Here is a 138,179-nt window from a genome sequence, read left to right on the forward strand (position 1 = left end):
GTCCCCTGTGCTCCACGACAGGGATGGAGCCACTCAATCAAATCCAAATCCAGCCGTTCCTTAGGGCCTCGGGGAATGGGATGGGAATGAAGAGACAGCGGCCGAGACAGTGGATCCTGGCACTCCCCGGGAGCAGCCTCTCAACTGCGCCATCACTGACGGCCCCGTCTGTCCCTGCATCACACATCACAATGTTTTCATATTCTAAAACACAGGCGCATGTTCCAACAGGGTCAGGGATTTTGTAAGGCAAATTACAATTCAGTTTGGCAAATTAAGGCAAATTAAATTCAATGCTACTTTACACTTGTATTTTAAAAGATGTTGAAAATAAATAGCATGAGGAGGCCCAAAGAGCTATTATAAACTCCTCGGAAACATCAGAAAAGCCATCTGAAATTTAAAATAAATGAGAATCCACCACTAAAAAATCCGAAATCTAAATGAACAAAACAATAGCCCGCAGCCTGCTCCGAGTGACGCGGCCTCTACACGGACCCTCCGCACCTGCACAGCCTCTCCGGGTGCCCGGCCAGGCCTCCGAGTGACGAAGTCCCTTTGGGGAAAGACATTTACCTAGAACACGCCAATATCTACAAGGTGTGAAATGGTCTTAATAAAGGGTTACATCTTCTGAAATGCTGCATTTTAAATCCCGCCTCTCTCTGTCTTTAGGGTCCGTTTCCTTCCTAAGGCAGGTTCAGAGCCGGGCCTTGCTGGGCCTTCGGGGCGCGGGCATCTCCCGGCCCAGCTCCGCCCTCCTTCCGCGCTGGAAGCCGCCGCCCGCCCTGGCCCGCGGTGAGTCCAGCGGAAGCCCGGCTCTGTGGCCACGGCTGTAATTCGAAGGGGCGGTCTCAGGCCCACCCCAGTGAGACACCAGCACCCGCATCAGCTCCGACTTTGCGCGCTCGAGACCCCGGCCAGGGGCTGCCTCTGGGGCCGCCTTCGCCGCAAGCCGCGAGAGGACTTGGGGCCTCGGGGACCCGGCGGGACCGTCCAGCTCTTGGCTGCGGAGCTGCGCGCCCGTGGCGCGTCCCACGGCCACCCGGGCCTGGGCCTGTCGAGGACTCGCGAGGCGCCCCCCAGGTCTCAGGGGGACTCTGCCAAGGCGCGGCCTGGGCCCGGGGCGCTACGCGCGGACACGAGTGGGTGGGGAGGGAAGAGCAACCCCCGCCCGGCCGCCCCGTCCAGGGAGCCTTCCTCACCCCAGGCCGGCGGCTCAGCGCTCATGGGCGGCCTGGGGGCGTCTCCGGGAAGGACTCCTGCTCCCGCAGGAATCTGTCCCACGCAGAAGAACGAGGCCCCCGGGAAGCGCCCACGAACGCAGGGAGACGGCGCAGGGCCCTCGAGCCGATGCGGGGCGCTCCTGCCTCAGCCCGGCGCGGTGCAGCCTCGGGCCCTGCTCTCCGCCCAGGAAGGCCCCGCGGGTTCGAATCTGCTGTGAAACGTCACCGGTGCGCTCGCCATCCGCGGGCAGAAGGAGCCGCTCCCGGGGACCTTTCCATTCCGGGAGGGGACGATGCGCCCCGAACCGCTCACGGGGAGCTTGGCCTGGTGGGTTCCAGGTGGGAGGAGGTGCTGCCCGCTCGGAGGGCCCGGGACCCGGGGCTTGGGCAGCTGCGTGGTCCCAGCGCTGGGGTCTGCGCCGGGTGGGGCCCTGGCCACGTGGAAACCCGGGGCTGGCCGTGCCCACTGCAGTAGAGGTGACTCCGGCGGACGTCAGTGAGGACCTGGAAGTGAGGTCCCCCCAGGAGAACCCCCCTCAGGGACCCGGGCTCCAGTCCCGAATGGGAATAAACCGTGCGGACCCCACATCCACGCAGAGCAGCTGGGAGCCGTCGCCCTGGCTCTGAACAAGCCGAGCCTTTGAAGGCCCTGGACCGAGGCTTCCCTGGAGGTCCCCGGGCCCTGCCGTGCGTCCGAAGCTCCTGTGCCCAGACGCAGCGGGGCTGGGGCTTGGCTCTACCTAGAGCCCAACATGTTTTCAATGTTCGTCTTTGATTCAAGATGAGAAAGTTTGGCTCAGTTCCGCCTCCACTTGCTGGCATCTGTGCCTCAGCAAAACTTGCCAACGTCTGGACTGTAAATAAGGGACTTTGACCTAAAAGTTTTTACAAGCTTTAAAGTTTCAGTAAAGTTGGGTAGAGATATTTCTTGGTAAGTTTGATGCAAAAAAAAAAGGAAAAAAGCATGTGTTTTGCCTTAAGGAAGTTTGGCTGGCTGCTCCTCACAGCCTGGGCCCCCAGGAGGAGAACCCAGCTCTGCCACGCTGGTGTCTGCTGTCCCGACTGTATACCAAAAATAACCTTCTAAGCCCCCAACCGACTGAATGGACCCCCCTCTCTGTCAAGGGGATTTCCAAGAAACCTGAAAAAGGAGGTCAGGCCTCGTGTGGCTGCCTCAAGGGTCATCCCTGCAGCGTCCCAAGCACAGGCTGGTGAGGGGGTGGGGGCTGGAGATGCCTCATTCTATCCTCCTCCCTCTGGAATTCAGGCACAACTGATCAGTATGAACTTTAAAACAGAGATCTTAAGGCTGACAAACAGGCTGTTGGTAGCAATATAAGATACCAAATTCCCACCTGACTCTAGTATAGCATCATATGACCGAGGGCAGGCCCTGGAAGTATCCAAATATTTTACTCCAAAATATATTTATTTGGCATATTTTTTAATGGCCCTCCAAAGCTGTCTCTTGTGGGAGACATTTACATTCTGTAGAGAATCCTCTTCCCTTTCCAGGCCTTTTACTGATGCTGAAGAGATTGGCTGAGAGTCTAGCACCTTCTAAAGATCTAAAGAGGAAACAGTTGCTGTCTATTTTCTCCAAGGGTGGCCACCTATGAGACTTCATCTACATAAGAACCTTCGTCTCCAAACCCCTTCACCAAGACACTCCTTTCTGGTGATTCCACATCTTTAGATAATAACTTAACTCTTTCAATCAATTGCCAATCAGAAAACCTTCAAATACACCTGTGACCTGGAGGCCTCCACTTTGAGTCATCCCACCATTCCAGACCAACCCCATGCACACCTCACATGTACTGATTGACGTCTGCCTGTAACTTCTGTCCCCCTAAATGTCTGAAGCCAACCTGGGCACATGTTCTCAGGACCTCTTGAGACTGTGCCTCGGGCCTTGGCCACTCATATTTGGCTCAGGAGAAACCTCTCTAAATATTTTACAGAGTTCGCTCAACATGACCCTGCCACCCACCAACTTGAGCTGATGAATAAAAATGGTTTCAGGTGTCTCCCTGCCCTCCTTGCCCCCACAAAGAGAAACACGTTGTCTGAAGCAGCCGGAATGTTAAGCTCACTTTCTTTGTTCCTGTTTTCAGCTGGAGGTTGTGCCAGGGGTTCCCTGGAGGCCCAAGTCACCCCAGAGACACAGGAACACCCCACAGCCATGACCGTCCCACATGGGAGTCTGAGTGGAAAGTGGGGGACTGGGGCACCTCGAATGGGTTAGTGGCACTTAGAAAAGAGTGACATCTCCTCAAATTAAGTGACAGACGCCCTTCGTGGGATGAAGGGAGCGCTGTCTACCATGCTACCGTGGACCACGGGAAGTCCAGAAGGGTCGTGGCACGAGCCGGCACACCGGAACGCTGCCGTGTGTGCCACGCAGGCGGCATGGGGCTCTCTCCTGAGCAGGGCTCTGTGTGTGGCCACAGTGGTAGGCAAAGCTGGGGCAGGGATTCCAGGTGCGGCTGCCTCAAGGGTCCTCCCTACAGCATCTGAAGCACAGGCTGGTGTTGTGTTCTGAGCCTGTGCGACATCAGCCACACTCACTTTGGCTCTGGGATTCCTCCTTCCCATTCAAAAAGGAGGATCCGAACAAAAACCCACACATCTGTATCCTTGTGACTGCAGAGTGTCAGGGCACCTCCGGAGAAATTGGGGGCCCTGCAGAAGAGCCCTACATGCCCCCCAGATACCCACTGCACCCCCTCCTGTAACAAGTAGCCACGTGAAACTTTCCGAATCCCCAAATAAAGACGCAGTGCGGAGCAAGTCCTTCCCGGAATGGTGGGCTCCTCCGCTGTATTCTTAAAATGGTGGTAAAACATAAATAACATAAAATGTGCCATTTTAACCATTTGTAAGGGCACGGTCCAGAGGGCTAAGCACATTCACAGTGTTCTGTGCAGTCCTCACCACCGACCATCTCCAGCACTTTCTCATCCTCCCAACCTGAAGCTCTGTCCCCGTGAAATGCTCACTCCCCCGCCCTGGCCCCCGGCACCCCCACCTGCTTTCTGTCTCCATGGACCGAGGACCTCCTGTGAGTGAGACTCATGCGTGATTGTCTTTACTGGGCATGACGCCCCCAAGATTCATCCATGGTATAGCCTGGGTCAGATGTTCCTTCCTTGTCCAAAGCTGAATATTCCACTGTAGGACAGACCACGTTGTGTGGGTTCCTTCCGCCCTGGATAGACACGCAGGTGGTGTCTGCCTTTTGGCTTTTGTGAATAAAGCTGCTGTGAACATGGGGGTGTAGGTGCTTCTTCGATATCCTGATTTCAATTATTTTGGGCCTATACTCAGCCTTCACTGTATTTTAACATGATTTTATCTTTCTTTAAGCCACTTTTTACATATGTCTATAAAATTTTAACTTGTTTAGTTGAGCGGTAACTGTAATTACAGTGGACCCTTGAGGAATGCAGGTTTAAACCACACGGGTACATTTATTAAGCCAGTAGTTTGCACATGGCAGGTCCTCCTGGCTGCAGGGACTGAGTGTGGGGACTGGTCCCATATTCGAGGTTCTGGGACGCGTCCCCCAGGGACATCAAGGGACGGATTACTGTGCTATTTTTCATATTTGCCGCCAGCGCCATCTCTAACTGGGTTTTCTGCTAATCAACGCCCCTGATTGTCAGGAGAGGAGATGGGGCAGTGAGGCCCCAGCGCAGACCTCGGGCAGGCTGGGCTCACCTTAGCCTCCCCGGGCTCCGTCCCAGCCTCCAGCAGCCTCCTGGCCTCGGGTTCCAGGCCTCTCACCATGAGGACGATGACAGGCCCGGAGCTCCCGTTCTGATTTAAAACTGCGGACTCAGCCAAGACCCTGCAGGGCCTCCAGCCGCACCTGCTCCTCCCAAGCTTGGTCTCAGCCCAGTCAGTGCTGCCCCCTCCGCCCTGAGGAGGAACCTGGCCCTTCAGAAGTCTTCCACTGCGTCCTCTGGGAAAACCATGGCACCTCTCTTGCCAAAACCTGGTTCCTTCTCTCCCTCTTTACCAGGCTGGGCTTTGCCGGCATTGTCTGTCGGATGCTATGGAGATGGGAAAATGAATTTCATCTTTCATCTTGCACACGCCCTGTCTGAAGGCCCAATGTTGCCCTGGTGTGGGGACAGCGAGGGGCAAACTCGAGAAGCCCCTGTGGACGCGCAGGTTGCCTCGTGACACCCCCGGGGGGAGGCGCCCCAGACCCCCCCGACGCCAGAACCCACGGGGGCGGGGCCTCGCCTGGAACAGGGCATCCTCTCTAGAGGACTTGGAATACCTCAAACTATGCAATGCGGTGTAAATACTGGTTACACGGTATTTTATTAGGTTTTTTTATTGTTGTATTGTGATTTTTCTTCCCCTCTTGGGTTGGTGGAACCCTCAGTTGCAAACGGGAATGCAGAGGTGGACGGTGGTTCCGCGATTTGGAAATCATGAAAGACCACAGAGCCCTGCCAGCTTCTTGTTAGAACCTGGTTTTTTATAAACTCGATAGAAGATCTTATTAGCTTGGTGATTCTTTGAGACCAGGTGCTATTCTTATCTAATTTATTTATTCATTTATTTCCTCAACAAATATTTCTTAAACGACTTTTATATTCTCCCCCAAGCATCTTAAGCAGATGCTTAATAATAGGAAATAACACTCTCTTTATACAATAACATTATGCAACGCCATCATTTGTTCTCATAAAGGCAATTAGTGCATGAATTTCCACCCCCACCCTCAAAAAATTGCAACACTGTGTGCGGTGGAGAAATCCTGGGCTGTCTCAGGTTTCCTCACTCCACGCTCTCCAAGACAAAGTGGGTAGTTACCACGCTAGAAGGTGGCCAAGAGCATGTGTGTCTACAGGCAAGCACCTTACCCTCCTGGGGTGAAAATAATTTGGAGAAAGTAGAATATATGAAAAGAACGTGTGGAGTTAAAGAACCAAAGCTCACAGACCATCTCCCCAGTAACCAGAGAGTTACTTAAATGCTTTGAATGACAATTCTCTCATCTAGAAAATAGGGGTGAGGCCTCTAACCTCCCAGGACTGCCACTCAAGTCAAACCCTACCCCAAGCATGTGAAGCCTTTGAGGCCTGTGATTTTGGCTGACAAGGCACAGGCGGAGGCCAGGGCAGCGTGGGGAGCAGGAAGCCCCTGTGGCAGAACAAGAAGCCCCTCATGGGGGAACAGGAACCCAAGCCCCATAGGGGAACAGGAAGCAGATAAACTTGCTGCCTCCCCTCCCAGCTGGTGCGTCCCCAGCAGAAAGAGGCCCCAAAACACCGAGTGACTCAACCTACTGACCATCAGGCTTGTTTCTAAAACCTTGATTTCCAGGTTTCAAAACTGTAAGCTAAGCCCCATCCATGGCCATGTGACGCCCAAAGACCCCCTTCAGCCCCTCAGCCTGAATTCTCACCCCCATAACTGCAAGCACTGCCCGGGATGGCCAGTTCCGTAAAGAGCCAGCTTCCTGATTGCATTACCCGAGGACGAACCTCCCCAGGACTGAGGAGTTCTTCCCCCTCAGCTGATCACACAAATGAATCAAGGGCCTCCTGCTGGGAGGCCCGAGGGGACAGCAGGTGAGACAGAGTCATCCCCGATCAGCGGGTGGATGATTCCCAGGCAACGTGGAGCACAGATCTGCCCCTGGAAGGGGGCTGTCCCATTCTCGTGGAAGTCGAGGGAATTTTACTTCATCCTCCCACAGGCATCCTTCCTGTGCTGTTTCAGAGCCCAGAAGCTGGGGCGCCCCACAGGATTTGGCCATGTCTGCACCTCAACCGACAGTCACTTAATGAGTTTCTTGAATTAATTTTAAATGTAATTTTGCTTTTCAACTTAGGCTTATTCTAAATAAAACGAGTGACATCATGGACTAATGTGCCTGTTATATTATTCTCTGTAACACATTCGAATTAATATATAATAATATATAAGAAATAAGTAACTAGTAAAATAAAGAACGTGTGTGCACATTCTTCCTAAAAAGCCTCTCTTGCACGGACAGGACTAGGCATAAGGTATTTGGGGAAACTGTCTCGCGAGAAGTGAGGGGCGGAGGCAGGTGCCCGGAGGCCTGCAGGTGCCACGAGGCCGAGGCCGGCCTACTGCGCGGAGTCCCGCCCCCCGACCTCCCTGGAGTGCGAGCCCCACCTGCAAGGCGGTGGAGAGACGTCTCCATCTAGTGGCCGCCTGCTTCCATTACACTGGGAAGCAAGCTCCTGATCCTGAGGGTCCCGGGTTCCTTTTGGTGATGAAAACCCTCCGGAACTGAACAGCGGTGATGGCTGCACGACCTTGTAAATATACTAAAAAACCCTGAATTGGACATTTTAAAGGCATGAATTATATGGTACGAGTTACATCTCCATTTTTAAAAGAACTTTTGTGAAAGGTTTCAATATATGAGCAGAAAAACATTGTTCACGTCTTCTTATGGTGAAATTAAAGCATCTGAAGCATAGTGAGTGTGTCTTTTTTACTTTGCCCAGAAACACTAAGTTTAAAACATCCAGCGACCACAAGTCTTCGAGATAGAAATGTTTCATTTGTGCTTTTCTATCAGCCACAGCTATAGTTGCTACTAAACACCATTCTTCCAGGACTCTTTTATCTGATATTCTAATAAGTTGTTTCTTTTTAAGGGCACTTCTCCCTAAAAAGTGTTCTCAGGCTGCAATTACACAGATCTGAAGCGTGCAGCATACGCCTTTGCTCTCACTCTGCAGTGGAGCTTGTGGGTGTGGTTAAATTATGATGTTTTATTCTAAGGGGAGGCTGAGAACCATCTGCTTCTTGATGGAAACCATGTGTTATTACAAGACACTACGTCAGGCGTTTTAACATGATACACTCCTTGCAATTATACTTACTAAACAGAACACCACTGCAGAATTCTCCTAATGTTCTCCTCACACACCAACTCAAGAATCTTCCCCTGTACCTCAAATGGGATTGATCAGTGCAATTATTTTGTAAAGGTCTTTGTCAGTGGATTCAAAACAAACAGAAACAATAATTATTATTATTTAGAATTCAAGTGTAATTTTCCAGCTGAGATGCAGCCTCAGCCGTACAGGTGTGGACAGAGTGGAAAACGAGGTTATTTGTGTCCAGCCCGTCTTCGGGGAGGGGAGACCCTGCTACCGGCTCCTCATTGCCCGGCAGAGAGTGTCCTCCCCAAAAAGATTCTGGAATGTGGCTCCACGGGAGCCATGAATCCGTGCGACCCTAGGCTCGTCACTGTCACAGTGCACGTTTCATAGCCTCAAACGGGTCTTCCTTGTGTGTAAACTTCAGAAAGTGCCTTCATGGGGTGAACACAGAAGTGCCACCCCAGGAAGCCTCTGCTGCCCAGCAGCAGGAAGGGGGGTCGAAATTGAGGCTCCAAGGGAGGAGGAGCTGAGCTCTGCTGTAGGGAGCCCCGTTCAGGGATGAGCAAGGCGGGAGGGGAAGGCCGGGAGCATCCGAGGAACTCTCTGAAGGCCGCCTTCACTCTGGAGCCTGGCCGAGGCTCAGCCGGCTTGACCATGCTGCGATATGCATCTCCCTCCACCCAGCCCTGATTCCTCTCCTATCCTCACACAGCCGTTGACCCTAAACAGATCTGACCTGCAAAATCCAACTGCATGTCAGCCGCAGTCTACAACGCACAGTGGAGACCTCAAAGACAGGATTATTTAGCCCAAAATGTTACTAGCGCTGTGGTTGAGAGATCCGGAAACAGGCTGACCACGAAGAGAGAGGTGGCACAGTTAGTAAGGCTGGTGATGAGAGGGCACATCACTGCCTTGTGCTAAGGGAATGGTATGAACAAACATATGCCAATAAAGACAAAATGCAAAAATGCCTAGAAAGACACAAATGGCCAAAACTGACTCAAGAAGAAATGGAAAATCCTAATAGGCCTACGACAAGTAAAGACATTTAAAAATCTTCCCCAAAGAAAAGCCCTGTCCCCAGTGGCTTCATTGATTGATTTTATCAAATATTTAAAGAAGAAAATAATACCAATTCTACACAACTTTTTCAGGAAAACAAAGAGTAATACTCCCCAATTCATTCTATGAGGCCAGGATCACCCTGATACCAAAGCCAGATTAAGCATTACAAGAAAACTTCACACCAATATCTCCCACAAACATAGACACAAAAACCCCTGACAAAATATTAGCAAACCAAATGCAACCACATATAAAATGGATCATAAACCAGGATCAATTAAAGTATATCCCAGAAATCCAAGATTGGTTTAATATCTGAAAATCAGTTCATCAATAGATATGAAAAAATCAATAACAAAATCCAATACCTTTCATGATAAAAACTCACAGCAAACAAGAAGTAGAAAGAAGGAATGTCCTCCATCTTTTAATGGACATGTACAAAAAACCTACAGCTAACATCATGGTTAATCATGAAAGACTGAGGGCTTCCCTCCTAAGATGTTAAACAAGACAAAGCTGTCTGTTCTCACATTGTGCTAAAGGAGAAAAATAAATGTTAGAATTCATTAGTTTATTCACTTCCATGTAATGTACCAAGTAGACCTCAGGTGACAACTGTGCCACAGAACAGCTGGGAGGTGCCAGAAGCTCTCCGGCTGTGCCCGAAGAAGGGAGTGTTTAAATGAAAGTTGGGCTTGAAAATGTGAATCAGATTCACCCTAAAATATGTTTTCTTTTCTTTTCTTTTTTTTTTTTTTTGAGACAGTCTCGCTCTGTCGCCCAAGCTGGAGTGCAGCGGTGCGATCTCAGCTCACTGCAAGCTCCGCCTCCCAGGTTCACGTCATTCTCCCGCCTCAGCCTCCCGAGTAGCTGGGACTACAGGCGCCCGCCACCATGCCCAGCTAATTTTTTGTATTTTTAGTAGAGACAGGGTTTCACTGTGTTAGCCAGGATGGTCTCGATCTCCTGACCTCATGATCTGCCCGCCCTGGCCTCCCAAAGTGCTGGGATTACAAGCATGCACCTGGCCTGTTTTCTTTTCTTAATGCCTGACTTGTAACAATAATTTCTCACATTGTGCTGGAGGAGAAGTGGTGAGAACAACCAGCCTTGTCTTGTTCAGCATCTTAGGAGGGAAGGCCTCAGTCTTTCATGATTAACTCCTTTCCAAGGAAGGGAGGAAGGAAGGGAGGGAGGGAGGGAGGAAGGAAGGAAGGAAGGGAGGGAGAAAGGAAGGAAGGAAGGAAGGGAGGTAGGAAGTGGGGACAGAGGGAGGGAGGGAGGAAGGAATGGAGGAAGGGGGGGAGGGAGGGAGGAGGGAGGAAGGAAGGGAAGGAGGGAGGAAGGGGGAGGAAGGAAGGGAGGGAGGAAGGGGGAGGAAGGAAGGGAGGGAGGGAGGAAGGGGGAGGAAGGGAGGGAGGGAGGGAGGAAGGAAGGAAGGGAGGGAGGGAGGAAGGGAGGGAGGGAGGAAGGGGGAGGGAGGGAGGAAGGAAGGAAAGGAGGGAGGGAGGAAAGGGGGAGGGGGAGGGGAGGGGAGGGGGAAGGGGAGGAGAGGGTTAAAACCATAAATACTGAAAAGAAGAAATAAAACTGTCTATTGGAGATGACCTAATCCTCTATGTAGAAACTCTTAAGAAATTTACAAAAAAGAGCCCTACTGAACTAACAAACAAGCTTATCAAGATTGTAAGATATAATATCATTACACAAAAATCAATTATATTTTATATAATATCAATAAACAACCTGAAAATTGAATAAAACAATTCCATTTACAACAGCATCAAAAATAATAAAATAGTATTAAATATAACAAGACTTGCAATATTTGTTCACTGAAAGCTACAAAACATCACTGAGTTTTCATCAGCAAAAACCGCAAACATCGTAGAAGAGCAAAACCAATGGAAAGACATCCTGTGCTCTTTGAAAGTTTCAATATTATTTACATATTGTCTCCACAAATTACTGTGATTCAATGCAATCACTATCAAAATATCAGCAAGCTTTTGTGGCAATTGACAAACTGAACTATTTATTTACATGGACCTGAAGAATCCAAAACAATTTTGAGAAAGAAGAACAAAGTTGGAGAATGGATGCCACCGGATTTCAGACTTCCTACAAAGCTACAGGGATCAAGATCATCTGGTATCAGCATAAGGATAGACATAAAGATCAATGGAACAGAACTTGAAATTCCAGGATGCTCACGGTCTATAGTGTAAAATGCAGCACTTTAAGGCATCCCTGGAGAGTGATATCTTTACGTTAAGAACTCTCTCAGGTCCGGCCCACCCTCAGTTCTACCTTGTGCTGTCTGTCATTGGCTCCAATCCCTTCTCTGTTTTGAATCACATTAAGACAGTCATCTGGGGACCTGCTTCTTAGAAACTCTCTCCAGTGGCTGTAATGGAAACCTGGCAGTGATAAGAAGAGAAGCAAACTAGAAGGTAATTTGTACATAAATTGCAAGTGAAATTTATAGAGGAAGAATGTTTCCTCTAACACAACATTTTACATTGTGTATTATGAAAATTTTCAAACATATGCGACAGAACCAACAGTTCTCAGTCCTGCTGCCCCCTCCAGCACCCTCGGTTCTCAGTCCCGCTGCCTTCCCCCCTCTAGCACCCCCGGTCCTCAGTCCCGCTGCCCTCCCCTCTCCAGCACTCTCAGTCCTCAGTCCCGCTGCCCTCCCCCCTCCAGCACCCTCGGTCCTCAGTCCCACCGCCCCCTCCAGCACCCTCAGTCTTTTGTCCTGCAGCCCCCTCCAGCACACTCTGTCCTCAGTCCTGCTGTCCTCCCCTCTCCAGCACCCTCAGTCCTCAGTCCCACCACCCTCTCCAGCACCCTCGGTCCTCAGTCCTGCTGTCCTCGCCTCTCCAACACCCTCAGTCCCGCTGTCCCCTCCAGCACCCTCAGTCATCAGTCCCACTGCCCCCTCCCTCAGTCCTGCTGCCCTCTCCAGCACCCTCAGCCCTCAGTCCCGCCACCCCCTCCAGTACCCGTGGTCTTTTGTCCTGCAGCCCCCTCCAGCACACTCGGTCCTCAGTCCTGCTGTCCTCCCCTCTCCAGCACCCTCAGTCCTCAGTCCCACCACCCTCTCCAGCACCCTCGGTCCTCAGTCCTGCTGTCCCCTCCAGCACCCTCAGTCATCAGTCCCACTGCCCCCTCCCTCAGTCCTGCTGCCGTCTCCAGCACCCTCAGCCCTCAGTCCCGCTGCCCCCTCCAGCACCCTCAGTGCAGCACCATCTTATCTCAGTCATACCCACTAGTCCCTAAACCAGGTTACTTTGAAATAAATGTCAGGTATCACACTAGTTCATCTCCAAATATTTCAGCATATATCTCTAAATGATAAGAATCTTCTTTAAGTAATATTCAAATAAGTCATCAGTTTTATGTTTTGGAATTATTTTTAAATAAACAGAAGAAATCCTCCCTTAAGTTGCATGGACAATCCACATTCAGCATACTAAGCCTAGAGGTCTCCTTTAAAAGGCATTTTAAGACTCATCTGATGATTTAAAGTCAAATGAGTCCTATGCTTATTTTTCCAAAATATGTACTTTTTTCAGCTGCAAAGAATGCATTATAATATGCAATCGCAAATAGCCTGTTGCTGTATGGCCAGAACAAATGTGTTAGGAAAATAAATGTTAGAATGCATTAGTTTATTCACTTCCATGTAATGTTCCGAGTAGACCTCGGTGACAACTGTGGTACAGAAGAGTTGGGAGGTGCCAGAAGCTCTCTGGCTGTACCAGACAAAGGGAATTTTTAAATGAAAATTGGGCTTGGAAACACGAATCAGATTCACCCTAAAATATGTTTCTTTTCTTAATGACGGACTTGTCATAACAATTTCATAAATTAAACCCGAGCTGTATGGGAAGGCTCAAACAGCAAAACATTCAATGCCATCTCTCCCTACTATAATTAAAAACACACCTGGTGAAAATTCTAAGACAAAACGAGATCCTTCTAACTCGGAGTCGCTAGAGTCACCACCACAATCAAATGCACCCTAGAAGCTTCGGTGGTGTGTGCGCGTGGGCTCAGGAGCAGCCCCTCTGTTCCGGCCCATGCTTCTGACCGGTGATTAGAAAGCGGCACGTTCCATCCTCGGCCCTGTCAGCCCTGCAGGGCGCACCAGCTGCTCTCACGGCCGCAGAATCACAGATGCGGTCCTCACCCCTCGGGAGCGGCCTTCTCCTAGACAGCACACGAGCCATCTACGTTTTCCCGGGTATCTTTTTCTTTCCAAAGTCCCCATGTGCGCTGCCGCCTCCTTTAAAACAAAAACAGAAAAGCAAAACGACGAAAAAGGTAGCACGTTCCCTTTAGCCAAAGTGCAGCGCATTCGTTTTCATTATTCCTCCGTTTTACTGAGAGTAATGTGCCATCCAGACAAAGCTATGGGAGCGGTAAAAAGAGTCAGGGAATAGTCGATGGAGCTGGAACGGCCCCCGTACTCACACGCCTTATAGAGCAGATTTAACTGGCCTGTGTGTGAGGATGCACGGTGCAAACTGTTCTGACGCTAATCCATCATGGAATAGCATCTTCCATGCAGAGGTACCTTTTGCTTATAGACACCTTGTCTCACGGAGCTCTCTCCCCACAATGACAAGATTCTGACAGTGGAGGCATCGCCTTCTCCGCGTCCCATCAGCAGGGCCCTTCCACTCACGGGGACTTTCCCCATCCTGCTCTTTTTCTCTGCCTCACGTATCGAAATAAAAGCAACCGCAAGCACACGCCTCCTCTAGAATGCGTGCTCTGTCTCAAAAACCCAGCCCAAAAGGAAGAGGAGGAGGAAGAGGAGGAGGAGGGGGAGGAAGAAACTGGTTTTCCCTGTTGGCATATTTTATGCAGTTAAAAACACATCGAAGAAAAATCGGAGGGGATTTCTACTTCTGACAATAAGGCAGGCCAGACGCTGGGAAGGGTCCTCACCAACAAAACCATCCGATCCTGCCTGAGACTTGGTTTTCCTGCCAGTATTGGGTTTGAATGAAATAAGGGACTTCTTCAAGGCTCCCCTCGTGACCTGAATTCAGAGGAGGGAAATCCCATAATAAAATAGGAAAGTTGAGGTTGCCCTGGGAGGACTTGCCACATCAGAGCCACCTAAAGGTTGTGTGGGCCAGGAGGCGAGCTGGGGCTCCAGGCCCAGCAGAGGAGGCAAATGTGCTCCCCACTGGGGTCCCCAGCTTGAGCCAGTAGTAAACACCACTGGGTTCTCACAGAGTGACATCAGCCACACCTGAGCTCACAGCCAAAGAGCAGCAAACACACACAGAGGAACGCGTCCGTGAGCAAAAGTCAGCACACACAACCCGAACACAAAACAGACTCAGACCCGCAGAGGCATCAAAATTAGAGGTTAGAGCTGAAGAAATTGTCCAGAATGCATAACAGAAAAAGAGGGAGGCAAAACATATTTGAAAGATTAAGAGGGAGAGATTATAGAATAAGGTCTAATGAATATCTAGTCATAGTTCTAGGAAGTGAGACCAAAAAGGAAGAGGGAAAAATGATTAATTAAAGAGATAATGCTTGAAAACCTGCAAGAATGGATAGAATTGATGAGAGTCGTGAATACACAATAAATTCCAAACAGAGCAAATAAAAAGAAATCCACCCACAGACACACTGCAGGAAAATGTCACGATACTGAGGCCAGGCACGGTGGCTGACGCCTGTACTCCCAGCTTTTGGGAGGCTAAGTCAGGTGAATCACCTGAGGTCAAGGGTTCGAGAATGGCCTGGCCACCATGGTGAAACCCTGTCTCTGCTAAAAATACAAAAATTAGCTGGGCATGGTGGCAGGCACCTGTAATCCCAGCTACTTGGGAGGCTGAGGCAGGAGGCTGAGGATGCAGTGAGCCAAGATCGCTCCATTGCACTCCAGTCTGGGCGACAAGAGCGAAACTCCATCCAAAAAAGAAAAAAAAATTCAGGACACTGAAGACAAACAGAAGACAGATCACCTATGAAGCCAACAATAAGACTAACAGATTTTCTTTTCTTCTTTTTTTTTTTGTTTTTTTTGGTTTTATTCAAGACAGAGTCTTGCTCTGTTGCCCAGGTTGGAGTCCAGTGGCACAGTCTTGGCTCACTGCAACCTCCGCCTCACAGGTTCAAGCCATTCTCATGCCTTGGCCTCCTGAGTAGCTAGGATTACAGGAGTGTGCCATTATGCCTGGCTAATTTTTGTATTTTTGGTAGAGACAGGATTTCACCATGTTGGCCAGGCTGGTCTTAAACTCCTGACTTCAGGTGATCCACCCTCCTCGGCCTCCCAAAATGTTGGGATTACAGGCGTGGGCCACTGCGCCATGCCCAGATTTTCGACAGCAAAAATAGAAACTGGAATCCAGTGGAATCATGTCTTCTAAAAACAAATTGTCATTCTACTGTTGTCTATCCAAACCATCTTTCCACAATGAGGGCAAATAAAACATTCCCAAAGAAACAGAAACTGAGAGTTAAACTCCAGGAAAACTTTCCTAAAGGAGTTCTAAAGAATGTGCTCTAAGCAGGTGGAAACTAATCCCATAAGGGCATGATGGACTTATGCATAACATATCGTGTGGCGTGTAGCATGTATTATGCAGCATGTATTACGTAGCGTGTATTACGTAGCGTGTATTACGCAGCGCGTATTACATAGCATGTATTACGTATAGATTACATATTCTATAACTATTTTAGATGTCTGTTAGATATGCATTGTTTTAGCAGAACCAGTTCCTTTACATTGAGATAGATCTTTTTCCTAATAAATTGTTACTTTAAAAAAGGAAGTTATAAAATATCGGAAGAAATGACAAACAAATAAATTGTTAAATATATGTTAAATCTAAACAAACATTGTCTATAAGATAATAACCACAATATCTAACTTGGGAGTTATAAAAATTACAGAGCTAAAATATTGAACAATGATAGCTTGAAAGTCTGGAGAAGAATGTTCTAAGGTTTATATTGTTGAGAAGGAAACTGAAGTATTAAACTTAAATTTATTATGTTAGAAATGCAAAGTAAAATTTCAATGGCAACCACCAAAAGAACAACAATGGAGTGAACAAAAATTTTTAAAATAGACAAAAAAGCAGATCTCCATAGATTCCCAACGGAAAAATGTGTAACAAAGGAGAAAAAATACATACACACACATATATATATATAGAAAGAGAGACAGAGAGAGAGAGGAATGACACACACACACACACACACACACCCCCAGACAGAGAGAGAAAGAGGGAGAGAGGGAGGGAAGACACACACACACAAGCAAAGTTGATAAAACTGCAGGCGAAATTGGCAAATGCACTTTCAAAGTGAGAGATTTTGACACATCTCTTTAGACTATTGCTTTTTCAATTAGAAAAAAGTAAACATATAGTAAATTTGAATAACACATTCAACAAGCTTAATTTGATAGACATAGAATGCTGAACCAAATCAGAAAATAATACACATTCCTTTGAAGCAAATATTAACCAAATACTGGGCTTTATGCTAACTGCATTAAATTTCAAAATAATAGTATCATACATTTTATGTTATCTAACCATAGTGCAATTAATTTAGAAATCAATAATACAAAGATAAAGAAATTTCCTATACATTTGGAAATTTTAAGATGTACTTCGAACTAACTCCTTCATCAAAGAAAAAGATTGTGATAGAAATAAAGCCATACTTGAATGATTGGCTATTTTGAAACTTGTGAGAGGAAGCAAAAGTGAGATCTAGCAGGGCATTTATAGCTCTGAGGTTTGATTCAAATGAACACAGGCTTAAAATTAATGAGCTAAACATCCCATTTAAGATGATGAAAAAGAACAATAATGAATCCAAAGAAATTGGCAAATTCCTAGAAAATATAATTTCCAAAAGTGAAACATCTCATTTTGAGATGAGATAGGTCTAAACAGACATTTAACTATGAAAGAAATCTAATCAGTAGATTAAAATTTTCCCACAAAGAAATACCAAGACAAGAAAGGTTTAAAGTTATATCAAACATTTAAAAAAGGTCATCCCACACTTATAAAAATGCTTTCAAAAATGGAATTAGAGACAGAAAGAGGAAAGCTTCCCAACTCATTCTATAAGCCCAATATACCTTTGATTTCAAATTCAGCAAGGATAACACAAGAGAGGAACACAAACGTTTCTCACTTGTAAACATTGCCATAAAAAGATTAAGTCAAATATTAGCTAACTAAAAATCTACTTATGGAATTGGGTTTATCCCAGAAATGCATAACTGAATCTGGTTTTAGGAACAGAATAATGTATACATTACACATATGCAAATATACGTATTTCTCTGTCTTAACAAAATGAAAGAGAAAAACCATATGGTCATCTCAACAGAGGCAGACAACCATTTGATACTACTCTAAAATAGTCATAAAAATCTTTTAGAAGACTAGGGATGAACTGAAGTTTCTTTAACCTGAGAAAAGACAGGCCAGAAAAACCCTTAGCATAAATCTTTCCTGATGGAGAAATGTCGGAAACACTCCCTTTACCATCTGGAATAAGACAAGGAGACCCACTATAACTGATTCTGTTAATCACTGCACTACGGGGCTAAACTACCACAGCAACGCAAGAAAAGAAAGAAAAGCTACAAAACTTGGAGGGGAAGCATAAAACAGTCATCATTTATAAATGATATGTATTGTTACAGTGGAAACTGCAAATAATCTACTGATATACTATTAGAAATAAAAGATCTTAGTAACGTGAGTGCGTGGTGCCAGTTCACAAAAATCCACTGCAGTTCTGTAAGCCAGCAGCAATCAGCCGGAAAACGGCAGTTTTGAAAAAGCTATCGTGTACAATAGTAACAGAAAATAAAGTAACCAGGGATAAATACAAAACAAAAACCAGCAAGTGCTATATGGAGAAAATCACAAAATCTTATTGGAGGACTTTGAAATGGACCTAAGCAAGTGAAATGGTAGCCAGGTTGACAGATGGGAAAATTCAAATCACAAGACTGCCAGTTCTTCTCAAACTGACTTAGATTCCACGCAGCTCTGTTAAGGCCCTAACAGGTTTTATCAATAAACTTGACACATTAATTCTACAAGTTATGAAACAACAAATACCAAGAACAGCCACAAAAACTTCTGAAGAAACCTCTAAAGAATCGTGGGTCCCTGGTCCTCCCAGATGTCATGACTTACGGAGCTGTAGCAATTCTGACAGTGCAGTAGAAGTCAGAATAGAAAATCCGGCCTGGCCGGGTGCGTGGCTCATGCCTGTCATCCCAGCACTGTGGGAGGCTGAGGTGGGCGGATCACTTGAGGTCAGGAGTTAAAGACCAGCCTGGCCAACATGGTGAAACCCCGTCTCTACTAAAAAATACAAAAAAATTAGCCAGGCTTGGTGGCACATGCCTGTAGTCCCAGCTACTTGGGAGGCTGAGGCAGGAGAATCACTTGAATGAGGGAGGCAGAGGTTGCAGTGAGCTGAGATCACACCACTGCACTCCAGCCTGGGCAACAAAGCAAGACCCTGTCTCAAAAAAAAAAAAAAAAAAAAATGGAGACTGGTATATATCAGAGATGACATCATAGATCAATGAGAACAGAAGTTTTTCAATATACAGTGCTGGGACAATTGGTTATTCATATGGAAAATGAATGGGATTCCTGCCTTACATCATATATGAAACATCCATTTCTTATTAAGTAAACAGTTAGCTCTGAAGGGCAAATTTCATACATTTTAAAAGTATAAAAGGAAGATATCTTTAAAATCCTCATGTTAGGGAAGGCATTCTTAAAATTAACAGCTTCTGTTCACCAAAATATCTCATAAAGAAAATGAAAAAGACAAACTGAAAATTGGTAGACAACATGAGTAACATATAAACAATAAAATAGTTTCCTTCAGAAACCACAGGGAACTACTACAAACCAGTAATAAACAGACAGACATCCCAACAGAAAAATGAACAACAAACATGAACAGGCATTTCACAGGAAGAAAAACTCAAATGGCAGATAAAAAATAAGAAAAAATCTAAACCATATGGTCATTAGGAGACTGGCAATCAGAACTACAAGTTTTCATTTTAACACAGCTTTTACCTGGCATGGCAGAGACCAAGTTGGATAACATAGACTTGTTGAGGATGTGGATGGAAAGTAACTCCTTTGTTGCTGGTGGGATTATAAATTAAAACAACCATTTCAAAAAATTGGTTGTCACTGCACTCATCTGAACATTTGCACACTCTGTGATTCTGCAGTCCCCTCCACACACACACCCTCCTCCACACGCACACCCTCCTCCACACGCACACTCTCCGGCAGCTTTAACTCAGGTGCACCAAGAATTATACAGAATGTTCACTGCAGTACTTCCCATGAAAGCAACTAAATGTCCATGTATAAAGATGGCATGAACACATTCTGTTACAGCCACATAATAGGATATTATACAGCAATCACAATCAACAAACCACAGCCAAACAAAATCATACGGATGAAGACGCAGATACACAATGATTAGTGCAACAGCTATCACTGAAGAATATATATGCTATTTTTATAAACCTCAGAAACAAGCCAAACTAAACAATATCTTTGTATGTGTATATATATATATATCTTTGTATATGTGTGTATGTATATATATATCTCTTTGTATATGCGTGTGTGTATATATGTGTGTGTATATATATATATATATATACTCATGCAATAAAACACCATAGAAAAGGAACATGATCAACACCAGGTTGAGGTTGGTGGATCTGCTGGTGGGGAAGCAAAGGGCAGAGTGGGATGGGGAGCTCTCCAGCGGTTGTTGTGATGTTGGTGACACCCTGGATTTCAGGTCAGCTGATGGGCTCATTGTAGGGTTAGGCTTCATAGCTCACCCGATACGTTACACACAGTCTTCTCTGTACTGTATGGGGAGCCTGGAAGCTGGAAACCCTGGAGAAAAGTGGCCACACTCAGCACCTGGCCAGGCCTGAGGACCCGGGGCTATGAAAGAAGCCAGGCCAGGGATACTGTGAGGGATGGCAGGATGGAGATGGCGGCTGAGGAAACAGGCAGGGGTCAGAGAACATGGGGGTTCCACACTCCTCCTTGAGGGGTCTGAGTCCATGAGGCCTTCGTGATACTCAGAAAAAGGAGGCAAAGTAAATGACAATGGCAGTCCTCTGACTCCAGACCGCGTTGTTCAGTTGGCCTGATCCCAAGTGAAACAGCATTGCTGTCCACCATGCCCTTGGTCCACAGAAGAGCGGCAGGTGCAGCTGCTCCGCGGGCCAGTGGGAGGGTGGGATGTCTTCGTGGGGATGACCAGACAGGGCCTCCCTGGTCTCAGCTGCAGAGCCTCCTGGCCCAGACCTCGCCCTGCATAGAGAAGGCCAGCAAGACTGCACTCCCTGCTGCTCTGTCCACGAAAGGTTGGCAGGGAACTCCCGCTGAGACAGAAGAGACCTGCTTTTGTTTTGCCCCAGGCTGCGGTGGCTCCAAGTTATGCCAAAATGAAACCACGTCAGTCACAGAGAGCCCACAGGTCAGCGCCAGCAGCTTCCTTCACTCGTGAAAGCAGCAAGGCCAGCAGAGGTGATACCCTGGGAGGATTGAGTCTTCCTTCCAGCAGGACACTTTAATGCCCTGGGCCTAATGCACCGATTCTTACCCAGTGCTTTTCATTGGCTTCCTTGCCATTTTCCCCCAGCAACGTGCATCCCAGCTGCATCTCAGGAGAGACGGAGGAAGGTTCCTCCTCACATGCGTCACAGCTGTGGCCCAGGAGGGGTGGAGGAAGGTCCACAGCTGCGGCCCAGGTGAGGTGGAGGAAGGCCCTGCTCATGTTACTCTCACCACTGCCTGCTGAGGGAGCAAGTTTCTGGGAGTGATATCTTGAGCCTCCTCCACTTGATCTCCTGGGAGGGCTCATTTGTTCAGGTCCACAGGACATTTTAAAGAGCTCCCTGTGTGATCGTGAGGTATACTGAAGTTTAAGAACCACTACTTTAGGAGGTTTGTGCTATTATAAGGCCAATATTCTGCTCTATTTTATGTTTTATAAATGTGAATTTTATACTTTGGATTTTCTAAAAGGACATGTGTTCTTATGTTGTTTATCAATATACTAAAAATATTAGAATAAAAACAACATGTGGAAATGGCTGCTTTAAATGTATAAGATGCCCACCCCAACATACTGGCACAGGCTTATCTCAGAGGCTACTGCTGTGGTTCCAAACCACGGCAATAAAGGGAATATCACAATAAAGCAAGTCACATAAATCGTTTTGGTTTCCTGGTGCTTTATAAAATTATGTTTACACTATACTATAGTCTTATTAAGTGTGAAATACCACTATGTCTTAAAAAATGCACATGCCTTAATTGAAAAGTAATTTATTGCTAAAAAATGCTGACGATCGTCTGCCCCTTCAGCGAGTCCAAATCTCTTGCTGCTGGAGGGTCTTACCTCAATGCTGACGGCTGCTGACTGATCAGGGTGGTGGTGGCTGACAGCCGGGGTGGCTGTGGCAATTTTTAAAAATAGGACAGCAATGAACTTTGTTGTGTAGATCAACTCTTCCTTTCACGAGAGTGTGTGATGCTGATGGATAGCGTTTTACCCACAGCAGAGCTTTGTTCAGAATCAGCTAATGTGCTCACACCCTGCCACTGCTTTATCAACTCGTTTATGGAATTTTCTAAATTCTTTGTTTCATTTCAACAGTCTTCACAGTGTCTTCATCAGGAACAGATTTCATCTCAAGAAACCACCTTCTTTGCTCCTCCATAAGAAGCAGCTCCTCGTCCGTTCAAGTTTCATCCTGAGATCGCAGCAGTTCAGTCCCATCTTCAGGCCCCGTCTAATCGTCTAATTCTAGTTCTCTTGCTATTTCCACCATGTCTGAAGTTATTTCCCCCAGTAAAGACTCAAACTCCCCAAAGTTATCCCTGAGGGCTGGAATCAACTTCTTCTAAACCCCTGTTAATGTTGATATTTTGACATCCTCCCATAAATCATGAATGTTCCTAATGGCATCTAAAATGATGAATTCCTTTCAGAAGGTTTTCAATTGACTTTGCCTAGATTCATCAGAGGAATCAACTATAGCCTTAGAAAACGTGTTTCTGAAATAATGACTTGAAAGTCAAAATCATTCTGGATCCTTGGGCTGCAGGGGGGATGTGGTGTCAGCAGCATGAAAACAACATTCCCGTACGTCTCCATCAGAGCTCTTGGGTGACCATGAGCAGGAATTTTTCGGAGAAGAATCTCTCTTTCTGAACAACAGGTCTCAAGAGTGGACTTAGAACAGGCAGCAAACCATGCTGTGAACAGAGGTGCTGTCATCCAGGCTTTGTTGTTCCATGGATGGAGCACAGGCAGAGGAGATTTAGCATCATTCTTAAGGGCCCTGGGATTTTCAGAATGGCAAATGAGCACTGGCTTCAACATTAGCCCCTAACAAGGGGGTCAGCCTGTCCTTTGAAGCCAGGCACTGACTTCTCCTCTCCACCTATGAAAGTCCTAGAACAGCATCTTCCGATAGAAGGCTGTTTTATCTGCATTTAAAATCTGTTGTTTAGTGCAGCCTCCTTCATCAGTGGTCTCAGCTGGGTCTTCTAGGGAACTTGCTGCAGCTTCTCCACCAGCACCTGATGCTTCACCTTCACTTTTATGTTACAGAAACAGCTTCTTTCCTTCAATCTCATGAATGAACTTCTGCTGGTTTCCAACCTTTCTTCTTTCTGAAGAAAGTGGAGAAAGGCACCTTCCTCGCCTCTCCAGGCTTCATGGAGTTGAAGGGAGTAAAGGCCTCCATCTAGATGAGGCTGTGGCTTCAGGAAGTATCATGGCTGGTTTGATGTTCTATCTAAACCACTGAAATTTTCTCTGTATTAGCAATAAGGCTGTTTTACTTTCTTATCGTTTGTGTTCACCGGAGTTGCACTTTTAATCTCCTTCAAGAACTTGTCCTTTGCATTCACAATTAGGCTAACCATTTGGTGTAAGAAGCCTAGCTTTTGGCCCATCTCGGCTTCTGATGTGCCTTCCTCACCAAGCTTAATCATTTCTAGCTTTTGATTTAAAGTGAGGGACCTGTAACTCCTTCCTTTCAATGAAATGTGTGGAGGACATTGTAAGGTTATTAACTGGCCAGATTTTAATATTGTTCTGTCTGAAGGAACAGGGAGGCTAAGGACAGGAGAGAGATGGGAACGCCAGGTCAGTGGAGCTGACAGAACACAATTAAGTTTGGTGTCTCACGTGGGCAGTTACGATGCTCCAAAACAATTGCAGTAGTAACATCAAAGATCACCGATGACAGATCACCATAGGTGATAAAAATGAAAAAGTTTGGACGACTGTGAGGATTACCAAGATGTGACACAGAGACATGAAGTGGGCAGGAGCTGTTGGGAAAATGGTGCTGATCAACTTGCTCAAGGCAGAGTTGCCACAAATTCAATTTGTGCAAAATGCAGTATCTTTGAGCACAGTAAAGCAAAATGCAATAAAATGCCTGTGTAGGGCAACCAGTTTGAGAACTATTTCACGGCGCACTGGTAACTGACTGTACTTAGAAGCTGCCGGTTTTGACAGAGCTCACCTGTGAAGTGGTGACGGCTGCCTCGCCTGGGCCCCAGGACCTGTGCGTGGCCGGGAGCTTCCTCTGGGGGTCTTTCTTCGGCTCCAGGACCTGCAGAATATGAGTTGCAGTTCGGTGGACAAGCATGGCCAGGACAGATTGTGCTACTGGGCGCCTTCCCCTAGAAAATCAGTGATGTGGGAAACGGCTGTATTAGTTGTGAGTGACCTCAGCGGGTGTGGTTCTCAGCAGTCCTGTGAGAGGCAATGCTACTCTCCCATTTATATTTTTAAGAAGAATAACCTGGTGGGGCTTTTAAGCTTTTGGGATAAAATAAAACAAGAAAAGAAACAGCTTTTCTTGATAAGACTGATACATACCCCAGGTCTTCCTCCCCGAAAGTGTGACCATTGTTGAGAGGTTGAAAGAGAATGGCCTGCACCACATCCGATGACCGTTCAGCTTCCTTCCTTCCTGTAAAAGCTTCCATGGCATTTGGCGAGACTCCTCCACGTGCTACCCCATCCTTTCACTCAGTGAAAATGAGTGAAAATGGCCGGGCACGGAGGCTCACACCTGTAATCCCGCCACTTTGGGAGGCCGAGGCGGATGGATCTCCTGAGGTCAGGAGTTGGAGACCAGCCTGGCCAACATGGTGAAACCCCGTCTCTACTAAAAATACAAAAATTAGCCGGGACCGGTGGTGGGCACCTGTAATCCCAGCTACTCAGGAGACTGAGGCAGGAGACTAACTTGAACCTGGGAGGCAGGGGTTGCAGTGAGCCAAGATCGCGCCAGTGCACTCCAGCTTGGGTGACAAGAGCGAGACTCCATCTCAAAAAAAAAAAAAGAAAAAAAGAAAAAGAATCAAAAACCTAGTTGTAAAATGTAAATTTGAAGGCACCTGTAGTATTGTAACGTAGACTGTTTCTCACAGGTTAATTTTGGTGGAGGCATAAAAGTCGTTAGAATCAAAATGAAGGCACTTGTGTTAGAAAAACAAAAAGCCCTGATGAGTGGAGCCAGTGAAGGCCGTGGAGGGAGCGTTCCCACATCCATCGAATAACAAAAAATATGATAAAAGACACTGCAAAACCCAAAACCTTGCACAAAGACCAGCACAACCTTACACAAAAAATACTTCTGCAAGGGTGTCTGCCCAGCAACTGCCTGTCCAACCTCGGACTGGCATCACCCTTGCTATTGATCTTTGTAGCCCGGGATAATTCTTTCAAAATAATTCTGTCATTCTCCTAATTTTCCCTTTAAACTCCTTTGTCTTCCTTTACCCGAATATGCATGTAATTTACTGTGGCATGTGTATTCCCATTTCAATGCTCTATTCTTGAATAAGTTACTTCTTCTTTGAGTGAGCCTCTCTCTGTTACTTAGACTGATACATATGGTGTCAGAAATGGGACCAGGAAAATATCACCATCGGAAGAAATCATTTTTTACTCCCATTTTTTGGAACTGTTGTGCAGTATTTACTCCAGCTGTTAGAGCTCTTCATTTCCACAGCTTGATTTTTCACCCTGGTGAGTCCTTTCTCAGGCTGAGCCTTTCTCTTTGTGCTGGAGGCTTTTTGATGCTACTCAGAATGTGACTTGGATGAGGCCGCCTTGATAAGGGACCACACATCCAGCCCGAGACGATAAACAGCCCTTTTTGTCTTTTCTGCTAAGTCCTTTCTGGTACAAAGGCATAAATCTTTCTGGGTTGAATGCTCTGATTTGTACAGAATTAACATTCTCTCTGTAAGGCATGTCTTGTGAATTCACTTTTGATCTGCATGTCTGGTTTAACATTTTGTTCCATGTGGACACCTAGGTTAAAATTTTTGTGAACACTCTTACCTTGGTTCCTTTTGACTTGATTTGAGTCTTTCCCCTTGATGGTTTTTTAAAATCTTCTGAGAATAAAAATAAACATTCTAAATGGTGAGTGCAGATTCGCTAACTAAAGGCCATCAGGGCAGCCGCTGCCATCTCAAACATGGTCTAAACTCCTGACATTCCCTGGCTGGATTTGCAGATTTTCTTTGCTCTCAAGAGATTAATAAGAATTGAATGAGATTCTAAAACATTAAGGTGAACCAGGTGTGCTGGGATTCCAGCCAGCTACATATTGTGGCCCATTCTCATGCACATTTTTTAAGTGATTGGCAAAATGACACCAAGGAAAATTCAGAGCTCAATGGCCATTATTTGAACTCTGTAAAAAAGCAACCCTCTCAAAAAAACAACCTTGCAGCAATAGAGTTAACATGGAGTCTTCTAAGGTCTGTATCTCTCCCCCAACTTTTTTTTTTTTTTTTGCCTATTTTGAATTTTCTGACTCTTTTGCTGGTGTTGAGATGAAACTCACTGCTTATGGCATTCTAGCCAGGATTTTTTTCAAAGTCTTAAAGGGCTTTCAAATTAACAGCTTTAGAAATTCCAACAGCTCCATGGTAACCAACAACCTAGACACCTTTTAGAGACATCAATTTAGGTTTGACTGACTAACAGTTGCTTATGGTGATGGAGCACTTAATTGAAAAATTAATAATCTAAAAGAAAAAGAACTACATAAATATTCATAAGTGTTTATAAAAGTTAGGCTCTCAGATTACAGAGGTCAAAAGCTGGAGCTCAGAGCAATAATGTAAGGTACCTCTGTCCAGCATAAAAATGTATTACTTTTTCTGCCATGCAGAGTCCAGAAAGAAAAAGCCAAAAACAAAATAAAACCAAAACCCTGCCACAATGCCTCCTGCCCACATCTCTAACCAAGCAAACAAGACCAGCAACCAAAAGACATTTGCTGCTAGTTCAAGTCTACTTGGAGATTCTTATACAATGCAGTCAATCCTAGCTAAAATGTTTTTTTCTTTTATAGATAGATAGATATAGATCTAGATACAGATACAGATACAGATACAGATACAGATACAGATACAGATATAGATATAGATATAGATACAGGGTCTTGCTCTGTCACCCAGCCTAGAGTATGGTGTTACAATCATGACTCACTGCAGTCTTGACCTCCCAGGCTCAAGTGATCCTCCTCCCGCCTCAGCTTCCCAAGTAGGTGGGACTACAGACATGCACCACCAGACATGACTAATTTTGTTGTCATTTTGTAGAGATGGGGTTTCACTCTATTGCCCAGGCTGGTCTAGAACTCCTGAGCTCAAGTAATTCACCTGTCTCAGACTCCGAAAGGGTTAGGATTACAGGCATAAGCCACCATGCCTGGCCCACCTAGCTAAAATGTAAACAGTTGAAAATTTAGCCCTAACCTCATTTGAAAATGAAAAAAAAAAAAAAGAAAGAAGAGGTGGGTGGGGGTAGAAATGGCATTTTTTATTTTTATTTTTAAACTGCATGGAAACTGTTTACGCAAAATTTTGGTCCAGAGCCTTCATTAGATTTCCTATCAGGGTAAGTAGCACAAAACTAAAAATCTTGGTCCCCTATTGTATTAGTCCATTCTCACACTGCTATAAAGATACTACCCGAGACTGGGTAATTTGTAAAGAAATAAGGTTTAAGTGACTCACAGTTCCTCATGGCTGGAGAGGCCTCAGGAAACTTACAGTCATGGCAGAGGGGAAGAGGCATGTCTTACATGGTGGCAGGTGAGACAGAGCAAGCAAGAGCAGGGAAACTGCCTGATAAAACCATCAGATCTCCTGAGAACTCACTCACTATCACAAGAATAGCATGGGGAGAACTGCCCCCATGATCCAACCCCCTCCCACCAGGTCCTTCCCTCAACATGTGGGATTATAGGGATTATAATTGGAGTAGAGATTTGGGTGGGGACACAGAGCCAAACCATATCACCTAGGGATTATAATTGGAGTGGAGATTTGGGTGGGGACACAGAGCCAAACCATATCACCTAGGGATTACAAATGGAGTAGAGATTTGGGTGGGGGCACAGAGCCAAACCATATCACCTAGGGATTATAATTGGAGTAGAGATTTGGGTGAGGACACAGAGCCAAACCATATCACCTAGGGATTACAAATGGAGTAGAGATTTGGGTGGGGGCACAGAGCCAAACCATATCACCTAGGGATTATAATTGGAGTGGAGATTTGGGTGGGGACACAGAGCCAAACCATATCACCTAGGGATTACAAATGGAGTAGAGATTTGGGTGGGGACATAGAGCCAAACCATATCACCTAGGGATTACAAATGGAGTAGAGATTTGGGTGAGGACACAGAGCCAAACCATATCACCTAGGGATTATAATTGGAGTAGAGATTTGGGTGAGGACACAGAGCCAAACCATATCACCTAGGCATTACAAATGGAGTGGAGATTTGGGTGGGGGCACAGAGCCAAACCATATCACCTATGTTAGAACAAGGTTTTCTTAAAGTATTGATTTGCCCTTAGGAAAATTGCAAGAGGTTTTGATGTTTAATCCTGAAATGTTTCTTTTTTTCCAATTTTTTGTAGAGATGGGGGTCTTCCTATGTTGCCCAGGCTAGTCTCGAACTCCTGGGCTCAAGCAATCCTCCTGCCTTGGCCTCCCAGAGTGCTGGGATTACAGGCAAGAGTCACTGGCCTGGCCGGCTTTTCCTGATGTGTCTGGATTATTCTGTGTAACCAAGAAAATTCCTGTGCTGTTACTAAGAGTCATGTAATTCCCTGCTCCAGGCACTCCTTTGCTTGTTTACAGTCCTCTATAATAAAGTGAACACTCATAACCCTGGACGCACTCTTCCTGTGTCTAATTAAATTCAAGTACCCTTTTCTTCAGGTTTGACTTCTGGGTTATCTAAGGAGAAGCAATCATACAGCAGGAGGTTTTTCTTTACTTTTTGTAACTAGCCTAAACACAAGACATTTTTACATTTTATCAAGTTAGATTTGTTTTTATGTTTTTGATTATTCAAGCGGAAAACTGAGCTTTAAATGGGTTAAGGCTTTTACATTCATGTAACTTTCCGTATTTGCTTTTGAAGTATTTTAACTATCACTCTGCTTAAATGAATGATTAATATTTTACATGACTTGTAATTTTTTTTCTTTTTTTGAGACAGGAGCCTCACTCTGTTGCCCAGGCTGGAGTGCAGTGGTGCGATCTCAGCTGACTGCAACTGCCACCTTCCAGATTTAAGTGATTCTGCTGCCTCAATCTCCCTAGTAGCTAGGATTACAAGCACCTGCCACCACGCCTGGCTAATTTCTGTGTTTTTAGTGGAGACAGGGTTTCACCATGTTGGCCAGGCTGGTCTCGAACTCCTGACCTCAAGTGATCCACCTGCCTCAACCTCCCAAAGTGCTGGAATTACAGGCACGAGCCACCACGTCTGGCCCTGTGATTCTGTTTTGATCAAGCGTTTTAAACTTTTTGACATATTTGGTAGGCTTCCCAAATATCAGAATACCAAATTAAGTCTTTTTGACCTAGAACTAACTTTTGGATTTTCTATTTGTGCTCCTGGAGAGACTCAAAACATGTATCTCTCATCTTGTTGAGACATTAAATAATTAGGCTTATTTGGTAAATTGTAGGGAAGCATTGTCAAATTATAAGTGATACTAGATCTTCTTTCAGATACATTTATGGGTATGTTGTTGATATGTTTCAAAAATTATGTAAACTCATAGAAATCTAATAGGTTATCAGTCATAATTTTGGTTGTTATATTACATTTTTTCTGAAGCTATATTTGTATGGCTATGTTATTAATGCATTCTAAAGATGATGTGAAATTTAAGTTTCATGGTCCTGATATCAGTCCAGCTGTCAGTCATGATTCCGGTTGTTATCTTAAAATGCCATATGTTGGCCGGGCATGGTGGCTCACGCCTGTAATCCCGGCACTTTGGGAGGCTGAGGCGGGTGGATCACGAGGTCAGGAGATCGAGACCATCCTGGCTAACATGTTGAAAACCCTGTCTCTACTAAAAACACAAAAATACTAGCCGGGCGTGGTGGCAGGCGCCTGTAGTCCCAGCTACTCGGGAGGCTGAGGCAGGAGAATGGCGTGAACCCAGGAGGTGGAGCTTGCAGTGAGCCAAGATCATGCCACTGCACTCCAGCCTGGGCGACAGAGGGAGACTCTGCCAAAAAAAAAAAAGCCATATATTGTATGTAAGTAACTAAATTTCCTTGATAATTAGGAATTTTCATCAGATTTTTAACCATGGCCATTCTAAGCATTTGGGCTTCTCTCGTTATTATTTTCGATTATTCCCTAAAAGTATTTGCAATCAACTACAGTCCCAAATTGCCTTTCATAAAAAGACTTGCAAGAACTCTTGGACACAGATTTCTGATAACTTTAAGATCATGAATGGAAAAAGAATTTCCAGAACTCTGATGAAGAAACGGACGGGTCCGTGACACTGCTAAACAAGATCAAGCAAAACAAAATACTAATTATATGAAACTTAAAAATTAACACAGATGTTTTAATGACTTTTATTTGAAACATTGTAAGTTCTTTACCTACATGTTTTATTTTCCAGATTTAAGAAAATTGTCTCTCAAAAGCTGTCTATAGTTTACAACAATTTGGTATAGTTTAGTGAACAAAGGTGGAGGCATTTGATTTTTCTGTCTACTTGATTCTTCCAAAATTTGGAAACTATTCGTGTATATTCTTAAAGTACAATATAATTATTTATATAAGTTCAACAAAAATCTATTCTTTCTTTACAGCAGGATACAATTGGAAACATTGATTATAGTACAGAGGTTTTGACTGAATATCATATTTGAAGGTATCCATAGAAAGCCTGGTTTTAAGACTTTCCAGCCTTACAATCAGTAAATAAAAATTGTCATTTCCTGGCAGGCCCAGGAACATTCAGGTTGTAAGTACAATTGAAGATCTGCCCAGGTTTGGCTTTCTAGCCTCAAGAGGTTTTTAAATCTGATAACCTATGTGATCAGTGTAGGGAGAAAAAGTTATGTTTCTGAAGAAAAACTATCATACCCTTGTTATTAGACTGTAGCTCTGAGCCTTGTTTTCGAGTTATTGTTATCTACCTGTAGAATGGGCTAGATCCTGAATTCTCCAAATTTTCTCCCATGTTTGGCTATAATTCTCCAACTAAAAACTAAAACTGCTTCTCTCCTAAAGCCCTGTAAGATGAACCTAAACACATTTTAAGAAACAAGCCTCATGCCTGATGTATGGTCCACACATAAAAGTTCACCAAACTGCTTGATGCCACAACCAGAGATATTCAAGCTGCAAACTGGGAGGAAAAGTTGATGTTTTCATGTTGTAAACAGTTTTCCCTGGACATTGGAACAAGACTCCATATCATAAGGAGACTCTAACTCCTCAACTCCTCTTAATGTCTATCTTTTTCACTTGACAGGTAATGATGAAATTGAAATTTCACAATCAGTAGCTTCTGTTGGTAACTTAACAGAATATAACCTTTAAAAATCCTTTAGTAACGCCTGTAATCCCAGCACTTTGGGAGGCCGAGGCGGGTGGATCACCTGAGGTCAGGAGTTCGAGACCAGCCTGGTCAACATGGTGAAATCCCGTCTCTACTAAAAAATACCAAAAATTAGCCAGGCACAGTGGTGCACGCCTGTAATCCCAGCTACTCAGGAGGCTGAGACAGGAGAATCGCTTGAACCTGGGAGGCAGAGGTTGCAGTGAGCCGAGCTCGCACCGCTGCATTCCAACCTGGGCAACAAGAGTGAAACTCCGTCTCAAAAAAAAAAAAAAATCCTTTAGTATTCATTGTTTAAATAAGAAAATGCCTGTGCATTTCTTATTGTGGTACCTGGATAAATTCCTCTGGGAAAGTTGAGACCCATATACACAAAAGAAGAAAACAGGCCACATCATTCAAGTCTTACCTAATTCCCTAAGGTCATTGATTCATTCAATTGTCTTTAAGCCTACCGGGTTCATGGATGCAAACTGGGATTGTCATATTACTATTAATTTTACTTTTTATTTCCCCTTTTTAAACTTTGTATCTGTTACTTGTCATTTTTTTTCCATCCAGGATACATAGGAATAAAGATAATTTTTTTGAGATAGGATATTGTTATGTTGTCCAGGCTGGCCTTGAACTGCTGGACTCAAGGAATCTTCCCACCTCAGGCTCCTGAGTAGCTGAGACTATAGGCATGATCCACCATGCCTGGCTACTTGTTAACTGATTTGCAGAAGTACAAGTCCTAATAATATAATGCTGGCCCAGCACTTTCAGATGATAGCAAAAGATCATGGAAAAGACAAAATTGAACTTAACAATGCACTCCAGGTAGACTTATCCGGGGAGCCACTCCCTTCAAACCTCCCTTGCTGCTCAGATGTGGCTAAAAGGGTTTTGACACTGGATCCTAATCAGCAATCATTCCCCTCAAAGTGGGGTGAGACCACCAACGATGACAGGTCCATCCCAGCACGGAGAGGCATCAAAACTCAACCACAGGTTGATTAATCAGTGATGCTTTTAAAGAAAGATCTTGATCAAAAGAGGAAATGTGAAAATTGTCAGAGTCAAAAAAGAGTCACTAGTGTTAAAGAAAAAAAAGTCAAAAAAGATTCACTAGTTTAAAGAAAAACAAACAAGCAAACAAACAAACGAAAACCCCTGACAAATAGAGTCAGGGAAGGCCATGAAGAGAGGGTTCTCATGCTTGTATATTGATAACAAAAATGATGACAAAACCCAAAACCTTGCACCAAGGCTATCACAACCTTACACAAAAGGTGCTTTGGCAAGAACACCTGCCCAGCAATTGCCTGTCCAGCCCCAGACTGGATCATCCTTGTTACCAATCTCTGCACCAAGGACAATTATCTCAGAATAATTATGTGATTCCTTCCCTGTCTGAATATGCAGTGTTTACTATGGAATGCATATTCCCATTGCAATGCTCTATGCTTGAAAAAATATCTTTTTCTTTGAGAGAGGCTTTCTCTGTTTGTTCTTTAGGTTGACAGAAGTATTACGTTTTCTCATCTGTGCCTAGTGAGCTTTGAGGTTCAACAAACATTTTTGCATCATGATACTGTGCTCTCACAGTAGGCATCAACTTATGGCAGGGTCACCCAAAACTTCTTCAGTGAGAAATGTGGTTTACATTTTGTATCAGTTTTGTAGAGATATAGTTTACAAATCATCAAATTTAAAGCATGCAATTCAATGGTTTTAATACATGTCCTGGGTTATGGAATCATCACCGTAATCCAGACTTAGAAAATTTTAATCTCCCCCCAAAGAAACCCCATAGCCTTAGCAGTCACCCCTCGTTTCCCATGCACCTGCTCAATCCCCCAGCCCTGGGCAAGTGCTGGTCTATATTTTGTCCCTATGGACCTGCCTCTTCTGGACAGTTCATATAATCGTACAGTATGTGGTCTTTTGTGCCTGGCTTATTTCACTTAGCATGGTGTTTGCAAGGTTTATCCATGTTGTACCATGTATCAGAACTTCATTCTTTATGGCCAAATAATATTCCATTCCATGGACATACCAATTTTGTTTATCCATTAATCATTTGGTGAACGTTTAGGTCGTTTCCACCTTTTAGCTATTGTGAAAGTGCCGCTATGAATATTTAGGTATGAATTTTCATATGGACATATATTTTCAATTCTCCTGGGCATACACTTAGGAATTCTGGGTCATAAGATAACTTGATGTTTAACATTTTGAGGCCAAATGTTGTCCAAGGTTGCTGCACCATTTTACATTCCTGCTGGCAACTTATGAGGGTCACAATTTCTCCACAGAATCACCTGTTACTGACTTTTATTTTAATACACTTTATTTTTTGGAGTATTTTTAGGTTTAGGAAAAAATGCACAGAGAGTACAAAGAATTCCCACATACTCTTCCATCCCCCCACCCCCAGTTTCTGCAATTGTTAACATCTTGCATTAGTGTGGTCCATTTGTTACAGGATGAATCAATATAATCACATTACTATTTTTATCGTTTTTATTATTATAGCCATCTGTCTTAGTCCACTTCGGGTTGCTATAACAGAATATCGGAGACTGGGGAATTTATAAATAAAAGAAATGTATTTGACCCAGGATTCTGGAGGTGGAAAAATTCAAGATCCAGGGGCCACATCTGCTGAGGGTCCAACAGTTTGTGTGAGAACAAGAGCAAGAGGCTGAGGGTCCAACAGTGTGTGTGAGAACAAGAGCAAGAGGCTGAGGGTCCTCTGCTGGGTCATCCCATGGCAGAAGGCAAAGGGCAACAGTGTGTGTGAGAACAAGAGCAAGAGAAGGCCAAGCTCCCTTTCATCAGGAACTCACGTCTGTAATCGCGAACCCACTCCTTTGATAACAGCATCAGCCATTCAAGAAGGCAGAGCTGTCACGGCCTAATCACCGCTTATAGGCCACACCTCTTAACACAGTTGCACTGGGGATCAGGTTTCCAACACATGAACTTTGTGGGACACACTCAAGCCATAGCACCATCCTGACAGGTATGAGGTGGTTTCTCATTGTGGTTTTGATTTGCAGATCCCTGACTGATATGGTTTGGCTGTGTCCCCACCCAAATCTCACCTTGAATTGTAGCTCCCATAATTCCCACATCATGGGAGGGACCTGGTGGGAGGTAACTGAATCATGGGGGTGGGAATTCCCCGTGCTGTTCTCAGGATAGTGAATAAGTCTCACAAGATCTGATGGTTTGATAAAGGGCAGTTCCCCTGCACACGCTCTCTTGCCCGTCGCCATGTAAGACGTGGCTTTGCTCCTTCTTTGCCTTCCGCCATGATTGTGAGGCCTCCCCAGCCCTGTGGAACCGAGTCAATTAAACCTCTTGCCTTTATAAATTACGCAGTCTCAGGTATGTATTTATTAGCAGTGTGAGAACAGACTAATACATTCACCTTTAAAGATACTGAACATCTTGTCATATGTTCACTGGTCATTTACATATTGTCAGCACCATTTGTTGAAAACACTTTTCTTTCGCCCACTAAGATGTCTTCACATCCTTGAAAATCAGTTGACCATAAACATGAGGTTTATTTCTGGACTCTAAATTCTATTTAGACTGGAATTCTATTCAATTGATCTACATTTCTATCCTGATGTCAGTACCACATTGTCCTGATTACTGTAGCTTTGTAGGGAATTCTGAGTACTCCAAATAATTTCTCAAGATTCTTTCTGCTATCCTGAGTCCCTTTCATTTTATGAATTTTAGGATCAGCTTGTCAACTTCTGCATAAAAGCCAGCTGGGATTTTGAAAAGGATTGTATTGACTCTATAGATCGATTTGGGAAATATTTCCTTCTTAATAATATTAAGTCTTTTGATCCATAAACATGAGATATCTTTCAATCTATTTAAATCTTCTTTATTTTCAACAACATTTTGCAGTTTTCAGTGTTCACATCTTGAACTTCTTAAGTTTCTTCTTAAGTATTTTATTCTTTTTGGTGCTATTATAAACGGAATTGTTTGCTTATTTTGGCTTTTTCACTGCTGGTATATAGAAAGACAATTGATATCCTGCAACATTGCTAAACATGGTTTTCCTAAGGTTTTTAAGATGAATTCCAGCCAGGCGCAGTGGCTCATGCCTGTAATACCAGCACTTTGGGAGGCCAAGGTGGGCAGATCACCTGAGGTCACGAGTTAGAGACCAGCCTGGCCAACATGGTGAAACCCTGTCTCTACCAAAAATACAAAAATTAGCCAGGTGTGGTGGCGGGTGCCTGTAATCCCAGCTACTTGGGAGGCTGAGGCAGGAGAATTGCTTGAACCCAGGAGGTAGAGGTTACACTGAGCTGAGAACGCGCCACTGCACTCCAGCCCGGGTAACAAGAGCAAAACTCGTCTCAAAAAAAAAAAAAAAGGATTCCATAGGTTTTTTGTTTGTTTGTTTTGTAGAGATGGGGTCTCACTGTGTTGCCCTGGCTGGTCTTGAACTCCTGGGCTCAAGCACTCCTCTCACCTTGGCCTCCCAAAGCACTGGGATCATAGGTGTGAGCCATTGTGCCCTGCCATAGGCTTTTTTTACATAAAAGATTAAGCCATCTTCAACAATCTTTAGAGATTGTCTTACACCTTTCTTTTGAATTGGATGCTTTTTTTCTTGACTAACTGCCCTGGCTAGAGCCTTCTGTACACAATTAACTAGAACGGGCAAGAGCGCCATTCTTGTTTTATTCCTGATTTTAGGGGAAGGCCTCCCATCTTCAAGCACTGAGTCTGATGTTAGCTACAGGTTTTTTGTAGAGGCTGTTTATCAAGCTAAAGAAATTTCCTTCCATTCCTCGTATGTTGAGACTGAAATTCAGCAGACAGCTGACACACTGACTGAAGTTCAAAGCTCAGAACCTGAACGTGGGCCTGAGTGAGGCAGCTCCCTGAGGGGCAGAACTGTTGCCTTATATGACAGCTAGTGGGTATGGAGGAATGAAAGGAGCCTCCACTCCTTGCTGCCCTGATCTGGCTCCTGATATTTTTCTTCAAATGGCTTCAGGACCAGGCGCAAGCTGGGCTCTGTAAAATGCAGGAAGCAGGGAGCTGCGTCCACCCACCAGCCTGCCCTCACCTCCCCACAGCCTTGCCTTCTCTGTACTGCACACTTAGGCACAGTGAGCCCCAGCCCAAGGCGTCATTCTCACCTGCCCCTGAAGTCAGACCAGTCTAGCAGCCTCCGTCCCCTTCCTGCCAGTCCTCTTGGAAGAAGGGCAAAAATAAAACATCAAACAAAACATCAACTATATTCTATATTTCCTACATTATTCAGATAAATTGTATTTATCGAAAAAGCTGTCCCGTTTCACTTTGACGGCCCTGGAGTACGGCCCCTTCATTAGCTGAGATCACAAAGATCTCTAGTGGAGGTAACGGGAGCAGGGTCTGCAGTCAGCCACCTGGCTTCCAGATGCCAGTCCTGCCCTCTCCTGGCTGTGCAGCTGAGCACCCAAACCTCCGCAGGCCTCGCTTTCCTCTCTTATCTGTAAGCCGGAAACCGTAGCTATCTCAATGAGTCATGGTGCAGATGAAATGAGACCAGGCTCTGCAATGCACTTGGTACAGCAGCTGACAAAGTGTCATCCGCCCCCCAAGATAAGCACCATCCTTGCCTCTGCAGAGATGCTTAGCAAGGTAAGTGGGTTCTCAGTGTTAAGGTTCACAGTGTAACCAACATCTAAAGCTGTTCATGATTTTGGCCTGAATGGGAAGTTAGGAAGAACTCATAAAGAAATCACAAAGGAAAGTAAAAAAAGGAAAAAAGAAAGTCATCAAGGAGAGTAAAAACTGGTTAACATTTCATTTTCTTTTATTTTTTGGCCTAGAGATTATTAACTTTTAGAAACAGGTGTCACAGGCAATGGTCTTTAAAGAGCATCTAACTAGACCTGGAATTTGCTTTTTTAAATGTACTTAATTCTCATTACCTCTGTGCTTGTCAAGCAATTCTGGTTCACATTATGAAATGAGTACATTCTCAGATTATTTAGTTCAAAAATAGGAATATTTATTCTCTTATGCGAAAAATTAAGCAGAACTCTACAAAGTGATCTCTAAAAATAAGTCTGAAAAATAATCATCTAATTCCAGTAGAGGCCTCTGACACTTTTCTTCTTAAATGTTAACTCCAGGCCGGGTGTAGTGGCTCACGCCTGTTATCCCAGCACTTTGGGAGGCCAAGGTGGGTGGATCACTTGAGCCCAGGAGTTTGAGACCAGCCTGGCCAACATGGTGAAATCCCATCTCTACTGAAAATACAAAAATTAGCCAGGCATGGTGGTGGGTGCCCATAGTCCCAGCTATTCAGGAGGCTGAGGCAGGAGAATTGCTTGAATCCGAGAGATGGGGGTTGCAGTGAGCCGAGATTGCACCACCGCACTCCACCCTGGGCAACAGAGCAAGATTCCGTCTCAAAAAAAAATAATAATAATAATAATAATACATTTTAATTGTGGCTAAAAAATACATAAAATTTACCATATTAACTGTTTTTAAGTGTACACTTTAGTGGCATTGTTTATTCATATTGGTCTGCAACAGATCCCAGAATTTTTTTTATCTTGCAAAACTAAAACTCTGTACCCATCAAACAACTGCCCACCCTGCCCCCAGCCCTGGCAACTACCATTTTGTTTTCTGTTTCTATAAATTTGACTTTAGGCATCTCAGAGAAGGGGCAGAGCCAAGATCATGCCACTGCACTCCAGCTTGGCAACAGAGCAAGACTCTGTCTCAAAAGAAAAGAAAAAAAAAGACAGTATTTGCCCTTTCGCAGCTGGCTTATTTCACTTAGCATAGTTTCTTCAAGGTTCACTCACGTTGTAGCACGGGTCAGAATTTCATTCCTTTTTTTTTTTTTTTTTGGAGATGGAGTCTTGCTCTGTCACCCAGGCTGGAGTGCAGTGACGCCATCTCGGCTCACCGCAAGCTCCACCTTCCCGGTTCACGCCATTCTCCTGCCTCAGCCTCCCGAGTAGCTGGGACTACAGGCACCCGCCACCATGCCCAGCTAATTCTTTTATTTTCAGTAGAGACAGGGTTTCACCGTGTTAGCCAGGATGGTCTGGATCTCCTGACCTCGTGATCCGCCCACCTCGGCCTCCCAAAGTGCTGGGATTACAGGCATAAGCCACCGCGCCTGGCCTTCATTCCTTTTTAAGGCTCAATAATATCCCATCTCATAGATAGGCCACCTTGCTTGTCCATTCATCTGTTGATTGACACTATGTTGTTTCTGCCTCTTGGCTACTGTGAACACTGCAGCTGTGAACATGGGTGTGCAAGTGGCTCCTTAGACCTTGCTTTCAATTCTTTGGGTAAATACGCACAGGTGGGATTCCTGGATCACATGCTAACTCTGAGGAAAACCTCCATGCTGTTTCCATCACAGCCATCCTCATGAGGATGGATTATCTCATTGTGACCGTGGTTCGCATTTCTCTAATGGTCAGTGATTTTGAGCATCTTTTCATGTGCCTACTGGTCATTTGTGAATACGACCGTCCCTTAGCATCTGTGGGAGACTGGTTCCAGAACCTCCCACGGACCAAAATCTAAGGATGCTGGGAGTATTTGCATGTAACCTATGCACACCCTCCTGCATCCTTTAAATCGTCACTAGATTACTTATAATAGCTAATGCAAAGTAAATGTTATGTAAATAGTTGTTACACTATATTGTTTAGAGAACAATGAGAAGGAAAGTCTGTACATGTTCAGCATGGGCATATTTTTTTAATAAAAATATTTTCAATCCCTGGCTGGTTGCATCCAGGGATGCAAAACCCATCGATAGAGTGCTGACTGTATATCCTCTTCAGAGAAGTGTCTGTTGAAGTCCCTTGCTCATTTTTAAATGAGGTGACTTGTTTTACTGTTGAGTGGTTGTCTATATATTCCAGATATTAACTCCTTATCAGATACATGATTTGCAGATATTTTCTCACATTCCACAGGTTACCTTTTCCCTGCACAGAAGGGAAAGGTTGATTATGTCCTTCGATGCACATAAGTTTCTAAGCCTGATGTCGCCTTAGTTTTACTTTTGTTGCCCGTGTGTTTGGTGTCATATCCAATAAATCACCGCTAAATCCAATGTCATAAATTTTTCCCCTGTTTTTTTCTAGAAATTGTATACCTTTATTTCTTGTTTAGTCTTTAATCCACTGAGTTTTCACATAAGGTGTCAGATAAGGGTCTTGGGGGCCACATGTTGGCCTGTGAAACAGTTAGAGGGCCCCAAGCATAGTAACATACATGCAGATGATGTTCACACACAGATACCCAGGCCCAGGAGATCTTGGACTCCCCAAGGCCATATTCTATTCCCACAATTGCCGTCCTTCCCCTTAACCTCCTTTTGTTCTGGCCTTGCTAGCACAGACCCTTGCATGCTGATCAAATGACACAGTTGAGTTTGGAGGAAACACACATCAGTGAGGAAAAGTGACCACAGAATCCTTCCAGGTTTCACCAAAACCACCCGAGACGTGGATAAAACTAGAATTCCGGGGAGTAGGATTCCTCCTTTTCCCCTGGGCCACTACGTAAAGGTGACTGCATTACAGTCCCATACCTCTTATCTGTGGCCGTAGTATCCATTTTTTTTAAGACAGGGTATCGCTCTGTTGCTCAGACTGGAGGACAGTGGTGCAATCACAGCTCACTGCAGCCTTGACCTCCCAGGCTCCATGTACCCTCCCACCTCAGCCTCCTGAGTAGCTGGGACTCCAGACAGGTGCACGCCACCACACTCAATTAATTTTTCATAGAAATGAGGTCTCACTATGTTGCCCAGGTTGGTCTTGAACTCCCGGGCTCAAGTGATCCACCTGTCTCGGCCTCTCAAAGTGCTGGGATTACAGGCATGAGCCACAGTGCCTGGACCAAATTCACAGTTCTAAACATGAAAAGTTTTGTGTACTTCATTTGGCAGGAAAGTCTAACCTGAATTGGCACGAGATGACCCATGATCCTTTTCGTCCTGCTTGTATTTTGCTGCAGGAATATCAGTTGGATGAGGGTGTTGCTCCAGGCCCCAAGTGGAATATGCACACGTCACTTTCCTAAAATCAGAACAATTCAGAGTTCTGAAACACACGAAACACAGCTGTTCCCACGATTCTTGACTAAGGGGTTGTGGCTCATGCTATTTCTCATGCGGCCTCACTTTCTTCCCAATAAATGTTTCAATCTGCTGATACTAACGTTTTCTCTCATGATGCTTGTAAGATAGCGGATTTTAACAAAAGGTGGCACACCAATTAAAGACATGGGTAAGTTTCATTTGCTGTATAGCATCTCTAATTGGAAGACTACATGGCATCTATCCAGGTTGGAGTTGTAATCATCTAGGGATGTCTACATCTGTCTACCTAGATCAATCTGTCAGTTCCACTGAGGTCTGTATTTCAAAGTCCCTAAATAACACACGGTTCTTCCCATTTTACAGAATTATTTTTTCAAACCAAAGTTCACATACTGCTGGTGGGAACAGGTTCAAATAGGGAATGCTGATATGTATCAACAACCTTTGAGACAAACCTGTTCACACAGTGAGTGTGGAGCCCTCGGCCCCTCTACTTTTTCTCTCGCAGGCCCCGACATCACCCAGGGCTTGCGCTGTTGGTAGTGTTCAAACGAAAACTTTAGAAACATTAAATTTAACAGAGTTTAATTGAGCAAAGAATGATTCAGGAATCAGGGAGCCCCTCAAACCAGAACAGGCTCAGAGAGACGCCAGTGCCGCTGTGTGGCCGAAGACTTACGGACAGAAAAGGGAGTGAGGCACAGAAGGCAGAGGTGAGGCCTGCAAACAGCAGGGTGGCTACAGCTCGCGTCTGGCTTATTGGAACAGAGTTTAAAGTGCTGCCGCCTGTGACTGGTTCAAGAGTAGGTTACAGTCTCCACACATCCAATGAGATAACTGTTCACTACATATGGAGAAACCTATAGGCTAAACTTACAGTATGTAAGGAGGCGGCTTCAGGCTACATCTGAGTAGTCCGTCCTTACAGTGTGAACCAGGGGTTCATGGGAATTCTTCACCATCCAGTGGTCTGTAAATGTTGCCCATTTTTTAGTTTTGTTATCTGGTTGCTCTGTTTTTATGGGATTGTGAGAAACAGAAAAACTGTGACTGCTGGTGCCATTTTCCCACAATCCCCATTTTTTAAAAAATCCCATAAACGCTCTCTCGTGAGCGCCGCACGTTTTCCCTTGTAGTCAGGGGGCAGGGGCTGGAGAAAGCAGCAGAGATAGTCAAAAACCCGCAGCTACAAAAAATGCACTCCTAACAGCAAGTAATGGCGAGGGCTAAAAGGCACTGTGCCCCTTCTGGGCCACTCTAATTACCACATTTAAATGGCTTTCAGAAAAGAGAATTTTTATCTGAGGACCGCGAGTCCTTTTAATTATCAGGCAGAGAGAGACATTCAAATGAGGCGACAACCGCGCCCTACTACCCCTTGACCTGTGTTCACCTCTTTAAACTGCTACTGTTGGCAACAGCGCCACAAACAGCTATAAATTAACCTAATGACGCCACACTGGACACTACACCCACACTCAATAGCTGAACAACATATAGTCAGTCATTAATCAATGTTATTTCTGTAAACCAGTGAGAATTCCTCACAAACAAGTTCCTATTAGTCCACTCCCTGGCCCCCTTTTTTGCCTTTAAAATCCACTGTTAACTGCTAATCGGAGTACACATTCAGGGCGCCTTGAATTTGTGCTCAAGTGTGGCCCAAATAAACTCTCTACTTAGAGAAACTGTGCCTCCGCTCGTTTTCAGGCGGACAGTTTCCAAAATGTTAGTATTCAGACACATGAGAAAAGTCACCATATAAAAGTGAGGGGGAAAAGGCAAATACAGGATAATCTCAATTGTACATAAAATGTATATATGTAAGGACAAAGATACATAGTAAAAAAAGAATTCTGGCAGGTATTAAGGCTGAAAAAATAAAAAGTTCAGAGCGGCCTGGCTCTGGCCAGCCTCGGCCTGCCGAGTAGCTGGGACCTCAGCCACCGCGCCCGGCTAAGTATTAATGAATCTATTTTAGAGATAGGGTCTTGCTACGTTGCGCAGGCTGGTCTCCAATTCCCAAGCTCAGGTGATCCGCCCGCCACAGCCTCCCAAAGTGCTGAGACTACAGGCTGGGTAGCCCGCCCGCCAGCTTAATTCACGTAAATTCCAGACAAACGCAGAAACTGGCTCCTTTAGTAAGCCTCTTGCGGCTGCTGCTCATCAGGGTTCGCCCGGGGCCACTGAGACCACGCGCCGGTGCCCGCCCTCCCGCTGCGGTCCGATGTTTCTGAACCAAGCAGGCGCTTCCGGGCGCCTTGCCCCAGACGGGCCCACCGCCTGCGCGGGCCGAGGCCGGCGCACCTGCCCCTGCGCTTCCGCATCGAAGGTGAGGTCGGAGGAAGAGAAGACCGCAGCCCCCAAGCTCCCGCGGCGTGGGGTCCGGGGGGCACACGAGGCGGGGCCACCAGAACGCCGACAGCCTCAGGTCTCTGGGCCCGCGGCGCGCAAGGCATGCCGGGACTCGTAGGCCCGCGACGTTGCGACTCGCAGTGCGCGATGGGCGTCGAGGAGAGCGGCTCGCGGTGCATGCCGGAACTCGTAGTCTCAGGAGGCTTGGTCTCAGCGCGTGACGGGGTAATGGCACGCAGGCCTGCGTTGAACGCTGGGACTCGTAGTCCCGCCGTGCCCTGCCCGCAGTGCACGCCGGGATACGTAGTTCCGAGCGCGCCAGGACCGTCACTAGGACTGGGGGACAGCGGCCCGCGTTGCATGCCGCTGCTCCACGGTGCCAGCGCTCCGAGGAAAAGTAGGTAGGGCTCAGGAACGCACTTCTTCACGGCCGGCACGCAGGCTTAGCCCCAGGACGGAGCCGGCCCCGGCCCCGCGCGGCGCTCGTGTTTACACGCGCACGTACGCACGCACGCACGCGGCGCCCTTGCCGTGACGTCACGCGCCCTCCAGGAAGTCGGCGCGGGCCAGGCGGCGGGTGGAAGCCGGTACCGAGAGGAACTACAGCGTCGCAGCCTGGGTTGTGCCGCCGCGGTGGGCGCTGCGCTCTGAGCGCAGCGCAGGCCCCGTAGCGACCGCCCGCCCGCCCTCTGTCCGCGATGGAGGTGCCGGCCGCGGGTCGCGTTCCTGCCGAGGGCGCCCCGACGGCGGCTGTGGCCGAGGTGCGCTGCCCGGGGCCCGCGCCGCTGCGCCTGCTGGAGTGGAGGGTGGCGGCGGGCGCGGCCGTGCGCATCGGCTCGGTGCTGGCCGTGTTTGAGGCCGCTGCTTCCGCGCAGCCCGCCGGGGCCTCTCAGTCCCGTGTAGCCTCCGGGGGCTGCGTGCGCCCTGCGCGGCCGGAACGCAGGCTGAGGTCGGAGCGCGCGGGCGTGGTGCGGGAGCTGTGCGCGCAGCCGGGCCAGGTGGTCGCCCCAGGGTGAGTGTGCCAAGCCGGGCGGGGCCGAGGGCGGGCGGCTCCGGGAGGGATCTTGGGGGACCCCCCCGGGCTGCTGCGTCCGCGGTGGGCAGGGGCGCCCCTGGTGAGGGGGCGATAAAGCGGGACTCAGGCACTACGCTTCTCCCCTAAAACTGGATAGTCACCACCTGTGGTTTTACCAACGGGGAGCATTTTGAGATAAAAGGAAAGCGTCCTGCATAGCTACACGAAGTTACTGTTTGGGAAAGCGATGATGTTTGTTTCTTTCTTTCTGCAGTGATAGTCCCCGCCCTTTCCTTTAGCTCCACCTTTGTGACTTAGGAAAACTCATGGGTGGCTGTGAGCACAAGAGTCATCAGGCAGGCTCCAGACCTGTAATTGAAATATAAACTGTTGGGTGTGTGCACATCTTTAAATTTTTGTAAACTTTGTGAAACGCAGTTGTAAAACCTGGTGCAGTTCTGTTTCGTGGCTAAGGAACGGGCGGAACCCAGGCCTGCAGCGAAGGCAGTGGCCCCGTGGTTGACCTCAGTGGGCATTGTCGCAGGCTGCTTCAGGGTGACGTGGGCGTGTGACAGACTCCACAGCTCTCAGTAACTGTGCTCTGACCCCAGAAGGGGATATGTTTCTGTAACACCGAAGTGTCCAGCCATGTCTGAATCTACCCTTGTGTTCTGGGATGGGCGGGCTCGCGTGGCCTGGCTTTGGTAGTTTTGATTGTGAGAACAGAAACTCCAGGGAGAGGTGGACACTCCAGCCTGCAGTGGGCCGGGCGTGAGCTCCCTCTGGGAAAGGTGCCGCTCCTTCTGGGGATGCCACTCTCTTCCCTCTTCGGCAGCCGCCGTTCCTTGTCCCTGTGGCTTGCCCTGACCCTGTGTTTGTTGAGGATCTGCTCTGCATCTGGTTCCGCAGGAGTGAGGACTGGGACAGGAGTCTTCCCATCACAGCCCCAGAACGTCCTGGTTCCGCTTCCTTTGGAGACAGAGCCTGGGTCCTTGGCCCTCGGCACGGGCACTCACTCCTGCCCCCTGCGTGCTGGTGGGTGGGGCTGGGAGGTTCAGGGCCTTGCCTCCCAGAAAATGCCTGCACCGCTTCCTCAGTGGGCACTGGCCATACCTGGGAGGATTGTGGAGGCAGACCCCAATGCTGGTGTATTCCCTGGACAGAAAACCCCAGGATGGAAGAGCCCTACTGATGTTTCATTCTGTTCCTCTGATTGTACAGAAAGGGCCACTTTGGCCTAGACAGGTGAGTAACTTGGTTATGTGGCAAGTTAGTATTGAAATTCCATGTTCAGTCAGTCTAGTGAATAAAACCAACCCAGTGCATCAGTCAGTCAGCCAGGTCATGAGCTTGATGACGGGTTCCCAGCAGTCGGCAGTGTTTACAGGGAGGTGCTGTTTGAGATCTTGGGGTACCTCACAGGGCCCTTTGAGACACTGATGTAATATCATTTCTCCTCAGATGGAGCGTCTGTGTGGCACCAGGTGTCCCTCTGGTTCCAGGAGGCTCATCTCTCTGCCCCCAGTCCATGGGCGGCAGGTAAATCCCTGCCTTAGAGAAAGCCACAGACGTTGCTGCCTGGAATTTGAGGTGCCTCCTTCCCCATTTCCGTGTACTCCTCTGGGTTTGTGTATAGCGGTTTTATGAGCGTTCTGGGGAGTGTGGTGGTGGTGGTGGTGTGACGTCAGCATTTCCGGAGGTGTTCCTGCCCGTGCAGTGGGCGTGGGTGCCATAGATCCGGGAAGGAGCGACTGGAAAGGCTTTAGTCTAAAGCCCTGTGTGCATGTGCCCTGGCAGTTCTGGTCGTCTGTTTGGAATCGGGTTCCTGCCTCGCAGTTGCATTAGCTGAATTCGGGAGGTGCATTTGCAGCAGGAGTCCATGCTGCTGACGGTCCGCTCCGTGTGGTCCAGATGACGCTGCCCTGGCTCTGGGGGGTGCCTTTGGGAGCTGGTATGTGTTGGCCTCCCCAAAATGCCTGCTGCACCTGTGTGGAACACAGTTGAAAATTACTAGAGTCAGTCACTTGTTGACAGATTTTGTGAGCAGGGTGGGTTACAAGTGCGTTTCTCTGTCAGCACCCCCGTGATGGGAGTAGCGCCCTGCACTGTGGACTTGGGGTGGCTTTGCCGACATCTCTCCATAGAGAGTTGCAGGTAGAAATCTCCGCAGCTTTTGCTTAAAGCCCAACAGTGATGGATTTCTCCAGGACGTTGAGTTCCAGCTCAGCAGCTGTTTATACACAGTTTAAAGCTGACCCTCGAACAACTTACTTTGGTCTGCGAGGGCCACCTTTATGTAGATGTTTTTCGGTAAATCGTCTGCTGTCCACATCCGTGGGTTCCACGCCCGACACTGTTTGCTGGATGTGGAGCCCAGCCTGTTTATACAGAGGGCTGACTTTCTGGATCCGTGGGTTCTCCAGGCTGACTGCGGGACCTGAGTATCTGCGGATGCGGAATTTGGTATCTAAAGGAGTTCTGCAGCCCGTCCCCCGTGAGACTGAGGGACTGATGATATATGGAAGTCTTTCCGTAATAGATTGTGCCGCTTTGTGATGAAGTAGAGAATATTGGGCATAATTCCATCCTGATGTTGGAAGGTGATGGGCGTGAGTTTAGTTCTCATCCCTGCGATGCCTCTGGGACGTCAGTTGTTGAAGAGCATCTCCCTTCCTCCAGAGAGCCTGAGTCACAATACTTTCACTTAAAAGGTTTTTCCTGCGTTTTTCTTTTTTTCTCTGATTGCTGGTGTGGCTATTTCCAGTAACAGCTCCACGGTTCTCTTCTGTGGTGTCACACCACTTGGAGGCTGGAAGGTGAAGACATCAGGGAAGAGGAACTGCCTTAAACCGTCATTGACTCTGCTTACTAGCCCAGGTGTTTGACTTTTACTAAGCAAGTTCCCAGAATTGCACGTGGGCTGTTTTAGAATTGACTTCTCTTGACCACCTCTGAAAGTTTTCTTGAAGTTACAGGTTCCTGAGATCTTCATCTGGGAGAGCAAGCATTTGGTTGAAGTTTGCTTTAAATGTTTGTAGACTGATTATCGTGTGTTGATCCTTAGAGTACCCCTTTCAGATTATGCAGATGACACGCACTCGTGTAGACAAGCATGCACAGAATCCACAGCTGCTTCTGTGGAGGCTCCAACCCTGGCTGCAGCTCATCTGCATGTGAGGGCAGGGGAGGTGCGGAATCTGCTCCTGGACTTGTGCTAAAGGAGGTTCCTTTTAACACAGACCTCCCAGCGCCAATGGAACCCCGTGGCTCTTGGTGAGAGAGAGCAGGTCCTGCCCAGCTGACGGATCAGAAACTTAGGTGTCAGAAACAGGGTTTCAGGGCAGCTGCCTGAGGAATGCGCAGGCGATCTGACGTTGGAATTCTGGCTTGGGTGAAGGCCTTGATGTGGCCACACGGTTTTGGTCCCTCAAGGGCTTACTGGGTGCCTGCGTGCCCTGGTGGCTCCTTGGTGAGGGGCCTTTGGAGAAAGTCTTGGGAAATCAGATTTCCCGAGGGTGTTGTTGAGGACACCGCTGACGAGATGTGGGATTCACGGGGAGGACAGCCTGTCTCTCTTGAGGCTTGGTCGCTGTGTTCACCCTGCAGGCGTTATGAATTAGCTTCTGGCCCAGGACGGTTTTGGGACTGGAGGGTGCCTACCCATTATTGTTCCTTTATCTTGATCCTTTCACAGGGCTTATAAAAATACTTATTTTTCAGGAATAACGGGAAGTATCTTTGAAAACATAGCATTGAATCTGCTAAACTGGAGCTTGCAGAGAGCAGACAGCGGCCGCAGCCTGAGTGTGCTGAGCTCAAGCGTCCGCTCGTGTGCCGTCACCTTAGTAAAGGTGGCTCTTGACCCCACTGGCTGCCGGCTGCTTGACAGTCACTTGTTTAGCTGAGACTGTTTGAGAAACTGAGAGGTGTGGGTGTTGATTGTACACGTGCAGCCAGCATGCTCACAGTGCCGAGGAGCAGAGTACACGCTGATCCAGAGCGTAGATTACAACGTCAGTCTAAACAGTTCTTTATAGCACGGAATTTTAACAAAGAAAGAAGAATCTCACGTGGGTATGTGTGAGTGAGCCTTGTGTAGCTTGGTATCAGTTACTGAGGCAGAGCACTGCGGAGAGGTAATGGAACCTGTGGCCCCGTAAAATCTCCCTCTATAAATAGCAGGTGTGAGTGAACCTGTGAAAAGCACCAGCCAGGCAGAGTGGGTCCGTGCCCTCGTTGCCTGCGTTGTTGTCACCAGGCAAGGTGGGTCCGTGCCCTCGTTGCCTTCATTGTTGTCACCAGGCAGGGTGGGCCGTGCCCTCGTTGCCTTCATTGTTGCCACCAGGCAGGGTGGGTCTGTGCCCTCGTTGCCTTCATTGTTGTCACCAGGCAAGATGGGTCCGTGCCCTCGTTGCCTGCGTTGTTGTCACCAGGCAGGGTGGGTCCGTGCCCTTGTTGCCTGCATTGTTGTCACCAGCAACATTCATCCTAACCAAATCAGTGGTTATTTTTAGACAAAGAACCATTCTGGGAACTTAAAAACACTGCATTTGGGTGAAGTTATAATAGTCACTAGATTGTCGTTTTGATCTTTAATAAGATTGTATGTTTTTATCGGGCTTCATCCTGTCTGGCAGAAGTAAGAACCTCCTCACTCTATCGGAAAGAAACTGAGGTTCCAAGAAGTTTGGACCTGCCCTGCCCATTACGGGGTGTGAGGGTCCTGGTGAGGAGGACGGTGCAGGGACCTTGTGGTCTCTAGTCCTGGTTTCTCCGCGGTGCCCCTTATGGGGTGTGAGGGTCCTAGTGAGGATCAGTGCAGGCGCCTCGTGGTCTCTAGTCCTGGTTTCTCTGTGGTGCTCCTTACGGGGTGTGAGGGTCCTGGTGAGGAGGACAGTGCAGGGACCTTGTGGTCTCTAGTCCTGGTTTCTCCACGGTGCCCCTTACGGGGTGTGAGGGTCCTGGTGAGGAGGATGGTGCAGGGACCTCGTGGTCTCTAGTCCTGGTTTCTCCGCGGTGCCCCTTACGGGGTGTGAGGGTCCTAGTGAGGATCGATGCAGGCGCCTCGTGGTCTCTAGTCCCGGTTTCTCCGCGGTTCCCCTTAACGGGGTGTGAGGGTCCTGGTGAGGAGGACGGTGCAGGCGCCTCGTGGTCTCTAGTCCCGGTTTCTCCGCGGTTCCCCTTACGGGGTGTGAGGGTCCTGGTGAGGAGGACGGTGCGGGGAGCTTGTGGTCTCTAGTCCCGGTTTCTCCGCAGTGCCCCTTACGGGGTGTGAGGGTCCTGGTGAGGAGGACGGTGCAGGTACCTCGTGGTGTGCTCAGGCCCTTGAGAGAGCCTCCGTCCTTGGTTCTCCGCGTGATTATGAAGAGATGGTCTTGATAGGTTTTTAAATATATATTTAGCATTATATATGTACAAAATTCCTTACAATTTTAAGAGGAACTTGAGCTAAAATTTAACTCATTTAATTGTAATATTTTTGAAGTGGCTTTTAAAAGAGTAATTTTCCTACAGTGCTTTAAATGGTGAAGAATGCTGGTGTCATACGATTTTGATGCATTTTTTGTGCTGATTATAGACTGGCGGGAATGATGGAGTTAGTGAGTCGATACCCAGCATCATGTTGGCTTCACCAGTTCACTGGTGGGCCTGCACCGGAGCAATTGGCTATTTGTCCTGAGCATACCACCAGGGGGTTAAAGTGTTTTCAGGCTGGAAGCATTTGACACCATGGCTCCCTGGGGTCTGTTGAGGTTCTGAGGCAAGGACCATCCTTGCAGGTCTGCTTACCCAGCAGAGAGGGCAGTAGGGTCTGAATGGCAGTGGTGCACGTGGTGCCATGTGGTTTTGAGATGTGCTGGGAACTGGTTTTGTTGGATGACTCGCTCTAGACCACAGTGGCAGTGTTGAAGCTTTCCAGCCGCGGCTCTGTGTGGATGTGTGCAGTGTTGGGAATCAGGCTGGGCTGCCCTTGTTCCTTCTTCACATTCCTCAGACGTTGTGCTTTACAGCCACAGTTTCGGTAACCGCTGCCAGAGCCCCACCTGTGCATGTTCTCCAGGATGGCTGCGTCTGGGCTCTGGGCGACTAAACCAGGTGCAGAGCGTGAGCCACAGCTGACGACTGCACTGCACTGGACTCCAGCCTGGGGCTCCCACCCCTGTGGCTGCACAGGAGACAAAACAACAACACTTGTTCCTTTGAAGCTGTTTGTTTTTTGTTTTGAGATGAATTTTCACTCTTGTCACCCAGGCTGGAGTGCAGCGGTGCAATCTCAGTTCACTGCAGCCTCCACCTCCTGGGTTCAAGCGATTCTCCTGCCTCAGCCTCCTGAGTAGCTGGGATTACAGGTGCCCACCACCATGCCCAGCTAATTATTGTATTTTTAGTAGAGACGGGGTTTCACCACGTTGGCCAGGCTGGTCTCGAACTCCTGACCTCAGGTGATCCACCTGCCTCGGCCTCCTGAAGTGTTGGGATTACAGGCGTGAGCCACCGTGCCCAGCTAGTTTTTGTATTTTTAGTAGAGGCAGGGTTTTACCACGTTGGCCGGGCTCATCTCGAACTCCTGACCTCAGGTGACCCACCTGCCTCGGCCTCTCAAAGTGCTGGGATTACAGGCATGAGCCACCACTCCCAGCCACACCTGGCTAATTTTTGTATTTTTAGTAGAGATGGTTTCACCATGTTGGCCAGACTGGTCTTGAACTCCTGACCTCAGGTGATCCTGCCTCAGCCTTGCTAAGTGCTGGGATTATAGGTGTGAGCCACCACACCCAGCCACTCGGGCTCTTTTGGGACATAATTTTTGACTTCAAAGTTGCAAGAACAGTGCACAGAATTCTCACACCAGCTTCACCCCAGATTCCGCAAATGTTAATGCTTTGCTGAGTTTGCTTATCTTTCCCCATGCACAGGCACGTTTTTCTGGAGTTGGAAAGTTAGTTGCAGATGTGATGTCACTTCACCCCTAAATACTTGAATTTCCTGGAAACAAAGACGTGCTCTTACATAGCACTAATAGTCCTAATAAAGTCCTTTGTAACAAAAGCAAACCCTGGACCCCACGTGGTGTCGCTGGTTGAACCCTCAAGAGTGAGCTCCTCCGTCTTTCTTTCTTTTGGTATCGTTGCCTGGTTTTGTAGGACATCCCTCAGTTAGATCGCAGCTGTGCACTCTGGTGAGACTGTCCCAGAGCCTGCACTTGGTGAAGGTGGTGTCTGTTGTAAAAAGTTACTACTTTTCCGGTTGTAATTCAGTATCTTGAAAGAGATACTTTGTTACTACATAAATAACATTCTCACCAAGCTGACCCACCGTTTTGGGTATCTGTCAGTGATTCCTGCTTGAATCGCTTCATTTCTAGGATGATACTCCAGTGGTGGTGTTCTCAATTCCAGCATTTCTTCTCCATTTTTTGGTTGACTTTCTGCCATGAGAACAAATAAGGCCGGGCATAGTGGCTGATGCCTGTAATCCCGGCACTTTGGGAGGCCAAGGTGAACAGATCACCTGAGGTCAGGAATTAGAGACCAGTCTGGCCAATATGGTGAAACCCCATCTCTACTAAAAATACAAAAATAGGCGTGATGGTGCGTGCCTGCAGTCCCAGCTACTCGGGAGGCTGAGGCAAGAGAATTACTTGAACCCCAGAGGCAGAGGTTGCAGTGAGCCAAGATCACACCACTGCACTCCAAACTAGGTGACGGAGCAAGACTCCGTCTCAAAAAAAAAAAAAAAGAACAAATAATTAACATGTGTATTTAGCCGTGTAGGCTCATGGTTTCTTATTTTATTTAATGGCTTATAATCTGTTATTGTTATTATTTGCCTTGACACACAACTTATCCCAGCTGTGGCTGGCGGGATCCCCGTGGTGCTGGTTCCCGGCGGCTGAGTCTTGGAGCATTGCCGCCTTGTATGCATAACAGATTCTAGGCTGCTCGTCTCCTGGCCACAGTCCTGGAATCAGCCATTCTCCAACAAGTCCTGCTTCCTCTTAGTGGAGAATGACATTTAGAAACCCAAGGTCTAGGTGCAAAAAATACACTCTTCTCTCTAAATACATTTCTACACTCAGAATGTTGAAGACCCTGGAGCCCTCCTGATCTGTAGAAGGAAAAGAGAAGGTTGGACCCACCTGGAGCGGATGCTCAGAGGTGATGGCGTCCGTGGTCCAGGCCGAGCCCGTAGCCCTCTCTGATGTACCCATGCCCTCGGACCTCCCCTGAGAGAGCTGAGAGCCCAGAACCCCACAGAGTTTGGTACTTACTATAGTTGTGTATTTTGAGGAAAATAACTTGTTTAGAAATTACATGTCATGGCTTTCTCATGGATTTTCTTTAGGACAAACCAGAAAACATTTATTGGTGACTGATTGGACATTTTTGGGCTGAGCTCTTTGGTTGGATGTTTTTACGTTTGTGTATCCGCATTAGAGAATCCACAGCGTGTCACTCCCCTTGTTAAGGTGTGGAGACGTTTCTCTGCCTGGAGCATGGAGGCTGGAATGAGAGTGTTCAGGGCTTTTCACCCCTGTTTTCTGTCAGCGTCTGCAAAGACAAAGTGTAGGAATGTCTCGTATTAAGAAAAGACGTTGCTCTCTGCTCTGTCTGCATGCAGGTTTCCCGGCCTTTGCACACACACACATTCTGAGCCAGATGGCCTGGCTGGGAGCATCCTGCATGCTGTGGGTTGCTGAGCAGCTTCCCTGCCTCCAGGTGTGATATCCAGGAGTGTCTCCAGCCACTACAGGGGTCCTGGGGGAGCAGAGCCTGCCCTAGAATAAGACAGGCAGAAGTTTTCAACTGCGGTAAGAAAATTACATGACTCTCTGACGTGGCCAGTATACGAGTGATTTTCTATGAAGGCCCGCGTTTGGTCACGTTGCCGGAAGCCTGCGGAGTGCTGCCCACGTGCACTGGGTGCAGTGCCCTTGGCGTCAGGAGCCGGCCTTGGCTCTGCCACCGGGACCTTGCGTGGTTGTCATTTCCAGCCCTCACCTGCTTCCTCCTCATCTGTCAAGACCCAGCTGTTACAGCTGCTGTGACACTGTTCTAGAAGCTTCGTTCCTCGTGTAGAACTAGGCATCTGCTGTAGTCATCTGTCTGTGGCGCCTCCGTCTTACAGTCGCTCTTGTCTGACTTGTATGACACTGTTGGTGACAGCAGGCAGTGCGCACCCGACTTAGCTGATGGTCCAAGGGAGGCTGTTTGTGGGAAGCGGGGCCAGCTCACACTCGCTCTTAGACCTGTGCTGGGGAAGGCAGGTGGCACCTGGTCTTGCTACCAGCTCTTCCTTGGAGCAGGAGGCCCCCGTCCTTTGTGGCAGCCTAGTGTCACTGCGCGAGGGGTCACACAGCTTCTCAGGGTGGACTCAGGCTGAGGAACAGTGGACGGCTCCCAGGATGGACTCTGGGTGGGGGAAGAGTGGACGGCTCCCAGGGTGGACTCGGGGTGGGGGAAGAGTGGACGGCTCGCAGGGTGGACTCGGGGTGGGGGAAGAGTGGACGGCTCCCAGGGTGGACTCGGGGTGGGGGAAGAGTGGACGGCTCCCAGGGTGGACTCGGGGTGGGGGAAGAGTGGACGGCTCGCAGGGTGGACTCAGGGTGGGGAAGAGTGGATGGCTCGTGGGGTGGGGGAAGAGTGGACGGCTCCCAGGGTGGACTCGGGGTGGGGGAAGAGTGGACGGCTCCCAGGGTGGACTCAGGGTGGGGAAGAGTGGACGGCTCGCAGGGTGGACTCGGGGTGGGGGAAGAGTGGACGGCTCCCAGGGTGGACTCGGGGTGGGGGAAGAGTGGACGGCTCGCAGGGTGGACTCGGGGTGGGGAAGAGTGGACGGCTCCCAGGGTGGACTCGGGGTGGGGGAAGAGTGGACGGCTCCCAGGGTGGACTCGGGGTGGGGAAGAGTGGACGGCTCCCAGGGTGGACTCGGGGTGGGGAAGAGTGGACGGCTCCCAGGGTGGACTCGGGGTGGGGGAAGAGTGGACGGCTCGCAGGGTGGACTCAGGGTGGGGAAGAGTGGATGGCTCGTGGGGTGGGGGAAGAGTGGACGGCTCCCAGGGTGGACTCGGGGTGGGGGAAGAGTGGACGGCTCCCAGGGTGGACTCAGGGTGGGGAAGAGTGGACGGCTCACAGGGTGGACTCGGGGTGGGGGAAGAGTGGACGGCTCCCAGGGTGGACTCGGGGTGGGGGAAGAGTGGACGGCTCGCAGGGTGGACTCGGGGTGGGGAAGAGTGGACGGCTCCCAGGGTGGACTCGGGGTGGGGGAAGAGTGGACGGCTCTCAGGGTGGACTCGGGGTGGGGGAAGAGTGGACGGCTCCCAGGGTGGACTCGGGGTGGGGAAGAGTGGACGGCTCCCAGGGTGGACTCGGGGTGGGGAAGAGTGGACGGCTCCCAGGGTGGACTCGGGGTGGGGGAAGAGTGGACGGCTCGCAGGGTGGACTCGGGGTGGGGAAGAGTGGACGGCTCCCAGGGTGGACTGGGGGTGGGGGAAGAGTGGACGGCTCGCAGGGTGGACTCGGGGTGGGGAAGAGTGGACGGCTCGCAGGGTGGACTCGGGGTGGGGGAAGAGTGGACGGCTCGCAGGGTGGACTCGGGGTGGGGAAGAGTGGACGGCTCCCAGGGTGGACTCGGGGTGGGGGAAGAGTGGACGGCTCTCAGGGTGGACTCGGGGTGGGGGAAGAGTGGACGGCTCCCAGGGTGGACTCGGGGTGGGGAAGAGTGGACGGCTCCCAGGGTGGACTCGGGGTGAAGAAGAGTGGACGGCTCCCAGGGTGGACTCGGGGTGGGGAACAGTGGAGAAAATCTTTGCAGAACACATTCTGCAGGCGTTTGGCAGCCGTTGATCCGTTTGTGTGAAGCCCCACTGGCTGGAAGGTGCCCCCCACCACAGAGTTTTCTGGACACCTTGGTGGGTCGTCCGTCAGTCATGCCTTTGAGTCTTTCTGGACTCCTCTGTTCCATGCGTTTATGATGTATGCCTGATAAGTTCTGAAGTCAGGTAGTAAAATTTCTCTGTTATTTTTCAAAATTGAGATTCTAGGTTTCCTGAATTTCCATATAAATTTCAGAACCAACTTGTCAATTTCTACAAAAAAACACCTGTTTATTGGTTAAGCTAGAGACACCCCAGGTCTTTCTTCATGCTAACGTGTTTAGGAGAGATTGGCAAAATCCTCCTAGTTCATATTTGAGGCTTCCTTTCCCTTTCTTCCCCTTGCAAGGGGTAGAGCGAGGAGCCCGCGGTAAGCTGGTGTCCTGCATGGGGCAGCGGGTAGAGCAAGGAGCCCGCCGTGAGCTGGTGTCTGCGTGGCGCAGGGGGTAGAGCGAGGAGCCCGCCGTGAGCTGGTGTCTGCGTGGCGCAGGGGGTAGAGCGAGGAGCCCGCCGTGAGCTGGTGTCTGCGTGGAGCAGGGGGTAGAGCGAGGAGCCCGCCGTGAGCTGGTGTCTGCGTGGCGCAGGGGGTAGAGCGAGGAGCCCGCCGTGAGCTGGTGTCTGCGTGGCGCAGGGGGTAGAGCGAGGAGCCCGCCGTGAGCTGGTGTCTGCGTGGCGCAGGGGGTAGAGCGAGGAGCCCGCCGTGAGCTGGTGTCCTGCATGGGGCAGCGGGTAGAGCGAGGAGCCCGCCGTGAGCTGGTGTCTGCGTGGGGCAGCGGGTAGAGCGAGGAGCCCGCCGTGAGCTGGTGTCCTGCGTGGGGCAGCGGGTAGAGCGAGGAGCCCGCCGTGAGCTGGTGTCCTGCATGGGCAGGAGCTGTGCAGAGTTTCCTTGCAGAAGGCTGATTGCAAAATGATGTCAGCTGGAGACCAGGGAAGGCTGTTAGAGGGGCTGGGGCTCCCAAGTGGGGTTGCTGCCAGGACTGGGGGAGCAGTGCCTGGGGGAAGGACGTGGGGCCATTGGGAGGACTGGGTTTGGGTGTTGGCGGTGGGGCCGCAGAGCCCTGTGGGTGGACGAAAACAGCTCAGCCGGGGAGTTGGGGGCTGCCAGGCATCGGGGAGGAGCCTGGATGTGGAGGCCCCGAGTGTGATGGCTGTAGGGACACAGACTCCTGGGCGGGGATGGCCCCTGCGGCCTCAGCAAGCAGGGAGCAGGTGTCCTTGAGGCCTTTGAAGCCTGGCAGTGTCTTTGACCAGGTGCAGTCACTGGGAGGGAGGATGGTCCAGTGTGGGGTTTGTGCATTCCTTTTTTTTTTTTTCGGAGATTGGGTTTTTTAGGTTAAGTCTGCTCATTGGGGCATTTTAGGGCAGAACTCTAATCATTCATTGTAAAGTATTTTGATAAAATTAAAGAAATCGTACTTGTCACCTTAGAAAGTTTAACACACTTTTTCAAACGAGGTGTCACTATTTTGTTGTCTGGTTTAAGAAAAAAACCTGATACAGATTGAGTCTCCCTTATCCAAACTGCTTGGAAGCAGAAGTGTTTCGGATTTCTGGATTTTTTTGGATTTTGGAATATTTGCGTGTATACATGATGAGATGTCTTGGGGATGGGACCCGTCTAACGCAGAATCCATTTATGTTGCACATGCACTGTGTACGTGCAGGGTCAGGATTAGGGTTCCAGGCCCAGGACTCGGAGGAGCTCTGATTCTTGATAGTCACTGGCAGCCCACTCCATCCTCGAGGGCTCGGAGCCCCGCACCGTGTCTCCTCAGCACCATTCCTCCTCCAGGGTGATCTGCACACGCCCATCCTCCTCCCCGGGAAGAACTCCCCTCCACTCCCCTCCAGGCTACAGACCCGCCCCTCCGAGTCTCCCTGCTGGATGCAGGCTGCAAACCCGCCCCTTCCAGTCTCCCTCCAGGATGCAGGCTACAGACCCACCCCTCCAAGTCTCCCTGAAGGATGCAGGCTACAGACCCGCCCCTCCACTCCCCTGCAGGATGCAGGCTGTAGACCTGCCCCTCCGCTCCCCTGCAGGATGCAGGCTGTAGACCTGCCCTTCCGCTCCCCTGCAGGAGGCAGGCTGCAAACCCACTCTGCAGGATGCAGGCTGCAGACCCGCCCCTCCGCTCCCCTGCAGGATGCAGGCTGCAGACCCTCCCCTTCCAGTCTCCCAGTGCAGCCTACCGTGGCACAGTGGGCATGGAGGATGTGGCTCCGCCTTGTTTCCACCTGTGGCCTGATCCTTGCACCCTCTCGATGACATGGCTGGGGGTCTCGGTGGGCCATGGGGCATCCCACCTGGAAAGGTCCCATTGACAGATGCAGCTTGGGTGGCTGTCTCGTGTCTGCGGGGCGGGGTGGTTGGAGCAGCCCAGCCGGGAGGGGGGTGTGGGGGCTGTGAGTACCTGGGGGGTGCTGAGTGCTGAGCAGCCTCATGTCCGTGGGTGGGGTGGTCGGAGCAGCCCAGCTGGGACAGGAGTGTGGGGGCTGTGAGCACCTAGGGGTGGGTGCTGAGTGCCGGCGGCCCCATGTCTGCGGGGCGGGGTGGTCAGAGCAGCCCAGCTGGGATGGGAGTGTGGGGGTTGCGAGCTCCTAGGGACGCTGAGTGCCAGGCAGCCTCGTGTCTGCGGAGCGGGGTGGTCAGAGCAGCCCAGTTGGGACGGGAGTGTGGGGGTTGCGAGCTCCTAGGGACGCTGAGTGCCGGTGGCCCCATGTCTGCGGGGCGGGGTGGTCAGAGCAGCTCGGCTGGGACGGGAGTGTGGGGGTTGCGAGCTCCTAGGGACGCTGAGTGCCGGCGGCCCCATGTCTGCGGAGCGGGGTGGTCAGAGCAGCTCGGCTGGGGTGGGAGTGTGGGGGCTGCAGGCACCTAGGGGCGGGCGCTGAGTGCTGGGCGGCCTCTGGTCTCGTAGCCTTCAGATTTCAGCACTTCTTCTGTGGCTTCTGCCGGATGACCACTGTTTGGACAAATAAAACAGTTTGTGTTTATATAAAACGAATATTAGAGTAGTTTTGTCAGGAAAATGTAGTTGCATCAGCCTCTCTCTAGACTGGGAATGATATGAAAGTTTTAGATTTTATAAATTCTCTAACAGAAATGTCAGAGGATCACATATAAATAGCGTGTTTTGAGACAACTTTATGTTATCCCCAAGTCTCCTCTTTGGACCAGACATCCTTAGTTTTTTCAGCTGTTCCACGGGTGGCACGGGGGTGGTGAGGTGTGGTGGCGTGTCGTTTTTCGTGAGAGAGACCCGTAGGTGGAAAGTCCTTTCATTTTATAGACAAAGAAATGCCCTCAAGGGATGATGTCACCTGCCTACAAAGTTATGCAAGAGTTAGTGTAGAATTGGTACAAAAACTTAGATTTTAAAATTCTTACTTGGGGGCTCTTTTGATAAACCAAGAGATTTTAAAGTGTTCTTCCTTTTGTGTTTTGTAGAGCGGTTCTGGTGAGATTAGAAGGATGCAGCCACCCAGTTGTCATGAAAGGCCTGTGTGCTGAATGTGGCCAAGACCTCACCCAGTAAGTATCCAGAACAGTGAGATCGCTGCCTGCCGGGGCTCGAGGTGGTGGCACCCAATAAGTATCCGGAACAGTGAGATAGCTGCCTGCCGGGGCTCGAGGTGGTGGCACCCAGTAAGTATCCGGAACAGTGAGATCGCTGCCTGCCGGGGCTCGAGGTGGTGGCACCCAGTAAGTATCCGGAACAGTGAGATCGCTGCCTGCCGGGGCTCGAGGTGGTGGCACCCAGTAAGTATCCGGAACAGTGAGATCGCTGCCTGCCGGGGCTCGAGGTGGTGGCACCCAGTAAGTATGTGGAACAGTGAGATCGCTGCCTGCTGGGGCTCGAGGTGGTGGCATCCAGTAAGTATCTGGAACAGTGAGATCGCTGCCTGCTGGGGCTCGAGGTGGTGGCCTCCAGGGAGTCCGAGAAGCTGTGTTGGGAACACAGTGAGGCCCTTGGTTTCCCAGCAGCAGAGGCAGACGCCTCCCTTGGGCCCCATGCGAGTCACACTCAGTGGGTTTCCTTGGAGGCAGTCCTTCCTGCTCTGTCACCCCAGCCTCATGCCATTCTCAGGTGTGGTGGGGGGGGCATGCTGGAGGGCTGAGACCTGTTTTCTCCTGACTGTGAAGACGCAGATTGCTGAGTGCCTGGAGCAGCACCTCCCTCTGGGCCCCCGAGTGCCCCATGCTGGGGGCTGCTTTACCTCTAATGCCAAGTGGGAGGTGTGGCAGCTACTTTTTCTGCATTTTCATGGTTGAGGTCCTGTTTCTGCTTCTGTGTGACTTTGCAGTTTGTTTTCATGAAGAACTATGGCTCTGTGTGTTCGTGAGTGTGGCCACAAGCTCAGTGTTTCCACCAGTTTTCCTGTCCGTGGAAAGGAAAGGCCACATTTGCCGACAGAATCAAGTTCTGTGCTAAGATAGCAGCGTGTGTCCGTTAAAACATCAGCTGGAATCCTGTCACTTAGAGCTCAGTGTGCATCTGTGCGCAGAGACTCAGCTGAAAGCCCTGAACCTGTCCTTGCATTCGCAGGTTGCAGAGTAAGAACGGGAAGCAGCAGGTGCCGCTGTCCACGGCAACCGTGTCCATGGTGCACAGCGTGCCAGAGTTGATGGTGAGCTCCGAGGTGAGCCGGGCATCAGCGGCGGCGTGTTGGGGAAGCGTGGTGCTCTGAGGAGGGCGGCTGCAGAAACACGGATGTGTGGTTGTCGTCGTTGTTACTGAAACAACCCCTCGTCACATGGATGACTTATAGGACTGCGGCCTTCCTGAAGCAGGGACGGTTGCCCTTGGTTCTCCACAGACAAGTCCGCCTGCAAAAGCGACTCGGGGCCCCGAGGCTGCATGACCTGCGTGTCGGGAACACCAGGTGCTACCACCGCAGCTATGAACAGCCAGGCTCAGCCTGGGTTCCCTCGAGCCAAGTCCTAACTGGGGAGGGATGTGACAGCTGCTTGTGGAGCTCAGGAGGTGGCCGCGCTGCCAAGGCATGTGCCAGATGAGCCGGGAGGGCAAAGCGTATATTGGGGCAGATAATGGCAAGGAGTCGGTGGCCGGGGGTGGGGGCGGGGGGACGTGGGTGGCATCACCTTGTTGGCTACAGGAGCGGCTGCTGCTGGTACCAGTGGGAAGCTGGCTCGGGAGAGTGGGCACATGCCGGGGGGGGGGGGTTGGGGGTCCCAGGAGTGTTTGCCTTGTAGCCGACAGGAGAGCCCCTGGGGTACGCGGGGTGGAGAGGACGGGCAGGTGTTCCTGTGCCCAGTTAAGAGTGAGATGGGTTTTTATCTTCGAGTGTCTGCGCCTCGTTTATGTATTTCAGGAGTTGCTGGGGCACTGTGGGTCAGCGGCTCCGGGCACCTCCTGTGCTTGAGGCAGACGCCGTCTCCCTGACCTCGCTTCACCCCTTTGGTGAAAATGCTCTGGGAGCCGAGAAAAACTAGTTTGTGATCTTACAGACTTTCAGGGCTGCACAGTTTTGTAAATAGGTAAAACACTTTCCAGTGTTATGATTTTAGTAAATTCGTGCTTTTAAATGATGGACGCCAATTTCAGTCTATCTTTTTATGGGAAAAGCAAAATGCCAGATACAGGATTCTGGGTTTTCTGAATTACCAAACTTTAAACAAATGTAAAATGTGTGTGCATAAACCAAAGCTGGCAAGTTTGAGGGTGAAGGGAGGAGGAAGTACCCCCCATCCTTCCGGCACCTGCCAGCCCCTCCGTGCATTTCCCTTTGGGGACGGGCACGGGAGGAGGTCCCCCCTGAACAGGACCAGGATTTTGTTGTGAAGAGTGAGGGCCAGTTACAGTGAGAAAGGCAGCGAGCGTGGTGCGTCCTAGCACGTCACATCCCGTGTCCCATGCCGGGCCCCTGATGCCGGCCGGGGTGGCCGGGCCCTTGTTAGGAGCACCACTCTGGGCCCCGCGTGCAGGGACACCCCGATGTGCTGTCCCCAGGCCCCCGGGTCTCTTCAAGGCACAAGAATAGGCTGAGCGTAGGAGGTTCTGAGCGTGGGAGGTTCTGAGCGCATTGCCCTTGCCAGTCTCTGCTGCCCAGCTTGGGCCACCCAGCGTCTCCCTTCTCCCAGCCGGCCGACTTGGTTTCTTCGTTAATTTTGCAGCTCACTTTTATTGAGCGTTCCATACTGTTGAATCCAGCTTTTATAGAAACGACCAGTTTCCCTTCCCCCTCCGTTTTCTTTGGCTCACGTATTTAACTGAATTATAAAATTGTGGTCACAAGCGAGGTTGCTGTGACCAGGTTGGTGACCCAGCCCTGCCTCTCGGCCTGTACGGTGCAGTCCGTGGGGCGTGGGGGGGCTGGAGAGGAACGCATTGATACCGTTTCGTGTTTCTTGATGAAATGGAGTTTTACCTTGGATGCAAACATACTGACTTTGTCATTTCTTGTTTCTTTTTAATTGTAGCAAGCTGAACAGCTGGGAAGAGAAGACCAGCAGCGACTACATCGAAACCGGAAGCTGGTGCTCATGGTCGACTTGGACCAGACGTTGATTCACACGACCGAGCAGCACTGTCAGCAGATGTCGAATAAAGTGAGTGCAGTCAGCACCTACGGACAGTTTCCCAGGAACCGCAGGTCCTAGAATTTTGATTCAGAAGTGTGTTATCTTGTTTTTTAGATGATTTCCCGTAGGTCAGCCTGGATTTGGATAGCAGACTCACTAGTTCTGGGCGTGGGCCGTGTGTCTGCTGGGCTGTTGGGGAGCATCCGTGGCCCCCGGGCAGACATCCCGACGCCCACTGTGTCTCGCACTTCCTGCCGTTTGTGTGGGAGCCCTTTTTGTGCCTGCCCAGCACGCTGTCGGAGAAGGCAGAAGCGTTCCGAGCCTGTGAGGATGGTGCGGTGGATGGTGCGAGGCGTGTCCTGAGAGGGACGGTCTTGGTGGGGAGGACGTTGGTGTTGGATGCCTTTATGTCGCTGGGATGTCAAGGACAGGTGGACGCCTGGGTTTGTGCTTGGGAGAACTGGGCTGGAGGAAAAGGCTGGGTGGGAGGTGGCCAGCGTGCATTCTCCAGGGGAAACACGGGGAAACGCAGGGTGAGGGCAGAACCCTGTTTAATACACACGAAACCCTTCCTGCGCCTCAACTGTGTCCTCAGGATGGAGCCAGAGAAGCTGAATTTCTAGACCGAAGGCTTTTAATGTCTGTGCCAAGAGGCTTGCCCAGAGGCTTGTGTTGGCCTAGACGGTGGCCCTCAGGGAGGCCCTCACCAACACTGAGTTGTTTTTTAAATGTTTGCTATTAAACAGATAGTATGTGGACTCTGGCGTTAGATTTGGGATTTCAGAGGCCCATCAGTTCTGACCTTACCAGTTCCTAAAGGTTCCTGGGGTTCTTGCAGGTCCCGACAGCAGACACCCGGCAGGCTGGAGGGTGCACCAGAGAGCTGGGCATCCTCCGTTGCTGAATGCCGGGTGTGGCACCAACATCGGGGACAGATTGGTGACAGTTACACATAAGTCAAATTTGTGACAAGCTTCATCTGGAAGAAGTTTGGTTAAGTTTGGCCTAGTAAGTCAGTCAGGTGGTCAGGGTGATCTGCACAGATCCCCCAGGTGGCACAAACTCTCACATTTTATGCTGTTTGCAGAATGAAGAGAATCGAGTAACTGCCGTGCTGCACAGGAGTTTCCTTTAGGGCTGGAATTCAGGTCTAACCCACAAAACAGCTTCTATTTCTGGCTGTGTTAGTCATTTGTGTGTATCATGGCATCTTATACAGCAATCTATTCTATGCTGTATAAACTGCGACTAGATATTTTCAGGTTGCTTCATTCATAGCCAGTACTCTACTCACTAAGGTTGTTTGTTTGTTTGTTTGTTTGTTTTGAGACAGAGTCTCACTCTGTCGCCCGAGCTGGAGTGCAGTGGTACGATCTCGGCTCGCTGCAAGCTCCACCTCCCGAGTTCACGCCATTCTCCTCCCTCAGCCTCCCAAGTAGCTGGGACTACAGGTGCCCGCCACCACGCCCGGCTAATTTTTTGTATTTTTTTAGTAGAGATGGGGTTTCACCGTGTTAGCAAGGATGGTCTCGATCTCTTGACTTTGTGATCCACCCGCCTTGGCCTCCCAAAGTGCTGGGATTACAGGCGTGAGCCACCGCGCCTGGCCAAGGTTTTTTTTAATGCCTATTTTCTGACAAACTAGGTATTTTGAAGGATGTAAGGACTTTATGAAAATACATTCTGCACACATATACCTTCATGAGTTGCTGTGGCTGTTCCCTGCTTTTATTTTGCCTTTGAAGTTGGGCATTGAGTGAGTTTTACAGGCACACCTCATTTTATGGTGCTTCACGGATACTGTGTTCACAGAGAGGAGGCTCGGGGCAACCCGGCAAGCACGTCTGCAGGTGCCATTTTCCAGCAGCGTGTGCCCCCAGGTGTTGTGCCATGCTCTGGAAATTCCAGTGTACTTCAGGCTCCTCATTAGTGTTCTGCTGTGACAGGGAGCTGTAGTCAGTGATCTTTGAGGTCACTGTTGTCATTGTTTTGGGGTGCCACGAACCACACCCACATAAGACAGCAAACATATGGGTAAATGTGTGTGTCCTGACTGCTCCACCAACCGGCCATTCCCTGTCTCTGTCCCAGTGCTCAGGCCTCCCTATTCTCTGAGGCACAACAGTATTGAAATTAGGCCAAAGTAGTAACCCTACAGTGACCTCGGTGTGTTCAAGTGGGAGGAAGGCTCACCAGTCTCTCACTTTAAATCAAAAGGTAGACGTGATTATGCTTAGTGAGGAAGGCACGCCAGAAGCCAGGAAAGACTGCAAGCTGGGCCTCTTGCACTAAACAGCCAAGGTGTGGATGCAAAGGAAAAGTTCTTGAAGCAAACTAAAAATACTACTTCAGTGAACACACAGATGAGAAGACAGTGAAACAGCCTTATTGCTGAGAAAGAGAAAGTCTTAGTGGTCTGAGTAGAAGATCAAACCAGTCACAACATTCCCTTAAGCCAAAGCCTAATCCAGAGCAAGGCCCCAACTCTCTTCAATTCTGTGAAGGCTGAGAGGGGTGAGGAAGCTGCAGAAGAAAAGCTGGAAACCAGCACAGGTTGGTTCATGAGGTTGAAGGAAGAAGCCGTCTCCGTAACATAAAAGTGAAGATGAAGCAGCAGGTGCTGTTGGAGAAACTGCAGCAAGTTCCCCAGGAGATCTGGCTGAGATCATTGATGAAACTAAACACACTAAACAACAGATTTTCAGTGCAGACGAAACAGCCTTGTATTGGAAGAAGATGCCGTCTAGGACTTTCGTAGCTGGAGAGGAGAAGTCAATGCCTGGCTTCAAAGGACAGGCTGACTCTCTCGCTGGAGACTAACTAATGCAGCTGGTGACTTTAAGTTGAAGCCAGTGCTTATTTGCCATTCTGAAAATCCCAGGGCCCTTAAGAATGATGCTAAATCTCCTCTGCCTGTGCTCCATCCGTGGAACAACAGAGCCTGGATGACAGCCCCTCTGTTCACAGCATGGTTTACTGACCATTCTAAGCCCGCTCTTGAGACCTGTTGCTCAGAAAGAGAGATTCTTCTCAGAAATATTCCTGCTCATTGACCATGCACTTGGTCACCCACGAGCTCTGACAGAGACGCTCAGGAGAAGAATGTTGTTTTCATGCTGCTGACACCACATCCACCCTGCAGCCAGGGCTCAAGAAATGATTTCGACCTTCAAGGCTTATTATTGAAGAACTACATCTCCCGGCCAGGCGCGGGGGCTCACGCCTGTCATCCCAGCACTTTGGGAGGCCGAGGCGGGTGGATCACGAGGTCAGGAGATCAAGACCATCCTGGCTAATGCGGTGAAACCCCGTCTCTACTAAAAATACAAAAAATTAGCCAGGCGTGGTGGCGGGCGCCTGTAGTCCCAGCTACTCGGGAGGCTGAGGCGGGAGAATGGTGTGAACCCAGGAGGCAGAGCTTGCAGTGAGCCGAGATTGCACCACTGCACTCCAGCCAGGGCGACAGAGCAAGACTCCGTCTCAAAAAAATAAATAAATAAATAAATAAAAGAACTACATCTCCTAAGGCTGGAGCTGTCTTAGAGAGCAATTCCTCTGATGAATCTGGGAAAATCAAAATCCTTCTGGAAAGGATTCACCATTGTGACATTGTGAGTGCCACCAGGGACATTTGTGATTCGTGGGAAGAGGTCAGAGTATCCCCATCAACCAGGAGTTCGGAAGATGTTGATTGTAACCTTCATGGATGACTTCCAGGGCTTCAAGACCTCAGCGGAGGAAGGAGCTGCAGATGTGGTGGAAATAGTGCGAGAATTAGGAGCGGAGCCTGAAGATGACTGAGTTGTGGCAACCTCAGGATGAAACTCGAACAGATGAGGAGTTGCTTCTTATGGATGAGGAAAGAAAGTAGTTTCTTGAAATGGAATCCGTTCCTGGAGAAGATGCTGCAAACATTGTTGAAATGACCACAAAGGATTTGGAAGATTCCATCAACTTAGTTGGTAAACCAGCGGCAGGGTCTATGAGGATTGCCCCTAGTTTTGAAAGCAGTTCTTCTGTGGGTAAAATGCTGTCAAACAGTTTTGCATGCTACAGAGAAACCTTTTGTGAAAAGAAGAGTTGATTGATGGGACAAACTTGTCATCTTATTTCAAGAAATCATCACAGCCACCGCCACCTTCAAGGTGAGAGCCTGCGCCGGCAGAAAGAATATGACTTGCTGAAGGCTCAGATGGTTGTTAGCATTTTTTAATAATAAAATTATTTTTTATTGTTGTTGGTTTTTTTTTAATTTTTTGAGACAGAGTCTCACTCGGTTGCCCAAGCTGGAGTGCAGTGACACGATCTCTATATCCTGCAGCCTCCACCTCCCGGGTTCAAGCCATTCTTGTGCCTCAGCCTCCCGAGTAGCTGGGACTACAGGCGTATACCACCACACCCAGCTAATTTTTATATTTTTAGTAGAGACGGGGTTGTGCCATATTGGCCAGGCTGGTCTCGAACTCCTGACCTCAAGTGATCCTCCCGCCTCGGCCTCCCAAAGTGTTGGGATTATAGGCGTTGAGCCACCACGCCCGGTGATTTTTAATAATAAAGTATTTTCAAATTAAGTTAGGTACATTGTTATTTTAGACATAATGCTATTGAATGTTTAATAAGCTACAGTAGGGTGTCAGCATGGATTATATTCACTGGGAAACCAAAAAATTCATGTGATTCTCAGTATCTCCAGGATAGGCCTGCTGAAGACAGTTGGAGTCTAGTTATAATGTGGCTGTTTCTCAGTTGTGTGGTCTGCAAGGTGACAATGTCCTGATGTAGTGGGGAAGGGGGTCTGAGCATGAACTGTCTGTCCTCTGCCTCCTCAGTAGCAGTAGTGTGCCCCACTTGACATCCAGAGGAGACCCCCAGGAGTAGGGCCAGACATCCAGTAGTGTGCCTGGCCCTCCTCCTGGCCCCTCTGAAAGCAATTTCAGGGATCAGAAGTGGTGCTGGCCACACCTCCCAAAGCCTGGACAGCTGCTGGACTTTTTACTGTTGAGTAATGGAAAAGTTGTTACTAGAACTTCTCAGTTCTAAATATTTAACAGAGTAGCTTCTTCATGATGGTAGTAACTAACTTAGAGCTAGAAAAATATAACTGGGAAAGTTGTTACTGGAACTTCTCACTCCTAAACCTTGAACAGAGTAGCTTCTTCATGAGGGTCGTAACTAACTTAGAACTAGAAAAATGTAACTGAACTTAAGTCATCTACTTTTTTTTAAAGCCATTAAGAGTAAATATTTTACGGAGAAAATAACAGGATTTAAAGGATCGAAGTTTAACTTCCTAAGGAAAGCAAACTTATTTGCATGTTGATCATATGTGAGTGAGTCAGTATTGCTCATTTCATCTGTCTACTAAGTATGACTTAGAATACTTTCAGCTTTTGTGTTGTATATGTAGATGAAAGAAACTGTATCTGAAAATCACCCATGCGTTATACCAGGTTACCCGGGAATGTTGATTTCCTTTATTCGGTAGCTCAGGCAAACACTGTCAGCACGTGATGTGGGTGGAGGTCTGTTCTGAGCAGCTGCGGTGGCCTTGCTGTGTAACACCTGTCAGCATTTGAGGAAACAAAGGCAGAAGTGACATCAGTGGTTATCTCATAGTTGGTGTAGGTTGTTACTGTTGGCGTGGTTATCGGGGTGGTTATATCCTAGGCGGTCGTTGCAGGTAGGTAGGTAGTGTAGCTGTCATCGGTGGTTATGTAGTTATCATAGGTGGTGACTGTTGGCATGGTTATCGGGGGTGGTTATTGTGTAGTTATCACAGGTCTTTACTGTTGGCTGGTTATCGGGGGTGGTTATCGTGTAGTTATCATAGGTCGTTACCGTTGGCTGGTTATCGGGGGTGGTTATCGTGTAGTTATCACAGGCTGTTACTCTTGGCTGGTTATCGGGGGTGGTTATCGTGTAGTTATCACAGGTTGTTACTGTTGGCTAGTTATCGGGGGTGGTTATCCTAGGCGGGTCGTTGCAGGCAGGTAGCTATTGTGAGTAGTTAGTGTAGCTGTCAACGGTGGTTATCATGTAGTTACCGTAGGCTGTTACTGTTAACGTGGTTACCCAGGGTGGTTATCTTGAACAGTTGTTGCAGGTAGGTGGTTATCCTAGTTACCATGGGCAGTCAGGATTCACACTCACTGAGGGCATTCCCGCAGCAGAGAAGGCCGCACTCGCTCACTCGTACCGTGTGCATGGAAAGTACTTACACAGTGGGTTTTAAATGCTACGGGTAGCCCCTTGCACCAGTTAGGGTCACGTCCTTATTTGGAGGCTCGGGCGGACATGTGTCCTGTGTCCCACGTGGAGAGGCGTGTACACACTCCTATCCCCTGTCCCATGCCCACATGGAGGGGCGTGTCCACACACGTCCTCTGTCCCATGCCCACGTGGAGGAGCGTGTCCACACATGTCCTCTGTTCCCTGTGGAGGGGTGGGCACATGTGTGTCTTCAGGACGCCTGTCTGGGGCACATGCGTGTTCTCAGGATGCCTGTCTCGGGCACACAGGTTGCAGGGGCTGCTGGAGCTCCTCAGGCCTTTTCTCCCAACTGTTGCTATTGTTCTTTTCAGGGCATCTTTCACTTCCAGCTGGGCCGGGGTGAGCCCATGCTGCACACGCGCTTGCGTCCGCACTGCAAGGACTTCCTGGAGAAGATCGCCAAGCTGTACGAGCTGCACGTCTTCACCTTCGGCAGCCGGCTGTACGCACACACCATCGCAGGTCAGTCAGCCGCAACCGAAGAGGCCATGTGAACAGTGGGTTTCTTTCCTGTTTTCGGTGATGGTTTCTTAAAGATGAAGAAAGAAAAGTCAAGAAGCTCTCCCGCAACTCAGTTGTAGTCTTAGGGTTGGATGTTGTGCAAGGGGTTGTGAGAGGTAAGGGAATTCTGCCACTGGGTGGGAATTCAGCCCCACTGGGTGGGGCTGCGGCCGCTCTAGCTGGGTGCGGTACTGGGTGGGCCGCTTTGGGAGTTTGTCAGGACCACACGTGGAAACTTCTGCGAGCGTCCTCCCACAGATACCTTCTTAATCAGTTCACAGGGACTTTGGGCCAGGCTGCTTCTGTGCGCTCTTGCTGGGTGCTCTCATTGCACACAGCATGATTGTCCCCTACCTACACATGGGTACCCTTAGGGTTTAGCATTTGCTTCTGTCTCCCTGGGTGATAGCGTGAATGCCAGGCTGCAGTGCCCACTGGGAGGCAGCATCAGCAGGACGAATCGAGGGGACAATGCCACGGGACGGTGACTGTCTGTCCCATGTGGATGAAGTGAGGGGATGCCACAGGATGGTGACCGTCTGTCCTACATGGACAAAGCAAGGGGACCACATGGGATGGTGACCGTCTGTCCCACGTGGACGAAGCAACGTCTGTCCCACGTGGACGAAGCAAGAGGATGATGGCATGGGACAGTGACCGTCTGTCCCACGTGGACGAAGCGAGGGGACGATGCCATGGTACGGTGACCGTCTGTCCCACGTGGACGAAGTGAGGGGACTGCCACAGGACGGCGACCGTCTGTCCCACGTGGATGTGGGCGCCGAGTGGCAGTGTAGGCAAGCTCCTCCGTGCCGGCTCCAGAGGTTGTTAGACAGCATTTTAAAATTCAAAGGTCTTTCTAGATTGGTCTTAGTCTTTTTTTGTTGTTGGGGAAATGAATTTTGAATCTCCTTTAATATTTAGTGCCTTTATAGGAAATTTTGATCATGACCTTAATTCCTCTTGTAATTGAAATTCGAAACATTCACCTGTAACATTATGGCTGCTGCTGCATGGCTGCCTGAGATAGATGATGTGAAGACGAGTAATTATGCACAAGGGTGATATTGCTCACTTCCTCGGGCCAGTAAAGAAATGATGCCTGCTATGATCTCAGGGTTTTACAGCCCCCAAGTCCATATGTTAAAACCCAGTCCCAGGGCGAGGGTGTTAGGAGGTGCGTGGGAGGTGGTGAGGTCATGAGGACTCCATCCTCATGAATGGAATCAGGGCCCTTACCCAGGTGGGTTCTGGGAGCTGCGGGAGATGCAGCAAGCTGGCGCCCACTGACCTGCAGCTGAATCGCTGGCACCGTGGTCGGACGCCTGCCTCCAGAACTGTGAGGAAGGGACGTCTGTTCCTGAGTCACCCACGCTATAGAGTTTCTTTAGAGCAGCCCAGGCTGACTAAGCTGCCCACTGTGTGGAATTAGACCCCCAGATCCCCGTGTGTTCCAGCCCCGGATTGTACCTCGCAGCCAGTGCCAGGCACCTCCCAGGGGCCAACCCGTAAGTCACACAAACCGCAGGGACAGTGACACTCACTCAAACCAGACAACTGAGCGGGGCGTCACTCACAGTAACAAATGTCAGGGAGAGACTAAAAACCGGAAAATTATTCCTCATGGTCATCATATCCGTGGCTGCCCCTGTTCTGTTTTTTCGTGTGTATAATTTTGCCTAGTTTGTCTTAATATATGCACAAGTTTACATACTGTTCTTTTCACATACGATTTCATCACTAAGAATTTATCCATCATGTTGTTACAAATCTTCATCATTTTATGTAAGATTTTTTTCCCTCCTCTGTGGACTGGATCTTCTGGGTGAGTTCCTAAAACCAGGATTGTTCAGTGAGGGAGTGGTTCCTGACCCCCAGGAGTGTGAGGACTGCGCGCTGCATGGCCTGCTCCCTGGGAGGGTGACGGGTTTGCCTCCCGCCTCCCACACAAGGTGCACACCAGCAGGCACAGCCCGGTGACCTGCACGTCTGAGTCCAGGATGCCGGTGATGTTTCTTCTTTTCCTGTCCCGTCTTCCATACGTTGATCTGGTGCCCATGCAAATGTTTCTCATTTGAGGCTTCCTTCTCCAGGTCTCTCTCTAAAGCTGGGGTTCTTTAGATTCGCTATTTCACACGTCTTGCTTATCCTTTCCTGAGGTGCATCGATGTTTGCTGGTCAGAGCACACAAGCCCCAGTGAGGAAGAGCATGTGGAAGGCTCGGGTCTGTTTAAATGCTTGGCTGGAGGGGTTTGGGCTAAAAGCAGAGGGGTCCCAGGTTTTAGCCGGGCCACACCCTTGCCACCTGTCACACCAACAGGCAGGGCGTGGGTCACCACGATCTGATTCCACATTCATGAGGCCTCGTGTGGTGAGAGATGAAGCAGGTGACGAGAATGCCATGTTTTTTTTATCAGCCTGAAAGCTGGAGGGAGCCTGGTAGCTGTTCGCAGATTCAGCAGAACATCCGTGCAGACATCCGCAGGCCGCTGAGCTGCTTAGACGGCAGAGCAAGGAGCCTGCTGGTGGCCGCTTGGCTGCGGAGGGCCTCGAGCGCGGGTCCTCCTGCAGTGAGACCAGCTAGGTTTGCTGAGCGTCACCGGGCCATCTGGTGCCTTCTCCGTTTCAAGCTCTGCTTTCTATGCTAAAGTTCCAGTATTCCAGTGTGTTAAAGGGATGTCGGCCAAAACCAGACAAAGACATCACAAGAAAACTGCAGACCAGTATCCCTTTGAACATGGATGCAGAGATTCTCAAGAGAACACGGGTCCTCGAGCCCAGCAACGCGGGAGGAAGACTGCGTCCAGGCTGTGGTTCAGGAAGGCCGAGCTTTGCTTCATCGTGCCTGGCGGGATCTGTAGAGATGACCTGGGTCAGCTTTTCTACAAGTGAGAAAGTGAGGTCCGGACTGAAGCCTGAGGTGGTTGCTGAGCATCCGCTTTTGATGCTTTTCATTTTGAAAGTGACCGTGTTGATAGCATGCGTGCTTTCAGTATGACTAGGACAGAGATGTTAAGAGTTTAGGATGCGTGTCTTTTATCTGATTGTAGAGACGCTAATAATTCTATTAACAGACTTCAGATTTAGCGACTTCGTGGCCTCAGTGATCATCTAGAATTTACATGTAGTAAGAAACAGTTGCATTTATTTCTCCTTTAAATCCAAGTATCTTTTGGTTAATGAAACACTAACAAACCAGTGATATCAGGGAACGGAAAGCTCCTGGCAGTGCTGCATTTGAAACGTCTGGAGGTGTGGTGATGCTTCAGCCAGGAAGCAGGTCCATCTTCCCAGAAGATCTTACGGATCCCACAGTGCATTGTACATAGTGCCGTGGGGCTGCAGGGTAACTGAGGTGGTGCACAGAGCAGCTCTTCTGTTTTAATTGTAATGTATATGTTTTAACATGTATTGAAAACAGCAAATGTTTTTCTCGCGTTTGTGATCTCAGGTGGTGGTGGTGCAGAGGTTGAGCCCAGTAGGGATGGGCGCAGGGAGTAGTTGATTAAAAGCCAGCGTGAAAACAATAGTGATTATGTGGAGTGCAGTCAGGGCGCGTTCACATCCCGGAAGTGGACCCCGTGTGCCACGTGGGCACATGGAGCCAGGCGTTCCGGGGTGCATTCGGATCTGGAAGTGGACCCCGTGTGCCACGCGGAGATGTGGAGCCAGGTGTTCCAGTGAGGCTTAAGTCTTAAGAGAATGTGGGCTGTGTGGTCAGAGTTTGGGTTCACAGTGCTTTTGAGATGTCTCGTCTACCTCCTTTGCTTCATGCATAACTAACGGTTATGCAGGGGACCTGCGTGCCATGACGAGACCACAGTCCCAGCTCCTGACTCTGGACCAGCTCACTCTTCTGCAGTCCAGTCCCCCTTTTTTGTTCCATGGCACCTGCACGTGTCATGCCAGATAGAGGTTGTGTGTTAATGTGTTCAGTTTTCTTACGATTTCAGCCTCTTGGGAGAGTCATAATTATGTTGTATTCATTCCTGTACCTTATATTCCTAGCAAAATTCCAAGTAATGTTAAACTCAGTAAATGTTAAATGAATAAGTACCCTTAAACACATTATCTAGGTGCCATGGAATACCTATCTCTTGAGGTGCGTCCAAATTTATGGCTTCAGCCACTTGTACGGTGAGTAGCTGAAACATTTCTTTTTGAGGCTTCATAATTAACCGTAGCTTTTTCTCTCCAGAATGTTTTAAATGGCTGGTGAAATTAAATCGACATTGAACTTGATGCCTCCAACATATTTTACCAATGGAATAAATTACCTGAAAAGCCTGTTTTGTTTTTGTTTAGTACCCCTACTTCTACAAACTGAAATACGTTTACTATGTATTCTGTGGTTCTTGTAAATTAGCCAGAGATAACTTATTTTTAAATTATCTTTATTTAAAAATATGGGCACTTTACTGTAAATTGAAGACTTTGCAAACTTAGGAAGATAATACATAGGCTTAAAGTTCAGAAGATAAATTTATAGATCAAAAAACCCAGAGCGGAGGTGATCCCAAGAAACCTCTGCCTGATTTGTTTATTGTGACAGCGGTGCTTCCTGAAGTGAAGAAGGGATGTTTGCAGATAGCTTGGTTTTACTGTCTTTAAGGAATTGAAACCGAGCATCAAGCATGTGAAGCTCTTTAGAAAATTACTGTTAAAAAATTAAACTAGACTTGTAATTAACAGATGCCATATAAAGCGCAAGTGTCAAATGTAGCCCAAGCGGATTCTTCGCTGTGGAAGCACCTTCTGCACTAGCTGGTCAGGGTGGTGTCACGGATGTCCTTCCTTCCCAGTCTTCTCTGTCAGGCAGCCTTCCTCGATGTTGCCTAAATTACCAGCGTTAAAACGTGTATAATAGGGAGAAATAACCGGCCTTTCTGTGTATTTCTACAACACAGCATGTGAGTTTGTATAATTCTACTAAAGTAACTTGGGAGAAGCAAGCTTCCTTGATAACCTTTCCTCCACTAACCATTACAGATGAGAGCGGTGGGCCGCCCGCCTGGGGTAGGAAAGATCATATCCGAGGTGACGCAGAGTAATTTCAGCTTAGTGTCCAGACTCCGTCACGTGAAGAACCACATGCAGAGTGTCTTGAGATCGAATGATGACTTACCTGTTTTACTTACGCAAGTGCCTTCCATGATTTTCATATCCATCTGGTTTAGATAGGCACTTCAGTAAGATATTACAAATTTTTCACGTTAATAGAATTGTAAACACTTATCAACATGGTTTGTGTTTGAGAAATAAGTTCACATAAGAGAAAAGAAGCCCCACATGAGCCATGTCTTACCTCAAAAGGGATGAAGTGTTTGGTGCCAATTCATCATGTTGTGTGTCTGCCACTGTAAAAAAAACATTCAAGGCTTCACCATGTGCCGTGTGACCGAAACGTGTCTCAGGTATGTAATCTTTGTCCTGTTTTCTTTTCGAAGGCTTTTTAGACCCCGAGAAGAAGCTTTTTTCTCACCGAATATTATCAAGGGATGAATGTATTGACCCATTTTCTAAAACGGGAAACCTTAGGTATGTACCCGGCCGCGCTCCTCACAAAGACCTCTCGCTGTTCATTTCCCATTTCAAAAATCGCATCTTGAGATTTAGAGCAGTATTTCTTTTTCTTTTTCTTTTTTTTTTTTTTTTGAGACGGAGTCTCGCTCTGTCGCCTGGGCTGGAGTGCAGTGGCGTGATCTCGGCTCACTGCAAGCTCTGCTTCCCGAGTTCACGCCATTTTCCTGCCTCAGCATCCTGAGTAGCTAGGACTACAGGCGCCCGCCACCTCGCCCAGCAATTTTTTTTTTTTTTTTTTTTTTTTTTGTATTTTTAGTACAGACGGTGGTTTCACTGTGTTAGCCAGGATGGTCTCGATCTCCTGACCTCGTGATCCTCCCGCCTCAGCCTCCCAAAGTGTTGGGATTACAGGCGTGAGCCACTGTACCCAGCCTAGAGCAGTATTTCTGTATTGATGTTTTTTAGGAATTTAACGTCCCCTTTCCAGTTTTCCTTGGTAGCTTCAGAGTACTTAGAAAGTTCTTTCTAACCTGTACTCCCACTGTCTCCCAGGTGCCTGAGCCCTGGTGCTTGTGCAGGCCCCCCAGTCCAGGCTCTGCCCCATCCCGACAGCCCTGTCCTGCCCTGAAACTGCCCTTGAGTTGGGCTTTTGTGTCTGTGGAGGCGGGGACTGTCATCCTCTCCGCCTCATCTCTGTCAGATGGCACCGATTCGATGTCAGCCCATCACCTGACATTGTGTATCTGTCATCCTCTCTGCCTCATCTCTGTCAGACGGCACCGATTCGATGTCAGCCCGCCACCTGACGTTGTGCATCTGTTTGCTTAACCAACCCTGGCATATGTGATCATTCTAGTCCCTTTACCTCCAAATTTTCATTCCTATGCGAAGACCTGGCATCAAGATTTGTGGTTGGAGAGGCAGGAGGCAAGTGTGCGTCCCCACAGTAGCCAGCTGTGAAGGATTTGGCACTTTTGCCTCTGAGTATCCAGCGAATGGCCAGGGCTCCTGGGGAACTCAGGGACTGGACTTTTGGGCCCAGAACCCAGGAGGGCAGGCGTAGGGACGGGATGGCATCAGGGAGGTGGCAGCTGAAAGGACCCCAGTGGGCAGAGGAATGTTGATAACCCCACCCCACTCACAAGCTCAGCAGCTCTGTGGGGCTGCTGGTTTAGGGGCAGTTCTTGACATCAGCATCAGCATCTGAGGTTGATAATTTTCTTAGGAGCTTGCTTGTGTTAATCCTACTAATAATTTATAAGATCCTAAGTCACTTGACTATTATGCCCATATTTTTGCCTTTTGCCATTTCTTCCTTTCCATCAGCTCCAGAGCCCCTTCCTGTCAGCTCCTCTGAGCTTTTTTGACAGGGCAGGCCCCTCCCCGCCCCTCCTCAAAGACTTTTTAATATTCTTTTATATGCTTTGACGTTTCTTGCCCACTGTATTCGAGGAATTTCCCCATTTCCACCCGGAAGTCCGTCCTTGCTGGTGCAACACTACGTCAGGTGTGGCTTGTTTTCCCGAGGAGCCCTGGCGGTCACAGCCTCAGCTTCAGCCGCTTCCTGGGTCACGGTGCCCACCCTCCTCCCAGTGCTTCGGTTTTTACATTTAGGGAGTCCCCACAGACTGAGAGACCTATGCATGCTGACGTTAACTGAGAAGAGAATCTGAAAGTATTTACTTCAGAAACTTCCTTTTTGCTAGTTAGCTCCAGAGTGAGTAGATTAATCAGGGCAAAAGAGAATGAGAGGTGCTGTTAGTGATGTGTTAAGGGGAAAAGTCACCCAAAGGCAGAATGATAGGATCGAATGGGGACACGCCCAGGATAGGCCCTAGTGGTGGGCACTGTGGTTTGCACGAAGGTAGCTGGAGGTCCACTTAGAAAGTCTGCATCAGCAATGGGTCTGGTTTTTGTTTCTTTGTTTTTGAGACGGTCTGGCTTGGTCGCCCAGGCTTAGGTGCAGTAGTGCAGTCTCAGCTCACCACAGTCTTGACTTCTGGGCTCAAGCTATCCTCCCACTTCAGCCTTCTGAGTAGCCGGGACTACGGGTGCACACCACCACACCTGGCTAACTTTTGTATGTTTTGTAGAGACGGGGTCTTACTATGTTGCCCAGGCTGGTGTCAGACTCCTAGGCTCAAGAGACCCTCCCGCCAAGACCTCCCAAAGTGCTGGAATTACAGCATTAGCCACACGGCGCCTAGCCCGGTCTGTTTACAGAGTCAGCAAATTCTGGCCTTCAGGCTCCCCAGCCTTGTCTGTACATGAAGTTTTGTTGGAACACGGCCACGCCCACACGGTCGGAGTTGGGTTTCGTCCCTGTGTCCCCTAGTGCCTCAAATAGTGACTCTGGCGCTTGAAGAAACAGTTTGGGAACTCCTGCCTGAAGGAGAATCGGAAACAGCGCAGAAGATGTTACTGAGGTTTAAACGCGACCCAAACAGAAAGGGCTTCGGGGCGGTTGGTGTCCGTTTCTGATTAACCTGCTGTCTGCTGGTTACATGTGGATTCGAATCTTAAACTGTTATGCTTGGCAAGATGAATGACTACAACTTGTCATTATTATTTTTTGTAAATTATGCATTTTCACTTGTAGAAATCTCTTTCCTTGTGGAGACTCAATGGTTTGCATTATTGATGATCGAGAAGATGTCTGGAAGTTTGCCCCCAATCTGATAACTGTGAAGAAATATGTATACTTCCAGGGCACGGGTGATATGAATGCGCCCCCTGGGTCCCGAGAATCTCAGACGAGAAAGAAAGGTAGGTAACCTCCTTCCTGATTCTCTAAAGAATTCACATTTGCTTATTGTTTAGCTCCTCTTATTTCTTATCTCTATTTTGACTGCTATAAATTCAAGATACTCTTTGTTTTTTTATTTGTGTTTCAGTAGAGATTATTGGATTCATTTATATAGTACTGAAAAACAGGATATTATGTTGTTTCGATTTGGGCTTTAAAAAGGCCCTCACTTAAGCATTTTCCCAGTTGAATAAAAACTAGAGGATGCTCTTTAACCTAACACACCTGAATAACTCCCTTCATCCCAGTTTTCCTTAAACACACCCCTGCGTATTGGGCCATGGCATTCTGTAGAGAGAGCAAATGTGGGGGCGGTGGCTCTGCGAGGAAGAACCGTTCCCCTTGCGCAGTGGTCAGGCCGGGTGCTGGCTGGGGCCCCAGAGAGCAGTGTCAGGCAGGTATGCAGCTGACGTCCACCCTACGAAAAGTTAAGTGTTTTTTATCTTTAGTTTTTTTAAAAATATTTTGAGGCACACATTTACTGCTATAGTCACTAAAATGGAACTTGGAGGTTAAGACCAGGAGAGGGTGAAACTGGGGGCATTCCTGTAGAAGGTAGAGACTTTCACCAGATGGGTGGGGTCGGTGTGGAGTTGCTGACTTCCTCCAGACCGTGGCTTGGGAAACCATGGCCACGGTGGCGCCAGCTCGTCAGGGACCTACGGCCACGGTGGCGCCAGCTCGTCAGGGACCTACGGCCACGGTGGTGCCAGGTCGTCAGGGGCTAACGGCCACGGTAGCGCCAGGTCTGCAGCCCAGAAACCTCTAGTTGTCCTTACTGGTGGAGGATCCCTCCTCCCCCAAATCCAAAGCTTTTTGAGTGCCCACATGGTGCTTAAAGGAAATACTCATTAGGGTATTTTGGATTTTTCGGATTTGGGATGTTCAGCTGGTGGTAAGTTTAACGCAAACACTCCAAACTCGGAAAAAAATTCAATATCCAAAATGTCCCTGGTCCCACACACTTCGGGTAAGGGGTGCTCACCCTGTCCGGCTCTTCACAGCAAGGTTGCCAAGGCCTGGTCTAGAGGGTGACAGACTTCACAGCCGTGGAGAAGGGTGCTGCTTTAACTTGGAACGTTATTTAATGTTTCATGCTAAATTGTGGTAACTTTTCCTTTTGCATGCATATTTAGTAAATCATTCTTCTCGAGGCACTGAGGTCTCAGAGCAAGCTCCGCCCGTGAGAGACCCCGAGCGGGGAACGCAGGCCCTTGGAGTGGAGCCCAGCAACGGCCTGGAGAAGCCTGCACGGGAGCTGAACGGCAGCGAGGCCGCCACCCCACGGGACTCACCCCGCCCCGGGAAGCCGGATGAGAGGGACATCTGGCCCCCTGCCCAGGCCTCCACCAGCAGCCGAGAGCTGGCAGGCGCTCCTGAGCCCCAGGGATCCTGTGCGCGGGATGGCCGGGTGGCACCGGGACCGCGGCCTGCCCAGGGTGCCATGGGCACTGACCTGGACTTCGACTTATCCAGCGACAGCGAGAGCAGCAGTGAGTCCGAGGGCACGAAGTCCTCCTCCTCCACCTCTGATGGCGAAAGCGAGGGGAAAAGAGGCCGGCAGAAGCCAAAGGCCGCTCCAGAGGGAGCCGGGGTGCTGGCACAGGGCAGTTCCCTGGAGCCGGGGCAGCCTGCAGCACCGAGTCTCCCCGGAGAGGCCGAGCCTGGCGCGCATGCCCCGGACAAGGGGCCCGAGCTTGGGGGGCAGGAGGAGGGCGAGCGGGATGGCCTCTGCGGCCTGGGCAACGGCTGTGCCGACAGGAAGGAGGCAGAGACCGAGTCACAGAACAGCGAGCTGTCGGGGGTCACTGCGGGCGAGTCCCTGGACCAGAGCGTGGAGGAGGAGGAGGAGGAGGACACGGACGAGGATGACCACCTTATCTACCTGGAGGAGATCCTGGTCCGTGTACACACCGACTACTATGCCAAGTACGACCGCTACCTCAACAAGGAGATCGAGGAGGCGCCGGACATCCGCAAGATCGTGCCGGAGCTCAAGAGCAAGGTGCTGGCAGACGTGGCCATAATTTTCAGTGGGTTACACCCGACAAACTTCCCGATAGAGAAGACGCGGGAGCATTACCACGCCACGGCGCTGGGAGCGAAGATCCTCACTCGGCTGGTGCTGAGCCCCGACGCCCCTGACAGGGCCACGCACCTGATCGCCGCGCGAGCTGGTGAGTGCTGCCTCCCTGTGCCCTGGGCGTGGTCAGGCCTGCAGGCTCCTTGCAGGCACTCCTTAGAGTTGGCATTGCTGTTTATCTCACTTTCAATTTTCAGAAACATTTCCCAGAATCACCATCTTTTAAGAATAGATCATGACATTGGGTGAAATTAGAGTTTGGGCACGTTCATGCTTTCGGACTGCAGTCATCGCGCACACCGTTCGGTGGTGAGAGTTACTCGTGTGCGGTGTAGAAAGTTCAGCCTTCTCCCTGGAGTAAGCCATGGCCGGGTTGGAGAACAGGGAATCAGCGATAGGGGCGTAGTGGAGAAATTTGAGGCAGGAACAGGAGGCGGGGCGCTCAATTCGCAGGTAAAAGGTTGACGGACCCTCCGAGTTAAAAAACTAAATGCAGGGTTTCAGCTGAAACGTGCACAGAGGAACACATTGTGGCTGGGAGAGCAGAGGACAGGCCTGCTGTCTCCCGATAGTGAAACCTGTCCCAGACGGGGCAGGTTGCTCTGACATGTTGAAACTTCTGCCGAATAAAACAGAACCTTTCAGCAATAGGTGAATCTTGAAGGAAGACTTACACCCCAGTGCTTAAAAAACCCAAATACCTCGTTATTCTAGTTATTCTGTGAAAATGCTCCCATAAGCACCTGGATTTTCCCCGAATTAAGATTCCCTGAACCACTTCAGGTTCTGCTTCTCCAATCCGCTTCCTGTCTTGGCGGTGCTTCCTGAGAGGGCTTCTCAATGGGTGGCCCCGCCTCTGGGGCTCAGGATAGCCTTGTGGGGTGAGCTCATCCCTGTCCATGCACGCTCCCTGACAGCAGGTGTGGTCTTATTTGAGGCCACGGCTCTGGCACGTATCATGTGGCGTTGGACACACATGTGCTCAGTAAAGCATTTGAATCAAGGGTAAATGGAAGGTTCCATCTCAGTGTGAAATAGCCAGGTGCTAGCTGCAGGGCAGAGGCAGGCCTTCCGTGGAGCCCAGCGAGACCCTTGATCCCAGGAGAAAGCCAAGCCCTGGCCTCCCATGGGCAGTCAGACCCTTCTCTCCTGAGCCTGGAGCTGGGCCAGGCCGGGGTCCTCCTTAGCCCCTCAGGTGCCCGTCTGCCCTGCCGCGTGTCTGCCCAGCTCCTGACCCTTCTCTCCTGAGCATGGAGCTGGGCCAGGCCGGGGTCCTCCTTGGCCCATTAGGTGCCCGCCTGCCCTGTCCCGTGAGTGCCCAAGCTCCTGGCCCTTCTCTCGCTTTCCTTCCTTCCCCCCGAATTGTGCTCACATTTCCTTTTTGCTTCTGTGTTTGTGGCCTCACTGCTGAGGTGCTTGCCTGAACACATGCTAAGAGAGGTCCTCCTGCCACTCACGTCACCCACTGTGCCCGGCTCCCCATCTGAGATCCACCCCTTCCCCACTATGGCTGCTTATCCTGGCCTGGGAGATGGGAACCTGCAGTGGGCAGCCCTGGTGGGGTGCAGCTGAGTGAGGGCCCTGAACCCTAGTGGGGTACAGCTGGGTGAAGGCCCTGAGTCCTGGTGGGTACAGCTGGGTGAGGGCCCTGAGCCCTGGTGGGTACAGCCGGGTGAGGGCCCTGAGTCCTGGTGGGGTGCAGCCGGGTGAGGGCCCTGGGCCCTGGTGGGGTGCAGCTGGGTGAGGGCCCTGGTGGGGTGCAGCCGAGTGAGGGCCCTGAGCCCTGGTGGGGTACAGCTGGGTGAAGGCCTGAGTCCTGGAGGGGTGCAGCCGAGTGAGGGCCTTGGTGGGGTGCAGCTGGGTGAGGGCCCTGAGCCCTGGTGGGTACAGCCGGGTGAGGGTCCTGGTGGGGTGCAGCCGAGTGAGGGCCCTGAGCCCTGGTGGGGTACAGCTGGGTGAAGGCCCTGAGTCCTGGAGGGGTGCAGCCAAGTGAGGGCCTTGGTGGGGTGCAGCCGGGTGAGGGCCCTGAGCCCTGCAGGGGTGCAGTTGGTTGAGGGCCCTGGTGGGGTGCAGCTGAGTGAGGGCCCTGAGCCCTGGTAGGGTCCAGCTGGGTGAGGGCCCTGAGCCCTGGAGGGGTGCAGTCGGGTGAGGGCCCTGGTGGGTGCAGCCGGATGTGGGCCCTGAGCCTCCAGTGCTGGCCGGGACAGCCTGACGCAGCTGGGTCTCCCGCAGGCACAGAGAAGGTGCTGCAGGCACAGGAGTGCGGACACCTGCACGTGGTCAACCCTGACTGGCTGTGGAGCTGCCTGGAGCGCTGGGACAAGGTGGAGGAGCAGCTCTTCCCACTCAGGGACGATCACACCAAGGCACAGAGGTAGGTCCTCGCTGTACCCGGCAGGTCCGTGCCAGGCGTTCCCTTGCTGGACAGCTGTTGGTTCATGTGCCTGGGCAGTGCCCACTGGGTGTCCCTGTGTGCCTGCCCCGCATCACCCGGACGCCCTGCTCATGGCCCTTGTTCTCTTCCTCCGACAGGGAGAACAGCCTTGCGGCCTTTCCAGACCAGGAGGGTGTGCCACCTACCGCCTCGTTCCACCCAATGCCGGTTCTTCCCAAGGCCCAGCCTGGCCCCGAGGTTCGGATCTACGACTCCAACACGGGGAAGCTCATCAGGACAGGCGCCCGGGGGCCCCCAGCGCCCTCCAGCTCCCTACCCATCCGCCAGGAGCCCTCTTCCTTCAGGTACATGGCGACCCAGCTGCTGCCCCCAGCTAGTGAGGGCTCTTCAAGCTTGCTGCTCCAGTCTGTTGTGGGGTGGAGGCTGCAGACTCCCGCTTCCACCTCGTGGGAACGCCGCCCCCGCTTGCACTCTCGGGTCCTTTTGTTTTTCTCTCCTGTCTTGGGTCCCAAAACTAAAACAAAACCCCCACGATCAGCTTCTCAGATGTTGTCCAGGCACCCACATGTGCACACCTGTGGCCGCGCCGCAGAGCATTCGGTCCTGGGAACACTCAGCAGAGAACGAGCAGAGGAGGGCTGGTTCTGAGCCCCCTGTTCCACTCGCCTCACCATCTGCTTTCTGCCGGCTCCACGTTTGCTGCTCTGCCAACCCCGGGCTGCCCTCTTCGTTTCCACACAGAGTAGATGCAGGGGTGGTGGCAGTGGTGGTTGGTAAACAGCACCGTGAGGAAGGGAAACTTGATTGGACTGGAAGGCGTTGGAAGCTGGGATCTGTGCTGCCCTGAAGAGGGGAGATTGCAGGCCCCGAGGGATGCTTCCTGAGCACTTGGCCTCTGTGCCTGTTTGCCCGCGTGGACCCGAGATCAGTCCTCAGCCTAAGGTTGTGGCCCCTGCAGACCCCATGTAAATGGCTGTAGGACATTCTTGGAGATTTAAGTGAGAAGTCTTTGTTTGTACCGTGGTTGTTGCTTTGAAATTCAACCAAAAGTTTAACTCAATTAAACTTGACCCAGGCAAGGAGCACCCACCAAGACCTGGTGTGCGTTTGCCCCTGGAAGCCCTTTGACAGGTCACAACACCTCAGATCCTGTGATCTGAGGGTACAGAATGCAGGCTGCTAGAGGGAGACGGGTGCTCACGGTTAATGGGGAGATGGAGAGGTACGGCTTGATGTCCTTTTCGAGCCTTTGCAGGATCCAGCACTGTCCCTGCGTGGGGACGCTGAGGCCTGGAGTGCACGGCCCTCCCAGATCAGGAGCAGGGGTGGCCAGAGCGTGGCCTTCGCACAGTGGGCGGCAGCTCCCGAGCCTGGGTGGACAGGTGAGGAGGCCCTGCCAGGCACCACGGCAAAGCCCAGCCAGCCTTCGGGAGAGGCCACTCCCTCTGGAAACGCACTCTGGTTCCTTCCCGGTTTTCTGTCATAGATTGTGTTTTGTCTTTTATGATTCTGGAGAGCAGCGTGTGCCTCTCTCGGCTGATTTCACGGCCCTTGAGGTCATGGTGGGGAGTGTTGCTAAGAGGAGTCAGGTCGGGTGACTGGGAGGTGGGCAGGTACAGGGTGGCTGTGGGCAGCTGGGCCGGTGCAGGTGGCCTCCTGTGCGGCAGCCTGGCGACGCTCTGGGACCTGGGGGATGGAGGGTTTGGGATGAATCTGAGGTCCTCCATTCTGATGACAGGGAAGAGGATCCCCAGCCACAGAGATGATGTCATCCCCGATGAATAGGAAGGCATCCTGGTGATGATGTCACCTCCCGTTGTTAGAAAGGCGTCCTGGTGATGATGTCACCTCCAGTTGTTAGGAAGGCGTCCTGGTGATGCTGTCGCCTCCCATTAGGAAGGCGTCCTGGTGATGCTGTCACCTCCCATCATTAGGAAGGCGTCCTGGTGATGATGTCACCTCCCATCGTTAGGAAGGCATCCTGGTGATGATGTCACCTCCCATCATGTCCTGGTGATACTGTCACCTCCCGTCATCAGGAAGGCATCCTGGTGACGATGTCACCTCCCATCATGTCCTGGTGATGCTGTCACCTCCCGTCATTAGGGCGTCCTGGTGATGATGTCACCTCCCATCGTGTCCTGGTGATGATGTCACCTCCCATCATTAGGAAGGCATCCTGATGATGCTGTCACGTCCCGTCATTAGGAGGGCATCCTGGTGATGATGTCACCTCCCATCGTGTCCTTGTGATGCTGTCACCTCCCATCATCAGGAAGGCGTCCTGGTGATGATGTCACCTCCCATCGTGTCCTAGTGATGCTGTCACCTCCCGTCATTAGGAGGGCATCCTGGTGATGCTGTCACCTCCCATCGTGTCCTGGTGATACTGTCACCTCCCGTCATTAGGAGGGCGTCCTGGCGATGCTGTCACCTCCCATCATCAGGAAGGCGTCCTGGTGATGATGTCACCTCCCATCGTGTTCTGGTGATGCTGTCACCTCCCGTCATTAGGAGGGCATCCTGGTGATGATGTCACCTCCCATTGTGTCCTGGTGATGATGTCACCTCCCATTGTGTCCTGGTGATGATGTCACCTGCCGTCATTAGGAGGGCATCCTGGTGATGATGTCACCTCCCATTGTGTCCTGGTGATGCTGTCACCTCCCGTCATTAGGGTGTCCTGGTGATGCTGTCACCTCCCATCGTGTCCTGGTGGTGATGTCACCTCCCGTCATTAGGAAGGTGTTCTGGTGATGATGTCACCTCCCATTGTGTCCTGGTGACGATGTCATCTCCTGTCGTTAGGAAGGCGTCCTGGTGATGCTGTCACCTCTCATCATGTCCTGGTGATGATGTCACCTCCCGTCATTAGGAAGGCGTCCTGGTGATGATGTCATCTCCTGTCATTAGGAAGGCATCCTGGTGATGATGTCACCTCCTATCGTGTCCTGGTGACGATGTCATCTGTCGTTAGGAAGGCGTCCTGGTGATGATGTCACCTCCCATCGTGTTCTGGTGACGGTGTCTTCTGTTGTTAAGAAGGCGTCCTCGTGGTGATGTTGTTTCTGGTCTTTAGAAAGGCTTCCTGTTGCAGGCTGGTTGGGTTTTTAATACGAGGTGTCTTTCCAACACTGCTTCTCTAGCTCTTCGAGGCCGGCAGGTGTCTGCAGTTCAGTTTGTTTCTGACGCTGACCACCCACAGTTGGCATCAGGCCTTGAGTCTAGGGGCTCAGTCCCACCAGGCTGCCCTCATCTCGGACCCCCAGGCCACCTCACCGTCCAGCTTGGCCACAGTGTTGGGGATCCGCACACACAGACTTCTGCAGTTTTGATAATCTGCTGAATCAGTTCACGAAACTCTGGAAACCATTTCACTCAGCAATACCAGTTTATTTTAAAGGCTCAAAACAGCCAAATGAGGGGGTGCCTAGGGCAGGGTCCAGAAGGGCCCTGAGCATGGCACGTGCCCCCCGGAAGCTCTGCTTCCTTCCATCTGTGGCGAAGGCATAGCTGATCCCACCCGCTGCCCACTTGCTCCTGCGAAGCCTCCTACCCTGGAGCCGCTCAGGCCCAGCCGACAGCCACTCTCACCACTGCGGTGATCCCAGGGACTGGGAACAGGTCTCTTTCCGTAACACCAGGGCTTAGTCCTTTGGTGGTACTCTTACTTCTTCATTTGACTTAATTAATTTCAACTCTCCGGCCAGTTGACAAAGCTCCTGGACCCTTCTGAGAAGAGTGTGGTGGAACCTGGCCTGTGGGATTGCTGTGGGCCAGTCAGTGAACGGGCCAGCACCACCTAGAGCAGAATGATGCGGAGACCCCACCTCTAGGAAGTCAGAGTCTGTTCTGTGCTGTAATTCTAATCAGTAGAAGCACGACGGCAGGACAGATACGTGCACTGAAGTGATACTGCTGAGATTTGGTTTCGAAATTACGTGATAATTTAAAGCAGCCACACGATCACTACTGCGAACAACACCTGTTCTTTAGATGCTGCTTTTCATACTGTTGAATAAAATATGCAGGGGGGTGGCTCGCACTGTAGTCCCAGTGCTTGGGGAGGCAGACCCGCAAGGATCTCTTGAGCTCAGGAGTTCAAGGCTGCAGTGAGCTGTGATCGTGCCCCGGCTCTTCATCCTGGGCCACAGGGTGAGAGCCTGTCTCAAAAAATAAATTTTTTTTTTTTAATAATGTAAAATGAAATCACAAACCTTTGACTTATTTTTTCTTCAGTATTTTTGTTTATTTATTTTTTTGAGACGTAATCTTGCTCCATCGCCCAGGCTGGAGTGCAGTGGTGCAATCTTGGCTCACTGCAACCTCCGCCTCCCAGGTTCAAGCAATTCTCATGCCTCAGCCTCTTGAGCAGCTGGAATTACAGGCACCTGCCACCACGCCCGGCTAATTTGTGTATTTTTTTTTTCTTTTTTTTTTTGAGGCGGAGTCTTGCTCTGTCGCCCAGGCTGGAGTGCAGTGGCACGATCTCGGCTCACTGCAAGCTCTGCCTCCCAGGTTTACGCCATTCTTCTGCCTCAGCCTCCCGAGTAGCTGGGACTACAGGCGCCTGCCACCACGCTCAGCTAATTTTTTTCTATTTTTAATACAAAATAACACGGGGTTTCACCGTGTTAGCCAGGATGGTCTTGATCTCTTGACCTCGTGATCCACCCTTCTCGGCCTCCCAAAGTGCTGGGATTACAGGCGTGAGCCACCGCACCCGGCCTAATTTGTGTATTTTTAGTAGAGACGAGGTTTCATCATGTTGCCCAGGTTGGTCTCAAGCTCTTGTCTCATTGTCTTAAACTATATAAAGTGGTTAAAGATTAGATACAAAACTGGTTTTTTAATAATTCAGCCTTGCTTGAAGTGAGCTAGGAATTTCTAAGATGAGAAAAAAATAATTGTTATCTGAAAACAGACTTGCAGATGGTAAGCTGGATTTGAATAAAGTCAAACACTTTTACTTGAATGACACTAATAATATGGCAGCCGATAACTGTATATGTGTTCTGAAATGTGTATAATTTACGTGAACAGCAGCAGTTCAGTTTCGAATGGCACGTCATAAACAACTGTTTAGCTGTGCCTTTCGTGAGGAAGATGCACGCTGGGCTGTAGTTCATTTGAATAAGTTGACTTTTGATGAAATTTTCTTCTGTTTTTAATCTGAAAGTGTAATTTGCACCAAAATATCAATATTACTTCAGTTAATACCAGCTCATTTATACAAAAGGATGTTAATGTGATTTGTTAGGTTGCAATAATCGTCAGTTTGGTGGCGGGAAGCAGCATTGTTGTGGCCACAGCAGCAGGCCGGCTGGTCTGCGTGATTGCAGGCAGACGCACCTTTGTCACGTTAAGGAAATGTCTCTTCCTTCACTTGTACGTGTTGGAAACTGAATTCTCCTAAAATGAGCCTGGGTTCTGCTTTTTGATAGTTTTCAAAATTATATCAGAAAAAAGGAATCCCTGTTTGAATGTCCCCCTCCCCAGGCTAGACATAGTGCTGGAAGTCTGAGGAAACGGGACCAGCCGGCAGGAGTTCTGCGGGGCCTTCATGCTGCGGTGAGGACCTGGGCCTGTGTGGATTGGCCACGCCTCTGGTCACACCCTACCTTTTGTCTGTAGGCCTCCGTCTTGGAGGAACAGTAGAGTGTTTTCTTCTGGTTTAATCCAAGAGTCCCCGCTGCTTGTCTGAGTTTATGTGGCACCTGCCCAGTCCCCTGCACTAAATAGACCTGTGTCTGCAGTGCCACGCCACGTGTGGACCCCTGGTGCCTGCAGGACCACTCCACCTGTATAAACGGGTCCAGCGTGGTCTCCTGCAGCCACCCTCACACCCTTGCAACAGCACTGGTGCCCTGCAGCCCAGTTCCCCCATGGCACCCGTCTCACGGTGGGTCCCACGCCTGAGCAGCGCCAGGCCTCATCTGTCATGTGCATTGGTTGCCCGGTTCCCCCATGGCACCCCGTCTCACAGTGAGTTCTGTGCCTGAGTGGCCCCAGGCCTCATATGTTGTGTGCATCGGTCGCCCGGATCCCCCATGGCACCCCGTCTCACAGTGGGTCCCGCGCCTGAGCAGCGCCAGGCCTCATATGCTGTGTGCATCGGTCGCCCGGATCCCCCATGGCACCCCGTCTCACAGTGGGTCCCGCGCCTGAGCAGCCCCAGGCCTCATATGCTGTGTGCATCGGTCGCCCGGATCCCCCATGGCACCCCGTCTCACAGTGGGTCCCGCGCCTGAGCGGCCCCAGGCCTCATATGCTGTGTGCATCGGTCGCCCGGATCCCCCATGGCACCCCGTCTCACAGTGGGTCCCGCGCCTGAGCGGCCCCAGGCCTCATATGCTGTGTGCATCGGTCGCCCGGATCCCCCATGGCACCCCGTCTCACAGTGGGTCCCGCGCCTGAGCGGCCCCAGGCCTCATATGCTGTGTGCATCGGTCGCCCGGATCCCCCATGGCACCCCGTCTCACAGTGGGTCCCGCGCCTGAGCGGCCCCAGGCCTCATATGCTGTGTGCATCGGTCGCCCGGATCCCCCATGGCACCCCGTCTCACAGTGGGTCCCGCGCCTGAGCGGCCCCAGGCCTCATATGCTGTGTGCATCGGTCGCCCGGATCCCCCATGGCACCCCGTCTCACAGTGGGTCCCGCGCCTGAGCGGCCCCAGGCCTCATATGCTGTGTGCATCGGTCGCCCGGATCCCCCATGGCACCCCGTCTCACAGTGGGTCCCGCGCCTGAGCGGCCCCAGGCCTCATATGCTGTGTGCATCGGTCGCCCGGATCCCCCATGGCACCCCGTCTCACAGTGGGTCCCGCGCCTGAGCGGCCCCAGGCCTCATATGCTGTGTGCATCGGTCGCCCGGATCCCCCATGGCACCCCGTCTCACAGTGGGTCCCGCGCCTGAGCGGCCCCAGGCCTCATATGCTGTGTGCATCGGTCGCCCGGATCCCCCATGGCACCCCGTCTCACAGTGGGTCCCGCGCCTGAGCGGCCCCAGGCCTCATATGCTGTGTGCATTGGTCGCCCGGATCCCCCATGGCACCCCGTCTCACAGTGGGTCCCGCGCCTGAGCGGCCCCAGGCCTCATATGCTGTGTGCATTGGTTGTGCTGCTGTGGAGGTGGCCCCATCTCCCCACCCTCCTGAGAGTGGTGGTTCCTCATTCTGTTCTCGGAACCCTGTGCAGACCCCATCGTGACAGGACGCTTGGCGGTGAGGGCAGTTGGCCCTTCGTCCCTGGACTGGTCCTCATCTAAGGCTTTGAACGTTGTACGTTTTTTCTAATTCTGGCTTTGACCTTTTTGGTGCTGGGCTGGCAGGCTGGCTCACTGGGGACCTGGGGGTGAGTGGGAACATTCAGTTTTTTGGTCAGACTTTTCGAGATATTTGTAGATATACATGCAGTGATAATGCAGAGAGGCCCTTTGGACCCTTTATCCTATTTCCGCTGTGGTTGCCTCTTGTGAAAGTGGGGAACAGGCTCACCACTAGGACCCACACAGACTCATCCAGACACAGAACCCTCACACCAGCTCCCCTGCGGCCCCTCATGGCCTCAGCCACTTCCCCTTCCCTGACCCTTGGCCCTCCACCTGCTGTCCCTCCCTGCACCACGCCCTCTCCGGAGTGCTGTGTACGGCAAGTCGGCAGCCTTCTGGAGTTGGCCCTCCTCCCTCGGCCAGTTCCTGGAGCACCTCTGTGCCCCTCATTGATGTCCTTCTCTTGCGGAGCCGTGTCTCGTGGTGTGTGAAGGAGCCATCTGTGGTTTCACCGTTCACCCTTTGAGGGATATTTGGGTTGTTTCCAGCCTTTGCTCTAAATGTTTGCACAGGTTGAGCCTCTCATCCGAAAATCCAAAATTGGAAATGCTCCAAAGTTCGCATCTTTCTGAGCACGAAGATTCGCACCTTTCTGAGCACTGACGTGGCCCTGGAAGGAAGTGCTCATCAGAGCATTCGGATTTGGGGTCACCGGTTGCAGATGCTCAGCCCGTAAGTGTAACACAGATATTTCAAAATCCAAAAATCCAAAATCGCAAACACTTTTGGTCTCAAGCGTGTTGGATATGGGATGCTTAACCTATCTAAGTTTTTATTTCTTTGGGATGAATGTCCAGTGGTAGGTACAGTTGCTAAATTGGATGGTGAATGTGTGTTTAGCTTTTTAAAGAAACTGCCAGACCTTTTTCTGGAATACCTGCATCATCATTTCACGTTTTCAGCGGCGGTGAGTGACCCAGGTGGCGTGGCCAGTGCTGTTTATTGCAGCCATTCTGATAGGTGTGTCCTGAGCTGGTTGTGGCTGTAACCTGCATTTCTGTGGTGAATAATGACACATCACCTCCTGTGTTTGTTCCATCTGCTAGTCCTTGGTTGGATGTGTGGCTTACAAATCCTTTCCTCCCAGTCAGCAACTTGAGTTTTCATCCTCTAGAGGGTCTTTGGCAGAGCAAAAGTTTTTAATTTTCATGAGATTCTGTTTATCACTTCTTTCTTTTAGGAATCATGCTTTCGATGTGAAGTTAACTAGTAGCCTAGTCCCAGATCCCAGAGATTTTCTTGATGTTTTATCCTAAAAGTTCTATAGTCTTCCATTTGACACCTCAGCCCGGGATGCTCTTGAGGTTGGTTTTCTGGCCCCAGCCGCGTTGTCCCCGGCGCCGTCCTCCCTCCGTGGCTGCTTCTGCCGCTGCGTCTCGAGGGTGCCCAGGTGCACCTGTGCAGTCTGTTTCTGGGTTTTCTGCCCGTAGATGCCCTTGATCAAGTTGGATTTCGTATTTTCTGTGAGTTGTTATCACCAGTGGGTGTTGAGTTTTTAGGTGTTTGTTGATTGATATGATGGTGTGGGTGGTTTTTCCTCTTTTGCCTCTGTCAGTACATAGTGGGCACATTGACTGATTTTTGGACGTGAAAACAGCCTTGCACCCCAGAAACAAGTCCTGTTGGTTGTGGTGTATAGTAACCTTGATGCACTTCTGTGAAGTGTCTTTATGTTGATGTTGAGGGGCCTGTGGGGCTGCACGTGTCATGTTGTGTACCGTCTGCCCCCAGGTTTGCTATGGCTCCTGTGATGAGGCGGGAAGTGCCCCACCCTCCGGCATCCCTGGTGAGACTGTGGACTTGCCCCTTCCTTTCACACATTTGGGAGAATTCTCCAGTGAGACCGTCTGGTCCTGGAGATTTTATTTTTGCAAGATTTCAAATTTCATATTCATTTTCCTTAATAGTTACAGGGCTTTTCACAGGACCTACTGCGTTTGGGTGAGTTGTGGTTGTGTTTTTGAAGGAATTGCTCCGCTTACCTTCTCTATTTTTTTGTTTGTTTGTTTTTCAGCCTCCTTATTTCTTACCTTCCTTCTGCTTGCTTTGGGATTATTTCTTACGACTTTAGTTTTGACAGTCAAGTGTGGTCTAGAGAACTCGAACGGAGTCTCAGGTGCTTGCCCGGATTCCTGCTTCCGTCCTCACGGGAGGTTCCCTCGGGGTCCCTTCCCTCCCGACCTGCCCTGCAGTGTCCATCATGCTCTCGGGGCAGGCCTGGGCCCTCTCCAGTTCCTCCCTTGCTGGGGGACGTTTTCATGGGACAAGACTCTGGGTTGATCTTCCTTTTTCTCAGGGCCTGAAAAACGTCCGGCTTCCTTCTGGGCTTCGTGGTTCTGATGAGTGATCTTCTGTCTTTGACCGTTTTTCCTGTAGGTAAGCTGTGTTTTCTCTTTCACTGCCTTCAAGGTTTTTCTCTGTCTTTAGTTGAGGTTTGATGGTGAGGTGTCCTGGTGTAGATTTGGAGGGTTTACCTTGTTTATGTTTGACTCTGCTTTTTGAGTTGGAAGGTTTATGTCTTTTGACGTCTTTGGGACATTTCCAGCCATTGCTTTTCAGGGCCGTCTCTGCCATACTGGGACGGCAGGGACACGGATGCTGAGGCTTTTTGTATCTCATGCGTCTCTAAGCTGTGTTCTTTTTCCTGTTCAGCTCATTTTCTCTGTTGTCCGGGTTGGGTGATTTCTGTTAGATTTTCGGGTTCACAGCCTTCCTCTGTCTCCTTCATTTGCTGCTAGTCTGTCCAGGACATTTTTTGGTTTTAGTTTTTATTTTTCGTTTATAAAATGTCTGTATCTTCTATTTCTTTGCCAATCCTTTTTGTGTTTTTCAGTTGTTTCAAGCATATTTGCAATCGCCTGTTGAAGCCTTTTTATCATGGGTGCTATAAAATCATTGTGAATTTTAGCATCTCTGCCCTCTCAGCTTGGCCTCTGTTGATTGTCCTTTTCTGCATAGTTTGAGATCTTCCTGGTTCTTTGTGGCAAGTGATACTGGATTGAAACCTGGACCTTTCCACTTCATGGTAGGAGACTCTGGACCTTAGTTAAACCTTCCCCCATCACTGATTTTTTTTTGGGGGCCATGCTCCAGCAGCAGGAGTGGAGGCCCCCTAGTTCCTGCCATTTGGGATAGGAGTCCAGTTCCCCACACGGCCTCTTTCTGATGCCTGAGAGTGGGGGATGGAGGTGACGCCGTTGCTGGTGGATGGCAGTGGGGGATGGAGGTGACGACGCCATTGCTGGTGGACGGCTGTGGGGTATGGGGGTGACGCCGTTGCTGGTGGATGGCAATGGGAGATGGAGGTGACGACGCCATTGCTGGTGGACGGCTGTGGAGTATGGGGGTGACGCCGTTGCTGGTGGACGGCTGTGGGGTATGGGGGTGACGCCGTTGCTGGTGGACGGCTGTGGGGTATGGGGGTGACGCCGTTGCTGGTGGACGGCTGTGGGGTATGGGGGTGACGCCGTTGCTGGTGGACGGCTGTGGGGTATGGGGGTGACGCCGTTGCTGGTGGACGGCTGTGGGGTATGGGGGTGACGCCGTTGCTGGTGGACGGCTGTGGGGTATGGGGGTGACGCCGTTGCTGGTGGACGGCTGTGGGGTATGGGGGTGACGCCGTTGCTGGTGGACGGCTGTGGGGTATGGGGGTGACGCCGTTGCTGGTGGACGGCTGTGGGGTATGGGGGTGACGCCGTTGCTGGTGGACAGCTGTGTGGATGGGGTGACGCCGTTGCTGGTGGACGGCTGTGGGGGTGGGGTGATGCCATTGCTGGTGGACGGCTGTGGGGTATGGGGGTGATACTGTTGCTGTGGCAGTCCTGGCTCCCCACGTCGTCATTACTGGCACCATGGGGGGAGTGTCTGCATCTCCAGTGGGGGCTGGTGAGAATCCTGACCCTCCCATATGGTTGGGTGGGGCCTCGTTGCTGCCGGTGGGGCTGGATGTCAGGCTCCCCGCAGGTTCCTCCGTGGCCTTCTCTGAGACCCCAGAGGTGGGGTGTTTGGCTGGAGTAGAGCAGTTATCACAGGTTTTTAACATTTAGTTGAAACATTTAATTCAGTTTAAAATAACAGTGCAGTTGGCCCTTTGAACAACACTGCTTTGAACTGCATGTGTCCAGTTATACGTACACAGGTGTTTCAGCCAAATGCAGATGGGAAGCGCGGCGTTCGTGGGATGGGAAGCGTGGCGTTCGCGGCGTTCGTGGGATGGGAAGCGTGGCGTTTGCGGCGTTCGTGGGATGGGAAGCGTGGCGTTCGCGGTGTTCGTGGGATGGGAAGCGTGGCGTTCGCGGCGTTCGTGGGATGGGAAGCGTGGCGTTCGCGGTGTTCGTGGGATGGGAAGCGTGGCGTTTGCGGCGTTTGTGGGATGGGAAGCGCGTGTTCACAGAGGGCCACCGTGAAGAGTGGACTTTGACAAGGCTTGGGAAGTCCTGAATTCCAAACAGTGCAGATCAGCACTTTCAGATTTCTGGGCAGAAAATCATCTCTCCATTAGTAAATAGCCTAACACGGTTGTGTCTTTTTAGTTTTGTGACTTTGACTTAGTGCCCGTTTTCCTTCACCAGGATGGGTTTTATCCCCTCATCCTCATGCCTGTCCCGAGCTAGCTGGTAGCTGGGACACACGCTCAGTGCCTCCTGGTCTCGTCCTTTGGTCATCCAGGGAAGAACCAGCAGCTAGAAACAGCCGCCTCTCAGGAGGGCAGCACCACCTCTTTCCAGAGGCTTGCCTTAAATTCTAGCAGTCAGAGGCATGCATCAGAATATATTAATAAGATTGACACATCCAGATCGAGAAAGATGTGTACAGAGAAGAGAAACCGTTTCAAACGGAGCTGCGGTTTTAACATAGCAGAAAGATCCTTGAAACAGAAGACTGGCCCTTTCTAGTTGATTTATTACATTAATATTTAACTATACAAGCACAAGATTTACCTGTTTCTGTTTTTTTGTGAATTTTTTTTTTAAGATGGAGTCTTGCTCTGTTGCCCAGGCTGGAATATGCAGTGGCGCAATCTCGGCTCACTGCAACCTCTGCCTCCCAGGTTCAAGTGATTCTCCTGCCTCAGCTTCCTGAGTAGCTGGGATTACAGGCGTGCACCACCACACCAGGCTAATTTTTGTATTATTAGTAGAGATGGGGTTTAGCCATGTTGGCCAGGCTGGTCTCGAACTCCTCACCTGAAGTGATCCACCCGCCTCGGCCTCCCAAAGTGCTGGCTTTACAAGCTGAGCCACTGCGCTGACCTGTGAAATGATTTTAATTTCAGCCCACTGACATCTGTTTTGTCACTTGGCTGTTTTTGTGTTTGTTTTCATTGCCTGGAGATGTTGCATTTTCTTGTTTTGTGTTTTGCCATGTAGCTCTCCGGACCCTATTTTGAGGGTGAATGACATGTCCTGGGGGTTCCCAGAACACGGTTCATCTCCCGTCTCTCTTTGCCCTTTATTCTAAGATGCCAGAGCCCGGCAGATGCTCTCTGCCCCACGGGGGTTTTGCAGATAAAAGAAGGTGGGTGTTCTTTTTCCACAGGATAGTCAGAAACATGTTTTGCCACTCACCCTGGCTCAGTTAGCAAATTCTGATCCATTAACCTCTGAAAAACGTATTGGCGAAACATCACGTTTTTCATACGTGTTCCCTGTTGGGGTGTGTGAGTGTTTATCTAGTCCGAGAGCCAGGAGTCTGATTCAGTGCTGATCATACGCGTTCCCTGTTGGGGTGTGTGAGTGTTTATCTAGTCCGAGAGCCAGGAGTCTGATTCAGTGCGGAAAAGTGCAATTCAAACTGACCTTCCTCATGTGGGACCTATGAAATTCCTTTCAGAGCGGTTCCGCCACCTCAGCCGCAGATGTTTGGCGAAGAGCTGCCTGACGCTCAGGACGGAGAGCAGCCTGGCCCTTCTAGAAGAAAGCGACAGCCCAGTATGTCTGAGACAATGCCGCTGTACACTCTTTGTAAGGAGGATTTAGAGAGTATGGACAAAGAGGTGAGCCAACCCCACGCCCTGGTGCCCGCGCCGGCGCTCGTGCAGGGGCCGCAGAGCTATGGTGTGCGGGTGGATTGCTGAGCTGTGCACATGGAGGCAGAGCTAGAATTCTGCACTTGCATAGTTGTGTCTAGTTTGGGACTAGCACTTGTGTTTTTCATGCAACTTCCTATTCAAGGAGACCTAGAACAGCATTAAGCAATGTGTCCGCAGTGTGTGGCATGAGAACACATGGAAGTTGTGGCTTAGGATTCGTGCCTGCGTCTTCACCAGGACCGACACCGCCCAGCCCCTCCGGCTCTCCCGGCCCACCCCAAGGACATGGGACGGGGTCTGGAGGCACTCATGGTCACGACAAGGGGTGATCCTGGGGCCGGTCAACACCCCCTGCCCGACGCCAACCAGCCCCCGTTGAGAAACGCTGGAGGGCTGTGTGTCCGTTGCACATGGGCCTTAAACACACACACACAGAGTGACTGGTGATTCTCACAGCATCTCGTTATCACTGCGCGAAACAGCTTTAGGCAGCATCGGTGGAGTTGGGGTTTTCTCAGCCGGGTCCTGCTTGGCTCCTGTGTCCTGGGCCCCTTGGCCCGTGTGCTTCTCTTGGGTCCCAGGCCGCCCCCTGATAGAAGGTTCCACAACAGTCAGGATGTTAGGGATGGGCGATCTGCGCAGCACCGTCCTTCGGAGACTGTTCTTTAGGAGGACTATCCTGGGAAACCACATCCCGTGTCCTCCTGTAAGGTGCCCTCATGGGTGGCGCCTGTGTGGGGTCCTCACCCGCAGCTGGTCAGGGCACAGGCCATCCCCTTCCCCCAGGTCTTCATGTTCCCACCAGAGCCCGTCCTCCCTGCCCGCCTGGCACCGCTGTCCTCTGGAGAGAGCCGCCATTCTGTTTGCATCCGGAAGGCAGCGGAGGTTTCTTGAGGAGGAAAACAGCTCCTGTGTATTTTCAACAGTAGCAGAAAAATGCAGATAGTTCTATTCAGGACAGACTCGTCTCAGTAACTCAGGTTATCACCTTTAGACACCAGTTTATCTTGTGAGGATCAGACCCTTTTTTGAGGTGTGCTGAATTTCTGTGCCATTTTTCTGTCTTTTTGAACATTAGCTGTTTTTTGTTTCACAAAAATGTTTTCTCTAAAAAAATTTTTTCTCAGCCACTACCTGTAAGCCCAGACCACTTTATTTAAGATTCCAGAAGGTTCTGTATAAGGAATAGCCACCTGCCTAGGACCAGGGGTGGGAGGAGAGGAGGGAGGGACGCTGCCTCTTCCTGCCTGGAAGCTGCTGACATGTCCCATCTCCTTCCTGGTTTCCTGGTCGGGCGTGGAGGACTCGGAATCTGTTCCCCACGCGGTCCTGTTTCAGGCAGTGATGACAACTGGTTCTTAGTCATTCGATATCAAAGGGGGTTGAATTCTCAATGGGAGACAGATGTCTTGAACGCATTCAGCAGCTTTCAGCCACCCCAAAACCTAATCCTTTCTCTCAGAAATAAAAAGTGATCGTAAACCCCCAGATGTAGCGCTTCGGGAACAAATGGTATTGAAAGCGGAAGGCTGCAGCCGTGGATTGTTCTGTGCATGGGAGAGAGGCCAGAGGGTTTTATGTTCGTGAATATTTAAAGTCTCCTTGATTCTCTGTGAGCCCTGGGCCCTTAAGACAATCAGTGCCTGCAGGCAGGAGAAGGGGTCAGAGGAGCCCCGGAGCGAAGGACCTGAGGCCTCTGGAAGCTGGAAGATGCGAGGAAGGGATTCTCCCGGTGGACACCTGGATTTTGGTCCTGTGAAGCTCGTGTTGGACTTCTGACCTGCACAGCTGTGAGGTTGTGAATTTGGATCTTTTGAGCTGTGGCGCCTGGTTATTACAGCAGCCTCAAGAAGCTCCTCGTGGCCTGGCCCTGGCCTGACAGCCTCGTCTCACATCTGTCCCTCTTCCACTCCATGTGCTTGGGGCAGATGAGGCAGCTGCACCCCAGATAAGCCTGTCTCTTGGGCCCATTGCCTGCACCCCCCTGTGGGCCGGTGAGACAGACTAGGTACCTGCCCCGGGGTGCTCCCTGGAGGCTGCCGTGGCCCCTCTTCATCCTGGGGATACATAGGGTGGGGCTGCTGCTCCTTTTGGGGCACAGACGATGGGGAGTCAAGTGGATCTGGAACCAGGGTCAAGTGCAGCCTTTCGGGGGGCCATTGAGTGAGGGGTGTCGAGACCTCTGGCCATTTCCGGCACGTCAGAGTGTTAGATGGGCGTCGGCTGTTCCAATGGTGAAGGAAGGGTCTCCACGTCGACAGAGGAGAGGCAAAGTTGCTGACCCAAGAGCAGCGCCTGCCGTGGGGAATGCTGCTCCCACCCACACTGACAAGGGCTTCCCCGCCCCTCATGTGAGGAGCAGCGTTGAGAACTCACGCCCGGTCAGTGCTGTGGGAATGCGTACCCAGTTCTTTGAGACCCAGTAGGCATCTGGATTTCTTCTTGGGTTTAAACCACGGAGGCTTCTGCAGCTAGCAGACCACTCACTTGATGTCACTGGTTTCAAAGAAAACTGGTCCCCCATGTAGCACGTGCTTCTGACCTCCATGTCCAGAACATGCCTAAGCAGTGTGAGGCATGGCGTCAGTAAGCGTTCACCTGCAACGGCTTTTAAGAAACCTGAAAGCCATGAAAATTAACGTTGGAATTTTATCTTAACCGTTTTTAAATTCTGCATTTAATATACGTGGAAGCCAAGAAATATGATGACCCTGATAAAATGCCTCAAGAACAGAGGCCGGATGTGGGGCCACCATCAGCAGGAGTGCTCCCCAAATCGCATGAGACGTAAGAACTCGCTGTCATCAGGAGTGCTCCCAAAATCGCATGAGACGTAAGAACTCGCTGTCATCAGGAGTGCTCCCTGTATCACGAGACTTGAGAACTCGCTGACATCAGGAGTGCTCCCAAAATCACATGAGACGTAAGAACTCGCTGTCATCAGGAGTGCTCCCAAAATCACATGAGACGTAAGAACTCGCTGTCATCAGGAGTGCTCCCCGTATCACATGAGACTTGAGAACTCGCTGACATCAGGAGTGCTCCCAAAATCACATGAGACGTAAGAACTCACTGTCATCAGGAGTGCTCCCAAAATCACATGAGACGTAAGAACTCGCTGACATCAGGAGTGCTGCCTGTATCACGAGACTTGAGAACTTGCTGACATCAGGAGTGCTCCCAAAATCACGAGACGTAAGAACTCGCTGTCATCAGGAGTGCTCCCTGTATCACACGAGACGTAAGAACTCGCTGTCATCAGGAGTGCTCCCCGTATCACATGAGACTTGAGAACTCGCTGACATCAGGAGTGCTCCCAAAATCGCATGAGATGTAAGAACTCACTGTCATCAGGAGTGCTCCCCGTATCACGAGACGTGAGAACTCGCTGACATCAGGAGTGCTCCCAAAATCACGAGATGTAAGAACTCACTGTCATCAGGAGTGCTCCCAAAATCATGTGAGACATAAGAACTCACGTCAGGAGTGCTCCCAAAATCACTTGAGACATGAGAACTTGCTGTCACCAGGAGTGCTCCCAGAATCACAGGAGACGTGAGAACTCGCTAACATGGATTTTTCTTCTGAAGGTGACTCTAAAGCATGCACCCCCCACACAGTCCCTGAGTCTCCTCATGGTGGGTGTGGCCAGAGCACTGTGCCCAGTGACTGTGTGTGAATAGCACTCAGTCCTCACGCTGCGGCGTCAGCACAGGACGAGTGTGCGTTTGGCATGTGTGGATCCTCGCGCCACGGCCTCGACACAGAACAAGTGTGCGTTTGGCATGTGTGGATCCTCGCGCCACGGCCTCGACACAGAACAAGTGTGCGTTTGGCGTGTGTGGATCCTCACGCTGCGGCCTCGACACAGGACAAGTGTGCGTTTGGCATGTGTGGATCCTAGCGCCACGGCCTCGACACAGGACAAGTGTGCGTTTGGCGTGTGTGGATCCTAGCGCCACGGCCTCGACACAGGACAAGTGTGCGTTTGGCGTGTGTGGATCCTAGCGCCACGGCCTCGACACAGAACAAGTGTGCGTTTGGCGTGTGTGGATCCTAGCGCCACGGCCTCGACACAGGACAAGTGTGCGTTTGGCGTGTGTGGATCCTAGCGCCACGGCCTCGACACAGGACAAGTGTGCGTTTGGCGTGTGTGGATCCTCACGCCGCGGCCTCGGCACAGGACAAGTGTGCGTTTGGCGTGTGTGGATCCTCACGCCGCGGCCTCGGCACAGGACGAGTGTGCGTTTGGCGTGTGTGGATCCTCACGCCGCGGCCTCGGCACAGGACGAGTGTGCGTTTGGCGTGTGTGGATCCTCACGCCGCGGCCTCGTCAGAGGACGAGTGTGCGTTTGGCGCGTGTGGATCCTCACGCCGCAGCTTCGGCACAGGACGAATGTGCGTTTGGCGTGTGTGGATCCTCGGCCTTAGTACAGGAAGAGTGTGCGTTTGGCGTGTTTGTGCGCAAACACCCGCCTCTGTCTCAGCCAGCTCACAAAGAGACGCACACCCCTGCGGAAAAGCCTGCTGGGCCCCAAAGCCGGTGTCCGCTGCCTCTCCAGCTGCATTACCTCGTTTCTGCCTGTTCTGCTGGGGCCCAAAGCCAGCGTCCGCTGCCTCTCCAGCTGCGTTACCTCATTTCTGCCTGTTCTGCTTCTCGTGCTCAGGGTGCTTTCCCGACCTTGCTCTGTGTCTTTTCTCGTTTCCCATCCTCTCTCTCGAAGCCGTCCCACCTCACTCCAGGGCAGAGCTGGGGAGAGTTTTATTCTGTGATCCGGGGTCGTGCAAGGAGGTTGGTAGAAACATTTCATTTCCATGCATTGACAGGGTACAGTAGCATCTGCTGTTATCTGTATTTGCCCTTTGGTAGAAATTCCAACACTCAGGTATGAATTCATTTGTGTTTTTTCTTTTTACATACTTTTAAATTTTCATTAAGATTTAAAAAAATTATGTTAGCATGTTTTAAGTAAAGTAAATACAGACGACCCTCAACTTTACAATGGTTCGCTTAACAATTTTCTAACTTTACAATGATGTGCAAGTGACGTGTGTTTGGTGGAAACCACACTTCGAATTAGAAGTCTTGACTCAGAATTCTGTAGAACAGCTTGTTCCGAGTCGGCCTTGTGCTGGACGACTTTGCCAGCGATGGGGTAATGTCTGAGCCTGGAAGGCGGCTGGGCTGGGTGTGTGACACGTTTTCAGCCTGTGATGGGCTCATCTGGACGTGACCCCATCCTGAGTCCAGGAGCCTCTGTAGTGAAGAAAACTGTTTTTCAAAAAGTGCAGTCACCTTTTTTGTAAAAACAAGCCCAGGAAAGATAGGTGGTGTTCCCACATCGATGTTTACGCGAGTCAGGCAGAAAGAGGGAGAGGAGATCGGAAGAGCATGGTGTAGGCGAGGTCAGGTTTTAATGTGAATGTGTGCCCACGTTTCTGGCTTGGCTGTGCAAAGGGTACCTCCAGATCTTCCAGATAGCAGCACAGGGACATGTGCCGGGCTGCCCTGCCTCACCAGCGTTGGCACGGACGTCTGAGGCCCTCCCAGGTGGGGTGCCACGCTAGCGAGGGTCCCTCGGGGTCCCTGGGCTGCCGTGCTGGCTGGCCCACCTGCCCTTGGCTGTCAAATGTAAAATAACAGATTTTAACAGTGCTTTTTTTTTCTCTCTTGACAAGGAATGATGCCGTGTTAAAGGCCCTAAGTATTTCAGAATAGAATTTAGTAGAATTATTCCCATAGGAGATTTGCCATCAAAACAGTAAATTCAGTGATGTAAGCATTCTGGTGAAGTGTGAACATCAGTAACCTCTTCAAGTAACCAGATGCTCTTATTAAATACCATTCCATGCCAGCGTCCCTGGTAACGTGTTACTTTTAGAGATCATTATAATGACCTGATAAAGCCGCTGCCTTAGCTAATTAACCATTGGTTAAAATGTTTCTGCCTTTTAATGATTCAGGCCAGGGTACATGTGCTGTGACTCGCTGGACACGTGGCGATGAGTTTGAAATTGCAGAGTGGACGGGGTGGATGAGTCGGCCTCCATGCAGGCTCGGGTGTTGAGCTGTGATTTCTGATCAAAGCGGCCTCACACCGAGCCTCTGTGACTCTGGACTCGGCCTCGACTGCTCCGAACCGCGCCTGTCTCAGGAGTTGTGCTCCATCCTCTGTGGCCGTTTCTCCTACCTGCTGCGGGGGTGGGGTTGGGTCGGCGTCGATGAGTGCCCCTCGAGGCCCCAGCCAGGTGTGCACCCCCAGATCCCTTCTGGGAAACAGCCTGCGCTGGGGGACTGTGGTCAGGCCACCCCACCTCACCTGCCTGTCTCAGGGACCACGGGGCTGTGCCGTCGCACACAGACACCCTCAACATGGGAGAGCTGTGAGCAGGGCTGTGCTCTTGGGATGGGAGCCCCCGAGAGAGCTGCCCGCCAACACCCCTCCGGCGTGATCCGTGCCGGACATAAAGTGCTCTTCCCTCTGCTAGTCATCAGCTGAGCGGGCCCCTCGCTCCTGGGTGTAAGTTCTTTCTGCACGTCCTTCTCCCATCTCCATGTAGTTCAAGAGAGAAGGTGAGAACTTGAGTTCACCTCCCCGGCACTGGGCTCAGCCTCTCCCGCCGCCACATCGAGGCACTGACGGTACCCATCTCCCGCCTGCTGAGGTTCGGGGAGGCTGAGGTTTGGATGCGGCACTCCCATCACCTGCTCACTTGCCTGCCGCCTCTGTTGCCACTCCCGTCCGCGTCACACGTGTCAGGCGTGGGGCCGGCTGAGCTCACTCCAGGTGTTCAGGAGTCGCCCTCTCTGCACGTTTCCCAAATTGGAGGCGTGCCCAGAGCGAGCGGGCGGACATCTTAGCAAGTGTCCCTGTGGCACGGCCACGTCTCCTCCCCCAGGTGGCTGCTCTCCTCCCAGATTCCAGGATGGGAAGGACTGGGGCGCCTCCCCGAAAGCCCTGCCACTCAGGAGTCGTGCTGTGAATCTCATTGATCTTGAAAGTTTCAAGCAAATATGCTGATTATTCACCATAAAATCCAACAGTGCACTAGGAAGCAAGTCCCTGTTCACATAAGGGACAGAGGAATTTAAACCCAGTCTTTGCCTGCGAACCGACCGTCTGGGTTTGCTCTGTGGATTTCCAAGTGTCTTTTGCCCGCGGCTTTGTTAAGGATTGGTTGAGTTTCAAGCCCCAGGGCTCAGGTAGAAAGCAGAGTGCCACCTCCAGCCCCCCCCACCCTGCTGCACTCGGAGCCCTGGACTCTGCTGGGAGAAACCTGTTGCGGGGGGGACGGGGCCCGGGAAGGAGGTCTGTCACTGACTCTTGGCTGTTTGTCAGGTGGACGACATCCTCGGAGAAGGCAGCGACGACAGTGACAGCGAGAAGAGGAGGCCTGAGGAGCAGGAGGAGGAGCCCCAGCCCCGGAAGCCAGGGACCCGCAGGGAGCGGACGCTCGGGGCGCCGGCGTCCAGCGAGAGGAGCGCGGCAGGGGGCCGGGGGCCCAGGTGAGTGCGGGGTCTGAGGTGGGAGGGGCCTGACGCGGGCTCCCGGCGGTGACTCTGCGGTCGCTGGGCCACCTGCCTGCATCTCATTCTTCACGCCCTCCCCCGTTCTGTGTGTGACACCAGCAGCTTCCAAACTCAGCAGCCCCTGGTGATGGCCACTTGGTTGTCTCCATGCTGATCCATGTCGTCTTACATGTGCGCAGGCGTGTGTGGGGTCTGCACGTGTGCACAGGAGTGTATGGGGTCTGTACATGTGCACAGGCGTGTGTGAGGTGTCTACACATGTGCACAGGTGTGTGGGGGGGTCTGCACATGTGTTCAGGCAAGTGTGGGCTCTGCACGTGTGCACAGAAGTGTATGGGGTCTGTACATGTGTACAGGCGTGTGTGAGGTGTCTACACATGTGCACAGGCGTGTGTGGGGTCTGCACGTGTGCACAGGCATGTGTGGGGGGTCTGCATGTGTGCACAGGCGTGTGTGGGGGTCTGCACGTGTGCACAGGCGTGTGTGGGGGTCTGCACGTGTGCACAGGAGTGTATGGGGTCTGTACGTGTGCGCAGGCGTGTGTGAGGTGTCTACACATGTGCGCAGGCGTGTGTGGGGGTCTACACATGTGCACAGGCGTGTGTGGGGTCTGTACGTGTGCGTAGGCGTGTGTGGGGGTCTGCACGTGCTCACAGGCGTGTGTGGGGGTCTGCACGTGCGCACAGGCGTGTGTGGGGGTCTGCACGTGCGCACAGGCGTGTGTGGGGGTCTGCACGTGTGCACGCAGGCATGTACGGGGTCTGTATGTGTGCACAGGTGTGTGCAGGGTCTGCACATGGCACTGCTGGTCAGGAGCCAGCGTCCTGCATGTCAAGGGTGGTGCCTGATGTGGGTCCCCTGCCGGTGACAGTGGTCCCTGCCTCCGGCGTGCGGTCTGTCGGTGGGAAGAGCTGAGCACCGTGGTTTGCTTTGTATTTCCTTCGCCATGAATCATGAATGAGGCCTGTTTTCGGGCGTTTGGCCGCAGCAGCACGCTCTGAACGCTGCTCACCTGCTCCTTGTGACTGGTCAGTGTTTTCTGCATTGCCGTGAAAGGTATCTTTTTGTCACCTTTAACTTTGATGACATTTTTGCCATGCAGAGATGTTACTATTGTGCAGATCTTACAGCTGCTTGGTTCTGAATCTTGTCCGAGATTCTTAACCCTGTGTCTTTTCCTTGGATGCTTTTACGTTTGACTTTTTCTACATATGAATCTTAGCAAATTAAGATTTATTTTTTAGTAAGGGGGGGATTTAGCTTTTTTCCCAGATGATTAGCTCATGGTCCCATCGCAGTTTCTGACATCATCTTTCCCCACTAATCGGCTTTGTTCTCTGGCTCTGTGTGCTGCTGTCGAATGGTGGGGAGGAGCCGGTTTGCTTTGAGAGACATCTTTTCTCAGGTTGGTCGATGAACATGCATGAAACCCCTGGTGTGGAGAGGTCCCCGTCCCGTGTCCCCCGCGCACGTCCTTGCGTGAAAGGCACCCACCTCGCTGCCCGGTTCTGGGTAGTGGCGGAGACCTGCCGTGCCCTTAGGCATTTTGGGTGCCGTCTGTTGATTCTTAGTGTTCAACATACAGACTGCGTCTCTTCTTGCCTCTGCCCTACCAATATCAACATGCCAGGATTTGGAGGTGTGGAATGACGCCGTGTTTCCTATGACCGTAAATTGCATTTGCCAAATAGAATAGGACACGGTGATGCTGTTCCCTTTCTTAAACATCTGTTTTACCTGTATTTGATAATTACCTCACTTTTGTTAGCTTTCTTCCTTTTTGCCTGTTTTTGAATCCCTGGCTGCTTCTCCGCTCCACTCCCCCAGCCTCCCCGCCAGGTCCCCGCCTCCCGCCACCCACCCTGCTCGCCGCCCCCGGGAGTTGCCTTCCCCACTCTCTGCGGTGTTCTCTGTCTCTGCATTTTGGTGGAGTACATCTCCCAGAAACTTCCTGAGAAAGTGTCTTTGTCCAGTCCACACGTCCACAGTCGGCGGGATGCGTAATCCCCAGGTGGCACCATCTCCTTGAGGATTTAGAAGCACAGTTCTCATCTTTAGCTCCGGGGCTGCTCCGAGGCCATCCGAGGTAACCTCGGAGGCTTTGTCTTGCCCACCCGTTAGACAGGATGTGGCCCCCCAGGTCCTGCCGACATCCTCAGTACAGACGCATGTCCTGAGGATTTGCCCTGAGAACTTGGTCTCCAGAGCCTTCTTACGGCTGCTGCGGGGCCGTGGGCCAGTGTTTTGACCTCTGCATCCTGGTTTCCTCACCTGTGAAATGAGGTAGGACCAGCGCCAGCCTCGGAGGAGCTGCTCCCAGCTTCAGCAGGTGAGCAGGGGGCGCTCCAGGTGCACGTCTGGTGTCTGTGGTGAAGCAGACAGTGCAGACTGCTTTCTTTCTCCCCACGTCTGGTCTTACTCTTAGGCTCTCCTGTAGGTGAATAAACAACATTTCAAGAAAAGAGTGTAACTCATTCAGGCAATCCAGTTACAAAATTGGGCCAGAAATTCCAGCAACAAATGCAGACAAGGCAAGATAGTCATTGTTCCGTTTGCAGGAATTACTTACAGAAAATCACTTGATTTGCAGCTCTGTGGTTTAGCAGGGAAATGAGCGCAGCTTCTCTCCTGGCAGCCCACTCTGTGTTTACCACGTAGAAAGCAGCATTTTCCAGCTGTGCTGAAATGATGTGAAATTGTTTTAGGAGAGATTTTGAAATTCAGTATTGGGTGATAACAAGCCTTGGTTTTTCCCACATGAATTACGGGGTGGTTTTGCCTGGCTGTACCTTCCTTCACTTTTCAATGTAGACCCACTGGGTCTGTTGTGAAGCTCTGGGGTCAGGCCTGGGTAAGGCGGTGCACTGGGGGCCTCTGGGAGGGTTCCACTGCCCTCCCCTGAAGACCATCTGGGCCGGGGCTGAGCTGAGCCGGCTCCAAGGAGTCTGTGTGCCGTGGCCATGTTAGTATCTGTGGATCTGCAGCGTGCTTTGGGTATGAACATAGGTGGTTTTAACCTGATAGTTTTTTTTCTAATTAAAAGAAGAAACCCAAAGTGTTTTTCCACTAAGACCAGTCAGGGTGTTGCTGGCGGCCAGCCACATCATCCAGGATACGTGCTGCGTCCGTGTCTCCCCCTGTGGGGAACTGGATATGGCGCTCAGCGGGTTGGGACCCAGAGCTGCAGAAGACTTGGGGGCCAGGACTGGAGTTAGCACCCCTGGGTTTTTGGTGTTTTTTTTTTTTGCTAAATGACCTGCCCACGGCAGAATTGAACCTCACTGGTGAAACCACGCAAGCACGATTAGAGAACCACGCAAGCACAGAACTGACCCTCCCTGGTGAAACCGCGCGAGCACGATTAGAAAACCCCTCTCCTCTGGCGCAGCTTCCATGCTGCCTTCCCAGCTCAGGAGGCGGTTGCGGCTCTGCCTCTCCATTCTGGCTCCTCGGGCAGGGACCAGATAGGTGCTGTAATCACCGTTTCACTCTGTGTCTTACAGACTCGGTGGGCTTGGGTGATTTCAGAATTTGAGATCAGGAGAATAAAGTGTCCTGGGAGTCTGTTCAGGTTCTGCTGCGCAGCCTTCATACCCGCCGCAGGGACGGGTGGGACTCTCATCCCTGCCGCTGGGATGGGTGGGACTCTGGTACCCGCTGCTGGGACGGGTGGGACTCGGCGCTTGCTCCCTGCCTGCGCCACGCCTGCCGTTTGCAGATGGCTGTGGGCGTGGGGCTGCGATAGCAGCCTGACTGCTGGGGGCCGTGTGTGCCCCTCAAAAGGGTGGGGCGGTGGGGTGTGTTCAGCTTCCTGGGTGGGGCGGTGGGGTCTGTTCGTCTTCCTGGGTGGGGCGGTGGGGTCTGTTCAGCTTCCTGTCAGCTGGGTTTTTGTGACTCTTGGACTTTGGGGACCTCACTCCTTCCTTAAAGACCAGGGACTTCCAGTTTTATTTCATTCCTGTTTATGGGGTATTCAATGAGATGTAAATATTTTGAAATTTTTCACATGAAATTTTTCCTTGTAACGAAGTAAATGTGGTTTTTTTATTTTTGCATGTCGAACATGTAGGTTTCATCATGATTCTTTCCCATGCGTGGCGACGCATTTCGTACAAAAGCCGGAGGTAACTCTGCTCTTTCCCATCAGTGCTCTGGCTGGTGGTATGTCTTGCTAATTTCGCATGGCCAAGCTGTTCCACAGAATCTTAATGTCAGTTGAACTTGAAAATGAGTTTTAGCAGAAGGGGGAAGGTTGTGTTTTTTACTTGTCTACCAAGAGTGATTCATTCTTCTCTCAAGTCAACAAACATCAGATGCCTGCTCCATATGCAGCCGCCTGCTGGGCACTTTCACTCCTTAAAATAAATCCTCAAAATAAAAAACCAAACAAGACATCTTCAGAATGTTTAAGGATCTCACAGACACGTCGTCCCACCACCAGTTCCAGGTACTGAAAAGAACAGGCACCCAGGTGAGGCGAGGTCTCCTGCACAGGTGATCTGCCCCTGAGCCCGTGGTTGGGTGAGGTCCCCCGTGCGGTTGATCTGTCCCTGAGCCTATCCTTTTATGCTTTTGGTGGCCGGAGGTGAATCATCACTCACAAAGGCAACTTTAAAATATACCATAGCCTCTTTATTCAGATCATTCCTAGAGTTCGTGGAGAAGTGAAAACGACATTGAGTTAACTGCCAAGAAACATAGCACAGCATTGGTGGGAGCTGTTATGTTAGTGGCAAGAAGATGAGCTGGTCGTTCCCATGATCTGTTGACAGAGACAACAGCTGACGATGGCTCCCTAAGTACTTGGAGATTTTAGTCCTGGCGCCGTTTCCTGTCCCATCTGGTGCAGTGATAAACAGGAAAGGAAAACAGCACCACGTTTTAAAGGCTTAGTTTCCTGACACGAGTACCCGGATCCCAACACTCAGCTCTTCTCCACAGGGGTGTGTGTTCACCTCCTCTTGTCCGTTTGGGAGGGTTGCGTGAGTTCCCACTCTTAGACAACAGGGAATAGTGCTCCACCAGAAACACTCACACATCAAAGTTGTTTTTAATCTTGGATAATTAACTAAGAAAGATAATCTTTAGGAGAGAGAGGAGCAGAAAAACTATTCAAAGACATAATGACTGAAAACTCCCCAAATTTAATGGAAAACATTAATTTATACGTCCCAGAAGCACAACAAACTCCAAGTAGGATGAACACAAAGATCCTTTACCTGGGCACATCCCAGTGGAAGAGGAAATGCCGGGAGCAGGGCTGGGGGCCCAGAGGAAGCATGAGGCGTGGTGGGAGAGAGGCCTGAGGGCAGCAGAGGAGGCGTGAGGCGTCCACGGGAGAGAGGCCTGAGGGCAGCAGAGGAGGCGTGAGGCGTCCATGGGAGAGAGGCCTGAGGGTGGGAGAGCGCATCACGCCACAGCCGCTTCTCCTCAGAGATGGCACCACCACACCCAGGCCCCTGTATCCAGCAAAACAACCTTTCAAAAACAAAGGGTTTTCCCAGACAAAGTGGGAATTCACTAGCAGACGCACCTTACAAGAAGTTCTAAAGGAAGCTCTTCAGGCTGAGAGCAGGTGACTTAGATGAAAATCTGAATCCACACAAACAAGCGAGCATGAGGAATGCAGATTATGTAACTCTGTAAGGTAGCGTGTTGCTTCTCCTTTCTTCTCTTGATTTAAAAAAGCAGTATAGTTTTATAGTATAAGACTCTATGCCCGGTCATGGGGTGGCTGTGACTCAAGCCTGTAATCCTAGCACTTTAGGATGCCGAGGTGGGCAGATCACTTGAGGTCAGGAATTCAAGACCAATCTGGCCAACATGGTGAAACCCTGTCTCTACTGAAAATACAAAAATTAGCTGGGCGTGGTGGGCATGCCTGTAATTTCAGCTACTCAGGAGGCTGAGGCACAAGAATCACTAGAACCCAGACAGTGGAGGTTGCAGTGAGCCAAGATCATGCCACTGCACTCCAGCCTGGGCCACAGAGCGAGACCCTGTCACAAAATGAAATAAAACAACTCTTTGTACCTAATTGTATTGTTGAGCCCATACCATGTGGAGATGTATCATTTGCCAGTAGCCACACCGAGGAGGGGCCTGGGATGAAATGACAGCAGATGGTGACTGGAATTTACAGTAAGAGCTGAAGAGACCCAGGAGTGCTGAACAAGAAGGTTGGTCTCACCACGCTCCGAGTGTGCACCTGCTCCCCCTCCTGCTGTAAATAATTACAACGATGCATTGTTGAGTTTGTAGCATGCATGGATGTGGTATTGTACAGTGAAGCAAGGTCGGGTGCGGTGGCTCACGCTTGTCATCCTAGCACTCTGGGAGGCTGAGGCGGGTGGATTGCCTGAGTTCAGGAGTTCGAGAACAGCCTGGGCAACATGGTGAAACCCCGTCTCTACTAAAATACAAAAAATTAGCTGGGCATGGCAGCATGTGCCTGTAGTCCCAGCTACTCAGGAGGCTGAGGCAGGAGAATTGCTTGAACCCAGGAGGCAGAGGTTGCAGTGAGCCGAGATCATGCCACTACACTCCACCCTGGGCAACAGAGCGAGACTCCATCTCCAAAAAAACAAAAAAAAAACAGTGAAGCACAAAGTGAGGAGTCCGAGTGTGCACCTGCTCCCCCTCCTGCTGTAAATAATTACAACAATGCATTGTTGGGTTCATGGCGTGCACGGATGTGGTATTGTACAGTGAAGCACAAAGTGAGGAGGGGCTGAGCTGTGCAGCAGCCATGTCTCCGTATCGAATTGGAATTAGGCTAGCATGAGTCCAAAATTGATTCTGATCGAGTGAGATATATGTATGCTAAACCCAAGAGCAGACGCTAAGGAAATAACTCAAAATACGTCGTGAAACAGATCATAAAAGTGTGAAAGGAAGATAAACCTTGGGCCCCACCATCATGAAACTGAAGGGAAAAGTCACACTGGGAACTGCTCAGGGCCAGCCTGCCTCCCGTTCTATCCAAAGCCACCCTCCGCTCACTGAGAGATGCAGATCTGATGGCCTCCTTTGGAGAGGCTGATCAGAAACTCAGAAGGATGCCGCCGTTTGTCTCTTGTCTACCTGTGTCCTGGAGGTCCCTCCCCGATTCCAGATGTCCCACCTTTCCAGAGTGAACCAGTGTTCATCTTACATATGTTCTTTCATGTCTCATGTCTCCCTAAAATGCATAAAACCGAGCTGTGCCCCGACCACCTCAGGCACGTCAGGCCCTCCTGAGGCCGTGTCACAGGCGGGTGCCCCCAACCTTGGCAAAATAAACTTTTTAAGTTAACTGAGACCTGGCACGATACTTGGAGTTCACAAAAGGAACCAAAATGTTACATTAGACAATATTCACTTAATGCAAAAGAAAACAGAAAAGGGAAGACAGGAACTAAAACTACATGAGGCATGAGAAACAGAAAGCAGAGTGGCGGGTGTGAACGCGAGGGGATTCAGAGCTTCAACGACGAGTGGATGAACAACTGGGTCAGAGGCTGTCACCGTAGGAAAGCTGGAGTGTTCTGCCAATATCAGAGAAGACTGAATTTAAACAAAGAATGCTTCTACAGGTAAAGAAGGATGCTTGATCATGATAACGGATGGAATTACGATGCTAAGAGCTGGATCCATCGGGAAGAGTGACAGTTGCTAGCACATGTGCACCGGAAGTGAGAACCAACTCACCAGAGGCAGAAACTGACAAGCAAAGGGAGAGGCGGACATGGCGAGACTGTGGAGGTTCCCCCACTGCTCAGTCATGGGGGGCGACGTGGGAGACGCTGCCCCTGGAGGGCCACAGACCAGTCCTGAAGCTCTTATGGGAACGCAGGAGACCCTGGAGGGTCTTGAGGAAGAGCAGGCCAGAGGACGCACATCCTGCTTCAGAGTAATGGAGGCTGGCATGATGACAGCGTCCTGGGCCGTGGAGCAGAAGTGTCCGTCCCGGCATGGCCCCGTGTCCGTGGCCAGCTGGCTCTCAGCAGGGGTACCAGGCCACTCCATGGGAAAGACTTGTGGGTCCTGAGAGTGGGATGGGGAATCAGAAGGTGCTACTGGGATTAGGAGGTGTCCCCACGACACGTAAGTTCATGTGAGTTTCAGGCTTTTCCAAAGCAGTTGTAATGAGTGTGGCATGGATAATTTTTGTGGGGAATATGAGTGGTCAGCACACGTACGTGTTGTGACTGGGATCGTTCATCCCTCCCATGTGTGTTTTGTCCCTGCGTCCCTCCCATGCGTGTTCTGACCCCGTGTCCCTCCCGTGCGTGTTCTCTCCCCGCGTGCCTCCCGTGCGTGTTCTCTCCCCGCGTCCCTCCCGTGCGTGTTCTCTCCCCGCATCCCTCCCGTGCGTGTTCTCTCCCCACGTCCCTCCCGTGCGTGTTCTGACCCCGCGTCCCTCCCGTGCGTGTTCTGTCCCCGCGTCCCTCCCGTGTGTGTTCTGACCCTGTGGCCTCTTCAGGGTTTGCCATTCAAGGGTGTCGGAGGTGGAGGTTGTGTTCGTTCTCCCTGCACACAGCGTGCGGAGTTTTGGTTTGTGAAGGTTTGCTTTTTCGTGTTTTCATAGCTACACAAACTGCGTCTCTTGGAAAAGTGAGAGCCTTTTGACAACCGCTGTCACTGTGAACAGGTCAGGAGGCCCTGCCTTGCCCACCCCGTACTTAGGGGCTTAAGAGACAAGGTCTCACTCTGTTGCCTGGGCTGGAGTGTAGTGGCACCATCATGGCTCACTGGAACCTTGAACTCCTGGGCTGAAGGGATCCTCCCACCTCAACCTTCCAAGTAGCTAGGACCACAGGTGCGCACCACCATGCCTGGCTAATGTTTTTAAAAATTTTTTGTAGAGATGGGGACTCCCTGTGTTGCCCAGTGAGACCAGCCTGGCCTCAAACTCCAGCGATCCTCCCGCCTCAGCCTTCCAAAGTGCTGGGCCTGCAGGCGTGAACACCGTGCCCGCTGTGCCTAGGGGTGTTGAAGTGGTCTTTGGCGCACCGGGCTGAAGGCTCCTGGTCGCGTGCCTTGACCGTGTGCTGCCGGCCACTCCGGTGCCTGCAGTTTCGAATTTGGGTACAAAGCTGCTGAATCAAATAGTGTTTTTTAATGATTGCCCAATTTTAAGTGAGAGACATTAATTTTTTTCCAGTCCTTTCATACCAATACACGAAGCAGCAATTCTTACCCTAAAATAGCTCACTGAACGTCCCACTTTAAAGAGCCCCGGCCCGGCAGCAGGCTCTCAGAGGGGAGGGTCAGGTGTGGTGATCGCCCAGCCAGCTCCCTGCTGCGAAGGGCGCCTGCCCCTCTTCCACCTGTAACACACACAGGTTCGTTCTAATGCCGTGAGATTGCTGAGGAGAGCATGACGATGTTCACACCCAGAGCTGTGGCATCCCCGCTGGGGCGCTGCGGGGACTGGGACTCAGGTGCAGACACCGCGGAGGGAGGGCACTGCTGGCTGTCCCTGGGTCCAGGCCCACTCTCAGCAGCAGACCAGCTCTTGCCGCCTGCTTTCCTTGACAGAGCCCAGCCCTGTGTTGTAGGTGGTTGGACTGTTGGGTCCCGCTGACGTCATCTGGCGGGTTCCCTGCAGGTCCCCGCGGAGCCCCCCAGACGTGTGTGCGGCTTCACCTGCTTTGGGCAGCCCCACATCGCCCTCACGCCACGTTCCACTCCAGGGTGCACTGGGGAAATAATCCGCTGTGCGCAGCGCCTCCCACAGGTGTCCCGGTGCGTGCAGACCTGGCCACGCCAGCGCAGGTTTTTAGTGACGTGGCGGCGTCACGGTGAGCAGCACTGGTCTTCCCTTTTCTTCCCGCAGCCATGCTGGCAGTGGCCACGGGAATGCTGTGCCTGTGGATTGTTCCATCCCCTTTGGATTAGATGCTGGTGTGACACATTTGTGCGTGCGTTTGTCGCACTGACGGATATCTTTCTGGTGCCAAATCATGTGCACTGTGACAGCCCAGTGTGTTTGGAAAACTGAAATATGGGGGTGGGGTATACATATATATTATTCTGTTTGTATTCTTGCCTTACTTACTCCATGTTGAATTTGAGATAAACGTTAAAGCTTTAAATTTTCCCCAAATTAAATCTGTTAATATTTCTCTATGGAGCTGTGCAGCTGGTTGTATAAACAAAATACAAATATTGCACGTTATGCTGAGGAAGTGAAGCTGGTATCAGTTACGGACATTTACTAACTATAGCTTGCAGCTGTGTCTAACGTTTGAGGTAATTTTTAGTGACTAAAGTCCATTCGTCTAGTATTTTTAAATGCCACACTCCAAACATGGTTTAACTAAGAGCAAAGGTTTTGTGCCACCTTAGTGAAGCGCTCCCTGTACTTCATTACGGATCGAGGCCGAGGGTGCGGCATTCTCAGCACCAGGAGGGACCGCGCAGGGCCTGGGGTGACCTATGGAGGGAGGGGCGCTCCAGCCCGGGCTCTGTGACCCCTCAGGGTGGAAGCCATTGACCTGGTCCCAGACACTCAGCCTCATGTAAGCCCTGGCCCTGTCTCCCAGTCGGCCACGTTTTTCCGAAGTGCGTGGAAGATGTTTCTCGCATTCTTACCAGCATCGTGGGGTCCAGGCCCCTGTTGTGAGATGGGAATGGTGGCGCCTGCCCGCAGGTTTCTTGTGAAAATCGAAGGAAGAAGCCTTTAGTACAGCCTCAAACCACAGCATCCCCAGCTGTGGATGCACAAGAAACTGTTCCCAGCGAGTGCCGTGAGTGCTTGCGGCCACTTCGTCTCACACAACAGCGACAGAATTATGATCAGAGGTCTTTAGAGTCATCATTATCTTGTCTATGCATGAGCCACGTCTGCGTGAACCGTGACTGTGCGCGTGCCGTGTCTGCCTAGGAGCCGTGTCTGTGCACGAGCCGTGTCGGTGTTTGCCGTGTCTGTGTGTTGAGCCGTGTCTGTGCGCGAGCCGTGTCGGTGTTTGCCGTCTCTGTGTGTTGAGCCGTGTCTGTGCGCGAGCCGTGTCGGTGTTTGCCATGTCTGTGTGTTTGCCGTGTCTGTGTGTGAGCCATGTCTGTGCGCGTGCCGTGTCTGTGCGCGTGCCGTGTCTGTGCGTGAGCCGTGTCTGTGCGCGTGCCGTGTCTGTGCGCGTGCCGTGTCTGTGCGCGAGTCGTGTCTGTGCGCGTGCCGTGTCTGTGCGCGTGCCGTGTCTGTGCGCGAGCCGTGTCTGTGCGCGTGCCGTGTCTGTTTGCGTGCCGTGTCTGTGCGCGTGCCGTGTCTGTGTGCGTGCCTGTTTGCCGTGTCTGTGCGCGTGCCGTGTCTGTGCGCGAGCCGTGTCTGTGCGCGTGCCGTGTCTGTGCGCGTGCCGTGTCTGTGCGCGTGCCGTGTCTGTGTGCGAGCCGTGTCTGTGTGCGTGCCGTGTCTGTGTGTTTGCCGTGTCTGTGCGCGTGCCGTGTCTGTGTGCGTGCCGTGTCTGTGCGCGTGCCGTGTCTGTGTGTGAGCCGTGTCTGTGTTTGCCATGTCTGTGTGTGAGCTGTGTCTGTGTTTGCCGTGTCTGTGTGTTTGCCGTGTCTGTGTGTGAGCCGTGTCTGTGTTTGCCGTGTCTGTGTGTGAGCCGTGTCTGTGTTTGCCGTGTCTGTGTGTGAGCCGTGTCTGTGTTTGCCGTGTCTGTGTGTGAGCCGTGTCTGTGTTTGCCGTGTCTGTGTGTGAGCCGTGTTGGTGCATGTGCTCAGGGCTCTCCAGCAGGAGCTGAGGTGGTCCCTTCCATGGGCTCGGTTCAGGTCCTGTGGCACCCTGCCAAGGCACGCTGGCGTTTCTGAAGGTGTCGTGCTGTCAACAGCACACTGGGTGTTTTTGTCAGCCTTGTGAGGGGAATGTATTTCTAAACCTCAAACAGAGAGTCACAGCTGGTGTTTCCCATTCTTTGCCATCCTCTTGCTGCCGTTAGAACTCTGTCTGCCTCGGATGGCTTCCCCTGCTTGATTTTAGAAAGAAAGGAATTGTTGGAACTGGTTCTTGTACCTCTCGCCCTCCCCCTCCTCTCCCTGCTCGCCCCAGGGTCCCGCCTGGCTCATGTCTGCCCCATCTTCACTTTCGGTTGGGGCCCCTGCCCCTGCTCTGCTCAGTGCCCCTGGTACGTCCAACCCAGCATTGCTGTGAGGGAGTCGACCACACCTGCCAGCACCCCCGAGTCTGGCCTCACTAGGAGGGGCCAGGGCTCCCTTGAACAAGGCGTCAGCACACAGGCAGGGAGCTGGGTCGCCAGACTGTTAGGGTCGCGCCACACACTCCCGAGGCCCCGTGCACACGAGATCCAGGCCCAAGCTCGACCTGAGATGGCACTTCAGCTTTCCTGTTCACAGTCATGACTGCCCCCTCCCGAAGGTCAGCGCCATGCACTGCTCTGGGGGCCTGAAACGCCGCCTCTGTTCGCAAGGGTCTTCTGTCCCGTCCACCTGCCAGTGGGTTGAGCTCTTCCGGGGGTTCGGGGCACCCCTCGCTGCGGCACCTTAACGTTTACAAGAACAGTCTCTATCTTGTTTTGTTTCAAGTTCTCAAAATGGAGTGAGGTGGAGGAAGCCTAATGGGAGGACAGGAGCCGGGTTTTCCCGGAACAGCTATCAGCGTGTATGAGGGAGGAAGAGAAATGACTGATGAATTTGTTAATTGCCAAAAGCTTGTTGCTGTAGCAACCGGAGGCCAGACTCGTGGCCCTGACAGCATCGTTGGTGTCAGCAGAGACTGGAAATAAAGGAAACTCGTGTATGATACACCTGGCGTCCTCAAAGCAAACAGCGGGAGGTGCCCAGCCCAACACAGGCACAGGCACAAGATCTGCAGATGAGGCACGGAGGGGAAGCAGGCGGTGCCCAGCCCAACACAGGCACAGGCACAAGGTCTGCAGACGAGGCACGGAGGGGAAGCAGGTGGTGCCCAGCCCAACACAGGCACAGGCACAAGGTCTGCAGACGAGGCATGCAGAGGGGAAACAGGTACACAGAAAAGGTGCGCAGAGATTTTTTTCTTTTAAGACAGGGTCTTGCTCTGTCACCCAGGCTGGGGTGCAGTGTTGTGGTCATGGCCCAAGCTCACTGCAGCCTCCACTTTCTGGGCTCAGAGGATCCTTTTTCCTCATCCTCCCAAATAGCTGGGCCTCCAGGCATGCACCGACACTCCCAGCTAATTTGTAACCCCTCACTCTCATATAGCAATTAAAAGTAAGGCTTTATTTCTCAGTAGAAAATATTCATTCCAGTTGACATAAAAATGATAAATTCGTTTAAAACTTGGACGGCAGGTGTCAGGGCGTGCAGTTCCCGCCACTCCGCATCTTTTTTTTTTTTTTTTCCCCCCGAGATAGTCTCTCGCTCTGTCACCCAGGCTGGAGTGCAGTGGCGTGATCTCAGCTCGCTGCAACTTCCGCCTCCTGGGTTCAAACAGTTCTCGTGCCCTGGCCTCCTGAGTAGCTGGGACTACAGGTGCCCGCCACCACACCTGACTAATTTTTTGCTTTTTTTTTTTTTTTTTTTTTGTGGAGACGGGGTTTCACCATGTTGGTCAGGCTGGTCTTGAACTCCTGACCTCAGGTGATCCGCCTGACTTGGCCTCCCAAAGTGCTGGTATTACAGGTGTGAGCCGCCGCACCCTGCCTACTCCGCTTTTAAATGATGGGATGCATTGCTTTTTAAGAAAGGATCTCATGGATCCAGGGGTCCCAGTATGTGATGAAAGATGGCAGTTCCCATCTTACATGGCGGGCTGGACTCAGAGGCAGGCTGGGGAGGGAGGGGCTGGGCGCAGAGGACACGCTGGGGAGGGAGGGGCTGGGCACAGAGGACACGCTGGGGAGGGAGGGGCTGGGCACAGACGGCAGGTGAGGGAGGGAGGGGCTGGGCGCAGAGGACACGCTGGGGAGGGAGGGGCTGGGCGCAGAGGACACGCTGGGGAGGGAGGGGCTGGGCACAGAGGACAGGCTGGGGAGGGAGGGGCTGGGCACAGACGGCAGGTGAGGGAGGGAGGGGCTGGGCGCAGAGGACAGGCTGGGGAGGGAGGGGCTGGGCACAGAGGCAGGTCCAGGAGGGAGGGGCTGGGCACAGAGGACACGCTGGGGAGGGAGGGGCTGGGCGCAGAGGACACGCTGGGGAGAGAGGGGCTGGGCACAGAGGACACGCTGGGGAGGGAGGGGCTGGGCACAGAGGACACGCTGGGGAGGGAGGGAGGGGCTGGACGCAGAGGGCAGGTGAGGGAGGGAGGGGCTGGACGCAGAGGGCAGGTGAGGGAGGGAGGGGCTGGATGCAGAGGGCAGGTGAGGGAGGGAGGGGCTGGACGCAGAGGACACGCTGGGGAGGGAGGGTCTGGGCACAGAGGCAGGTCCAGGAGGGAGGGGCTGGGCGCAGAGGACACGCTGGGGAGGGGGGGGCTGGGCACAGAGGCAGGTCCAGGAGGGAGGGGCTGGGCGCAGAGGACACGCTGGGGAGGGGGGGGCTGGGCACAGAGGCAGGTCCAGGAGGGAGGGGCTGGGCGCAGAGGACACGCTGGGGAGGGGGGGGCTGGGCGCAGAGGACACGCTGGGGAGGGAGGGGCTGGACGCAGAGGGCAGGTGAGGGAGGGAGGGGCTGGACGCAGAGGGCAGGTGAGGGAGGGAGGGGCTGGACGCAGAGGGCAGGTGAGGGAGGGAGGGGCTGGATGCAGAGGGCAGGTGAGGGAGGGAGGGGCTGGACTCAGAGGACACGCTGGGGAGGGAGGGGCTGGGCACAGAGGCAGGTCCAGGAGGGAGGGGCTGGGCACAGAGGACACGCTGGGGAGGGGGGGGCTGGGCGCAGAGGACACGCTGGGGCGGGGGGGCTGGGCGCAGAGGACACGCTGGGGAGGGAGGGGCTGGGCGCAGAGGCAGGTCCAGGAGGGAAGGAGGGAGCGGGGGAGGGGCTGTCATCCTACAGCCCAGTGCCTGCCACCTGGACAGGACTTGGAGTTCTGGGGCCCTTGTGTTTCTCTCATGTGGTATTTCCTGGACCACGAACAGTTGGGTTCTCTGAACGAGCTTGTCGTGACTGATCAGCTGTTGTGTGCCAGCCCACGGGGTTCTCTTGTCTTCTGTTGGTTCCATCTGATCGGCTGATTTTATTCCTTTTGTCTCTTATAAATGAACTGTGATTCTTCTAATACCAGCAAGAATGGTTTCAAGTTATTTCTGCGCTATAGTTTGTGTATGTTAGCCTCGAGTGCATGTGTGTTACATGCGTGCAGCTGCATCACACTTATTACTGTGCTATAGTTTGTGTGTTAGCCTTGAATGCATGTGTGTTATATGCCTGCTATGTGTGTGTGCAGCTGTATCACACATAATGTGTCACATAGGTGTGTATGTTAGCTACATTGTATCTACGTTAGCTAAGGAAATATTTTTAGGGTACTAACATATGGTGACTGTCACTAGTTTCTCTCAGTGACTTTTCGGGATTGTAACTGAAGGCTACTATGGCCCAGTTGCCCCTAATCAGGGTAAAATCAAAACAGGCTGTGCACACTTAACCAGGCTTCCATCTCTAAGGTGGTAGCTGAGGTTCCTTGGTGCAGTGGGACGTCCCAGCACGGCACCAGGAGGGAGGGTGTCTGGCAGGACGTCAGGCGGTTGGAATTTCAGGGCTCTGGGGATCTCATGGGTGTGCCCCATTCAAGTTGGCTGACATCACAGGAACCAGGTGCACCTGCAGTAGCTCGTAAGAAAAGCCTACTAGCTGGTTATGCAGAGGGCTGGTGTTCTCTGTGTTTATTAGAGTTATTTTAGCAGTGGCCTGAGGAAATGAGAATTTCCAGACCGTGGCCCACTTGATGAGCTGGGAGGTGCTTGTTCACATAACACTAACAGTTACTCTGACAGATGATCTTACTTTCCTGTCCTGCTTTCCTGTTCTGAGGTCTTCTGGCATCACAGGTGCTTATGAGCGGCTGGAACATGCGTTTGTAGCAGGTGAACAAGCGCTTTGTCAGTGGTGTCCTCGTGTGTAACAGGGCCGGGGCCTCTTCTCCTGCGCTGGGGCTCTGCTGTCCATACACGTGTGACGTGGCCCTGGGTCGGTGGCCTGTGTGCGTCCTTGACCAGAGAATTGTGCTGTGTCTTGTGTTAAAACCACGGAAGCCGCTTTCCAAATGCAGACCAGGCGGTGACCCGGCGTTTTGCGTTTGCCACAAGCGTCTCACACCATGTTTGCTTCTCTGCAGAGGCCACAAGAGGAAGCTGAATGAAGAGGACGCCGCCAGCGAGTCCAGCAGGGAGTCCAGCAACGAGGACGAGGGCAGCAGCTCCGAGGCCGACGAGATGGCCAAGGCGCTGGAGGCGGAGCTCAACGACCTCATGTGAGCGCAGGCGGCGGGCGGGGACTGAAGCCTGTCCGGCCTCCAGCAGCACTCGGACGTCCCCGGACCAGCCCTCAGTCTCGGTCCACGCTGCTTTCTTCCCAAAGGACATGTATATTTGCAGAGCTCCACATACAGAAACACATTATTTTGCAGAAATAGGTGTTTTTAATAAGTTTTACTACAGGAATGTCTACTTTTGTAAGTGACAGGTGTTAAAGGCCAGGTGTGCTGTGCCAAAGAGCTCAGCAGAGGCTCACGTGGCCCAGGCTGGTGCGCCTGCTGTCTCGGTCGGGCGGGTTGGTGTGTTTTCCCCTTGTGTACCAGAGCACATTCCTTAGGGGACGGCTTTGGGGGTCCCATGAGACATGGACTAGGAGTTTAAGCAGGACAGCGTGGGTGCACGCCACGCTGAGCCCAGCACAGACGTGCCTGGAACCCCCGCCGCCTGCTGCTCCCTCCTAGGCAACCCGTTTCCGGGGAATGCCGTGACTCTCGGGCAGCTTGGAGCTTCCTGCAGCCTCCTACGCAGGGTCCACGCCACGTGGCCTGGGCTGCCATCCTCCCGTCCTCCCACTGGCATCCTGGCAAGGGGGCGTTGCTTTTCCTGGGCGGCCTTTTATGTCTTGGAGACACACCTGATGTAAAGTTTCTGTAAATCTGTTTCATATCTGACCCACCAAACAGATTTCTCTTTAATAAAAATCCTTTTTGTAAGTTCTCTTCTCGTGGGTGTGTGGCAGCGGTGAGCACTCGCCTCCTCCCTCGCTGGGATCCAGCTCCTTAGCTGTGAAACAGAAACGAAAAAAATTCCCACGGACGTAACTGTGTGGAACAGCAGAAATGGAAACCGCAGAACTGCGAGTGTGATGATCTCAGGGTTTCGCCTCTGAGCATAAGAACCAGGCTTATAGCTGGTATTTTAAAACGGTTAAGGTGAAGAATTACTCTCTTGCATTATTTTCATCCTTCCCTTTTGTTTGGGATGCGGAGGCCCCAGAGCTGCAGGTAGGTGCTGGGCTGTGGCCACCGCCAGGACCTCTCCCGGCCAGCAGCCTTGGCTCAGGTCCCCTCGGCTCACCTCCCCTCCTCCTCCCAGCATCAGTCCCGCAGTGTGGCGAGTGGGAGGCTGCACCTCGAGGCCACGGCCCTTTTCCAAAAACACACACTCCTGCATTCCGACGGCACCCTCCCTTGACCACAGCTCGGGAGGCAGCGGGTATGAGAACTCTCCGTCCACGGGATGTGGCTCTCGCGGGACCTCCAGGATCAGGCTGTCTCCGCTGGGTGTGGGACCTTTCCTGTGGGGTTTTTGATGGAGGTTGGCTGGGGAGGGAGGCATCCTCAGTGGGTAGAGGACCCCGGGGTCCTGGTGCTGTCGTCAAGATACGGCGACATGGTGGCAGAGGAAAGGCACCGTTACCCAGCAGCACGCCAGCCCCGGGTGACTGTTTCCTGTACTAACTAGGTTATTTGCAGCACCGAGTGAAGAGGCAGCTTTACCACCCAACCTGCCTGTGGGTTCTCCGGGGTCTGCAGTCTGAGGAGGCTGCAGGATGACCAGACGCCGGTCAGGGAGTTCCTCCTGTCCAGAGAAGCAGGAGGTGAACTGGACCCACCTCAGGCCCGATTTCACCACGAGCAAGAATGTAAGATGAATTGGACAGAAAACAAAAATAGATGCACAAGTTGATACCCAAAGAAAGCAGAAGATTCTACAGTTTATAGGGAGGAGCACAAAACGTGCAAGGAGTAATGTGCTTGGGGGATGGGGTGCAGGGGCTGCTGAACGAGGCCTTGATGCTGTGTGGAGACCTCTGGGAAAGGCTGGGAGACCTTCCCCCTTCCCAGTGGTTTCTCCCTGAGGGCGATTCTGCGTGTGGTGGGTCCTGCTGGGACCAAGGTGGCCCTTTGTTCTGCTCTTGGCCGAGTCCCCTCTGGCTTCATAGGGGTGTTAATGAGGTTCTGCAAGGCCTCCTTAAACACAGTGTGGAAATACAGATGGTGCTGCAGGGGCAGCAAGAACGGGGACCCCCTGCTGCTGGGTCTGGCCTAGGGGTGAAGAGGACGGGAGGAGGGTGGCGTGGTAGCTGGCTGCGCGGGGCCTGGTGACAGGAGGGGCCGGGCCGCATGCAGCATTCAAGACCAGCGTGGCCCCGGGTGTTGCGCCTGTTCTGACCGTGTGGTCTCTGCTATTGTCGGCAGGTTGATGTGTTTCTGCCCCCGCTCTGTGTGTCCTAAAAGGCTTTTATAACAAGGAGGACCCAAACCCTTCTCCGAGGGAAGGTGAGTGAACAGACCATGCAGGGGAGGTGCAGCAGGTTCTCCCCAACTCAGAAGAGCAAGGGGTCCCCGGTTCCTGGAGGAGTAGCGGGATTGCCCCAGGCTCTGGGATCGCCCACAGGGGCAGTGGGCCAGCACCCCCAGCCGCATCTCTGCACAGCCGTGCTGCACACCTTCTCCGTCAGGTGTTGGAGGTGGGTCTCAGCACCAGCACATCCACGTTGATAGCTTAAAATGGGACTTTTCTCCCGCCTGCCTCACTGTTGGCCCACCCCCATGCAGCGGCGGGGACCCCACTGCAGGGACTCCAAGAGCCCTGTCCTGTCCTCGGCTCCAGCCTCTATCAGCACCAGCCGTGTCCTCGCAGCCCTGACTGGAACAGCTCCCAAACTCTGCTGCCTGGCGGGTCCCCGACCCTGCCCGCGGCGATGGCGGCCTCCAGAAGGCTGGCCCAGGACGGCGCCTCCATGCTGGCAGCCCCTGAGTGTAGTGTGTGTTCTGCACAAAAGAGCCAGGAAGTCATCTGTGGGACTGTGATCAACGTTTATGAAATGTTCTGCGCTATGCGAAGAAACCACTGAATGTTAGGGAAAATATTAAATACTGAATAATTATACAACTGTTCCAAATAAAGTCTTAAGAAGAAACTTGAACTTGCTTTCCTTAGTATAAATTTCATGTCAGGTTTTAAGCTTAAACTGGCTGTAAGGAAATTTGTGATTCAGAATTTGAGGAGGTAACTCCTTAAATTTCGAGATAGTCGTTGTATAAATAGATGATAAATTTTAGACCATTCAATAATCTGTAACAGTTAAATTTAATGAAATCTCCTTTTCTCTTTTGAGAAACAGAAAGTTGAAATCTTGTATAACAGCACAGATGTCATATCTGATCAGTTTTTCATATTAAGTTTTCAAAACAACCACGAAGCTCTCATCTGCACATGTGCTTGCTGTGAGACGGTGCCTGGCAGATGTGGAGATCGGGAGGTGGTGGTTCTCCACCTGATGCCCACCCAGGGCTCACTCTCAGTGCCAGACATGCCATAGGTTTTGACAAATGTCTGATGGTGTATCCACCACTGTGGTGTCGCAGAGAATCGTGTCCCCGTGTATCCACCACTGTGGTGTCGCACAGAATTGTGTCCCCGCGTATCCACCGCTGTGGTGTGGCACAGAATTGTGTCCCCGCATATCCACTGCTGTGGTGTGGCACAGAATTGTGTCCCCGCGTATCCACCATTGGTGTGGCACAGAATCGTGTTCCTGCGTATCCACCACTGTGGTGTGGCACAGAATCGTGTCCCCGTGTATCCACTGCTGTGGTGTGGCACAGAATTGTGTCCCCGCATATCCACCATTGGTGTGGCACAGAATCGTGTCCCTGCGTATCCACCACTGTGATGTGGCACAGAATCGTGTCCCCGCGTATCCACCACTGTGGTGTGGCACAGAATCGTGTCCCCGCATATCCACCGCTGTGGTGTGGCACAGAATCGTGTCCCTGCGTATCCACCATTGGTGTGGCACAGAATCGTGTCCCTGCGTATCCACTGCTGTGGTGTGGAACAGAATCGTGTCCCTGCGTATCCACCACTGTGGTGTGGCACAGAATCGTGTCCCCGCGTATCCACCACTGTGGTGTGGCACAGAATCGTGTCCCCGCGTATCCACCACTGTGATGTCACACAGAATCGTGTCCCCACGTATCCACCACCGTGGTGTGGCACAGAATCGTGTTATATGACTGGAATTAGACAGTATGTAGCCTTTTCAGATTGCCATCTTCCACCCAGTAATATGCATTTAAGTTTCCTCCATGTCTTTTCATGACTTGAGAGTTCATTTCTTTTTAGCACTGAATCATACAATTCATTTATCCATTCACCTACTGAAAAATAATCTTGGTTGTTTCCAAGTTTGGGCAATGATGAACAAAGCTGCTCTAAATATCCATATACGTGTTTTTGGCGGGACATAACTTCTTAATTCCTTAGGGTAATGCCAAGGCATGTGATTGCCGGATCCTACGGTCAGAGTGCATTTAGAAACTCAAATTGTCTCCCAAAGCAGCTGTGCCATTTTGCATTCCCACCCACAGTGAATGAGAGTTCCTGTTGCTCCACGTCCTCCCTGGCGTTTGACGCAATGCAGAGCATCTTTTCATGTGATTATTTGCCGTCTCTATATTCATATCTTCTTTGATGAGGTTTTAAAATCTTTAGCCATTTTGAAATCAGTTCGTTTCTAATTGTTGACTTTCTCTGTTTTTTTTGTTTGTTTGTTTTTTGTTTTTTGTTTTTTTTTTAAGAGGCTGAGTTTCACCATGTTGCCCAGGCTGGTCTCGAACTCCTGAGCTCAAATAGTCTGCTCGCCTCAGCCTCCCAAGGTGCTGAGACTGCAGGCATGAGCCACCACGCCCAGCGAGTTTTGATTTCTGTTAGGAAAGAGTTTTGTATGCATTCTGGAGAACAATCCTTTCTCACACATGTCTCTTGCAAGTCCCATCTCCCAGTCTGCCTTGTCTTCTAATTCTCTTGACAGTGTCTTTGAGAGAGCAGAATTTTTTCATTTTCATGAAGTTAACCTCGTCACTTACTTCTGTCAGACTGTGCCTTTGCTGTTGTGTGAAAAGGTTCACCACCATACCTAGATCATGTAGGTATTCCCTAGGGGTTTCATAGTTTTGCATTTTATAGTTAGGTCTCTGATCTATTTTCAGCCAATTTTTGTGAAAGGTGTAATGTATGTGTCAACATTTATTTCTTTGCATATGGACATCCAGTTGTTCCAGAACCATTTGTTAAAAAGACTCTTTTCTCCACTGTATTCCCTTTGCTCGTTTGTGAAAGATCAGCCAACTGTATCTCTGTGGGTCTGTTTCATCGATCCATTTGTCTTTCTTTCACCAGTACCTCAGTGTCTTAATTACTGTCGCTTTAGTTAAGTCTTGAGGTCAGGTACTGTCTGTCCTCCGGCTTTTTTCTTCTCTTTCAGTAGTTTGTTAGGTATTCGGGGTCATTGCCTCTCCATATAAACTTTAAAGTCAGTTTGTCAGTATCCACAAGATAACTTGCTAGGATTTTGATTAGGATTGCATTGAATGTGTAGATCAAATTGGGAAGAACTGACACCTTGAAAGACTCAATATTGATTCTTCCTATCCATGTACATAGAATATCTCTCTGTTTCATTCTTCCTTGACTTTGTTGATCAGAGTTTTGTAGTTTTCCTGATAGAGATCTTACCTATATATAGTTAGATTTATACAAAAATATTTTGTTTGGCACAGGTAATGTAAGTGATACTATGTTTTTAATTCCAAATTCCACTTGTTCATTGCTGGTATATAGGAAATCAGTTGACTTTGTGTATTAACCTTGTATCCTGAAAACTTGCTGTAGTTCCAGGAGACACTTGGTGGGGGCAGTCAAATTCTTCTGGATTTTCTACACAGACAGTCATGTCATCTGCAAAGAGTTTTATTTCTTCGCTCCCAATCAGTATACTTTTTATTTCCTTTTCTTACTGCATTAGTTGAGACTTCCAGTATGATGTTGAAAAGGAGTGGTGAGCGGATGTCCTTGCCTTGTTCCTAATCTTAATGGGAAAGCTTTGCATTTCTCACCATTATTGTAGATTTTCTGTGTCAAGTTGAAGTTCCCCTTTATTCCTAGTTCACTGAGTTTTATCATGAATAAGTATTGAATTTTTGTCAGATGCTTTTTCTGCATCTGTTGATATGCTCACGTAATTTTTTTTTGTTAATGTGATGGGTTACATTGATTTTCAAATCCCAATAGTCTGGGGTAAATCCCAATAGTCTTGCTGTAGAATTCTTTTTATGCATTGTAGCTTTCAATTGGATAACATTTGGTTGACGATTTTGCATCTGTGTTCATGAGAGATATTGGTCTATAGTTTTCTTATTTTCATCTGGTTTGTGTAATAGAGTGATGCTGGTCTCATAGAATGAGCTTGGAAGTGTTCCCTCTGCTTCTATCTTCTGAAGGAGATGATAGAAATTTCATTTACTTTCTTCCTTAAATGTTTGGCAAAATTCACCAGTAAACTCATCTGGGCTTGATGCTTTCTGCTTTGGAAAGTTGTTTATTATTGATTCAATTTCTTCAATAGATACTGGCCTATTTAGACAGACTGGTTCTTCTTATATGAGTTTCAGCAGATTGTGTTTTTGAAGGAATTGGTCCATTTCATCTGGGTTATCACATTTGCGGGCATAGAGTTGTTCTTAGTATTCCCTTATTATCCTTTTAATGTCTGTGGGATATGTAGTGATGTCTCCTCTCATTTTTTGGTAATAGCAATTTGTGTCCTTTTTTTTTTTTTTTCTTACCCTGGCTAAAGAGATATCAATTTTCTTTCTTTTCAAAGAACTAGCTTCTGGCTTCCTTACTTTTCTGTATTGATTTCCTATTTTCAATTTCATTGTTTTCAGCTCTAATTTTTTTTATCACATCTACTTAGTGATTATTGTTTTTTGAGATGGAATCTTACTCTGTCACCCAGGCTAGAGTGCAGTGGTGCAATCTTGGCTCACTGCAACCTCCACCTTCTGGGTTCAAGTGATTCTCCTGCCTCAGCCTCCTGAGTAGCTGGGACTACCGGCATGCACCACCACGCCCAGCTAATTTTTGTATTTTTAGTAGGGACAGGGTTTCACCACATTGGCCAGTCTGGTCTTGAACTCCTGACTTCAGGTGATCTGCCTGCCTTGGCCTCCTAAAGTGCTGGGATTACAGGCGTGAGCCACCACACCCAGCCTATTACTTCTACTTTGAATTTAATTTGTTATTCTTGTCTTATTCAGGTGGAAGCTTCAGTTACTGATTTTAGATCTTCTTTTCTAATATATACATTCAGTGCTCTGAATTTCTCTGTAGTACTGCTTTTGCTGCATCCCACAAATTTTGGTAACTTGTGTTTTCATTTTCATTTACTTCAAAATATTTTTAAATTTCTCTTGGTATTACTTCTTTGTCCTGTACGTTATTTAGAAATGTGTTGTTTAATTGCTGCATGTTTTTGTGATTTTTCAGTTATCTTTCTGTTACTGATTTTTGCTGTAATTTCACTGTGATCTGAGAGCAGACACTGCATGATTTCTCCTCTTTTAAGTTTGCTGAGGTGTGATTGATGGCCTGTTTGCATGAATGTTCCTGTGAGCCTGAGAAGAATGTTACTGTGCTGCTGGTGGATAACATTGTCTGTAGATGTTAATGATATCCAGTTGATTGATGGTAGTGTTGAGTTTGACCATATGCTGACTGATTTTATACCTACTGACCACCCTGTCTCCTCCCCTCCTTATAGCCCTTGCTGAATTTGGGGTTGTTTTGATTTTTGCCTTTTTGTTTTGTTTTTTTGGCTGACTGCTCCATGACAGCAGGAATGCAGTCTGGTTGGTTGATGTAGCTTCTACTCTCAACACAGAACTGGCTCATAATATGTGTTCAACTAAAGTTTGTTGAATGAATAAATGCAGGTTCTCAATTCCCGGTATCTTGCAGGCATCCACCTAATGTGGCTCAGCCTCCAGGACTTTGTATTTTCCTTTGGTCTACTTCCCATTCCACGCTGCCCACTGAGTTTGTTTTTTCTCTGCCTCCAATAACATTTTACTTGCTAAGATCACACTTGCCCAGTTCTGATTGCCCATGCCAGTTAGGAAGGCAGTGGTGAGGAAGAGTGCACAGGTGCCTGCCTGTGGTTTGTGAAAATCCCTTTCAGATCCTGGCAGTGGGTTGTGGGCTTTGGTCTTGGTGTTACTCTTTTTTCCTTTGCCTGTGTCTTTGTAACTACTTTAGAGGGGAGATTGTGGAGGCTGTATCAGGAACTGTTAGCCAGAAGTCTTTTAAAAAATACTTATCATTTTTACTTTTTAATGGAAAATGGAGGCTGGATATCCCAAGAATCAGAGGTTATATAAAATATATGAAACGTGTGATTTCTAAAGAATGAAAATGAATAAAATAGGATAGTTAGGCAAGAAAAAGAAATAAAAGGCATTCATATTGGAAAGGAAGTAAAACAATCTTCACAGGTGGCATTGTCTTGTATATTTAAAAAGCCTAAAGAACCTCCTAAAAACAATTAGATACAGTAAGTTCAGCAAGGGTACAGGATACAAGATCAGTATACAAAAATCAATTGTATTTCTATACACTAGCAATGAACAACCCAGAAAAGAGAGAAAACAATTCCATCTGCATGCAAAAGAATGAAATTAGACCCTTACCTCACACCATATACAAAAACTAATTCAAAATGAATCAAAGACCTAAACGTAACAGCTAAAAACTCCTAGAGAAAAACAGACATAACTCTGTCTCTTGGGTCAGTCAAGGATTTCTCAGGTTTGACAACTAAAGCACAGGAACTAAAGAAAAAATAGATAACTTGGACTTCATGAAAATTACCAGCTTTTATGCTACAAAGAAAACTTGAGAAAATGAAAATACAAGAATTGGAAAAAATATTTGCAAATTATCTATCTGATAAGAGTCTAGTGTCCGCAGTATGTAAAAACTCTTACAACTCAACAATAAAAAGACGATCAATCAGATGTAAAAATGGGCAAAGGATCGAGACATTCCCAGAGAAGATGCACAAACGTCCTGCGGGTGCATGAAAAGCTTCCCATTTCATTCCCACTTCTTTGGGCAGGAGGATGTGGAGTGAGGAGTCAGAGCAGATGAGCGTGGGGTTTCCTTCAGGGGTGGTGCAGATGTTGTGGAATTAGGCTGTGGTAATGTTTACACAACTGAGAATATACTGAAATTCCACTGAATTGTACACATTAAACGGGTAAACTTATGGTATGTGAATTAAAATAGTTTTTAAGAGTAAGTAAAACCTGGCCGGGTGCGGTGGCTCACACCTGTAATCCCAGCACTTTGGGAGCCCGAGGCAGGTGGATCACGAGGTCAGGAGATCAAGACCATCCTGGCTAACACGGTGAAACCCCATCTCTACTAAAAATACAAAAAATTAGCCAGGCGCGATGGTGGGTGCCTGTAGTCCCAGCTACTCGGGAGGCTGAGGCAGGAGAATGGCGTGAACCCAGGAGGTGGAGCTTGCAGTGAGCTGAGATAGTGCCACTGCAGTCTGGCCTGGATGAAAGAGCAAGACTCCATCTCAAAAAAAAAAAAAAAAGAAAAAGAGTAAGTAAAACAACCACCTGTTAACCCATTACCCTGCGTAAGAAACAGGATTCTCGGAGCCCTTCCTGTCAGGGTACTCTCCTCCCCCGCCATAACCTTAGACAAATCCTGAATTTCTTATTAATCGCTGATTTTTTTTCTGCATAATTTTACCACATGCATATTTATGCTTAAGACTGTATGTTTGGTTTTGCCCATTTTTGTACTCAATACAGTCTTCAGTTTACCATGGTTTGACAATAGTTTTTTGACTAGACTGTTCCAAAGGGATACACATTCACTAGAATCTGTGCTTCAGGTATGCACACAGCCATTCTGCTTACCACTTTCAGTTCAGTAGTCAGTACATCACGAGATATTCAGCACTTCATTATAATATAGGCTTTGTATCAGACAAGTTTGCCCAACTGTTGGCTAACATAGGGTTCTGACACGTTTAATCTGGGCTGGGCTAAGCCATGATGTTTGGAGAGTTAAGTGTTTAAATGCATTTCCAACTTGGGACACTTGGGTTTATCAGGACGGGACCCCATGGTAAGTAGGGAGGGAACCTTTTCTTTCTGACTTCTCATGTGCTTCAGGGTTTTGTCCGTGCACACAGCCGTGGTCCATCACTGCCCTCTGCGCTCAGCGATGTTTCTGTTCCACAGCTTGTCCTTTTGCCGGACATTTGTGTTGCTTATGTCTCTTGTTATGCAAATGCAGCTGCCTGAGCATTCTTTACCTATGTCCTGATCCATTCGTGAATGAGCCTCTGGGGTTAAATACCCACAAGTAGAGTTACTGGGACTGGGGGGCACCTCAGTGCAGTTTTCCTGGATAGTGTGGAATTAGTTTCTCAGTCATTGATGCTGGTTCGCACTCCCTCCCAGTCAGGGATGCTGCTTCACACTCCCTCCCAGTCAGGGATGCTGGTTCACACTCCCTCCCAGTCAGGGATGCTGCTTCACACTCCCTCCCAGTCAGGGATGCTGGTTCGCACTCCCTCCCAGTCAGGGATGCTGCTTCGCACTCCCTCCCAGTCAGGGATGCCGGTTCACACTCCCTCCAGTCAGTGATGCCGGTTCACACTCCCTCCGGTCAATGATGCCAGTTCACACTCCCTCCAGTCAGTGATGCCGGTTCACACTCCCTCCCAGTCAGTGATACTGGTTTCACACTCCCTCCAGTCAGGGATGCCGGTTCACACTCCCTCCAGTCAGGGATGCCGGTTCACACTCCCTCCAGTCAGGGATGCCGGTTCACACTCCCACCCAGTCAGGGATGCCGGTTCACACTCCCTCCCAGTCAGGGATGCCGGTTCACACTCCCTCCCAGTCAGGGATGCCGGTTCACACTCCCAGTCAGGGATGCCGGTTCACACTCCCTCCCAGTCAGGGATGCCGGTTCACACTCCCTCCCAGTCAGGGATGCCGGTTCACACTCCCTCCCAGTCAGGGATGCCGGTTCACACTCCCTCCCAGTCAGGGATGCCGGTTCACACTCCCTCCAGTCAGTGATGCCGGTTCACACTCCCTCCAGTCAGGGATGCTGGTTCACACTCCCTCCCAGTGATGCTGGTTCACACTCCCTCCAGTCAGGGATGCTGGTTCACACTCCCTCCCAGTCAGGGATGCTGGTTCACACTCCCTCCCAGTCAGGGATGCTGGTTCACACTCCCTCCCAGTGATACTGGTTTCACACTCCCTCCCAGTCAGGGATGCCGGTTCACACTCCCTCCCAGTCAGGGATGCCGGTTCACACTCCCTCCCAGTCAGGGATGCCGGTTCACACTCCCTCCCAGTCAGGGATGCCGGTTCACACTCCCTCCCAGTGATACTGGTTTCACACTCCCTCCCAGTCAGGGATGCCGGTTCACACTCCCTCCCAGTCAGGGATGCCGGTTCACACTCCCTCCCAGTCAGGGATGCCGGTTCACACTCCCTCCCAGTCAGGGATGCCGGTTCACACTCCCAGTGATACTGGTTTCACACTCCTTCCCAGTCAGGGATGCCGGTTCACACTCCCTCCCAGTCAGGGATGCCGGTTCACACTCCCTCCCAGTCAGGGATGCCGGTTCACACTCCCTCCCAGTCAGGGATGCCGGTTCACACTCCCTCCCAGTCAGGGATGCCGCTTCACACTCCCTCCCAGTCAGGGATGCCGCTTCACACTCCCTCCCAGTCAGGGATGCCGCTTCACACTCCCTCCAGTCAGGGATGCCGCTTCACACTCCCTCCAGTCAGGGATGCCGCTTCACACTCCCTCCCAGTCAGGGATGCCGCTTCACACTCCCTCCCAGTCAGGGATGCCGCTTCACACTCCCTCCCAGTCAGGGATGCCGCTTCACACTCCCTCCCAGTCAGGGATGCCGCTTCACACTCCCTCCCAGTCAGGGATGCCGCTTCACACTCCCTCCCAGTCAGGGATGCCGCTTCACACTCCCTCCCAGTCAGGGATGCCGCTTCACACTCCCTCCCAGTCAGGGATGCCGGTTCACACTCCCTCCCAGTCAGGGATGCCGGTTCACACTCCCTCCCAGTCAGGGATGCCGGTTCACACTCCCTCCCAGTCAGGGATGCCGGTTCACACTCCCTCCCAGTCAGGGATGCCGGTTCACACTCCCTCCAGTCAGGGATGCCGGTTCACACTCCCTCCAGTCAGGGATGCCGGTTCACACTCCCTCCAGTCAGGGATGCCGGTTCACACTCCCTCCCAGTCAGGGATGCCGGTTCACACTCCCTCCAGTCAGGGATGCCGGTTCACACTCCCTCCCGGTCAGGGATGCCGCTTCACACTCCCTCCCGGTCAGGGATGCTGCTTCACACTCCCTCCCGGTCAGGGATGCTGCTTCACACTCCCTCCCGGTCAGGGATGCTGGTTCACACTCCCTCCCGGTCAGGGATGCTGCTTCACACTCCCTCCCGGTCAGGGATGCTGGTTCACACTCCCTCCCAGTCAGGGAAGCTGGTTCACACTCCCCACACCTGGTCAGCCAAAAATGGCTTTTCCAACAACTGAAGGACCTGAAGGGAAACCTCACAGCAAGCCCCTCCCAGGTGGGTGAAGTTATGTCTTTAGAGAGAATATTCTAAACCCTCAGAGCTGCAGAGCCAGAAAGCTGGGCCCCAGGCAGTGTCATCAGCCTTCCCAAAGTGTCTGCATGAGCTCATTCCCACAGTTGATGGAATGACATTTAACTGTCACCTTTCTCTAGAAGTGACCTCAAAGCACAGAGAGTGGTCTTCAGGCTCCTGGACAGTTCCCTGCAGGGCCTGGTGGGTGGTGACCATGTGGCTGGCAGCTCGCAGTTGATGGAGACTGTGCAGCCATCAGACATGATGTCAACAAAGACACCAGTTTTTAGGAAACAGCCTCCAAGGCACTACTTGATGTGTTCACCACGGGTCGTGTGCTTGGCCAGCCTCTACCTGCCCAGGAAGCTCCTTCACCTGGGGATGCCTCTGCTGGTTTTCCTGAGACACAGCCCTTGGGGGCACTGATGGTCCCGGGTGACCAGGGTCACCAGCAGCGTAGTCCCAGCGCCACTGTATAAAAGTGACCAGGGTCACCAGCAGTGTAGCCCTAACCCCATGTGTGAGTGACCAGGGTCACCAGCAGTGTAGCCCCAACCCCAAGTGTGAGTGACCAGGGTCACCAGCAGTGTAGCCCTGGCCCCGTGTGTGAAAGTGTGGTTTTGTCCTAGGTCCAGGAAGCCCATTTCCAGCACCGTAGGGTGGATCCCAGGGCTCTCTGAGTCGGAGCTGCCCAGATGGCCAGGATTGCTTCTTTGGAAAAGCAACAATGATTAGTGAGATGATGCAGAGGACAGATGCTACGTCTGCCTTCAGCCCTGGTGTTGGGAACGTGGCTGCTGTGCCCACACCCCAGGCTTCTGAAGAGAGGAGAGCCGGGCGTTGGCACCATTTGAGCCCCTAGGATTATTTTTTGTTGTTAGAACTAGTTTCTATAGATTCATTTTTAACATTTTGCAGTGAAGAAGGAAGGAAAGATGTCAGTGAGCACCCTGTGAACAGTCAGCTCGTGACACCTGCCGGGGATAACGAAGACACTGTCAGCAGCTGGAGGCTGAGCTCTAAGCAGTGCTTTCCCAGGGAGGCCTGGAAAGGCAGTTGTCTGAAAGTCAGAAACTGGCTCAGCCCGAGCTGACAGAATGACTTACAGATGAGCCGCCTTGGCCAGAGATAAACATCCTTGGGGTTGGGTTATGTATTTGTCAAGGACAATTAAGAGGCACTTTCTTTAAAAAGCACAATTCTCCAGGAACCTCGAGATCTTTGGAAGAGTCAGGAAAGTGCAGTGATGAGTTCTGCTGCGCCCTGAGACAGACAGAAGGCGACGACCGAGACAGAAAATGCCTTGAAAGTCACTCAGATGTCACCTCAAACCTCCCTTCATTCCAGGCAGTTCCCGGAAGATGCATTTTGATCTTCGAAGGTGTGAGTCTGCTGCATGCTTTGCCTTGACACCTGGCGCCAACACTGCTGTTTCTTTTCAGGTGCGAGCTCAATTAGGCTGAAAGCTGTACCCACCTCTCCTGCACTTCCCAGGCCTAGAGCAGCAGGGTGCCTGCAGCGGGGCCTCTCGTGCTTGAGGGAGGCACAGGTCCAGAAAAGGAGCCTGACCCGCCCCAGGAGGGCCCTGTGCTGCCCGAGCTGAGACCCCAGGACACCCCTCCCAGGCCCGGACCCTGCGGCCCTCGTGGGACTCACCAGTGTGCACGCTGGGAATAAACGTGGATGTGCAGCCTGGAACCTTCGTCTCTAGGTTGAGAGGGAACCTAGGGTGTGTTTCCCTCGTCTTCTGGCTTAGCTGGGGGTGGGAAGGGGCTGTTGCCCTTTCTCTCTTCTCCCCGTTGTTATCCTGTTGGTCCACTGCAGCCTGGGCTCCCAGAGAGAAGAGCACAGCCCACCCTCCTCTTCTGCTCCCGTTGCCCACCCATAAGAAGTGCTCACACAAGCTTTGTTTCTCCCATGTTCCTCCTCCCGTCCGTGCCTCCCACCCGCAGTCCTTCTCCTTCCAGCTGTTTCCCATCCTTGCTCTGCCCACCAGGAGAGCTCTGCTCATTGCAGGAGGCCAGACTCCTGGAATGTTTCTCCCAAAGTCCCCCACTTCCAGCCTTAATTCCATCTCACCTTTTTTATTAAAAAAAAAAAATGTTGATGGACTCCAGAATGGCTTGTTAGACACTGCTAGGAACCCCACAACTGAAAATCGCTGTGTTGAATCATGTTTTTAGATGAGGGAAACTCCCTTGAGGGCCCCTGCAGAGCCCTGACCACCTTGAACTTTATTCTGACAGCTTTGCCCAGCATCCAGGTAAGGCTTCCAGCAGGAAACCTGTTAGCTGCAAGCTCAGAGGGCTCTCCTCTCAGTGCAAGACTGAATAAGGATGAGGCCCTTCACACCAAGGACATGAGTAAGGAAAATTGCCTGTTTTGGCCTCAGCTTGGGCAAAGGAAGGGGAAAAGTCCTCTGAGAATTAGTAATGACAAGCTGGTTCCTAAGCACAACCTAAGCTTGGTTCCTAAGCCTAGATTTATGCCATGTGCATAATCTGAGAAACCTCAAGTGGATAATGGGGTTGACGGTGGTGTCCTCAGTGGCTGGCAGAAGTGAGCACACATCCTTTCTAAAGGAACACAACTTAGATCTCAACTAATTCCCCAGATAAAATGATAGATAACTTGAATAATAAAGATCACAGAACACCACGAGGGAGAGGTGGGAAAACAGCAAACCACAGTGGCAGGTGTCGGATGCTCAATCATCACAGAAGCTGAGACAAGCAGGTTTGATCTATGTAAAGAAATAAAGGAAAGGGGTGTGTGTGACAGAGACTATTAGAACATCATCACACAGGCCAGGTGCAGCAGCTCCGCCTGGAACCCCAGCACCCTGGGAGGCCAAGATGGGCAGTTCGTTTGAGCCCAGCAGTTTGAGACCAGCATGGGCAATGTGGCGAGACCTTCTCTTTACAAAAAATAATTTTTTTAATTTTTAAAATCATCACACATTTTTGGAGATGCTTTTTCACTTTAAAAATCCTATTTAGAGTTTATCTGAAATTTAAAACTCAATGGACAGGTCAAAAAGCACATTAGACACAGCTGAAGAAAAAACCAGTGAACTGGAAGCCAAATCCAAAGAAATCATTCAGAAATCAACATGGCAAGATGGGAAATATTGAAGAGAAGATAAAACACATGGCAGTCGGAATGGGAAGGTCCAGGGTGCATCTTGAGATCCAGATTTCAGGAAGAAAATCTGGGGAACATGAAAAGGTAATTGAAGATATGATGACTTTGAATTTTCCAAAATTGCTTAAAGACCTCAAGCCTTAGATTCTAGAATCTCACTTAATCCAAAATAATATAAATAAAATGAAATCAGAACTTATAGTGGAATTCAGAACAAAAATCCTAAAATTTGCAGATAATTTAGATTCTCTGAAACATTCAATGGAAACAAATAGAAAACAGAAGATAGGGAAAACACATCTTCAAAGTACTTAGAGGAAATAACTATCAGTCTAGAACTGTGCCCAGTGAAATTATTGTTCAAGATCAAGGGTAGAGTAAAACACTTTTAGACAAAAGCTGTGAGTTTGCCACCAACAGACCCCCATGAGAGAAAATCCTAAAGGAGGTTGTCATGGCCCTGTGAACCCCACTGGAGTGCATTACCCTATTCAATATTGGAGATACATATCGCTAATAACAGAGATCCAAAAATAAAAGGTATATACCTACATACATTAGAGCTGTGCTGTTATGAGCAAAATCTGATAAGACCATAAAAAGAAATTGACAAATTCATTAGCATTTTGGGAGATTTTAATACCTCTTTCAATAATTGATAAGACACACACAAATCAGAGAGAATACAGAAAAATGACCAGCATAATACACAAGTTTGGTGTAATGGACATATATAGGGTATTTCCAGAGTTTTCTGATCGTTTAGAAACCAATGAAATGTCAACTAGAAAAACCTCTCAATTTGGAAATTTATATTAACTCATGAGCCAAGAATCAGTCACAGTGGAAACTGAACAGACATCTGTGTGAACCACATTTGAACTACATTTTGAAACTTGTGGCAATGCAGCCTAAGTGATATTTAAACATTTGGTTTTCTATTTTATAAAACTTAACATCCATTCATGTTTGAAAAGGGGTCTTTAAATTTGCCAAGAATAGACTCTTCCTTAACCTGATGGGCAGCCTCATAAAAATCTACACAAACTTGTAGTTTTTTTTTTTTCTATAAGTAAACTTGCAGTATTTCTTAGACACAAGGTCTTGCTCTGTTGCCCAGGCTGGAGTGCACTGGTCCAACCATAGCTCACTGCAGCCTCAAACTGCTGGGCTCAAGTGATCCTCCTGCCTCAGCCTGCCTAGTAACGGCCTACAGTGTGGACTGCCACACTCAGCTAACTTTGTAACTTTTAGTAAAGATGGGGTCTCACCATGTTGCCCAGTCTGGTCTCAAACTCCTGGCCTCAAGTGATCCTCCTGCCTCAGCCTCCCAAAGTGCTGCGATTATAGGCATGAGCCACTGAGCCTGGCCCCAAACTTGTAATTAATACTGAAATATTAAAGTATTTACTGTTAAGTTCAAGAAAAACCCTACTTTGTATTATTAGATTGCATGCTTGCCTCTAATGCCCCCAAATTATAAATGATTAGAATTAAAAAGCATTTATTTGGTAGCAGCATGCAAAATTAGTGTACATATGTCATTTCCATTCCTAGGAACTAGAACAAGCAAACTGTAATTTTTAAAAACTTACAGCATCAAAAAATTGAGTACTAAGAATATATCTAATTTAAAAACTGAAAGCTCTTTGAGAAAATTCTACAGTTTTATTGAAAGTATTAAAATCTTAACTGGAGAGTGGCATGGTCATGGATAGACTTTGTATCTTAAAGGTGTCATCCAAGTGAATCCAGTTTCATTACAAATGTGAAGTTTTCCGTGGAGAAGCCATAGTCAGCTTTTGCTAAGCTGTGCTGCAGTAAGGAGTGATCCCAGAATGCCAGTGGCTTCCCACCGCAAAGGCTTTCTTCCTGGCTGAAGGTGCACGCCATCCCCAAGCTGGCGGCCACTCTGCTCCTGCGTCCATTCCAGGCAGTCTGACATGGAGCCAGGGTGTGTGGGACCCGGGTGAGGCAGCTCCCACAGGGACACTGCACACCAATCAGTCTTGGCCAGCCCCGACGTGGACCAGAGGTGAGGAACAGTGGGCAGGAACCCTCCAACCATGGGTGCAGAACAACGCGACGTGATAATACTGGAGATTGCTGTTCGTTGGAAGTGCAATGTGCAGACTTGGTGCTGGAGGCGGAGCTGGGAAGCAGGTGTTTGAATGTGAGATGGAAGCATTTTTTGGAAATTCGCTCCCTCAAACGCTCGGACTGGCTGTGGGCAGCAGACAGTTAAGGAGACCCAGTGAGGCCCCCAGATCCCCAGCCACCGGGCAGGGCCTGAGCCCATGGTGGAGCCAGAGGAGGATGGGGGGATGATCCCCAGGGTGAGCAGCTCTGGGGGCAGCGGGGAGGAGGGGGTGGTCCCAGAGTCGGCCCAGCACGGGGAGGGGGTGGTCCCCACACGGGAGCCTCCGTGGGCTGCTGACTGGGTGGGATGTCCTTGTGGGAGCCGGTCCAGAGGGAGGAGGTGCGGGGCTGGGAGGCACAGGGAGCCCTGCAGCCTGGCGTCCGCACCACGTCCTTCCCCCACTGTGGCAAGTTCACACTTTCCTCTGCAGCCTCTGTGACTCGCCTCAGTTCCTCAGGACGCTGTGTTGCCTTGGAGTCTGTCCCCTCCCTCCTCCTCACAGCAGAGACCCGGGGGCATGAGGCAGCGTCTGTTCCAGAGTGGGCCCGATGAGCCTCTGGCCCGGGTGAGACCATGTGCACAGAAAGCTTGCAGCAGACGAGAAACAGAAAATGTCTTTTATTCTCCGCTGCTTTTCACACTCGATGTCAGCTTTCAGCTGGCGGGATCTGGAGTGAGCGTGTGTGATGTTTCCCAGCGTGAGGGGAGCAGGTGCTGCCGTGAGCTCCCCAGGGCTGGGGTCGGAATCCAAAGGCTCAGGGCGGCCTCCCCTCCACACCGGCCTCCCCTCCACACAGGCCTCCCCTCCACACCAGCTTCCCCTCCACGCTGTCCTCCCAGGGAGCCGGCTCTCAGGCTGCCCTCAGTCCCCGGCATCCCAAGCCCGTGGATGCCTGCAGCTTCCCAGCCCACAGGGAGGCCCCACCTGCCCATGCCTGGCCGCCTTGCCTGCTTCACAGACACCCCAAGGAGCAGCAGGGCACCCTGGAGCCTTGGTTGCCTTGAGAGGCTGGTGCACAGCCCGTTCCCAGAGCAAGAAATCATGGAGCCAGCAGCCGGCCTGGCAGAGGCTGGAGCGTGGGAGAAAGACCCCAGGACGGGTGGCCTCCAGAAGAGAACACAGAATCATGGTGGAGGGCGGTGCTTTGGGAAGAACGGCACTGGGGGCTTCTGCTGGCTTCGGCCTCCTCCTCCCTCCTGTTCCTGAGCCTTCCGTGCTGACAGCAGCCGCGTGGCCACCCCCCTGCAGACTGGGGAGGGGAATCACTCCTTTCCCCCGGTGATCGAGACCCTGGAACCTTCTAGCACGTTGCCTTTAAAGGTTAATTATTCTGACGGTCATTTCTTTCCTAAATACCTGAGGGAGGGAGGGAGGTGTCGTTCCTGCAACGGAGTTCATGGCTCTGAACGCATGCAGTGGCCGCTGTGTCCTCGCCCCCACACCAGGCCCCGAAGGCGGCAGCTCTGACGGCCTCGTCCTTTTCTAAAAGCCTCCGAGAGGCCCAGGAGGGCGATTCACAGAGGGTGTTTTCGAACCGGGACAGGACGGCTTCAGGAAGCCTTTAGGAACTGTTCTGCCTGCGAGGGCCGTGAACAGGGGCAGTTAGGACCCTGCTGGGTGAGGGAGGTTTTGATGGGCGCATCTCGGCACCGGGACACCTGCACAGCACACACCACGGCTGTTGTTTCAGGCGTCTGGGGACGTCAGACCCCCAGGTCATCAGGCAGGTGATGCGTCCGTGAGGGAGGTGAGGAGAGGAGGGTTGGGTGTAAGGCCCGGGTCCTGTCCTGCTGCGTCCATGGGGAGGTGAGGAGAGGAGGGTCAGTTGCAGGGCCGGGTCCTGTCCTGCTGCTTCTGTGAGGGAGGTGAGGAGAGGAGGGTCAGGTGCAGGGCCAGGTCCTGTCCTGCTGCGTCCATGTGGGGAAGTGAGGAGAGAAGAGTTGAGCGTAGGGCCCAGGTGTCCTGCTGGGTCCATGGGGGAAGTGAGGAGACGCTGCCGCCAGCTCACTGCCGGGAACCTCATCCTTGGCTGGGAAGGAAAGTGGAGTCAGGAGGCTGTGGCCACCAGCCCCAGAGACCCCCAGGCCCGAGCTCCCCTCCCCTGGACACTGGGCTGCCCACCCCTTGCCCAGGCAGGGGCACCACTGACCAAGTCTCCCAGGGCTGCCAGCTGGAAAGCAGCAGAAAGGGGTACATGACGCTGTCCAGCTACCACGGAGAGGAAGGCGCTGTGGGTGTAGGGCAGGTGCCGCCCACCCATGCACCTCAGACACGACCCCTTCTTTCCCTGCTCCTGAGGGTGCAGGAGGAGCACCTTTCTCTACCTCACTGGCCCAGGCAGCTCTCAGTGTCTTCTGACCTTGCTGTGGCAGGGATAGCCTCTGAGTCACTGGGAACTGGAGCTTCAGACCCGGGGCACCCTCTTCCCACTGACCGCG

At 50.6% G+C, this 138,179-nt stretch overlaps 1 protein-coding gene across 5 annotated transcripts; it reads left to right on the top strand.

Annotated features, from left to right (window-relative positions):
• Nucleotides 1-43,226: 43,226 nt before the first annotated feature.
• CTDP1 (CTD phosphatase subunit 1) lies at nucleotides 43,227-118,651 on the top strand. Of its 5 annotated transcripts, none has more exons than XM_054460863.2 (13): nucleotides 43,227-43,718; nucleotides 58,043-58,126; nucleotides 59,142-59,235; nucleotides 61,037-61,165; nucleotides 67,720-67,870; nucleotides 73,357-73,447; nucleotides 76,032-76,198; nucleotides 77,375-78,415; nucleotides 80,554-80,695; nucleotides 80,854-81,060; nucleotides 93,878-94,040; nucleotides 101,417-101,583; nucleotides 117,800-118,651. In XM_054460863.2, the coding sequence occupies exons 1-13, from the start codon at nucleotides 43,405-43,407 to the stop codon at nucleotides 117,936-117,938; spliced, it is 2,889 nt and encodes a 962-aa protein (XP_054316838.1). In that variant the 5' UTR covers nucleotides 43,227-43,404; the 3' UTR covers nucleotides 117,939-118,651. The 5 variants fall into 5 exon arrangements, with proteins under 5 accessions (XP_054316838.1, XP_063509952.1, XP_054316839.1 ...); XM_054460864.2 differs by having other exon boundaries at nucleotides 43,246-43,718; nucleotides 77,393-78,415; XM_054460866.2 differs by having other exon boundaries at nucleotides 43,248-43,467.
• Nucleotides 118,652-138,179: the final 19,528 nt, after the last annotated feature.

Source organism: Pongo pygmaeus, chromosome 17 (genome assembly GCF_028885625.2).
Source record: "Pongo pygmaeus isolate AG05252 chromosome 17, NHGRI_mPonPyg2-v2.0_pri, whole genome shotgun sequence".
NCBI lineage: Eukaryota > Metazoa > Chordata > Mammalia > Primates > Hominidae > Pongo > Pongo pygmaeus.

Bases quoted from the DNA above. Each gene is read 5' to 3' on its own strand.
- CTDP1 (XM_054460863.2), top strand. From the start codon at position 43,405: ATGGAGGTGCCGGCCGCGGGTCGCGTTCCTGCCGAGGGCGCCCCGACG. The intron at 58,127-59,141 runs GTAAGTATCCAG...TTGCATTCGCAG, and splicing joins TGTGGCCAAGACCTCACCCA to GTTGCAGAGTAAGAACGGGA. The intron at 67,871-73,356 runs GTCAGTCAGCCG...TTCTTTTCGAAG, and splicing joins GTACGCACACACCATCGCAG to GCTTTTTAGACCCCGAGAAG.